Below are 144179 nucleotides of genomic sequence, written 5' to 3'. Positions count from 1 at the left end.
ATATTAACCTGTTTCTGTAGGTCAGTATGTCTCAATAACTCTTATTTTCAAAACACTCAATATGACAACAGCATCTCTAGGACAAGTACAATGCATCCTCCAAATGCCCATCACTTCCATCTACCCTAATACTTGAGTTGTGACTATACCATGACCTCTGATAAAAGTATTTCATATTCCAGCCTTTACACATTTTGAAGCAAGAGAAAAATCAGCAGGAAATAAGCCATTTCCATTTGGACACACATGGTGAAAAAGGTGAGACAACTAGTAGAACTTGGATATGAGAAAAATAATAACTGTAATCAAAGGATTGACTATAAAATCAGAACAAATATATGAAAATCACATTTAAAAATAAGATGGGCTCCCAAATGAAAACAAGAAATAGACTCAACTGAAGTTATTACCATAGCTGCTTCTCAAACTTTTATGTACATATACATCTCATGGAGGTCTCTGTTAAAATACAGATTTTGATTCAAGTAAGGATAGGGTAGGCCTGAAGTTCTACATTTTTAAGAAGTTCCTAGACAATACCTATGCTGCTGGTTCATGGAACAAACTGTGATTAGCAAGAAGGGCCAAAATAGCTTGAGGATTTCAGTTATGTTTAGGGTTAAGACTATATATTGTATTTAATTAAAATGATCAAGATATAAAAATGATAAAATAAGTAGCTCAGCTATGATTTTGTCTTTCTAAATGTTAATATTTCTGTACAAAATATGTTAATAATATTTCTCCTTGATCAAGTGGGGATTTTTTTCTAAACATAGAAATTTGACTTTGAAATTCTGTAATGTGTGTAAAACAGTTGGAAGTTAATTGAAATGAAATCAAGGAACAAAAGTCACAGACAGTAATTGTTTGTGATGAATCCTCCCAAAAGGTAATAATTGAGCTACAAAATTCTAAACATTCATGTCCACTGATTGGATTGTATGAATAGTCACCTAATTCATTTTTGGACCATTTGGGATTCCAAAGTCCTTTTGATAGAAGAAAAAAAAATGTAAACCTCCTTGGCTAGAACCAGCCAGTGTGGTAGCAAGAAAGAAATAATCAATAAGAAGAAGGTAGAATAAAAAAAATTGTTTATTAGTAGTTTTTTGCAATAAGGCATATGTTCAGAGCAGGTAATAAGGAAAAAAGAGAAAATGGTTTAGGTTGTTTCAAACATTTTTGACTCTCAGATGTCACTTCTCAGCAAATAAATGAGGCTGACCAAAAAGACAGAAAACAGCCCAGAGAGGCAAGGCGACCCCTTGCTAAAGTCTTAGATGATAGGACGTTAAGAATAAAATTGTTTAAATTTAAGGAATGTATTTTTACTGCTGCTATTGTAAACGAAGACAGTACATATAAAGGGTTCAGTCTACAGGGCATATATTCTTATAATTTAATAAAATTCTACATAATCATTACGTGAATCGTTCTAAGAGGTCATCAGTACTTCATTTCTTAGTGGCCAATTAATTAAATTTATACTTAGATTTGAGAATAGCTAAAACAAGAAAGCAGTTTACTTATGAGAAAACTGAGGAGTAAAGATACTAAATAAGAAGCAAATAACTCCCACTGAAGAAAAGCCCAAGACTTGATGCCTTCACTACTGAATTTTACCAGACATTTAAAGAAGAACTAATACCAATTCTGCTCAAACTCTTTGAAAAAACTAAAGAGAAGGGAGTACTCTTTTTTTTTTTTTTAATTTTTTATTGGATTATAGGTTTTGGGGTACATGAGCAGAGCATGCAAGACAGTTGCGTAGGTACACACATGGCAGTGTGCTTTGCTTTTCTTCTCCCCTTCACCCACATTTGGCATTTCTCCCCAGGCTATCCCTCCCCACCTCCCCCTCCCACTGGCCCTCCCCTTTTCCCCCCAATAGACCCCAGTGTTTAGTACTCCCCTTTCTGTGGCCATGTGTTCTCATTTTTCATCACCCACCTATGAGTGAGAATATGCGGTGTTTCATTTTCTGTTCTTGTGTCAGTTTGCTGAGGATGATGTTCTCCAGATTCATCCATGTCCCTACAAACGACACGAACTCATCATTTCTGATTGCTGCATAATATTCCATGGTGTATATGTGCCACATTTTTCCAATCCAGTCTATTATCAATGGGCATTTGGGTTGATTCCAGGTCTTTGCTATTGTAAACAGTGCTGCAATGAACATTCGTGTACATGTGTCCTTATAGTAGAACGATTTATAGTCTTTTGGATATATACCCAGTAATGGGATTGCTGGGTCAAATGGAATTTCTATTTCTAAGACCTTGAGGAATCGCCACACTGTCTTCCACAATGGTTGAACTAATTTACACTCCCACCAACAGTGTAAAAGTGTTCCTTTTTCTCCACATCCTCTCCAGCATCTGTTGTCTCCAGATTTTTTAATGATCGCCATTCTAACTGGCGTGAGATGGTATCTCAATGTGGTTTTGATTTGCATCTCTCTGATGACCAGTGATGATGAGCATTTTTTCATATGACTGTTGGCCTCATATATGTCTTCTTTCGTAAAGTATCTGTTCATATCCTTTGCCCACTTTTGAATGGGCTTGTTTGTTTTTTTCCTGTAAATCTGTTTGAGTTCTTTGTAAATTCTGGATATCAGCCCTTTGTCAGATGGGTAGACTGCGAAAATTTTTTCCCATTCTGTTGGTTGCCGATTGACTCTAGTGACTGTTTCTTTTGCCGTGCAGAAGCTGTGGAGTTTCATTAGGTCCCATTTGTCTATTTTGGCTTTTGTTGCCAATGCTTTTGGTGTTTTGTTCATGAAGTCCTTGCCTACTCCTATGTCCTGGATAGTTTTGCCTAGATTTCCTTCTAGGGTTTTTATGGTGCCAGGTCTTATGTTTAAGTCTTTAATCCATCTAGAGTTAATTTTAGTGTAAGGTGTCAGGAAGGGGTCCAGTTTCTGCTTTCTGCACATGGCTAGCCAGTTTTCCCAACACCATTTGTTAAACATGGAATCCTTGCCCCATTGCTTGTTTTTGTCAGGTTTATCAAAGATTGTATAGTTGTATGTATGTTGTGTTGCCTCCGGTGCCTCTGTTTTGTTCCATTGGTCTATATCTCTGTTTTGGTACCAGTACCATGCTGTTTTGATCACTGTAGCCTTGTAGTATAGTTTGAAATCCGGTAGTGTGATGCCCCCCGCTGTGTTCTTTTTGCTTAGAATTGACTTGGCTATGCGGGCTCTCTTTTGGTTCCATATGAAGTTCATGGTGGTTTTTTCCAGTTCTGTGAAGAAAGTCAATGGTAGCTTGATGGGGATAGCGTTGATTCTGTAAATTATTTTGGGCAGTATAGCCATTTTCACGATATTAATTCTTCCTGACCATGAACATGGAATGTTTCTCCATCTGTTTGTGTCCTCTCTGATTTCGTTGAGCAGTGGTTTGTAGTTCTCCTTGAAGAGGTCCCTTACGTTCCTTGTGAGTTGTATTCCAAGGTATTTTATTCTTTTTGTAGCAATTGCGAATGGCAGTTCGCTCTTGATTTGGCTTTCTTTAAGTCTGTTATTGGTGTAGACGAATGCTTGTGATTTTTGCACATTGATTTTATATCCTGAGCCTTTGCTGAAGTTGTTTATCAGTTTCAGTAGTTTTTGGGCTGAGGCAATGGGGTCTTCTAGGTATACTATCATGTCGTCTGCAAATAGAGACAATTTGGCTTCCACCTTTCCTATTTGAATACCCTTTATTTCTTTTTCTTGCCTGATTACTCTGGCTAGAACTTCCAGTACTATATTGAATAGGAGTGGTGAGAGAGGGCATCCTTGTCTAGTGCCAGATATCAAAGGGAATGCTTCCAGTTTTTGCCCATTCAGTATGATATTGGCTGTTGGTTTGTCATAAATAGCTTTTATTACTTTGAGATACGTTCCATCGATACCGAGTTCATTGAGGGTTTTTAGCATAAAGGGCTGCTGAATTTTGTCAAATGCCTTCTCTGCGTCAATTGAGATAATCATGTGGTTTTTGTTTTTGGTTCTGTTTATGTGGTGAATTACGTTGATAGACTTGCGTATGTTGAACCAGCCTTGCATCCCCGGGATGAATCCTACTTGATCATGATGAATAAGTTTTTTGATTTGCTGTTGCAATCGGCTTGCCAATATTTTATTGAAGATTTTTGCATCTATGTTCATCATGGATATTGGCCTGAAGTTTTCTTTTCTCGTTGGGTCTCTGCCGGGTTTTGGTATCAGAATGATGTTGGTCTCATAAAATGATTTGGGAAGGATTCCCTCTTTTTGGATTGTTTGAAATAGTTTTAGAAGGAATGGTACCAGCTCCTCCTTGTGTGTCTGGTAGAATTCGGCTGTGAACCCATCTGGACCTGGGCTTTTTTTGTGTGGTAGGCTCTTAATTGCTGCCTCAACTTCAGACCTTGTTATTGGTCTATTCATAGCTTCAGCTTCCTCCTGGTTTAGGCTTGGGAGGACACAGGAGTCCAGAAATTTATCCATTTCTTCCAGGTTTACTAGTTTATGCGCATATAGTTGTTTGTAATATTCTCTGATGATGGTTTGAATTTCTGTGGAATCTGTGGTGATTTCCCCTTTATCATTTTTTATTGCATCTATTTGGTTGTTCTCTCTTTTATTTTTAATCAATCTGGCTAGTGGTCTGTCTATTTTGTTGATCTTTTCAAAAAACCAGCTCTTGGATTTATTGATTTTTTGAAGGGTTTTTCGTGTCTCAATCTCCTTCAGCTCAGCTCTGATCTTAGTAATTTCTTGTCTTCTGCTGGGTTTTGAGTTTTTTTGATCTTGCTCCTCTAGCTCTTTCAATTTTGACGATAGGGTGTCAATTTTGGATCTCTCCATTCTCCTCATATGGGCACTTATTGCTATATACTTTCCTCTAGAGACTGCTTTAAATGTGTCCCAGAGGTTCTGGCACGTTGTGTCTTCGTTCTCATTGGTTTCGAAGAACTTCTTTATTTCTGCTTTCATTTCGTTGTTTACCCAGTCAACATTCAAGAGCCAGTTGTTCAGTTTCCATGAAGCTGTGCGATTCTGGGTCGGTTTCTGAATTCTGAGTTCTAACTTGATTGCACTATGGTCTGAGAGGCTGTTTGTTATGATTTCTGTTGTTTTGCATTTGTTGAGCAGTGCTTTACTTCCAATTATGTGGTCAATTTTAGAGTAGGTGTGATGTGGTGCTGAGAAGAATGTGTATTCTGTGGATTTGGGGTGGAGAGTTCTGTAAATGTCCACCAGGTTTGCTTGCTCCAGGTCTGAGTTCAAGCCCTGGGTATCCTTGTTGATTTTCTGTCTGGTTGATCTGTCTAGTATTGATAGTGGAGTGTTAAAGTCTCCCACTATTATTGTGTGGGAGTCTAAGTCCTTTTGTAAGTCATTAAGAACTTGCCTTATGTATCTGGGTGCTCCTGCATTGGGTCCATATATGTTTAGGATCGTTAGCTCTTCTTGTTGTATCGATCCTTTTACCATTATGTAATGGCCTTCTTTGTCTCTTTTGATCTTTGTTACTTTAAAGTCTATTTTATCAGAGATGAGAATTGCAACTCCTGCTTTTTTTTGCTTTCCATTAGCTTGGTAAATCTTCCTCCATCCCTTTATTTTGAGCCTTTGTGTATCCTTGCATGTGAGATGGGTTTCCTGTATACAGCACACTGATGGGTTTTGGATTTTTATTCAATTTGCCAGTCTGTGTCTTTTGATTGGTGCATTTAGTCCATTTACATTTAGGGTTAATATTGTTATGTGTGAATTTGATACTGCCATTTTGATGCTAAGTGGCTGTTTTGCCTGTTAGTTGTTGTAGATTCTTCATTATGTTGAAGCTCTTTAGCATTCAGTGTGATTTTGGAATGGCTGGTACTGGTTGATCCTTTCTATGTGTAGTGCCTCTTTTAGGAGCTCTTGTAAAGCAGGCCTGGTGGTGACAAAATCTCTGAGTACTTGCTTGTTCGCAAAGGATTTTATTCTTCCTTCACTTCTGAAGCTCAGTTTGGCTGGATATGAAATTCTGGGTTGAAAGTTCTTTTCTTTAAGAATGTTGAATATTGGCCCCCACTCTCTTCTGGCTTGTAGTGTTTCTGCCGAGAGATCTGCTGTGAGTCTGATGGGCTTCCCTTTGTGGGTGACCCGACCTTTCTCTCTGGCTGCCCTTAGTATTCTCTCCTTTATTTCAACCCTGTTGAATCTGACGATTATGTGCCTTGGGGTTGCTCTTCTTGCGGAATATCTTTGTGGTGTTCTCTGTATTTCCTGCAATTGAGTGTTGGCTTGTCTTGCTAGATGGGGGAAATTTTCCTGGATGATGTCCTGAAGAGTATTTTCCAGCTGGGATTCATTCTCTTCGTCCCCTTCTGGTACACCTATCAAACGTAGGTTAGGTCTTTTCACATAGTCCCACATTTCTTGGAGACTTTGTTCATTCCTTTTTGCGCTTTTTTCTCTGATCTTGGTTTCTTGTTTTATTTCATTGAGTTGGTCTTCGACTTCAGATATTCTTTCTTCTGCTTGGTCAATTCGGCTATTGAAACTTGCGTTTGCTTCGCGAAGTTCTCGTATTGTGTTTTTCAGCTCCTTTAATTCATTCATATTCCTCTCTAAGGTATCCATTCTTGTTATCATTTCCTCGAATCTTTTTTCAAATCTTTTTTCAAGGTTCTTAGTTTCTTTGCATGGATTTAATACATGATCTTTTAGCTCACAAAAGTTTCTCATTATCCATCTTCTGAAGTCTAATTCCATCATTTCGTCACAGTCATTCTCCGTCCAGCTTTGCTCCCTTGCTGGTGAGGAGTTTTGGTCCTTTCTAGGAGGCGAGGTGTTCTGGTTTCGGGTGTTTTCCTCCTTTTTGCGCTGGTTTCTTCCCATCTTTGTGGATTTGTCCGCTGGTCGTCTGCGTAGTTGCTGACTTTTCGTTTGGGTCTCTGAGTGGACACCCAGAATGTTGATGATGAAGTATTTCTGTTGCTTTGTTTTTCTTCTACCAGTCTAGCCCCTTCGCTGAACGACTGCTGAGGTCCGCTCCAGACCCTGCTTGACTGGGGTGCACCTCTAGTAGCTGTGGCACAGCGAGGGATGCTACCAGTTTCTTTTTCTGCTCTCTTTGTCCCAGGATGATGCCTGCCTAATGTCAGTCTTTTGGATATAGAGGGGTCAGGGAGCTGCTTGAGGAGACAGTTTGTACTTTATAGGGGTTTAATTGCTGAGCTGTGCACTCTGTTGTTCATTCAGGGCTGTTAGGCTGCTATGTTTGATTCTGCTGCAACACAGCTCATTAAAAACCCCCTTTTTTTTTTTTTTTTTCCTCAAATTCTCTGTGTTGAGGGGTTTGGGCTTTATTTTTGGATGTCCGATCAGGTGTCCTGCCCAGCTAGAAGGCAGACTAGCCACTGTTTGGCTGCCGAGGCTCCGCCCTGCTGTTGTGTGATTCGTGCTGTTCCTGCCGGCTCTGCTGTGGTCTCCGCCACGCCCTGCGGCGGAGTCTCTTCGTTGTAGCGTGTTGCCTCAGCAACGGCAGGCTGCGTCAGCAGTGGGCGTGTATCTCAGTAGGGACGGGTTGCCTCGGCAACGGCTGGCTGCGTCAGCAATGGGCGTGTATCTCAGTTGGGGCGGGTTGCCTCGGCAACGGCTGGCTGCGTCAGCAGTGGGCGTGTATCTCAGTTGGGGCAGGTTGCCTCGGTAGTGGTGGACGCCCCTCCCCCACAGAGCGTCTAGGACCGTCTGCTCGGGATAGTTTGAAATTGCGGTTTTGTTCGTCCCACTGGGTATCCCAATTCCTGCAATCCCCTGGGCTGGGCTACTGTCCAAGTCTCATTCAGTCTCAAGTCCAGCCCTCTCAAGTCTCAGGTTGCCGGTTCAACAGGGCACCCGGACAAGCGCGCCCTGTGGGGATTGCTGGGTAGGGCCGGCCGCCGCCGCCCCGGCTGCCGGCTTCACCAGGCAGACCTACTGCCTGGCGTCCCGTGTCTTTTTTATACTTGGGAGTTTCCCCGTTCTGTGGACAACAAAGATCAGTCTGGAAATGCCGCTCTGACTCACCGTTTGCAGATTCAACGAGAAGAGCTCCAATCCTGGGTTGTTCTCACAGCGCCATCTTGAGTCCTCGAAGGGAGTACTCTTAAACTCATTCTATAAGGTCAGCATTAGCCTGATACCAAAACCAAAAATCAAATAATTTGATTTAAAAATAGGCAAAAGACCTGGATGACATTTCTTAAAAGAAGACATACAAGCCGGGTGCAGTAGCTCATGCCTGTAATTCCAGCACTTTGGGAGGCCGAAGCAGGTAGATTTCGAAGTCAGGAGTTCGAGACCAGCCTGACCAACACAGTAAAACCCTATCTCTACTAAAAATACAAAAATTAGCCAGGCGTGGTGGTGCGTGCCTGTAATCCCAGCTACTCAGGAGGCTGAGGCAGGAGAATCTCTTGAACCTGAGAGGTGGAGGTTGCAGTGAACCGAGGTCATGCCATTGCACTCCAGCCTGGGTGACAGAGAGAAACTCCATGTTAAAAAAAAAAAAGAAAAAAAGAAGAAGAAGACATGCAAATGGCCAACAGGCATATGAAAAAATGCTCAATATCACTAATCATCAGATGCAAATCAAAACCACAATGAGATACCATCTCACCTCAGTTAAAATGGTCTTTTTCTGAAAGACAGGCAATAATAGATGCTGGTGAGGATGGGAGAAAGGGGAATACTTATAGACTGTTGGTGGGGATGTAAATTAGGATAGCTACTATAGAAAACAGTATGGATGTTCCTCAGAAAACTAAAAATAGAACTGTCATATGACCCAGCAATTCCACTACTGGTTATTATCTCCAAAGGAAATGAAATTAGTACGTCAAAGAGGTATCTGCTCCCATGTTTACTGCAGCACAATTCACAATAGCCAAAATACAGAATCAAACTATGTGCCCATCAGTGGATGAATGGATAAAGAAAATGTGGTTTATATACAAAATGGAATATTATTCAGCCATAACGGAATGAAATCTTAGCATTTGCAGCACCATGGAGAGAACTGGAGGTCATTATGTTAAGTAAGCATAGAAGGACAAATATCATATGTTCTTATTCATATGTGAAAGCTAAAAAGGTGGATTTCATGAAGATGGAGAGTGCATTCATTGGTGGTTATCAGGAGCCAGGAAGGGTAGAGAGGAATGGGGGATAAAGAGAGATGATTAATGGGTACAAATATACAGTGATTGATAGAAGAAATAAAGCCTAGTGTTCCATAGATCAGTAGGGTGACTATAGTTAACAATCTATTATACATTTCAAAATTACTAGAAGAAAATAATTCAAAGATTGCTAGCATAAAGAAAAGGTGAATATTTAAGGTGATGGATATCTCAATTACTCTAATTTAATCTTCATACATAATGTGAATGTATCAAAATATCATGTGTCAGCAGTTCGAGACCAGCCTGGCCAACATAGTGAAACCCCATCTCTACTAACAATACAAAATCAGCCAGGCGTGGTGGTGCGCGCCTGTAATCCCAGTTACTCTGGAGACTGAGGCAGAAGAACTGCTTGAACCCAGGAGGCAGAGGTTACAGTAAGCCAAGATCACGCCACTGCACTACAACCTGGGTGACAGGAGTGAAACTCTGTCTTAAAAAATATATAAATAAATAAATAAATCATAAATCACATATACCCTACAATATGTACATCTTTACATATCCATTGAAAAATAAGTTAATAGTGATTAGAGAGAGATGTTAACTTGTAAGCTGATCAAACTGCTTGGTAATTTTATGAACCACATTTTTAACAGTTCTGAGTTGCAATTTACATATAATAAATGATATACATTTTGAGTGTACAGTTTGATAAATTTTGATATATCCATCACCATCATCAAGATAATAAACATATCGATCACACCCAATATGTTCTTCATTGCCTTTTATAATCATTTCCTCCTACCTTCCCTGCCCCTTCGTTCCCAGGTAACAATTAATATGCTTTATGACACTATAGTTTGCATTTTCTAAATTTTTTTTTTTTGAGACAGAGTCTCACTCTGTCACCCAGGCTGGAGTACAATGGCATGGTCTTGGCTCACTGCAACTTCTGCCTCCCAGGTTCAAGTGATTCTCCCACCTCAGCCTCCTGAGTAGCTGGGACTACAGACCTGTGCCACCATGCCCAGCTAATTTTTTTTTTTTTTTAATAGAGAAGGGGTTTCACTATGTTGGCCAGGCTGGTCTTGAACTTCTGACCTCGTGATCCACCCACCTCGGCCTCCCAAAGTGCTGGGATTACAGCCATGAGCCACCGCACCAGGCTGCATTTTCTAAAATTTTATGTAACTAGAATTATATAGTATTTACTCTGTCTTGCTTCTTTCGCTCAGCAGATTTTGAGATTCATTCATGTTTTTGCATGTATCAGTAGTTCAATACGTTTAATTACTGAGTAGTATTTCATTTTATGAGTATACCACAGCTTGTTTATCCATTTGCCATTGATAATCATTTGGACTGCTTTTACCTTTTGACTATTTCAAATAAAGCTGCTATTAGAACATTCATGAACAAATCTTCATATATACAGATGTTTTTATATTTTTTGGATAATTACCTATATAAATAATTTTTATGAAATGACCAAATTATTTTCCAAAGTGGTTGTAAAATTCTACATTCCCACTAGCAGTATATGAGAGTTCCAATTATCCCATATCATTGTCACACTTAGTGTGGCCACTTGTTAATTTTAGTCACCCTAATGGGTGTGTAGTGCCATCTCACTGTGATTTGAATTTGAATTTTCCTAATGACTTAACGATGTTGATCATCTTTTCTTGTGTTTATCTGTTGTCTCTATATCTTACCTGGTGAAGTGTTTGATGAACTACTTTTTGAAGTAAAGCTGCGTGATATGTCCCTGCAGAGAATATAATATTGTCGAGTATAGTTTTTTATTTTGACACAATTAAGGCCTTAATAAATGAGTAATTACTATTACGGCAAATGATATTATATTGAATTGAGCATCTGCAGAATGACTCTATATCACCCAATCTTGTGTGGGTAGTAATGGAAACATTTCTATCATTGCTTCATGATCTATTTAAACCAGAATTTCTCAATTTTGGTTCTATTGACATTTTGAGCCAGATAATTCCTTATTGTGGGGGGCTGTACTGTACATTGTGGTATGTTTAACAGCATCCCTGGCTCCTCTACCTACTGGATGCTAGTTATGACAATCAAAAATATTTCTAGCTGTTACCAAATGTCCCTGAAGAAGGAGGGCAATATTTTCCGATTAGGAATCACTAATTTAAATGAACAACTCTGAATTTTCCAGAAACTACTATTCTTTTCATTAGAAATATTTTCTACTGCATCTCTAGTTATGCCTTTCTCATATTACAAAATTTAGGGACATCTATCTTCCTTTAGACTGTCTTTACTGATCCACCAGACAAGGAAAAAGACCCACTTTCTGTGATTGTACACCCCAGTCTCTTTATCTCTGTATAACACTGATCGAACTGTGTTGTCATTGTGTACCTTTTTCTCTCTCTATTCCCATGAGCTTTTGTTCTGTTTTTATCACTATTCCTGTAACACTAGGTACAGCAAATGTTGAAGGAAGGAGTTAAGATACTTTCCATTTGTGTTCTTTGATGACATGTGAACTACAGCTGGAAAAAATATATAATTTGAATTATTTTACATGATGGACTGAGGGTCTACTAAAGTTTCAAATGACTCATAATCTTAGACAGAAAATATAAAAGAGAAAATTAAAAGTCATAAAGAAAAACACATATCTCTACCTCTACTGCTAGAGTAAATACAATTATGTTGATTATAAATAGAATTGCAGTAGTGAGATTACTGTAATCTATGTGATTAGATTTGAAGTTTCCCTGGACTAGGGTACTTCTATTAATTGGAAATAGAATTATGCCATATCTTCAAAATATATAGCCCGTAATTATACTACAAATTAGCTATAGTCCAGAAAGAAGCTAAAATCAGTTGTCAGGAAAAAATCCTTGGGGTTTATGGATTTGGGACTGTTGATGGCTGCTGTGAGACCTTGGTTCTTGTCTTATTAGTTTAAAATAATTTAAACAAAAGACACACAGAAAAGGAGACACAAGATAGAGCAATTTATTGCAAAGGAAAAATAATATTTTGAAAGTTAAGTGCATAATAGAGAGTACACCCTGAGACAGAGAGAATTCAGGGTGGGCTGCTCATAAGGATGAGACAGTGCTGATTATCACTGGGAAAGTCCCTTTATGGGAGTCTTACATGGTTATTCATAAGGAGGTGGGAAGACGTTACTATTAAGGATGTTCTGGGTGATCCTCGAGTACACATGCACGGTAGCTGTACATGCTGGTTCATAGGTCACATGTCTCATTAGCACCTTAAATCTCCCCCCAGGGGTGTATTTTTTTACTATTATAATGAGCAAAGGGTCAGTCTGAGGACAGGCAAAATCAAAGTGTGCATGCTCTCTAGAGGAGAAAGTCCCTACTGGAGATAGCTTTGCTTGAATGAGCTTAACTACAATGAGAATGCTGGGGCTTATTGCGTTGGTCGCCATGGTTGCTGCATCCGAGGACATGGTCACTTCCTCAACCACCTATCCTGTCTCAATTCCCCACCTAAGATATTTTAAGGCATAATCATATGGGAGGTTGAGGGGCTAGGGCATTTCTTCTGGAACTGCTTCCTGCTGAGTGCAGCATTGTCCCTGCCTAGCCTGGGCCCTAAAGTCTATTCTTGCCTGATCTACTGGAATGTAAGCCATGTCATTCATGGGACCAGTGGACAAGACATGAGATAGTTCATTAGCAGCTAAAGGTTGGAAGTCTTGCACGACCATGATGTGGTCCTGCTCCTGGAATTGCTGTAAGCTAGAGAGCAAGAAATCAGTTAGAATTTTAATCCAAGTGGCCGGGCGCGCTGGCTCATGCCTATAATCCCAGCACTTTGGGAGGCCGAGGTGGGTGGATCATGAGGTCAAGAGATCAAGACCATCCTGGTCAACATGGTGAAACCCTGTCTCTGCTAAAAATACAAAAAAAAATTATCTGGGCATGGTGGCACGTGCCTGTAGTCCCAGCTACTCGGGACACTGAAGCAAGAGAATTGCTTGAACCCAGGAGGCGGAGGTTGTGGTGAGCTGAGATCGTGCCATTGCACGTGCCTGGGTAACAAGAGCAAAACTCCAACTCGAAAAAAAAAAAAAAAAAGAAGTTTAAACTAAGTTAGCCCAAAAGTTAAGGCTACAAGTATAGTAATAATTAGCACTTATATTAAAGGAAGCAAGGCAGATAATAGCCATTGCTTCTAAGTTCCCACAGAAGTTCCTAAAGATTTCATTTTTTCTGCCTGGATAATTATATTTTAAATATTTTCTTGGACCAGACTGGACTGATTGATATTCAAACAGCATTTTTCTCTTAGATACAAACATGTTCCTCCTTGTCTAGCTGTGAGGAGACAGCAGCCAGCGAGTCTAGCTGTTGCTGGAGTCTAGCTAGGCCACTGCAGTCTCCTGAGACAGTTTATGCTGGATTCCCAGGGCTCCACCTCCCATAGCTGAGCCAGCTAATTCCAACAGAGAGGATAGGACTAAACTTAAGAGAGTAAGAGGTTCCGCTTGATACATATATTCAAATCCAGGAGGTCATAGGTGTCCCTAAGAGCAAAGCTGGACCACAATGGCGTCCAGGGAGCCCCCGTGAATCCGATAAAACCGAAGCCCTAGGAGGTAATGAGCATTTGCCATGCATCATCCGAAGTCTCACCGACACTGGACATCTCCAGGCCCAACCGAGATGGCCCCTGCTGCTAGAGGGGGAGCTGGGATGTCTCCTCCAGCAAGCCTTTCCTTACCTCACCAGTTTGACAATTATAATACCTGGAATTCACGGGTGAAATCTTCGCAAGTGGGCGTCTACATGACTGTGCATCTTTTGTTCAGCAAAGAAAGACTATTGAAGAACAATCTGAAGGAGCTTGAAAATGCATAAAGCCTGGAGGGAAGGGGTACTGTTAATGTGCCCCTGAAAATGGAGAAAATTTTGTAAACAGAAAACTCGATCAGCAAGTACATCACAATGTCCACTAGGTAGCAGTCGAGTGTTGCTGGAGGGACAACAAATGCGTTGAGTGAAATGTGGCCCGAAAGATGTGAAACTAAGGAGCAAAATAACGCAAATATTGAATGTTGAGAGCAACTCATGTGGTTAGTATAATTATGACTAGTTCAGAAGCAGCATTCAAAAGAGCAGCACATATATTCATATAAGCAGTACAGACAACTTAAAAACTTTTTTCCCAGAACTTCACTGAAACCGTGCTGGCGAAAACAGTGTTAGTGATAGGGAAGTGGAGCAGGGAACTGCTGGGAAGAGAAGGGCAGGTCCCTGGTGTGGGCTCCAACCTCAGGCCTGTGCCCGCGGACCTAAATGAGGCCAGGCTTTTCCACTTTTCTCACCCAAAAAGTTGCTTTTTGGCCCACCACGACCCTCATCCTGTACCCATAAAATCCCAAGACCCTAATGGACACAGGCACAAAATGCTGGACGTCAAGAGGAGCAGAGGAACACACTAACACCAGCAGATGCCAGCACGCCACTGAGGAGGGACTACGTGGAATTCAGCTGGGGGCAGTTGGAGGAGTCAGGCCGCTGGGCGGCCTGACTCCAGGTAAAGACCACCTTCTCACTCCATCCCCCCTCTTCTGGCTCCCCATCCACCTTGCTCAGAGCTACTCCACCACTCAATAAAACCTTGCACTCATCCTCCAAGCACATGTGTGATTCAATTTTTCCAGGACACTAGATCAAGAACCCGGGATACGCAAAGCCATCTGTCCTTGTGATAAGGCAGAAGGTCTAATTGAGCTGATAAACACAAAGCACCTGCAGGTGGCAAAGCTGGAAGAGAATACTGTAACAAACGCCCATGGGTGCTTCTGGAGCTGTAAACACTCAACCCTAGACGCTGCTGAGGGGTCGGAGGCCAAAAACGCTCCCCACAACCTGCTCCTTTGTATGCTCCCCTTCAGGGTTTGAGCAGCAGGGCACTAAAGAAGCGAGCCACACCCCTGTTGCACGCCCTGCTAGGGGGATAAGGGAACGTCTCCCATTTCCATAATCAGGTAGTCTGGGACTGTCATAGTACTCGCCTCGAGTGAAGGGAAACTGGTTAATGAAGCGGACCAACCTCTCTCCAGGTCGTGGCACCAGAAATGTTGCCCTTGGTTCCTGTCTTTTTAGATTAAAATAATTTAAACAAGAGACACACAGAAAAGGAGACACAACATAATGTAATTTATTGCAAAGGAAAAATAATGTTTTGAAAGTTAGGTGCAGAACAGAGAGTACACCCTGAGACAGAATTCAGGGTGGGCTGTTCATAAAAATGAGAACAGTGCCGATTATTACTGGGGAAACTCCCTTTCTGGAAGTCTTACATGATTATAAGGAGATGAGAAAATGTATTACTAGTAAGTAGGCTCTGTCTGGGTGGTCCTTTGGGTGCACATGCGCAGTACCTGTACATGCTTGTTCATAAGTCACATGTCTTAATAGCATCTTAAATCTCCACTCAGGGGTGTATTTTTTACTATTACAATGAACAATATGTCAGTCTGAGGACAGGTAAAATAAAAATGCAAATGCTCTCTACAGGGGAAAGTTCATCCTGGAGATAGCTTTGCTTGAATGAGCTTAACTACAATGAGAATGCTGGGGCTTACTGTGTTGACTGTATGGTCGTCATGGTTACTGCATCCCAAGAACGTGATCACTTTCTTGACTGCCTAGCCTGCCTCAGAACTATGTAAATCTAGAGACCCTACTTCAGTCTTAACTAACTCAGAGCATGGTTGGAAAGAGAAGGTGCATGTTGAGTTTGGGGGTTTCTCTGTAGAAACTAACTTGGTGTGTTACATCAATCTTACATAGTAGCAAAATTAACCACAGTCTGGGCCTTGAATTAAGGCTGGGAAGCTGGATTTGGGGTGGGATCCACACCAAAACTGGATGAGTGTCTCAGGTGGCAGACTTGTTCTAACTATTGTAAGTTAATAACATGTAAACTATGTGCCACATGATAAATAATCAGTGAGAGCCAGATCCCCTAAGCAGGATCCTCTGGCAGACATCATTTTTTCCCTCTGACAAACTGCATTGAGTATACGTCAGTTATTAAGATATTGTCCCTCAATTCAAACCCACCCTTCTATATGCAACTTTGTAATGTTACTCAAGGGTATGGGTCTTAGCCCATTTACCTTGCTCTTTAATTAATTAGGGCAATTAGTTAATTACTTTCATTAGGGTAAATACATATAAAATTTACCATTTGAACCATTTTAAAATATACAACTCAGTGGTATTTAGTAGGCTAACATCACACAAACATCACCACAATCTAGTTCCAGAACATTTTCATCCCCAAAGGGTAATTCTGTACTTATTAAGGAGTCGCTCTCCATTTCTCCTAGTCTTTGTCAATCATTAATCTGCCTTCTTTCTCTATAAATTTGCCTATTATTTATATTTCATGTAAGTAGAATCATACATTACTGTGGCCTTTTGTGTCTGGCTTCTTTCACTTAGCATAATGGTTTTGAGATTCATTCACATTGTAGTACATATCTTTGTTTCATTCCTTTTATACATAATATTTCGTATATCACAGCTGGTCATTTGGATTTTCACATTTTCTCTTGTGAATAGGCATGCTATGAACATCTGTGTAAAAGTTTTTGCTTGAAAACCAGTTTTAAATGCTTTTGATTATACACCTGGAGTTAAAATTTTGGGGTCATGTGCCACCAAACTGTTTTCCTGGACCTCTCTTTAGAGCTCAGAAACACCAACACCAGTTAGCAGACCATCTTCCTCTGAGGTGTGAAAATCTGCTCAACAGGTCCACTCTTCTGAGCTCAGGCACACTAGAAATAATCTTCCAGTTTTCTGTTCTTAGAGGTCTGACTTTCAGCTCTGCAGTGCCTTTCTTCCAAGCTCAAATACGCTAACACTGTCTGAGAAGCACCTCTCCTCAGATAACCTGGTCTCAGATTCATGTGGATCCTTCTCCAAACAAAGAAACACCAGGTCCATCTAGCTTCCTCCTTTAAGACTCCAAGTTTTAATAATGCCAGCTGCTTTCTTCTGTTTCCTCTGCACTGAGGGTTCTACCTGCTTCATGCATTTGCTCCCTTCATGGTACCTTCCAGTTCTTTTTTTCCCTGTCAGTTACCTACTTAAGGACTTCACATCTGGTTAACTTTTAAACTCATGCTGTACTATAAAATAATGGGTGTAGCTTCTGTCTCCTGACTGGATACTGATGTAGCAAGATACCAGATGATAATCAATTTTCTTGGGGAGCAGAGTGTTGCAGCATAGGGATGTCTATATAACAAAGCAGGAATGGCTCTATAGGGAAAGAACATGGTGAAGAGACAGGATCCTAAGTTTGTTGCATCAGGATGGGGTGGGTACAAGCAGGAGAAAGAAGGGAGGAGAGAGATTGAAGTGTGATGAGCTTTTCTGTTTGTTAGGCCACGTAAGTTATTTCTTGTATAGTACACACAGGAGAAAAAGATTATTTGAGTGTATTTATTTACAGCTTTTAAACAAATTGTTATTACCTAAGCATGTTAAAGAATTCAGTAACATCCAAGCACATTGATTGGGTCATAGACTACCCACTGATTTTTACCTAATTGATAAAAAATCCCAGCAAATTATTTTTTATTTTTTCAAAATATTGTTTTCAAAATTTTCAAAATTATTGTTTATTTTTCAAAATACACTGTCACAATGCAATGCATAAAACAACCTAAATGTAGATCAGAAGAGGGCTGATTAAATAAACATAGTACATCAATGTAATGGAATATTATGAAGACATTAAAAATGATGAAGTGCATATATTATTTAACATGAAATACATCTACCTTCTTTTGTAAATGAAAAGAACAATTTAAAAAACAGCAGGTAGAACCTAATCCCATTTCTGTACAGAAATCTGTGTGTGTATACATAGACGGAAGTCTGGACATATGTATAATAAAATGTTGACTGTGGCATTTTAAATATTTTTATTATTTTCTATGTCATATGCTCTCTCTTTCTCCCTCATTTTCTCTTTTGCATTTATATTTTATGCTATCATCTGGATGTTTATGTCTCCCCAAAGATTTTACGTTGAAAACCTAAATCACTGTGATAGTATAAGGATGTGAAGCCTTTGGGGTGATGAGATCATGAGGGCAGAGCTCTCATTATGAAATTAGTGACCTTTTAAATGAGGCCTCAGAGAACTGCTTAGCCCCTTCTACCATGTGAAGAGGACACAGTGAGAACGTGCCATCTGTGAACCATAAATTGGACTCTCCGCAGACACTGAAGTTGGTAGCACCTTGATCTTGCACTTCTAGCTTCAAGAAATGTAAAAGTAAATTTACATTGCTTATACACTACTCAATTATAGTATTTTGTTATAGCAACCCAGACTGAGTCACCTTATCACTACATAAGTTATTTTTCAGTCAGAACATGAATTTTATTAAAAAGAGAACTATCAGGGTTCAACTCTTGGCATGGCAGTGTGAGGATTTCCATGGACCTGCTCCCCAGTGAAAATGGTAAAAAAATATTATAAACAAACAGCCATTTAAAGTCTCTAAAAGTGGTCCTGGGGGGCATGTAAGTAATGAAAAAGCATTTATTCAAGGAAATCTACTAGAGTTTGAGAAAAATGGTAAGTCTGTGGTGTTCAAGCTGAAATCTACTACTTCTTTTCCCTTTCCAAGATCAGCAACATGGGAACTATACTCCAGACTGCTGCACTGCTGCAGCCGAGAGCACAGGGCTTCCTCTCCCTCAAACTCCCAGTTAGAGGCCAATCTTTCCGGAAAGGGTAGATGTCAGTATTTCGTATCCTTTCTCCAGCTACCTTTTACTAAGACTAAGTTCCAGATGAGTGTAGCTGAGAAGTGGGATTTCCCTTCTTCAATCTGAACACCACTTGGGTGAAATCTCCATCTCGGACACAGTGCCACTGAGGATATTGAGGTCCAAATCACCCTTGGCAGTGATCCAATCACTCCTGTAAGGCAGTGGTTCCACACTAGGAGAGGCAAGTCAAGATGATTTGAGGTTAGTTTACGTACATACCCACAGAGCATTCAGCTGCTAAAGTGAAATATCACTCAGAGAGAAGCATGTCATTTTCTATACCCCACCTCCAGGGTCATGACTCAGAGATTTGGCCTGGAGAGATAAAAGAGCCTGTGAAAAATATGCTGGAAGAGCCCAGGAGGATTCAGGAAAAAAATCTCAATCATGGTCCACAGGAAATTCTTCAAAAGAGCCTGAGTTTTATTGGATTAGTCTGTACAGCAATTTAAGTCCTGAAGCACTACTAAAGACCATAAAACAACCAATCATTAATTTGTAGGGCTTACCAGCTGGATAGTAAAGTAAAAGAATAGTCAAAGAGAGCTCTAACAAAACCAGTGTCACTCCAGTGTGACTGTGGGTATACCCAAGGCTGTGCCTATTTGAGAAGTAGCATCAGAGATTTTTCTTTCTAGTCTCTTTCCATTTTAATTTATACCACATTCAGCAACCACAGCAAGCTATTAGTTTTTTTCCCTCCCCATCCTCCTATCCCTCCCCTAGCCCCCCACAACAGACCCCGGTGTATGATGCTCCCCTCTCTGTGTCCACGTGTTCTTATTGTTCAACACCCGCCTATGAGTGAGAACATGCGGTGTTTGATTTTCTGTTCTTGTGTCAGTTTACTGAGAATGATGGTTTCTAGGTTAATCCATGTCCCTTTAACACTACCCAGAGGGGAAATAATTTGCAATAATAAGACTCGGGAGTGGGGTGGGGTGAGCAATATCCAGAATTGCTACAATATATTATCTAAAATCTCTATTTTTCAACAAAACATTTATAAGCCATCTAAATAAATAGGCCAGCATGACACCTGGAAAAGGTCAGGAGAAAAACAACTGCCTGTGAGTCAGGAGAAAAAAAGACTTTCCTGCAAGTTTTCAAAACAAATGAAACTGGAAACACAACATACCAAAACCTGCAGGATACAGAAAAAAAAAGTGCTAAAAGGCAAGCTCATAGCATTAAATGCTTGCATCAGAAAAGTAGAAAGGTTACAAATTAAGGACCTAACAATCAAACTCATGGAACTACAAAGCAAGAAACATCCAAACCCACAGTTAGCAGAAGAAAATAACAAAATCAGAGCAACACTAAATAAAATAGACTCCCCCCAAAATACATAGTATTAATAAAACAAAAAATGTGTACTTTGGAAAGATAAAGTTGATAAACTGCTGGCAGGACTAAAAGAGAAGGCGAGAAGATGCAAATAAACAAGGTCAGAAACGAAAAGGAGACGTTACAAACAATACCCAAGCAATACAAAAGATCATTAGAGACTATGATGAACAGCTATACACTAGCAAATTAGAAAACATCGAGGAAATGGATAAATTCCTGGAGACACACAACCTCCCAAGATTGAGCCTGGATGAATTAGAAAACCCAAACAGGTCAATAAGAAGTAGTGAGATAGTGAGATTAAATCAGTAATTAAAAATCTCCCAACAAAGAAAAGCCCAGGACCAGATAAATTCACAAATTCTATCAAACATATGAAGAAAAACTAATACCAGTCTTCCAGAGACTGTTCCAAAATATCAAGGAGAAGGGAATTCTTCTTAACTTCTTCTAAGAGGCCAGTATCACCCTGATATCAAAATCAGACAAGAACACAAGAAAACTACAGATGATTGTCCCTATGAACGTAACACAAAAATCCCTAACAAAATACTAACAAATCAGATCCAACAACACATCAAAGATGTTACACTGTCATCTACTGGGTTTTTTTACACCAGTGATACTAGGATAGTTCGACATACGCAAACTAATAAATGTAATACATCATGCAAACAGAATTAAGGACAAAAAAATTTGATCATCTCAACAGATGCAGAAACATTCAGCCTTCCTTTGCTTGCACCCGGGAGGTGGAGGTTGCAGTGAGCCGAGATTGCACCCTTGCACTCCAGCCTGGGCAACAGAGCGAGACTCTGTCTCAAAAAAAAAAAAAAAAAAAATCAGCATTCCTTTATGATAAAAATCCTCAACAAACTATGAATAGAAATAACATACCTCAAAATAATAAGGGTCATATATGACAAGTCCACAGCCAACATCTTACTGAATGGGGAAAAGTTGAAAGCCTTTCCTCTAAGAAATGGAACAAGACATGAATGCCCACTTTCACCACTTTTATTCAATATAGTAATGGAAGTCTTTGTCAGAAAAATCAGGTAAGAGAAAGAAATAAAGGGCATCCAAATTGGAAAAGAACAGGTCAAATTATCCTTTTTTGCTAATATGATCTTATATATCTAGAAAAACCTGAAGACTCCACCAGAAAACTGTTAGAACTGATAAATGAATTTAGTAGGATACAAAATCAACATACAAAAAGCAGTAGCATTTCTATACACCAACAGAGTTCTAGCTGAGAACAAAATCAAGAAGGAACTCCATGTATAATAGCTACAAAAAATTAAAATACCTAGGAATAAATTTAACCAAGGAAGTAAAAGATCTCTACAAGGAAAACTACAAGACACTGATGAAAAAAATTGTAGATGACACAAATACATGGTAAAACATCCTATGCTCATGGATCAGAAGAATTAATATTGTTAAAAGACCATACTGCCCAAAGCAATCTACAGATTTAATGCAATCCCCATCAAAATACCAATGATATTCTTCACAGAAAAAGTAATCCTAAAATGTATATGGAATAACAAAAGTCCCAGCATAGACAAACCATCCTGAGCAAAAAGAACAAATCCAGAGGAATTAAACAAGCTCAAACAACTCAATAGGAAAAATCAAATAATCCAATTTAAAAATGGGCAAAGATCTGAATAGACATTTCTCAAAAGAAGACATATTATACAAATGGCCAACAGATATATTTAAAAATGCTCAGTATCACTAATAATCAGAGAAATGCAAATCTAAACTACAATGAGATATCATTTTATTCCAGTTAAAATGGCCTTTATCCAAAGGACAGGCAATAACAAACGCTGCTAAGGATATGGAGAAAGGAGACCCTCAAACACTATTGGTGGAAATGTAAATTAGTATATCCACTATGGAGAACAGTAGGCAAGTTCTCAAAAACTAAAAGTAGAAGTACCACATGATCTAGAAATTCCAGTGCTGGCTATGTATTTCTAAAAGAAAGGAAATCGATCTAGCAAAGTGGTATCTGTGCCCCCTTCTTTACTTTGGCATTACTTACAATAGCCAAGATATGGAATCAACTAAGTGTTCATCAATGAATAAATGGATAAAGAAAATGTATATGTACACACACACATACACACACAATGGAATATTATTCAGCCATAAAAAAGAATGAGATTCTGTCATTTGCAAGAAGATGGATGCATCTGGAGGACATTATGTTAAGTGAATTAAGACATGCATGGAAACACAAATACCACATGTTCTCACTTACCTGTGGGAGCTAAAAATTTTAAAAATTGAACTCATAGAGAGTAGATTGATGGTTACCAGAGCCTGGAAAGGGTAGGGGAGAGAGAGAGAGAGAGAGAGAGAGAGAGAGAGAGAGAGAGACAGAGAGAGAGGGGGACAGAGAGAGAATAAAGTGGGGATAGTGCAAAATAACAGATTAGAACAAATAAGATCTAGTATTTAGTAGCACAATAGGGTGACCAGAGTTAACAACAATTTATTGTACATTTTAAAATAATTTAAAAAGTGGAATTGGAATGTTCCTAACACAAACAAACGTTAGATGGTTGAGGTAATGGAGGCCTCAGTTATTCTGATTTAATCATTACATGTATCTAAACATCACATGTACTCCATTATTATATACAATGATTAGGCATCCATAATTAAGAATAAATTAAAAAAAGAAAGGAGAGAACATGCAGTCTGAACTTAACTAGATTGACTGACTGCTAAACAAAGAAACCAAAACCAATATTCTTCAGATTATTTTAATAGACTTAATGGCTTATGTAGTAAAATCTTATAATTTTCTGTTTCCTTGATGTCCATTTTATATGTGAGTTTAATTTTCTCATACCAGAAGCAGGATTGAGTCACCCTTGGCACAGTTTCCAGTTTTATACCTCCCCTAGTTTCTCAATGTATTTGATACAGATATCTGCCTTATACAATTTCCTTCTAGAAAACATTTTCCTAAGGGACAGCTAGATATAAGCTATTTGACTGGCCCCACTGACCCACATACCCTCATGGATCGTGCAGGTATGCCACAGCGACCAATTCTCATTCACAGTGTGACCTGTTGGAACTCTTGTGTGTTTGCTTTAAATTCACTAATTAAAAAACCCCTCAGGAAATCTGTTTGGATAACTGTCCTAACCTCAATAAGTGTACTGGCTGGTGTCTCTGTCTCTCTCTCTCCCTCTCTCTCTCTGTCCTTCTCCCTGTACTGCCTGAGCTCAGTGTGTATAGTTTCCACATGTGTCATGGACCCCCAAAACCTATAAGTAATAGAATCTTTATTTCCACCCTGTGTTTCCCAATCATTGCACAGGTACTCTCCATCTTCAAGATCCCATATTAAAACTCTCACAATGGAATATTAAAAAATTTGCAAATACAAACCAAAATTATACCATATATAAAGGAGCAGGAAAATATGACCAATTATCAAAGAAATAATCAATTAATGCCAATTATAAGACGACCAAAATGTTGGAATTATCAAAGGCTTTAAAATAGCTGGTATATCTATATGTTCCATGAGGTAAAAATAAACACATTTGAAATGAATGAAAAAGTAGTTATCTACAGAATAAAAACTATTTAAAAAAATATAAAGTTAAGAACAGAAAAACATATTAATGTGTATAAAACATTCACTGGATGGACCTAACAACACAAAGTAAATGACAAAAGAAAGAATCAGTGAACTTGAAGAAAGATCAATGGGAATTACCCAAATTAGTGTTCTGTGAGGCAATATTAAAAGTCTAGGATTTGTGTCTTTCAAGCTACTGAAAGAAAGAAGAGTTTGGTGCAGAAACAATAAAGAAGGGATTACTAAGGTGAGAGTTCTTGAATGACAGAGGAAGGAGCTCAGATTACCCTCTACCTAGCAAACCAACTATTTAACTGGTAAACATCACAAAAAAGCAAACACTGGAAGTCTATGGAAAATAACTTGAGGGCATGTGAGAAAGGGATAAACATTCATTCAAGAAAACTTAACTAAATCTTGGTAAGAAGACTAAGACTTTGTTTCATCACTCTCCACCTCCCACTCCATGTTATGGAAGCTCAGCTGCAGGCATGCGCAGCCAAAAAACAGGGGCTCCCTCTCCCTCCAGCTCCCAGCCTGGGGCTATGGTTTCACCCTAAGGAGGGCAAGCTGCCAGTATTATTCCTCTGTCTCAGCTACATGAGATGGAAGCTCTGTTCCAGGCAGTAGCTGATGAGAGGAATAAAGTTCCCTTCTTTCACCCAGCCTCAATTTATATGGTAAAAGCTCGAATCCCAGATAAAACAGAAGAATACTGGGGCACTGATTGTCTCTGACCCACATCCCTTCATTTCTCTATAGAGCAAAGGTTCCATGGCTGGCAGGGCAGCTAAGAAGATCGGGGCTGCCATCCTTGTCCAGTGCTCATTTGAAGAGTGGGGTTATTTCTTGCAAAATCAGGTTCTTGTTCCCAACTCCAGGGCACGGGTGAAGATACTAAAAACCACTGAATTGTACACTTTAAAAGGAAGACTATTATGAGAATTGTATGTCAGAAGAAGAAAAAACTCTCAATCCAAGAGAAATAAGAGAAAAAGGGAAAAGGAAACAACAGATTGGATAAATAGATAACAAAATCAAGATGGTAGATTTAAATCCACCATATCAGAAATCACTTTAAATTGTATATTATTTAATCACTCTAATTAATAGGTAGTGATCATCAGATAAGGGAAAAATATCCACGATATATCTGTATGTGGCCTACAAGAAACCCACTTTAAAAACTAAACCATAAATTGCATAAAGAGAGAAGTCTGGAAAAGATAACACTCATCAAAAGAATGCTAGAGTGGCTTCATTACTAACCCAACAAAGTACACATCAGAGCAAGAACAAAGAGAATCACTTGGTCGCTTCACAATAACAAAGTGGTCAATACATTAAGAAGACATAAAATCCTAAATATGTATGTACTTAGTAACAGAGCTACAAAATAAATTAAGAAAAGATGATAGAACTAAGAAGACAAATAGAAATTTTCATAAATATGTCTAAGATTTCAATACTACTTTCTCAATAATTTATAAAACAAGGAAATAGGCTGGGTGCAGTGGCTCACGCCTGTAATCCCAGCACTTTCGGAGGCCGAGGCAGGTGGATTACCTGCAGTCAGGAGTTTGAGACCAGCCTGGAAAACATGGCGAAACCACGTCTCTACTAAAAATACAAAAATTAGCCGGGCGTGGTGGTAGTTGCCTGCAATCCCAGCTACTTGGGAGGCTGAAGCAGGAGAATCACTTACCCGGGAGGTGGAGGTTGCAGTGAGCCAAGATTGTGCTATTGCACTCCAGCCTGGGTGACAGAGCAAGCCTCTGTCTCAAAAACAAACAAAAACAAAAACAAAATGAACAACAACAAAAAAGCAAGAAAATACAAAATCAGTGTGAATACAGAATACCTGAACAACACTATCAAGGCATTTATAAAACTTTGGACCCTACCACAGAAGAATATATCTTTTTAATTACACACAAACCATTTACCAAGGCAAACCATATTCAGCACCATAAAATAAGTCTCAATAAATTTAAATGCATGCCATAAAAAGTATGTCATCTGATTACAGTGGAATGAAAACAGGAATCAATACTAGAATGTTATGTGGGAAATCTCCAAATATTTGGAAACTAAATTAGACAGTTCTAAGCAATCACTGAATTGAACAAGAAATCCAAAGAAAAGTCAAAAGATATTTTGATCTAAATGAAAACACTGATCCAAGATGGCCGACCACTAACAGCTCAGGATTGTAGCTCCCAGTGAAAGCTCAGAGAACGAGACGACGCCACATCTTTAGACGAATTTTCGTCACTCACCGATTAGCCGATTCCCAGTGGAGGAGCCCCACGGGTCACCAGCGCGACTCTTGTGGCCGCCGCAGCGGTTTTGCCGGCGTCTCGGCGCAGCAGCTCTTCATGCAGAGCAAACGGGACTGCTTCCCCTACTGACCGGAGTTTGGAGCTCCGGGAAGTCAGAGCCGCTTGTTGCGGACTCAAGAGGGAAGCCAGACCAGAGATTCCCGGGCAGAAGAGCACCATCAGTCTTATCGCTGCTATTTAGGCCGCCACAGTGGCTTGCTCGGATCCCAGCACTGGGAATCAATAAGTCGGACGTCGACTCAGAAACCTAATTAGAAAGGCGGTTCATCTACAATGAAGGGAAAAAAACAGCCTAAGAAGGCCGAGTATACTCAAAATCAGAACCCATCAGCAATGGTGGAACAAGCCCTGATGGAAAAGGAATCATCAGCAACGGAACAAGCCCTGATGGAAAAGGACTCATCAGTAACGGAACAAGCCCTGATGGAAATTATCTGAAGTAGGCTTTAAAAGGTGGATGATAAGAAATTTCTGGGAGTTAAAGGAACTTGTTCTAACCCAATGTAAAGAAACTGAGAACTTGGAAAAAAGGTTAGATGAAATGTTGAAAAGAATAGACAATATAGAGACGAATACAAATGAACTTATGGAGTTGAAAAATACAACACGAGAACTTAGTGAAATATGTACAAGCTTAAACAGCCAAATGGATCAAGCAGAAGAAAGGGTATCAGAGGTCGAAGACCAACTTAATGAAACAAAACGACAAGACAAGAATAGAGAAAAAAGGATAAAAAGGAATGAGCAAAGTCTCCAAGCAATATGGGACTATGTGAAAAGACCTAATATACGCTTGATTGGTGTACCTGAATGTGACGGAGAGAATGAATTCAAGCTGGAAAATACTCTCCAGGACATTATTCAGGAAAATTTTCCTAATTTAGCAAAGCAGGACACTATTCAACCCCAGGCAATACAGAGAACACCACAAAGATATTCCTCAAGAAGACCAACCCCAAGGCACATAATCATTAGATTCACCAAGATAGAAACGAAGGAGAAAATATTAAGGGCAGCCAGAGGGAAAGATCAAGTTACCCATAAAGGTAAGCCTGTTAGGCTTACAGCAGATCTCTCAACGGAAACCCTACAAGCTAGAAGAGAGTGGGGGCCAATATTCAATATACTTACTCAACAGAACTTTCAGCCCAGAATTTCATATCCTGCCAATTTAAGCTTTACATTTGAAGGAAAAATAAAATCTTTTAGGAACAAGCAAGTACTCAGAGATTTTATTACCACCAGGCCTGCTTTACAAGAACTTCTAAAAGAAGCATTATACACAGAAAGGAACAACCAGTATGACTCTTTCTAAAAATACACCGAAGAGTAAAGAGCATTAACATAAAGAAGAATTTTTATCAACGAAAGGACAAAATAGCCAGTTAATATCAAATGGCAGCAACCCTAAATTTAAACCGACCAAATCTCCCAATCAAAAGATACAGACAAAATCTAACGGTATATCCAAAGATATACATAGACTCAAAATAAAGGGTTGGAAAAAAAAAAACGTACCAACCAAATGGAGAGCAAAAATAAATAAATAAAAAGCAGGAGTTGCAATTTTCACATTTGACAAAATAGATTTCAAAGCTACAAGGATACAAGGGTAAAAGGATTAATGTAATAATAAGAGATCTTAACACCCAGATACATAAGACCCATAATGAGATTTAGATTCAACGAGGCAGAAAATTGATAACGATATCCGGGACTGGAACTAAGATCCAGAACAAATAAACTCAATAGAGCTCTCCATTTTAAACACACAAAATATACATTATCCACAAAATCTAACGATATATCTAAAGATATACAAAGACTCAAAACAAGGGGATGGAAAAAAACTCACCAACCAAATGGAGAGCAAAAATAAATAAATAAAAAGCAGGAGTTGCAATTCTCACACTTAATAAAATAGATTTCAAAGCTACAAGGATGCAAGGGTAAAAGGATTAATGTAACAATAAGAGATCTTAACACCCAGCTACATAAGACATAATGAGATTTAGATTCAACGAGACAACAAATTGATAACGATATCCAGGACTTGAACTCAGAGCCAGAACAAATAAACACAATAGAGGTCTCCATTTTAAACACATAAAATATGCATTAACCACTTTAAACACTCAAAATATTGATCGGCCATTATTGAAACCCATTTTAGGAATAAAGTAATATTCCTTTTTCCCTCTTTTTCTTTTTTTCCCCTTCTTTTTCTCTTTTTCCCTCAAAAAAAAAAAATGAAAACACTTTCTTTCAAAATTTGTGGGATTTAGTAAAGCCTTACTTAGGGAAAATTTTACAGCAATAAAATCTAACATTAGAAAAGAACAGAAGTTGAAATTGATGGTCTCAGTTTCCACCTTAAAATACAAGAAAATAAGAGAGCAAATGAAATCCAGATCAAGCATTTTAAAGAGTAAAGATCAAATCAAAGATCAGTGAAGTAAGATGTAATAACATAGTAGAAGTAAAACAGTTTTTAAAAAGTTTTACTGTTTAAACGATTTTGCCCCTCCTATATTATTGCACCTTATCTCACTGATTTTTGTTTTGATCTTTATTCTTTATTTTTTTAAGCTGTTAAAAAAAGTAAAAAAAAAAGGGAAAAAATCAGTAAATAAAAAAACAGTAAAAAAGTCAATGAAACAGTAAAAAAAATTAATGAAATTTAAAAATAGTTATTTTAGGGCTGGGTACAGTGGCTCGCACCTGTAATTCCATCACTTTAGGAGGCCAAGGTGGACAGATGGCTTGAATCAAGAATTCAAGATCAGCCTGGGCAACATGATGAAACCTTGTCTCTACAAAAAAAAAAAAAGGCAGGTGTGGTCATGCATGCCTGTAGTCCCAGCTACTCAAGAGGCTGAAGTGAGCGAATCACCTGAGCCTGGGAGGTTGATGCTGCAGTGAGCCATGATCATGCCACTGCACTCCAGCCTTGGCAACAACAAAGTGAGACCCTGTCTCAAAAAATATTTATTTGAGAAGATCAATAAAGTTCATAAACCTCCCATCACAATGATCAGGACAAAGAAAGAAAATACAAATTAATATCTGGAAAGAAAGAAGAAACATCATCAGAGATTCTACAGATATTTAAATGATTATAGGGAAATAATAACAATGCTAATGAATTAGTCTGTAAGAAATGTGCAAATTCTTTGAAAGTCTTGCAGTATCAAAGCTTACTCAAGAAGAAATACAGAATCTGAACATCCCTGTATCTATTTAAGGAAACTGATGCTGTATCATTCTCAGCAAACTGACACAAGAACAGAAAACCAAACACTGCATGTTCTCACACATAGGCAGGTGTTGAACAATGAGAACACATGGGCACAGGGAGGAGAACATCACACTCTGGGGTCTGTTGGGGGCTAGGGGAAGGAGAGCGGGGGGCGGGTAGGTTGGGAGAGGGATAACACTGGGAGAAATGCCTGATGTAGGTGACGAGGGCGATGGAGACAGCAAACCACCATGGCATGTGTGTACCTATGCAACAATCCTGCAGGATCTGCACATGTACCCCAGAATTTAAAGTACAATAAAACAAAAAAGTGAAAAAAATGATGCTATAGTTAAAAACGTTCTCACAAAGAGAACTCCGGGACCAGATGATTTTAGTATTACATTTTACAAAACATTTATGGAAGAAATAACAAGTTTATACAAATTCCTCCAGAAAATTTAATAGGAAGTATTACTTCCCAACACATTACATAATGCCAACATTGCTCTTATAGAAAACCAAAGATATTAAAAGAAATGACTGTAGACACATATCCATCATGAACACAGATGCAAAAATTTAAAAATATTTAACAAACCAAGTAATATAATATTTAAAATAGGATTACACAACACAGAGTACTAACCACAATATGATCACAGTCATTCTTTTCAATAAGTGGTACTGGGAAAAATCTGATATTCACATGTAGAAGAATGAAAATGGACTCTTATCTCACTCCTTATAGAAGAATCAACTCAAAATTGATTAAAGACTTAAATGTAAGACATGACACTGTAAAACTACTAGAAGAAAACATAGGGACAAAGCTCCATAACATTAGTATAGGAAGAGATTTTTTTTTTTGTATGTGACCCCAGAAGCACAGGCAATGACAACAAAAATAGATAAACAAAATTGCATCAAACTAAAAACTTCTACACAATAAAGAAGACAACAACACAGTGAAGAGACCACTCACAGATAAGGACAAAATAACTTGCAAATCATTTATCAGATAAAGGGCTAATATCCAAAATATACAAGGAACTTAAACTACTCAATAACAAGAAAATAAATAGCCCTATTTAAAAATGGGCAAAGGACCTGAATTGATGTTTTGGAAAAAAAAAAGACATACCCACCATCTCTACAAAAAAAAGAAAAAGAAAAAGAAAAAAAAAAGGCCAGGTATGGTGACTCATGCCTGTAATTCCAGCACTTTGGGAGGCTGAGGTGAGATGATCACTTGAGATCAGAAGTTTAAGATCAGCTTGGGCAACACAGCAAGAACCCATCTCTCTATATATTTTTAAATAATTAGCCAGACGTAGTATCATGTGCCTGTAGTCCTAGATACTTGGGAGGCTGAAGTGGGAGGATTGGTTCATCTCAGGAATTTGAGGTTGCAGTGAGCTATAATTGTGTGTGCCACTACACTCCAGCCTGGGTGACAGAGCAAGAACCTGTCTCCAAAAAAAAAAGGTAAAAAAATATAAAAAGACATATAAATGACCAACAGATCTACAAAAAAGTGCTTAACATCTCTAATCATCAGAGAAATGTAAGTGAAGACCAAAATGAGATATAACCTCACACCTGTTAGACTGGATATTATAAAAGATGAAAGATAACAAATGTTAATGAAGATGTAGAAAAAAGGGAACCCTGTACACAGTTGGTGGTATTGTAAGTTAGTACAGTCATTTTTGAAAACAGTATGGAGGTCTCTCAAAAAATTAAAATTTTAAACGGGAGTCAAATGCTTAGCCCAAATATGAGAGGATCATTAGGATTTGTAGGTTAGGACATAGAGGGGATCTGGTGGGGAGCCAGCTGAAAATATCTGAAAATCAGAAATTTGGCCCAGTAAGCCATCCAGGAGGCTTTGTGAAGATGTTCCTTTCAGAGATTAGGATCTTAGATGTTTCTAATTCAACCTGATTGGAAGTATATACCAGGTGCAGCAGGAAGTGTTAGTAAAAGCACAAAAACCACCTTGTACAGCAAGGTAATAGTCATGCAGTTGTCTAGGGCCATACAAGCAAGGAAGTCTAAGGACCTCTGTTACACCCTGATAGTTCAGGTAGTGGTGTAGGCAATTCTGTTAACAGTGTAGTAAAGGTTTCTGATCATACATTCATCCCAAGCAGAGCCTAGTACAAATCAGAATTCCAGAAATCTTCCTCATCTAGCACCTTCACTAGGGTTATCCCATCTGGGTAAATGGCATTCTTGGGAATGTCTGCCATTATCATCATCATAATTTGAGGGGTTATCATTTGTGTTGAATTGTGCCCAAAGACTCTCAGGTCGCTTTCGGAGATCAGGGTAAGTAGCATTAGTGAGGTTAACTGAACAGATGGAAACTTAGGTAAAAGTCATTTCTGTGACAAAATCTCCTGGCAAGGACAGCTCAAGCTTATAACTTATTTCCTCCTTTTGGACAAGGAAATATATGCATGGTAAGTTTCTAAAAAGTCTCTTCCCATGAGGTGTATGTTCGACAATGAGATAAGCAAAAGGCATGACTGAGACTGAGGGGCTGAAGCTGCAAGGGGATAGGTAGAGATTTAGGAACCATCATAAGTTAGTTGGCTACCCCAACCATCTGGATGAATTCAGAACTCCAGAGAGGGGATGTGGAAAGTGTGTCAGGATTAAGGATAGACAGAGTAGTTCCTGCATCAACCAGAGATCTGACTAGTTCATCTCCAATTTTAATACCTAATTAATTAATACCTGGTTAGTTTTAAGTAGGGGAGATGTCCCTTTAATGTTCCCAGAGTATATCTAATTTTGCTTGGGGGAAGAGTGATGGGATACTTTATCAGGATTAGTTGTAGCCAAATATTAGACAAATTAGGATAATTCAGGATCTAATCCAGTCTGCAGGTAAATAAGAACTTAAAAACAATGCATAGGGCTACAATCTAATAACAGATGTACTTTAGTTTTTCTTCAGAAACATAACTTTTTATCTCCACATTGATCATATAGGAATCCCAGATTTAAAAACCTGTTGAGGCTAGAAAACCAATGTGCCGCAGGCTTTAAATGTTAATTAAAATCTTAAGGTTCTTGGGCCCTCCAGGAAGTGACAATATCTACTCATTCACTAAGGCAGGGAACTCTCAAAACCATGTATTTTATGCATATTCTTAAATATGACATTTCAGTCAAAACCTTGATAACATAACCAATGTTTCCAATTATATCCTGCTTATAAAGAGAAAGCAAATTTTTATTGAACATATATAAATAAAAATAAGAATATTTATGAATAGTTTCTGAATTTTTGAGACATTAGGGAGAAAAAGCAAATGCTAGCACCTTTTCACGAAAAGATACTTTACCAAATTATTGCAAACTATAGATAGCTTATGAAAGAAAGTTTTATTAAATCTGGAGAACAAAACATTTAAGGAAAAAACAATCTTTTAAATAAGTAATAAAAACATTATCCTTGTCAATTACTTAATTTCATGTAATCTATTTTGTTTTACTCAATCTGTTTTTCCCGTAGGGGAAAAATATCGCCATCAGCATCCAAACCAAAGCAGCCCTTACTCTCTAGTTCCCAGTTGCCTAAGTTCTAAATATTCTCAGCAGTACTCAGCCTCTGAACCAGACACCCAGTATGCTGAGTAAAGGGGTAATTATCTTTTCTAGGCTCACACATGTCAAGAATGCCTTTGTACTCAAGAAAATTTACACTAAACCGTATTTTAAATCCTTTCAACTTGTAAGAAAACTGGTCATCCACTTTTTTCTTTAACACCAGGCAAAAACACACTAAGTGGCATTAAAAATTGCTTAACAGGTAGCTTTATGTGCCAATTAGCAATACTTTGACCACTAAAGGGACGCCTGGGACAAATGCTGGGTAGCAGCTAAAAGTGCTATAGGCTTCCTCCAGCTCCCAAACAGGAGCTACATGGACACATGTAGGCCACGAGAACTCGACAGAGTTAAATCAGAACATGACAATCAGCACACAGTTTCTGTCCACTCATCAATAAATTTATCATCCGTTGTTTTCTTCAATCTTGATTAGCAATTTCATGAAAAGCAATTTTGGACTACAGCTGATTATAAATGCTTCCAGAGAGGAATTAAAACATTAACTGTGGATGACAAAAACCCAGAACAGTCATGGTCAAAAATCCGATGAGAGTTTACTGTTGAAAAAGAAATTAAGCCACCTCTACTATATGCAGCATTTTAAGATAACAACCATAATTATAATTGACATCTTCACATCAGGACCATCAGACTTTTACAAATTTCTTGTAATTTTTTGGAATACTCATATTAATATCCAGATTTATGACTAAATATTAGATTTTATGAACCTATAATTTTGAAATATATTTTAATAATATACCCATAAGTGTAACTGGGAAAGGATCCAGCATCACTTATCAATGAGCAATCTTTCTCATACAATTTACCACGTAAGTCTAATCATTCAATATTTCCCAAGATGAGAGATCCATTTCTTTTTCTTTTTCTTTTTTTTTAATTGCATTTTAGGTTTTGGAGAGATACATTTTTTTATGTTCTTCAAGGCCCAACTAGAAAATCCCAAAGTTAGGTTTAGATCAAATAAATTTAGCATTTCGATCCTGTGGATACCTGCCAAAGATGTCAAAAAGTTCAAAGTCCTTAATTAAACAGAATCACAGATGACTGTAAAATAATATTTATTTTCTTAACCGGAGTAATAACCAAAAGACTTCAAAAGCAATACAGAATGCTATAAGCATTCTGGATGTTCAGAATGTAAAAACCTGAACTCTTTTGAAAGTTAGTTTTCCAACATAATCAAAAACCTAATACAGACATGAAGCACAAGAAATTATCTTGGTAAAACACAGAATCTTTGTTTCCTAGGCCAGTTACCAAAAAGGCAAAGAAAAGAAAACCTCCTGCAGTATGTTGCTTCTCCTTATGGAAAACCCATTTAGATAACCTGGAAGTTAAACTTGATGAAAACGGTACCTGAATTTAATCAGACACAGGAAAACTGTGTCCAAGGTTATGGGTGTACACTATATTAAAGAGGGATGGAAACAAGAAAACTAGTACCTTGAGCAGAGGGGAATACACGGATTTTAGTAACAGCATGGGAAGTTTCCCAGTTACATGGAACAATTCAGAAACATCAGGAGAAGTCAAAAGTACACAGTCAAGTTGTACTGAAGGGAACACTGCCTTTCTAGACTTTCAAGATGAACATTTTAGCGTTAGGCCATTACATCAGTGTTAGAACTGGAGAAAAAATTACCAAAGGTGATGAAAAGGTTGAAGGAGAGGATTATCATCCCAGCCAGGCAAAACAATACACCTTTTCAAGGGTAAGAAGGACAGCTGCATTTCGAACCTGAAACTAGGAAAATTAGGTAGATCTGAGAATGAAATGTGGCATAAATAAAAACTGTTTATAGTTTACAGGATGGTTGTTAAGGGAAGAGATTTTGGAATTAAAAATAAAAACATTCTGCAACTTTACTAAGATAAAATCAATATTTTAAGAAAATTTTGTTCTGACACAGGGGACTAGATTTAAAAATTATGCATCAGTGCATTTCTAAACATCAAAGCTCAGTCCTTAGAAAGATGAATAAAAAATTTCCTTTCAATTGTAGCCAACCTGATCACACAGAAAGTTCCTTTTATAGACTTTCCTGTCATAAATCTATTATAATGTTCTTAGACAATTTATGACATGTATAGATTTTCTGCTTTCACCTATACTTTCTTTTCTTAAATAACCAGTCACTTCAGGACAAAAATTTACCACAAAAGATTATTTCTTATAGAAAAATTATTCTCTTTTCTCTTCAATCTTCCTTACCAAAAATACATCCTACCCTTCTCATACGCTTACATACAGACTGTGTTTCTCATCTGTTTAATCACAAACATTAATTAAAATGTTAACTCTTAGTAACCCCAATTTCAGTGAAAACCTGGGACTTAAGTAGCTTTTAATTGTCAATCATGTACCAACAATCCATGGATACACATTTTACAATTTCCAGAAACATAGGCTAACAGAGTATCTCTTTAATATTTACCAACAGACTCAAATGATTTTTGTTTCTCTCAAATAACAAGCCCATGAGCCTGAACTCATATTCAGCAACCAATGTCTCAGAATTACATCTTATCTGGAAATCATCTAATTCAATGAACATCCTCCCAAGTAAACATATTATGAAACACAACCATTTTCAAAAGTTCATTTATAAACTTTTATTCTATTTACATCCATTCAGTTCATTCACTCCTAACAATTACATCTGGAAGACTTTATGAGACACTAGGAAAATCTAGCCACTATCCCAAGCAAAATTTTCTATCAACCAATTTTACATTACCATATGTCAGGTAAGTATAAAAGTAAGAACCCTAAAGTTAAATATATATGTATTTTTTAATGACTCAGAAGATATAGCCATTGCCATCAAACCAACAATATTAGACCAGTCTCATCCACCAGAAGATTGCTGTCACATGAACTTGAAAAGCATTTGGGTTTATTTGCTTAATTTATGAGTACTCATTTATTTATAAGCCAATTTGGTCCTGTAGACAATATACACACATATGTGTTTATATATGTATATTTAAATATACATATCCATATATAAATACAGACATATATATGCATACACACACACACACACACACACACACACACACATATATATATATATATATATATATATACACATATACAGGCAGACACACAAAAAAGATGTTACAGCTTTAATTGTAAGCCTGTAGCTATGGGTCAGGTAAAACTCATAGTTTAAAGATCAGTTAGATTCAAATTAGTTCTCTGGAAATGGAATAAGCTGATATTTAACTGTCCCACATGACTGATGCCTTTACTGCATTTTCGAGAACGGGGTAACAAATATACATTTCAAAGCACAGAAAATTTAAGCTTTTTCAAGTAGTTTGGGTGTTTTAGAGGAAGATTGAAATGGATAACAAGGTAACATAAAATCATAGGAATTTATCACAGAATTTACAAGAAAACATACAGATGAGTCTAGAGAAAATGTAATCCCTTCAAAATAAAAGAGTAAAAGAGGAAGGAAGGAGCAAAGGTAAAGCAGAGGTCTGAAAAAAGGTGCAAATGAAGGGCCGAGTGGCAGGCAATGGGAGGCTAGTGGAAGAAAGTTCTTCCAGAGGAGGCTTCTTTTTTTCAGCTTTTGTTTCAATCTGACAAGCAATTCTATTTCATTAAGGCACTCACTCAATTGGGAATTATTTTCCCTAAAAGAGGCAATGGTAGCCCCTTGATTTCATTTTGAACTTTCAAAGTACTGGTTGAAAAAAAGGTTTCTTATTGTTTTTGGAACATTCCATGTTTTATTTCTTCTAATTGTGCCTGCACATAGGCAAGTTTTGGAATTTCAAAGAAGCCCCATTTGGCCAATAAAGTTTAAGATTGTCCTGCATAATTTTTGTTCAGAGACCTAGCCAATTACAACTTCCTGGACCATAATTTTTGCTCATAAATCAAGCTGGAGTACCAGAAGACACTGTCCAGGGAAAAACTTAAAATATGGGTTTCCCACTGCACTGACATGACCAATGCATCCCTGTCAGTCCGTTAGTATGAGCATCCCCATAAAACCTTACAGACCGGCCAAGTTGGACTGGGAAGGACCCCCTATAAACCTGGGGTGACTGGGAGGGTCACTTCTGGGATCCAGATGGAGGGAACTGGCTGAGACTTGGAAGGACCCCTCAAAGCCTGGGGCCAACAGGGAATGGCCCCTCCAGAGTCCAGATGGGGGAACAGGCTGGGAAGGCCAACCTCCCAAGCCCCCCACCCCCCATCCCAGTCAGGGGAAAAAAGGAAGGTCTCCTCTGGAGTCTGGATGGAGGGAACCTACAGGGAAGGAATAAAGTCTCTGAGACCTTAAACAAAGGGTAGGAGGTCTGAATTTGAGAGAACTTACCCCAGCCCATCCCCTAAGCCCTGGCACCAGCAAGAGGACAACTGACCTCAGGAGGTTCTTGCAGGCGCTTATGCCTTGTCTCCAACAGCACTGGGAGCAGTTGGAGATCGCTACAAATCCTGTTTCTGACACCGAGAATGTAAACAAAAGTTCTTTGAAAAGGAATTTGGAGGAAAGACTTAATTCCTATGAACAGTTTGCAAACAGACACAGTCTTCTGTGTAAAACCAAAGTGTATTATTCCAGAGAACAAAAAGACGGTTTAGCCTTCATAGAGTAAGTTCCTACCCAGATTCCCAGTAAGGACTTTTTGCACAAATGAAGGATTCAGACTTGCTTGGTTCTGATTGGTGAACGCAACTGAGCTCTGACTGGTCAATACAACTGAGCTGTCATTGGCTAAGGCAGGTGGGCTCTGACTGGTTGGTTCAGGTGAGCTCTGAAAGTCCCAAAGTTAAACATAGGCACGAGTTTTCTAGGAAACTGAGAGTACCTACCTGTGTGACCTTTAGTCAGCAAATGGCTACTTGGCTGTATTTTTTTTTTCCTGGATGTGACCATTTTAATTAATTAAGCTAAATTTTAACAATTGAGCTCCTTTAAAAAATATTCTAATCTTATTACCATATTTCAGCTAGGACAAAATGCTGCTAAACTAACAATGGTCACACAAATTACAAGATTTCTGAACACTCTAAGTGTAAGCAAAAATTAACACCAGCTAGTTGTTAAATGTTTTTGTTCTATTTTTTTTTTTTTTGCATTTTAGGTTTTGGGGTACATGTGAAGAACATGCAAGATTGTTGCATAGGTACACACGTGGCAGTGTGATTTGCTGCCTTCCTCCCCATCACCTATATCTGGCATTTTCTTCCCATGCTCTCTCCCCCACCTCCCCAACACGCACTGTCCCTCCCCTATTTCCCCCCAACAGACCCCAGTGTGTAGTGCTCCCCTCCCTGTGTCCATGTGTTCTCACTCTCTTTGTGAGTGAGAACATGCGGTGTTTGATTTTCTGCTCTTGTGTCAGTTTGCTGAGAATGATGGCTGTATTTTAAATTTAGGTCCTGTTAGCCACTCAAAATCCATCATGAAGGACTGGCTATTTCACATTCACATTCGTTGTTGTACACTTCACAAGTGAAAATATGTTATTGCTGGACACAGTGGCTCATGCCTATAATCCCAGCACTTTGGGAGGCCGAGGCGGGTGGATCACGAGGTCAAAAGGTCGAGACCATCCTGGTCAACATGGTGAAACCTCGTCTCTACTAAAAAACAAATTAGCTGGGCATGGTGGCACAGCCTGTAGTCCCAGCTACTCGGGAGGCTGAGGCAGGAGAATTGCTTGAACCCAGGAGGTGGAGACTGCGGTGAGCCGAGATCGTGCCATTGCACTCCAGCCTGGGTAACAAGAGCGAAACTCTGTCTCAAAAGAAAAGAAAAGAAAAGAAAAGAAAATATGTTATTGACAAATAAGCACATAAAAAAGATAAACCTTATTCTTTATTAAGGAAATGCAAACTAAAACCACAGTGTGGGACCATTGCACAGCTAGGATGTAAAAATTTGTGAACACAAACCATATTAAGGTTTGGCAAGGATGTAAGGGAACAGGAAACCTCATGTAGTGGTGGTGGGAGTGTAAAATGATACCACTTTGAAAAATATTTGGAGGTTTCTTAAAAAATTAAACATATGCCTATTATATTTATCTCCTAGGTCACTCATCACCTAACTTATTCACTCATGAAAAAGAAAAGCATATGTCCACACAAATATATGCAAAAATGTTCATAGTAGTTTGTAATAGTCAAAAATTAAATAGAACCCAAATGTCCTTCAACAGATAAAGGATTAAATAAATGTTGATATATGCATAAAATGCCACTCATTGATTAAAAAGGTATAATGTATTGATATACGCAACAACATGGATGTATGTGAAAATAAGTATGCTGAGTGAAAGAAGCCAGAGCATGAAAGTGTACATACTGTATGATTTTATTTATATAAAGTTTTAGAAAGTACAAATTAATCTGTAGTGACAGACTGCTGATAACTAATTGCCTAGGGACAGGGTAAGGGTATAGGAAAAGAGGAGGAGATTACAGTTAAGCAAGATAAAACTTTTGGAGTTTGAGGAATATATTGATTATCTTGATTGTGGTGATGGTTCCTGGGTATATATGTATGTCAAAACAGATCAAATTTGTGTACTTTAAATATATGTGGGGTATTATATCTCCAATTATACTTAATAAAGCTGGAGTTTTTTTTTTGGTAGAAATGGATAAGCTGTCTCTAAATTTCTTATAGAATTATAAAAGAGCTGAAATTGCCAGAACAACTTTGAAAAAGAAGAAACTGTCTTTTTGACTTATTTAAAAGTAGCAGTTATCAAGAAAGTGTGGTACTGGTTCTTTGAAATTCAACGTAATAGAATAGAGTCCAGAAATATCAGCACATATATGGTCAATTAATTTTCAACAAAAGTACAAAAGCATTTCAGTGGGAAAAGGTTAATCTCTTCAATGAATGGTCCTGGAACCAGTGGTTATCCACATCCAAAAGTAAAATATGAATGTTGATCTATACATTGAGTGATATCTAAAAATTAACTTAGATCTAAAAATGAGAGTTAAATATATAAAACTCTGAGAAAAATGTAGAACAAAAACTTTGCGACCTTGAGTTAGAAAAATATTTCTTAGGTATAACACCAAAAGCCTGATAAAAGAAATTGATAAATTGGACTTCATTAAAACTAAAAATTTCTGCTCTTCAAAAGGCACTATAAAAATAAGATAAGCAATAGAGTGAGAAAAGATATTTGCAAAAAAAAAAACATTTGCAAGTCACATATCTAATAGAAGACTTGTATCCAGAATATATAAATAATTCTCAGAACTCAAAGTAAGAAAATGAACACCCCAATAAGTAATTGACATTGTATTTACAAATTAGCACGTGAAAAGATATTCAACATCATTAGCTGTTGGGAAAATTCATATTAAAAACAAGAGAGGCCACGCGCAGTGGCTCACCCCTATAATCCCAGCACTTTGGGTGGCCGAGGCGGGCAGATCACTTGAGGTCAGGAGTTCCAGACCAGTCTAGCCAACATAGAGAAACACCGTCTCTATTAAAAATACAAAAATTAGCCGGACGTGGTGGCACGCGCCTGTAGTCGCAGCTACTCAGGAGGCTGAGGCAGAAGAATCGCTCGAACCTGGGAGGCGGAGGTTGCAGTAAGCCGAGATTGTGCCGCTGCACTCCAGCCTGGCTACAGAGCAAGACTCCGTCTCAAAAAAAAAAAAAAAAAAAAAAAATTAGCCAGGCATGGTGGTGGGCACTTGTAATCCCAGCTACTCGGGCGGCTGAGGTAGGAGAATCGCTTGAACCCGGGAGGCGGAGGTTGCAGTGAGCCAAGATCACGCCACTGAAGTCCAGCATAGTCAACAGAGAGTCTGTCTCAAACACACACACACACACACACACACACCCCACAAAACAACAACAAAACCACTGGTGAGCCGCGATCGTGCCGCTGCAGTCCAGCCTGGTCAACGGAGTGAGACTCCATGTCAAACACACACACATACACACACACACACACACACACCCAACACAGAAAACAACAAAAAACCACCATGAGATACTGCTACACACCTATTAGAATGTCTAAAATTTTTATGTCTGCCCCCATCAATTCTTGGCAAGGCTGTGGAGGGATTGGATTCATACACTTCCAGTGGGAATATAAAACTCTACATACAGTTTGAAAAACAATTTGACTGTTTCTTAAAAAGTTAAACAAATATTTACCATGACCCAGCTATTTCCCTATTAAGTATTTATTTACTCAAGGGGAAAGAAGGCTTGTCTATACAAGTACTGGTATGTGAATATTCATGGAAGCTTTATTTGTAATGGCCCAAACATGAAAACTAATCAAGTATCCATTCATGTGTTTGGATAAATAAAAATTGTGAAATACCCATACAATGGAAGGAAGGAAAGAAGGAGGAGAAGCGGGGAGAGAGGGAAGGAAAGTTGGAGGGGAAAGAGAAGAGGCAAAGATAATGGGAGATAAAGTAAAAAGGAAAGAAAGGGAAAGATAAAAAGAAGGAAAATTTTTAGGAAAATCCTAAAGGTTTCTTATGAATGCCTGTAGTTTGGGAAGCACTATCCTTATTAAAGGTGTGTATTGAAAACTGTACTACTGGCCGGGTGCAGTGGCTCACACCTGTAATCCCAGCACTTTGGGAGGCCGAGGTGGGTGGATCACAAGGTCAAGAGATCAAGACCATCCTGGTCAACATGGTGAAACCCCGTCTCTACTAAAAATACAAAAAATTAGCTGGGCATGGTGGCACGTGCCTGTAATCCCAGCTACTCAGGAGGCTGAGGCAGAAGAATTGCCTGAACTCAGGAGGCGGAGGTTGCGATGAACGGAGATCACGCCATTGCACTTCAGCCTGGGTAACTAGCGAAACTCCGTCTCAAAAAAAAAAAAAAGAAAAGTGTACTACTTACTATGCAAAGTGCTGTAGAAAGAGGAATTGGAATAATTCTCCTTCAATTCCTTACAGCTGAATATTAGAGTGTATCTGGTAACTGATAGAACAAAGCCTCACACATATTGCCTATACAGATAGTGTCTACAGAATAATGATGCCTACACAACGACCCCCAAATTGGAAGGCAGATATTTTCATATGTATCACAACAGATTAATTAATTAAACAACAATTCAGTTACTCCTACCATATTTTAGGTATTATTTTGGATTCTGTTTTTTGTAATGACCAGGATAGCATGTTCCTTGCCCTCAAGAATCTCACATTATGTATGGGAAGGCAGTCACACAATCTAAGAACCTCAATAAAAGTCTGTATGTGATGAGTTTGATGGCATTTGCAGTATAGTGTGTTGATGTGAAAATGGAACACAGGAGAGGAGAAAAAGTGAAACTGACTGGAGATGAGTGGTCATAGAAAAACAGAACACCAGGAGAGTGGGCTGTTTGTGTATGTGTGAACACGCTCACTTGAATTTCACAATTCCACAGACTTCTTAGCTCATGTCCTCGGTTTTGCTAATATAAGACCAAATGATATCTAAGCCTTTTACCTATAAAATAAAATAATGTAATTAGCTGGCTTCTGTTAATCTAACAAGGCATTTATTCAAGAAATATTTCTTGAGAGCCTATTTAGCATCAATAACACTGTGTTTGGGAAGCCTTCAGTGCCATGTCCAATGCAGGCCCACTGTGAGGCCAAATCCGAGGCTGAGGGAGTAACAGAAGGTGCCAGTTACACTATTAAGTTAAGATATTAGGAAAACACTGGTTCTTGATGGTTCAGAAAAAAGGATAAAAGGCCATGCCCTCTCTGAGTGAAGAAAATTTAGGTAGGGAAATATCTTGGGTTTACACACTTCTCGTATATTATTTCCAACACATATTTTGTAAATTCGTTGTTATTCTTTATAGAGCATGTATTCTTTATAGCTTGTGCTATTACTATTAGGCCAAGAAACAATTCTTTCTGCCTATCAAGGCCAGGGCCCCTGGGTTCTGGGGACACAGGGAAAATCAAGGCTCATTCAAGTCATCAAAGCTCTCATAGTCTAGTGGGAAGATGGTTATGCAGAAATATAATTTCCAAAATTATGTAATGAGGGCTTTGGCAAGGATAAGAACAAGAGGCTCCAGGAACACAGAGGAAGTATCCTAAACCACAGCCAGAAGGATGGGTAGAACAGGCTCCTCTCAGAGGTTGTGAAAATGAAGTAGATATTATTATCCCCAATTTACAGGTGTGGAAACTGAGGGTCAGAGAGGTTATGAAACTTACTCAAGGTCACACAGCAAGGCAGAGGTGGGGCGAAATTTCAAGTCTAGTCTTCTCTAACCCCAGTGTCTCATGCAGTTTGCATTACCCTAAGCTCACTCTTTTTTTTTTTTCGAGACGGAGTCTTGCTCCGTCACCAGGCGCCAGGCTGGAGTGCAGGGTTGCAATCTCGGCTCTCTGCAATCTCTGCCTCCTGGGTTCAAGAAATTCTCCTGCCTCAGCCTCCTGAGTAGCTGGGACTACAGGCGCGCGCTACCACGCCCAGCTAATTTTTGTATTTTTTAGTAGAGACGGGGTTTCACCATCTTGGCCAGGATGGTCTCGATCTCTTGACCTCATCATCCGCCCGCCTCGGCCTCCCAAAGTTCTGGGATTACAGGCGTGAGCCATCGCACCCAGCCATCCTAGGCTCACTCTTATGACAATGTCATCTGTTTTAATTACCAGCCACCAGCTACACGTCCTGGTGTTCTGCTTGCTAGAAATTTTTTTTAAAGTGCTAAAAACAGTTTTAGGATCAGCTATATAATTTGTGAAGTCCAGTGAAAAATAAAAATGTGGAACAACTGGTTCAAAAATCATTAAGCATTTAAGATGGCAACAACACATCATTAAAGCAAGCAGGGGCCTGTGCAACTGTACAGGTCACGTGCCAATAAAACCAGCCCTGTTCAGTATAGTAGCTGATTGTGGCAACTTCCAGGGAAAGGCAGCTGAAGGATTTTCGGGTATTTCCAGGTTCCCCGCAGAGGAACCCTGGAGTGAAAGCTGTGCTCAGCTGTGGGGAGTGCAGGGCTCTGAAATGGGCCTTTCACCCCTGCCCCTTTCCCAATTCACAGCTGTTTCTGGGGACTGGACACCACTTAGACAGGGGAACACAAAGGGAAACTACAGATAGGGCACACAAATTCCCAAGAAAGACCTGTAATGTTGCTGCTACTTTCCAAACTTGCTCCTGTTTCTTGGTAGATGAACCTTTCCTACACAATCAATTATAACCTCCTGCCTTGATTATTTTCAGAGTGACATGAGTTAATGTGATTGGGCTAGAATTTATCACCTTCCATATGAAGTTTAGGTTGATAGAGTAACTTTACACAATACAAAACCAACACCATTTCTCAAAATAAATAGCAGTAGATGAACATGTCCAAACCATTACCTTCACACTTGGCAAAACACTAGTACTCTCTGCAGGAGCGTATCATACAGTTTACTCACAAAAGAAGTTAATAACCTCTCAAAGGGTCATGAGAGTCCACAGTTCAATTTGTCTTTCCTCCATATTATATTTTATATGACCTCTCTTCCTCAATGTCTTTATCTATAAAATGGGCTCAATATGAACATCTACTTCCTAAGGTTGTTCTGTGAATTGAGTTAGTATATGTATACTTATATAACATATACAAGCATACTATGATTTTTACCTGTTATATCTGCATGCCAGGTATTGTATGAAGACAACTTGCAGTCAATAATGTTAATCCTTGGTGTATTCCATTCATTCGTTAAAATCAATATTTTAAACAAGATACAAACAATGCTGGGAGGAAAATTACTGTTCTCAGAAGCATTCACATAACTACTGCAAGTATAAATTCGTTAAATTCCTAGAGTTTGTGCCTCCGAGGCTCAATCCTTGTTTTTTTTACATTTTTGCGCAGTGGCCTCTGGTATTGGTAAAAACGTTGCTCAATAGCTTGTGGAAATGCCTTCATATTTTAAAGAGCTAAGTACACTAAAGACTGTCCCTCTCCATTTTTGAAACAGTTAGATTTTCAAGGTATTGTTGTTTTAGGAAAGACCAGTAAAAAAAATGTTCTGGTTTTTCCTAAAAAGCGGCAGTCAGAAATATCTGGACACATGATCATAATCCTAATCAGAATAAGAACCATCTCTACTGGGCACTCACGATGTACAAGACACTGCTGGAAGCACTTAATATGGACCATCCATTTAAATCCTTACAATAATGTTAGAGGATGCACTCTTACTGTGCCCAGTTGACAAATGCAGAAGCTTTGGATCCCAGGTTAACTAACTTGCCCAGGGTCACACAGTGAATCAATAGGAACAACAAAATTCAAACCCAGAAATTCTGACTCTGGAGCCAAGCTCTATTAGCTATGAGATTTGGAAAATCACAAAGTTGCTTTGAGCTTCAATATTCACATCTGTGAAATGGGAATAAATGTAGGCCCTCCAATACTGGGAGGTTGTGACTTGCTGCACCAAAACTGTCTACTTCTTGTCTTAGTCTTTGGATATCTGGAATTACTGAAGTAAAAGAAATAAAACAGACCAAGAGCTTTTAAAATGTGTTCTTTCCTTAGGAAGGACCTTGCAGGTTTTAGAAACAGTCTTGAAGAATGAGGGTACCTGAAACATTTTCTATAAAAGTGGCAGATGTTGGGACCTGGTGGGCACACAGGTCCCACTTGTCCCCGTGAACTCTTAGCTTTGTGGTGTGAATAAAGCATGAGCAGGACCTGAACAGGACCCTCCAAATTGTGACTAGAGCACTTTTTAGTCAGGTCTATGCCTGTACTGTTCACATACCAGAATAGCAAAGGAGAGGAGAAATATGAGAAGGGAGTGAAAGGGAGTTTCTTTTGCTGGTTTGCTTTTTATTTTTTCACTCTATTCTTTTAATGTGGTCTCTATTATGCTCCTACCACTTAAATTTTTGAAAAATAGCTTAGTTTAATTACAAGAGTAGTTATATGGTCAATGTGGAACTTGTAGAATATAGAAGACCATATCACCAGTTATTAAAGAATCAGATATACACCTTATTCAGAGCATGGTGTATGCCCATGTTTTCTCTCCAAATGTCTACACACACACACACACACACACACACACACACACACTCACATACCCTCCCTCACGGATCTGCTCAAACTCAGTTACCATTATTTTTCTTACACTAAGATTATAGATTAACACATACTTTCACTAAATGTCTGACCATTTTCCCAACAGTTATCAGCCCTGAATCACCTTCCCACATTTTCCCCACCTGGAAAGTCCTCAGAAGCCCGTTCCCCACACATATACTTTTTTTTTTCCTTTAGAAACAGAGACATTCCACTCTCAAGCTCCTGACTCCTGCTGTTCCCCATTTTCTGATCCTGGATCTTCCTCCCAGCTTTACTCCCATCTGGGTTATCTTCCCCTCCTTCTCACCCCACACTTCATCATGCCCTGCTTCTTTCCTGACCCTGGATGTCTCCATCACCCCTCCTTTTCACCAATCGCCTTGGGTTAAACCCTGCCCCCTTTTCTTGCCCAAGTTGCTAATCACCTCTGCTAACAGGGTATATAGAGACTAAGTAGGAACTTCCTGCACATATTCCCATTTCATTCAGTGGGAATAAATTATTGCTAGAACAGTATTTTATTTCTTCTCTCACCCAAAGGGTAAGCTAGTATGTTAACAATTTTCTTTAATCCTCTAAATAGGATATAGGATTAACGAGTTTTTTGAACCGCAATAAAAAAACACACCTCTACATTTTTAAAACAAAATCAACACTTTACTAATTAAAACACTTCATAACAGAAAGCAACCTGGAAAACAGAGTCTCAGCTCAAGGGCAAAAGCAAATTCTTGAGGAAGAAGGTGGGCCAGAATCAAAGGCCGACAGCAGGTTAAGTGCTAGGTGGTGGAGTCATGGGGAGGGGAGGCTTCAAAACTACGCAGAATGTTGGTTAACAGCTAGAACTTTGGGAGACCTCGCAGGTAACTACAGGGCAGGCAGCCCATTCACAAAGTAGATGCTGATTCCTTCTGTGAGTCTTAGAGGATGCTCACAGAAGGTCACAGCTCAGGTGGTGGTGGGGGATGAGCTGTGCTCTCTATTTCTGCCTGCTCTTCTGGAGGGACAGGGCTTGGAGCATAAAGCTCAGGCATCAAGGCACGCCTAAGGCTCTCAGGGCTAGGAGTGGAGATAGACCTCAGGCCCAAAAACTCAGGGGAAGAGGAAGAGGAACTCTGCCCAGAAATCTTAGTCGGGGAGGAGGACGGACTTGTGCCAGGAGACCTACTTGGGGAAGGGGATGAGGAAGAGGAGCTCTCATCCCACTGCTGAGGGATGGGAAGGAAGTAACTCCTAGGGGGTGAGGGTGAGGAGGCACGCATACGGACTGCATGCCAAACAGGTGGGGAAGGACTGCTTGGCACCTCAGGATCAGGAGAGCCTGAGCTGCTCTGAAAGGCAAGCCTTCGTAAGCCAGCCCCACAGGAAGGATTCTCATCAGCTGGCCCAGACAGAGAGCGGCTGAGAAGGGCTGATCTTCGCTGGGTGGAACAGCTCCGGAGGCCAGTGTCTGGCGTCATGCTGGTGCTGCGACGAGCAGGGGTTGATCTTGCTGTGCTGCGAAGGGCACGGCCTGGCGGATGGCCGCTGCGTTGGAGCGGAGGGCTTGACCCGGATGTGCGGCCTCGGAGGGCAGGGCCTGACCTGGAAGCAACTCCGCGGAAAGCTCGGCTGCGGCTGCGGTGATCAGAGCCTGGCGTAGATGCACGGCCTCGCGGAGCGGCGCCTGTCGCAGATGCACTGCCTCGCGGAGCGGGGCCTGGCGCGGGTGCACGGCCTCGCGGAGCCGGGCCTGGCGCGGGTGCACGGCCTCGGCGAGCCGGGCCTGGCGCGGGTGCACGGCCTCGACCAGCGGGGCCTGGCGCGGGTGCACGGCCTCGACCAGCGGGGCCTGGCGCGGATGCACGGCCTCGACCAGCGGGGCCTGGCGCGGATGCACGGCCTCGGCGAGTCGGGCCTGGCGCGGATGCACGGCCTCCGCGAGTCGGGTCTGGCGCGGATGCACGGCCTCCACGAGTCGGGTCTGGCGCGGATGGACGGCCTCCACGAGTCGGCTCTGGCGCGGATGCACGGCCTCCAGGAGTCGGGTCTGGCGCGGATGCACGGCCTCCACGAGTCGGGTCTGGCGCGGATGGACGGCCTCCACGAGTCGGCTCTGGCGCGGATGCACGGCCTCCACGAGTCGGCTCTGGCGCGGATGCATGGCCTCCACCAGTCGGGTCTGGCGCAGATTCAGGGCTTAGACGAGCAGGGTCTAGATGAACGGCAAATGGGGGAAAAGAAAGGCCTGGCGGGGCGGTGCAGTGTTGGAAGACAGGGCCTGGACCAGATGCATGTCCGTGGCGAGCAGAAGCTGGCAGGGCGATGAGACTTTGGCTAGCAGGCCTTGTCTCAGAGGCATGGCTTAGGAGTGCAGGGCCTGGCTGGGTTGCCTGACTCGATGTAGAAGCCTGGGAACAGCGACGGCTGCTGGGCTGGGACCCTGGAGAAGATGGCGGCAAAAGCCTAGTTAACAGACACCGCCCTGGAGGCTTCTGACCATAGGCACCCCGGTCGCGGCAGGGCTGCTTCCTACGGCGGTTGTTCCAGGGGCTCTTGGTCCCGGCTGGGTGCTCGGCATGGCCAGTGGCCTTCGGGGGTGGCCCCACAGCAGCCTGGCTGCCCCCCTCAGTCACCTCACATCCAAGGTCTTCGCGAAGACTGCAGCAGGCCTGGAGGTCAGAATACCTCTCCGACGGAACAGCAGCCATGATGGGCAGGCCCGGGTTCTCATGAGCAGTGAAAATGGCGGCAGCGGTAGAACCGGCTCTGCTGCTGCTCAGGGAGGCGCTGCCCGAGGGAGACACATCGCTGGAGACAGTGGGAACGGAGGAAGCAGGATCTTGATTCCCGGTCCTGCAGGCATCCCCGGAGGCAGGGGCGGCTTTGTTGTTTGGTCTTCCCAGCACCTTGTCCTGCTGGTGCTTCTGCTCCGTCTCCATGTTTGACTGGGTGACTGTAGTGGCAAGTTCTCCCGCACAGAGCAAGGAGCGCGGCTGCTACTGCTGCGGGAGGAGCGTGCGAGCTAGTATAGCAAGAAGGTGGGTGGAGCCCTGCCAGTGCTTGCCTCTGATTGGTGAGCTAAATGTCACATGACTCTTCTCTCTTCCCCGGAGCCATCTAACTCCGATCGGTGCAATCCGGAGCCCGGCACCTGTATTCAACCTGGTGTGTGTGCTCCAGCCTCTCGGGGTCGACCCTTCAACCCTGGCCGCTGGGTCAATAGGTGAATGTCCTCTCCTCACACGGGTCCCCTAAGACGTGTGTGTGTGTTTTCTACGTGAACGATTTGAGTCACCCCAAATCCTGGCTGAGGCTTAAATGGTCATTTGAAAGAAATGCCACATTGGCCGGCAGGTTTTATCTCCTAGCCAGGTGTCCCTCCTCACACCCGGTCAGGACAATGGGCCCATGGATGACGCCCGAGGGATCACTCCGGAACTCCTCCAGGCATCTAGATGACGTGGGGTCTGGTGGGTTTCAGGGTTGCACACAGGCCTGAAGGCCAGAAGAGGGAGGGGGCCCACACCGTCTTGGCTCTGGATGTTCAGCACTACTGCTTCCCTCAGGTCCCACACACCAGAGGGGGATTTAGAACTTAACAGTCAGATGCTTCTCCCTGCCTTGTCCCCTGAGGCACTGTTTGGGATTGCCTAAGGTTAAGGGTAATACGGTCCTTAAATATTTGTAGGGGCTGTGTAGTAATCCGATAACGAACACACATTAATTTATTTGGGGTGGTCTCTAGTTCCTATTAATATAAATATGCTGTGATGTACAGACTGAGTTTAATATATGGACACTAATTTTCAGTCATTATTTATTACAAAAGGGGTCGTGTTCGGTACTCAAAACAGAAAAGCAAATGTAGGAAAACTATTCCTAAGTCCTCACACACCCATGGACAAATGCTGGAAATTTTTACTTAGATGTTGGTAGAAAGGCCATTCATATATATTTCATAGTTTTTAAAAATTGTTTATTGTATGAAATGGAATAGTTTCTCCATAGGTACTGTGTTGTAACCTGCTTTGGGTTCCAGAAAGTACACTTTCTATGTCAGTAAACAAATTTCTACAAGACCACTTTAAATCACAAAATATTCCATTTATAGAGGTTTACATTTTCAAACATTCCCATATTGGCCACCATTTGTGTAGTTTCCAGCATCTTACATCATTGTGAGATACATCTATCTCATTAAAAATTGTTCATATCCTTAAATGTGTCGTTTTGGATAAAATCCCAGAAGAGAAAATTCTTGGTACAAGTCTATGCATATTTGTTCTTATTTATTTATTTATTTTTGAGATGGGGTCTGGCTCTGTCTCCCAGGCTGGAGAGCAGTGACGTGATCTTGGCTCACTGCAACCTCCGCCTCCCAGGTTCAAGTAATTCTCCTGCCTCAGCCTCTGGAGTAGCTGGGACTACAGGCGTGTGCCACCATGCCTGGCTAATGTTTTTGTATTTTTAGTAGAGGCAGGGTTTCATCATGTTGGCCAGGCTGGTCTCAAACTCCTGACCTCAGTTGATCCGCCTCCCAGTGCCGGGATTACAGGCATGAGCCATCGTGCCCAGCCACATTTGTTATTCTTTGATTAAAAATATTGGCAAACCAGTCTCCTGAATGTCACTGTTATAATATTTTTAGCAGAATAAAATCAGATATTTAATAGAATTGGTAAACAATTGGGCTGAAATGCAACTCAAAAACAGAATGGAATGGTATTTGGAGTGTTAAATACTATAGGATGGAAAATGGATTTGAAATGGTATGCAGGATGGGATGAAATGGAGACTGCAATGGAAACTGGAACAAAATAGGGAGTAGAACATGGCTTTGAACAGGATGTGGAGTGGAATATTGGAAATTTAATGGAATTTAATGGGAAAATGGAATGAACAGCAAATGGAAACAAATATCTAATGTCATATGGAATGAAAAAAAATATATGAGAAAAGGAATGAAGTACAATATGAAATAAAATATTTTTAAAAAAGAAATCAAAATTGGAAGGAATATAGAATGGAACAAAGTGTGCAATGGTCTAGAATAATTGAACTATGAAATATGCAGTACAGATTTTTAAATACCAGAAAAGAATAGAATGAGCTTTGGAATGAAATACAGAATACAGTTCATAAAGAATGGAATGGGAATTGAGTAAGAATGGAATATGGAAACTGAAATCTTGATAAAATACAGGATGGATGTAAGTGAAGAAGAAAAATGAACAGAACGTCTGCTCATCATTATTCCACAATTCAGTGTCGTGAAACAACATCCATTTTATCATTCCCAGGGATTTTGGTAGAGCTAGAATTCAGACAGTAGATAGTGGGGATGGATTATCTGTGTTCCTTGATGTCTGGGACTTCAGCTGAAACTCGAATGGCTGTCAGATCATGAGAGAAGGACAGCAGTAAATGATGAATCCTATATTTTTATGGATGGTGGTGCCACTTACCAAAACAGGGAAAACTTGCTCAGTTGGAAAGATCAGGAAGATGGTGAGAATCAGTGATTCTATTATGACCATGTTAACCACTATTCCATGTATAGTCCTAGTAATTTTGGGGTATGAACCCCACTTATAGCTGTTCCCTTTGTTCTGTAGTTCAACTTTCACCAGTTTTACAGATCCAGTTTTCCTCTTGGGAGTCATTTCAATTCACTGAGAGTTTTCCTCCTTTCTTGAATCTCTGTGGGCCTTAGTCATGGTCCCTGACTTAGTAATAATTAAAATGCTCCCCATCTACCCTTGCTCTCTTTAAAGGAATATATATATACATGTCTTCTACTTATTTTTTTGCTATCTTCTAAGATCTCAAACTGTAAAGAAGCCCCTCTTTTTAACTCTATTGTCTTCAATATTCTCTCCTTTCTCTTTGCCTCTGTTCCATTTAAAATTGTATATGTATCTATGTGCTCATTAAAAAAATCTGAAAGGGCGATTTTTCATTCTTTTCATACTTCATCTTCTGAATGATTTCAATGAGCATATATCACTCTTGTTCTAAGAATATACAGCTATTATATTCCTGAAAACAATTATATTTAATCAGGTTTTACACTATTGTAAGAAAACAAGCTCTCTAATATACTACCAGATAGAATTATAAATTCATAGCACCTTCCAAGATGAAAATTTGATAATATGATGACACATATAAAAGTTTACATGAAGTGCACAACTCCTCTCCAGGCATTAATTCTAAAAAAAACCACTCATGTATGTTCACAGTGTTATATGCTCAAAGGTGATTATTATAGCATCCGTTATTTTTAAAAATCTACAACAACCTCAATTTCCAGTAGGATGCTAGATGCCTATAGAATAAACTTATATAGATTTTACAGAACGTTTTTGAAAAGTTTTTAATGCCATAGGAAAATGGCTATGAGATTTTTTAAAACCCATATTTTTACATTTACCTAGTTATTAAAATTTTGTTCACCATAGTACAGTTGTTGTTCTCAGCTAGGGGCACTTTCCCCCCAGGGGAAATTTGAAAATGTCTGAAGAGTGCTGTAATTGGGAGGAGGAGTCCTACTGGCGTTTAGTATATAGGCATCAGGGATGCTGCTCAACCCCTTTAATGCACAGGTGAGCCTCCAACGACACAGAATTATGTGGTCCAAAATGCCAATTGTGTGAAGTTTGGCAAACCTTGCAGTACAGATTTAGATAACTCAGAAATGAACTCCTGAGCTCAAGTGATCTGTCTGCCTCGGCCTCCCAAAGTGCTGGGATTATAGGTATGAGCCACCAGGCCTGGCCTGATTGCTAAGAATTTACAAAATTTAAGGTCTGTAATTTCAGCTCATTTAGATGGAGAAATAGTCCACAATAATCTATCAGAGATGTTCAAACTTCTAATACAATCATTAATTTCTAAATATTTATGTATTTGTTTAAAATAAAGAAAAACTGATTTATAACACAGTATAGCTGATATATAAAGAGTAGTGTGGTTGACTAACCAGGTCATAGTAATCTCACTACCACTCTGGTGACTGGTTTGGTAATAGGCATTTCCCACTTGCAGTAAATAAGATATGGATGCTTGTGTTTTAGGGTTTGCGGGAAAAGATTTCTCAGCTCTTCAAAAAATAAAAGATACAACATGTTTTTTATATTAAAAAATTAAAGAATATATCTCAAATATTAGAATTAATAAATGATTTGGTATAATCACTGGACATAAGGTCAATATTACACAATGGAATTGTATTTCCACATATTAGCAGTAAAAATTATAAAGAGGAAATTTTAAAAATGCCATTTCCTATAGCATCAGAAAATATCAAATACCTAGGAACAAATCTAATAAAAAATTTATAAGACCTTTGTCCAGAAATCAACATGACATTTCTTAAATAAAGAAGCCCTACATTAATCAGAGATATGTCATATTTGTAGATTAGTCTAATATTATGAAAATTAAATCAGGGAAAATTCTCATCCAAATAATCTATGTATTCAATGCAATGCAAATCAAAATCTCAACAGATTGTTTGAAAATGGAAATCAACAAATTGATTCTAAAATATGTATGGATATCAAAGATCTAAGAACAGCCAAAGCCATCCAGAAGAAGAAATTTGAAGAACTTTCAGTCAGAAAAGCCATAATAATTAAGATAATATGAATTGTGTACAAGAATATTTTGTTATGCAGGAATAAATATATATATGTTTAGGTAAATATAGATAAATAGACCAATAGGACAAGAAAAGAGTCTACAAACAAGACACACAAGTATGGTCACCTCATTTACAACGAAGATACCAATACAGTGCTCAGGGAGAAAGTTAATCATTTAAGTAAGTGGAACTGGACAAATTGGATATACAGCCATGTAGCAAAAATAACTTTGGCTCCCAGCTTATGCCATACACAAAAATCAATTCCAGAAGATATAGTTTCTAGAAAATAATATATAAGCATATCTAGATGACCTTGGGGTAAATTATACGTGAAACAACAGAAAAACCACTAACGATAAAGGAAAATATTAACTACAGCTAAACACTCATGCACGCACATATTCCGAAAACGTTTTCTGTACAGAATAAAGAATAAAAGTAAATGCAGTTCAACACTGGCACAATATTTCAACAGGTACTTCACAAAATAGGATATTAAACTGACAACAAAAGACTGCCCAAAATAAGTCACCATGGATATGCAAGTTAAAATCACAAGATGTCATCAGCAAACATCTATCAGAATGGCCGGAATGGCTATCAATATGAGGAGCTGGAGAGGGTATAGAGTAACTGAAACTCTAACTGCCAGTAGGAGTGTAAATTAGTACCCTTGGAAAACTGCTTGGCAGTACCTACTAAAGTTGAATTTACGCATTTTCTATAACCCAGCAATTCCATCTGTGTTAGTTTTCTATACCTGCATAACCAATCATCACAAATTTAATGGATTTATTTTTTATTTAAACATTGTGCATTTATTTAAGCTTCCAGTTCTACAGGTTTACAGTGCCATGCATGGCATGGCTTGGTACTGTTCAGGTCTCACAGGGTGAAATCAGCCTGTGCTATCTGTCAGTCAGTCTGTGTTTCTTTCCGGGGACTGAGGAGGAATCCATTTCCAAACTCATTCAGGTAACTGGCAGATTTCAGTTCCATTTTTAGCTCCTAGAGTCCTCATGCAGTTCTTTGCCACATATAGCTCTACATATTCCTCCTCACACTTCTAATCTTCCAGGAAGGGTTCAGGCCGTCTTAAGGGCTCACTTACTTAGGTCTGGCCTACACAGGCCAACCTCCTTATTTTGAGGTTCACTGATTTGGGAGCATAATTCATCTGCAAGATCTCTTTCCCCATATAGTGTAACATAATCATGGGAGTGGTATCTCATCATATTCACAGGCCATTCTTATACTCAACGGAAGAAGTTCATGTAGATCAGAGATCATTAGAGGCCATCTTAGAATTCTGCCTGCCTCAGCCTGCCCTCTGGCTCTCAGTGATCCAGTCTTTCCCACATACAAAATACATTAAATCCATCCCACAGTCTCCAAATTTCTTTGTATTATAGCATCAGCTCAATTCCAAAGCTCATCTGAATCTCATCATCTGAATCATGAACAGATGAGATTCCTGGGTATGATCGTATCCAGTAAAACTCCTAGGGCAAAAATCCCTCTCCAGCTTCAGACCATTAGCACTAAAGTGACAAGTTATCTTCCCCCAACACCACCACATACAATGATGAGACGGGCGTAGGATAACATCTATAAACATTCTGTTTTATATGGGAGGGAATGGAAGGCAGAAAAGAGGAGTCTCAAAACAGTTTGGATATCCAGCTGACTTCTACTAACAGCTGTCCAAGGAGGCAATTTAGGCTTTCCCTACCATGCATCTCAAAATTCTTCCAGCCTTTGCTTGCTATCCCGTTCCAAAGCCACATCCACATTTTAAGGCATGTACAGTGACTACACCTCACATCCAGATATCAAAATCTATAGTGGTTTCTATTGGTGTGAAACACATTGCTACAGTATTAGCGGCTTGCACCAACACTCATTTATTAGCTCACAGTTGTGTAGGTCAGAGTTCTGTGCACTCTGTGACTGCTTTCCCTGCTCAAGATCTTACAGGGTGAGATGCTCTTGGACTTCCTGTGTTCCTTTCTGGAGTCTCTGGGGAAGAAGCCCTTGCAGACCCATCTATGTTGCCAGCTGAGTCCAGTGCCCTGTAGCTGTAGGACTGAGGCCCCTTCATTCGTTTGCTGGCTGTCGATAGAGGGCAGCAGCTCAGCACCTAGAGGACACCTGCAGTTCCTTGTCCTGTGGCCCCTCCAAATGCTCTCTCATGTTTCCAATCTCTCAGCAAAAACCTGGGCCCTTGTAAGTGTTCACCTAATTAAGTAGGTCTTGCTCACCCACTTTAAGGGCAACTGATTTGTGACCTTAATTACATCTGTAAGATCCTTTTTGCCATATCAAGTAATTTTTTTTTTTTGAGACGGAGTTTCGCTCTTGTTACTCAGGCTGGAGTGCAATGGTGCGATCTCGGCTCACCACAACCTCCGCCTCCTGGGTTCAGGCAATTCTCCTGCCTCAGCCTCCTGAGTAGCTGGAATTACAGTCACGTGCCACCATGCCCAGCTAATTTTTTGTATTTTTAGTAGAGACAGGGTATCACCATGTTGACCAGGATGGTCTCGATCTCTTGACCTTGTGATCCACCCGCCTCGGCCTCCCAAAATGCTGGGATTACACATGTGAGCCACCGTACCCGGCCATATGAAGTAATATAATCATAAAAGTGAGATCTCAAAATATTTACAGGTTCCACCCACACCCAATGGAAACAGATACCAAGACAGGAGCCATCAGAGATCATCTTATAATTCTGTTTACCGCACAAGTATATATCCAACAGAGATACATAAACCTGTATTCCAAAAGACATGATAAGGATGTTCACAGTGGCATTTTTGGAAATAGTCACAAACTAGAAACAATCTAAATATATATCAACAGTCGAATGAATAAATGGTGGTATATTCATACAATGGAATACTATTCAGGAATGAAACAAGCAAATTCCCCTACATGCAACAAAATGTACAGATCTCAGAAGCATTCATACTGAGCAAAAGAAACCAGGCATAAAATGTACATAATTTATAATTCTGTTTGTGTAAAGTAAAAAAAGTGGGCAAAACTATTATTCTATAGTGACATAGGTCAGAACAATGCTTAACTTTCAGGGATAATGACTAGGCATGGACATAACACAGGTTTCCGGGGTGCCAGTAATGTTCTATATTTAGGTCTTACTGGTTATTACATGCAAGGGTTCACTTTCTAAAACATCATCAATTTGTTGTCCTATATGATTTACACAATATTCTATTTAAATGTTGTATTTAAATAATAAAAAAGATAACAGAAAGCAAAAAATTGTATGAAAGGCAAGAAGAGTTGACAGAAATGATTGACTCACAATCCCTTAGGGGCAAGTCTAACATCCAAAGTGCTTTGAAAAACATACTTTTCCTGACTAATTTGTCCATAAAACCTGATTTGAACTGATGTGATGCTATTTGTAATTTTTAGAACTTGGAGTGAATATTGGTATGTTTCACTGCAAAAATATCATTGCATTAGATTCCATAATATTACTATAGGCCTTGATGTGGATATTATGTATGTATGGGAGACGAATTCTGAACCATTTGGTACCAACGGTTTCATAGAAGGGATTGTGGATCTGTAGTAGCTGAGGATTTTAGTAGGCAAGAACTTAGAATGACTGCAGAGTGCATCAGTTTGATTGAATTTATTGAATTCTTTGTTCAGTACCTCAGATGATAGGATTTTTTTCTCCTTTGACTTATAATGAGTTAATTAAAATATTTCCTAGTATTACACCATGTTCTCATGACTAGGAAACTACCAGGATATGATAGATTTGTATATACTGTTGAATTTTATGGACTTAAACTTTATTAATAAAAAATTAAATGTAAGTTAATAAGTGAGAGAGATCCACATCTTTCTTTGTGTGTGGTGGACTAGCTCTCCCAGGTTTTGGAATCAGAGTTTAGACTTCCTTCATTAAACAAATTTGGAAGATTTCTGTCTTTGCTTCTAGACTCTAAATCACTTTTTTGTTGGCTTAGGGATCTGTGATTCCTCAAAAGAATTGAAAGATTGCATTCAACTCTCCTTGTGCTTTTATCAGTAATTTTGATTCCCAATCCTAGTGGAACAGTAACACCATTTTTCTGATAAAGGCATAGCTATTCAAAAATGTGCAGAGGAAGAAGGTATACATAACATCAGATGGATTTGTGGGACTGCCAGTTCCATCACTTACTTAGTGTCTGAGTTTCAGCAATTTACCTAATCTTTTGAGCTTTAGTGTCTTCATCTGGTAACTGGGAATATAGTCCCTTCCCTTGCATTGTTTCCTCTAAATTTTGCGAAGTGCAATTTGAAAATTATTACTTAAGCCAATTAATGTTCAAACAGTAATATCTGGATCAAAAGTAAAATGTGCATGTTAATTTACAAACAGTCACAACTAACATTAACAGTAAGTGGTAATAACTTTTAGGAATTGTATGTATTTTTGAGCATTTATTTAATCTTGAAATTAAGCTTGGTATTTCTATGTATTTTTCTATGTAGAATTTCAACGGATTATTTCTACATAAAATGCATCACTTATTCTTTAATTTTCTCAAAATAGTATACATACATGACCTTAAAAGTTCTTAAAGAATACGTCATCCTCAGCAAACTGACACAAGAACAGAAAATGAAACACCGCATATTCTCACTCATAGGCAGGTGATGAAAAATGAGAACACATGGACACAGAAAGGGGAGTACTAAACACTGGGGTCTATTGGGGGGAAAAGGGGAGGGCCAGAGGGAGGGGGAGGTGGGGAGGGATGGCCTGGGGAGAAATGCCAAATGTGGGTGAAGGGGAGAAGGAAAGAAAAGCACACTGCCAGTGTGTTCCTATGCAACTGTCTTGCATGCTCTGCTCATGTACCCCAAAACCTAAAATCCAATAAAAAATTAAAAAAAAAAGTTCTTAAAGAATAATAATAGTGGCCTTTAATGAAACCAGAAATCATTTGATTCTAAATCCATATTCGCCCCAGTCCTGCTCCGGGTCCTGAGAAAACTTCTTTCAACTTTTTTTTTTTTCTGTTTCTCAGGCATTTACTACATTTCTAAATCACAGGGCTTATACTGATTGTAGTATGTTGCAAAATGATCACAAGTGAGACTTCTGGTTTCAGCTCTTTCATTGTTAAGAAGCTAGAAATTGTCACCCCACCTCCTTCTTCTAACAAAAGCTGAACAAACTTAATCAATGGCTTAAATAAAAAACTTATCAGAGAATTGAGATTGCAGGGTAAGCCATTACTCTGAAAGACCAATCTAAGGAGTCACTTAAATGGTAAATTTCCTGAATTGCTTCGGGCTGAATGTGGACTAGCACGAGAGTAAGGGGTCCTCTACATGTTCATGGGCTTTACCTTTAGGAAAATGTTCCCTTGTCCGGGCAGTGAGGGGTGACGCCGTACACCAGGCGTCAGAGACAGCTGTGTGGCAGGCAACTCTTCAACCCACACCTGCTGCGGAAACTTTAGCGCCGGTGTGTGTTGGGTTGGTGATGATGCTCTCATGCTTTCTGTGCCCTGGAGGAGCGTGAAGCCGGAGGTTGCTAAGTGGAATGTAGGTGCTGCTGCTTCTGGCACAAACTGCAGTTGTAATCCAGGATTCACGCGCCTGTAGGGGCTCAGACTTCAAATTGAACCGCGTCTCAGCGGCAGCCCCAGGTGCAATGAACGAGGCCCGGCTACCAGAAGGTGTCCCGCTGGACCTTGGCGGCGCCCTAGCAACTGAGCCTCAGACACTGCGCGCCCAGGTTCATCTCATTGGTGGACGCCGCGGGCCCGCGAGTTCGGAGCGGCGCGTCTAGCTGTGGGTCTTTGGAGCCGGCCTCGCTAGCTTGCCAGCTTCTTTTCGGTGGTGCTCTTTGCTACCGCTAGCTTCCTGACCCGGGCTTGGACAGCAGACTGCGGAGCGCCCCTGGCGCCAGGTGACCGAAGTGGCTGCGCAGAGGGTATGACAGGGGTCGGGGAGAGGAGCAAGCAGAGGAGGGATCCCTGGGTTGCTCTTTGCTGCATGGTTGGGTGGCGGTTCTCTTTCTTACTCTGCCCATGGCATCCTCAGCCCTGAACGTAAATCCGGCCCAGTCGTGGCCCTGCAGCGTGGGCGGCGCAGGTGGGTGTTGGGGGGGGAGGGGAGTTTCCGGTTCTAAGAACTTACTGGGCTGCTGCTTTGTTTGTATTACCAAAATTGTCCACTTGTTGAAAATGACTCTACGAGACCCTTCCCTTTATTTTAAAATGAGAGCTTCACTGGTATAACATGTTGGTAAAATAAATTTGCAGCTCCTTCTCCAAGAGATATTTTTACATTGTCCACCATACCTGGAGATTGCCTATGCTGTCGTCCTTATGTGCATTGACATTACATACCCAGAGTTTCCATGCTCATTCTGTTACATACCGGCCCTGTAACCATGGAAATGGATCCGAAGTTCTCTGGTTCCCAGTAATCTTATACTTTAAAAAAGGGAATAATATATCCTAAATGCAGCAGAGAGTAAATGCAAGAATTTATTTGAAATAATACAGCAGAAAGGAACTGGATATATTATATATGTGTGTGTATATATATATTATATATATATATACATATTTCTACATTTTTTTCAATAAGTTTTCAGTTTTCATTAGATTTATTTTTAGTTTTCCTGCCAAGATTCAGGAAGTGTTCTAGTTGCTGGATGGATAAAAGCCAACATAACTTCATCCTTTTCCTCAAGCGTCTCACAGTCTTGTATGGTAACCATACACACAGAAAAATTACATGAAAGGGCTTAAAGTGAAGAATTAGAAGCCTTTTAGGAGTATAATGAGAATGCATATTGAGACACAAAGAGAAAAGCTGCAGACTGAGATGGACTGGGGATGAATGGTCAAAGAAGAAACAGGAAACTTGAGAGAGCTGTCTCCTTGTGAGTGTAGGGCTCATCTCTTTTTGACAATTCCACTAATCTGGGTTCACATTCTTTGTTCTTTCAGTGTAACCCATAATGACATCTATGCCTTTCATCTTAAAATAACAAGAACAGTGGGCTCTGGGAACACAGACTATGACCCCTTAACCACAGCCAGAGGTAGGTGGGTAGGATCAGCATAGGCTCCTCTCAAGAGAATGTGATTATGAAGTAGATACTGTTATTATCCCAATTTACAGAAGAGTTGTCTGAGAGCCAGAGAGGTTATGTAACTTGCTCAAGGTCTCACAGCAAGGCAAAGGTGGAAACCATTTTCAACCCCAGGTCTGTCTGGTCCCAGTGTCTCATGCGGTTTGCATTACCTTGAGCTCACTCTTAGTGACAATGTCATTCGTTTTTAATCTCAGCCACCAGTTCTAGGCACTGCTTGCCTTGGAATTGTTAAAAAAAATTGCTGAATACAGTGAAGAAACTTATTGGATGACATCTTCCAAGGAAAGATCCCAAATACTGACATTTTATTGGAAACAATGACTTAAGTGATAGGACCAGGATTGGAATGCAGGTGTGTCTTATCTGTCTCCAAAGCCTATGTCATTTTCATTACATGTGTTAGTGCATAATGTTAAATCCCCTTTTGTTTTTCTTCTCTTTAGTGAAGCTGAAAATTCACCAGGATTGGGCGAGATTTTTTTTTTTTTGAGGCGGAGTCTTACTCTGTCACCCAGGCTGGAGTGCAGTGTTGTGATCTTGGCTCATTGCAACCTCCACCTTCTGGATTCAAGTGATGCTCGTGCATCAGGCTCCCAAGTAGCTGGGATTACAGGAACCCCCCCAGCATGCTGGGCTACTTTTTGTACTTTTAGCAGAGATGGGGTTTTGCCATGTTGGCCAGGTTGGTCTTGAACTCCTGACCTCAGGTAATCTGCACGCCTTGGCCTCCCAAAGGAGGGATTACAGGTGTGAGCCGCCATGTCCAGCCTGAGATTTTTGTTTTAAGTAGAGTTTTAGAATGATATTTTAGTTCTCAGAATTTATTTGTCCTACCTCAGTTACACTCTACTTAGTTTCTTTGTAAAAATACATAAATGTTCTTTATTTGATATATACAATTAATGGTAACAACTATCATTTACTCATCCACTATATATTCTTGTAGCACCTTTGAAATAAGTAGTATTATCCGTATTTTATGTAATAATAATTGCTAACTTTAATGACCATCTAACGTTTGTATGGTGCTATTCTATCAGGTTTCATCCCTATTTTTTTTCTTCTTCTTTCTCTCTTTTTTCCCCCCTCATCTTGATGCCTATGTAGTCGTGACCAGTTTCATCTCAATTTAATTCTTCCAGAAGCTCTAAGAGAGATGAATTATTATGGAGCTTATTTTTCAAATGAAAGAACTGAGGTACAGAGAGGGTCAGAAAATTTCTTATGGTCACACTAGAAGTTAGTAGTGAAGCTGATGCGAACCAGGCAATCTGGCCCTGGAGTCATGTGTTTCTCTCTCCCACTTACTGACTCATAAGTGCACCATGAGTCAATTCACTACGTGGAGGAGGACATACGAGCTTGGTCAAGCCCCTCTGCTGTGAAGTTGGCAGCAGAGATTCAAATCCAGATATGTGTGATTCTAGATCACACATACTCTACTCCCCTTGTTCCTTTCCCTCAAAATGGTTGCCCTTCTATTTCATTGACACTGTACAGTAAGCAGATATTTATTAAACAGCTACAGTAGAGTGAGGCTTAGAGAGGAAAATCAGAGAAATAGCTCTGCCCTGCAAGCTCTTAGAATCTAGTGGGAGAGACAAACACATAGAGAGATAATTTTATTAGAGTGTTTTAAATGTTATGGTAAAGAAAGACTTTCTGGAAGAGGTGGCACTTCATTTATGTGTAAATGGATAAGCAGATGGTTTAAGGGATGTGGGGGTAATTCAGACAAAAGAATTGTATGAGCAATGGCTCAGAGACTGGAAATAGAATGGTGTGTGGGTGAAGGGGAGCTACAAATGCGTGTGTTCAATGTGAATGGAAAAGGTGTAGGAAGATGATTTTAATGAGGTTAGCAAGTATAAGATTATGAGGACCCTTGAATGCCATGCTAAGGACTCAAAGACATATATCATGTCACCGCTACTGTAACCTTCCTTCCCAATTCCTATTCTTGGCATCTCAGAACTTCCTGAGGCTTGATAGAACAGAATGTAAGAGGATGATATTTTTGGTTCCTAGGGGGTAGGGTTGGGAGGGACATCCAGAAGGAATGAGCCAGCAGGCAGGAAAGAGTACAGGTAGGGACTACATAATGGAAGGGTTTATATCAGTGTGTCAGAGAAAGAAGATGCAAGAGATTGCTGATTTACTGAAATCCTCATTCTTATTTTTATTCTTTCTTATTCTGAAGTTTCCACGATGCCTGCAGAAGTTCTAAGCCTCACATCTGGTGAGTATGAAAGGAGTATGTGTGTGTGTGTACATATGTAGGATAGAATGAACCTGAAGCTAAGTCTGATTTCTAGATCTAGGTTGGTATAGAGTGAAAAATAATTGGCTATGGTGGCATAGGAGCCAGACGATGGGGTGGGGAAGAGCTAACTTACACTTAACATATCTACATCTACATTTCCCCTAGTAAGAGCATGAGGCTAAAGGTAAGTCCAGTATTCAGAAGGGAATTGCCAGTGTTTGCTTCCATACCTGAACAACTAACCAGGGATGCACCTTTTGACTTACACATTCTTTTTTTTTTTTGAAAGAAAGAGAAAGAGAAAGGGGGAGAGAGAACTGTAGTCTTGCTCTATTGCCCAGGCTGGAATGCAATCTAAAAATAGGTATTAAAAACCTCTTTTATGCTGATAACTGTGCTTAACAGTGGAGACAGGAAGGAATAAGGGAAGAAAATAACAACCAACCAACCAATATTTCATTTAAGTCTGTGAAATGCTATGCAAATGCTGAAGAGTGATTTATTTCCAATTATGTGGTCACTTTCAAAATGGGTGTAATGTGATACTGAGAAAAATGTATGTTCTGTGGACCTGGGGTGAAGAATTCTATAAATATTCACTGAGTTTACTTGTTCCAGGTCTGAGTTCTAATCATAGATGTCCCTGTTAATTTTCTATCTCATTGATTCGTTGAATATTAACAATGTGGTGTCAAAGCCTCCTGTGATTATTGTGCGTGAGTCCAAGTCTCTTTATAAGTCATTAAGAACTTGTCTTATGTATCTGGGTGTTCCTGTATTGGGTGCATATATATTTATGATCATTGACTCCTGTTGTTGCATTGATCCTTTTACCATTATGTAATGCCCTTCTTTGTTTCTTTTAGTCTTTGTTACTATTAAAGTCTATTTTGTCAGAGACGAAAGTTACAACTCCTGTTTTTTTTCTTTTTGCTCTTCATTTGATTGGTGAGTCTTCCTCCAATCCTTTGTTTTGAGTCTTTGTGTGTTCTTGCTTATGAGATGGATCTGGATACAGCATACTGATGGGTTTTGACTTTTTATTCAATTTGCCTGTCTGTGTCTTTGATTGGGGCATTTAATCTATTTAAATTTAGGATTAATATTGATATTTGTGAGTTTAATATTGTCGTTTAATGCTATCTGGCTATTTTGCCCATTATTTGATATAGATTCTTCATTATGGAGATACTTTTTACCTTTTGATAAGTTTTTGGGATGACTGATACTGGTTGTTCCTTTCTGTGTGTAATGCTTTTTTCAGAAGCTCTTGTAAAGCAGGCCTGGTGGTGATGAAATCTCTGAGTGCTTGCTTGTTCATGAAAAATTTTATTTTTCCTTCATTTATGAAGCTTAATTTGGCTGGATATGAGATTCTGGGTTGAAAATTATTTTTTTGAGGATATTGAATATTGACCCCCCACTCTCTTCTAGTTTGTAGGGTTTCTGCTGAGAGATCTGCTGTGACTCTGTTAGGCTTCCCTTTATCGGTAACCTGACCTTTCTCTCTAGCTGCCCTTAGAATTTTCTCCTTTATTTTAACCCTGGTGAAGCTAACGATTATGTGTCTTGGGGTTGCTCTACTTGAGGAATATCTTTGTGGTCTCTGTATTACCTGGAGTTGAGTATTGTCCCACCTTACTAGGTTAGGAAAGTTTTCCTAAATAATATCCTGAAGAATATTTTCCAGCTTGGATTCATTCTCTTCATGACATTCAGGTACACCTATCAAACGTAAATTAGGTCTTTTCACATAGTCCCATATTTCTTGGAGACTTTGCTCATTCCTTTTTACTCTTTCTTTTCTAATCTTGTCTTGTTTCATTTCACTAAGTTGGTCTTCGACCTCTGATATCCTTTCTTCTGCTTGATCAATTTGACTGTAAAAACTTGTGCATACTTTGTGGCATTCTGATATTGTATTCTTCAGTTCCATTAATTCACTTATATTCCTCTCTAAATTGTCTATTCTCGTTAGGATTTCGTCAAACCTTTTCTCAAGGTTCTTAGTTTCTTTACATTGGGCTAGAACATGTTCTTTTAACTCACAGAAGTTTCTTATTATCCACCTTCTGAAGCCTAAGTCTGTTAATGGAACGCACTCATTCTCCATCAGGCCTTGTTCCCCTGTTGATGAGGAACTATGATCCCCTGTAGAGGGAGAGGCATTCTGATTTTGGGTATTCTCAGTCTTTTTACACTGATTTCTTCCCATCATTGTAAATTTATCCATCTGTCGTCTTTGTAATTACCGACTTTCAAATTAGGTCTCTGAGTGGATGTCAAACTTGTTGATTCCCAGCGCCTGAATCTGAGCAACCCACTGTGCTGGCTAAAACAGCGACATTAAGATTCATCGTGCTTTTCTGCCCTGGAGTCTCTGGTCTGGCTTCCCTATTGAGTCTCGTTTTCAATCAGCTGAATGGGCAACTCTGCCTTCCCAGAGCTCCAAACGTCGACCAAAAGGGGACCCAGTCCTGTTTACTCTGCACCAAGAACCGCCACGCCAAGGCACTGGCAAAACCACTGTGCCGGCCACAAGAGTCACGCTGGCGACCCGTGGGGCTCCTCCACTGGGAATCTCCTGGTCCTTGAGCAACAAAAATTCATCTGAAAGTGTGGCATCCTCTTGTTCTCTGTGCTTTCACTGGGAGCTACAATCCTGAGCTGCTAGTAATCGGCCATCTTGGATCTCTCTCCTGACTTACACATTCTTTTAGTAGCTATAGTAAGTCTTGGTTGTGCTTTGATCTGGAAGCCAGTAAAGATACATAAATTTATGCAAATCATAAGTTCAAAAGCTAATGGTTTTTCTTTTTTGTTTTTCTTTTAATTTCAATTTTTTTGGGTACGTATTAGGTGTGTGTATTTATGGGGTACATATTTCGATACAGGAATACAATGCATTGTAATCAGGGAAAATAAGGTATTCATCACCTCAGTCATTTACCTTTTCTTTGTGTTCCAATGCAATTATACACTTTTATTTATTTTAAAATGTATAATAAATTGTGGCCTACCGTTATCCTGTAGTGCTATTAAATCTGGATCTTATTGATTCTGTCCCTGTTTACCATAGGCACTTACTCATTCCCACCCACTACCAGAGGTTGGCCTCTGGTAACCATTACTCTACTCTCTATCAATGAGTTCAGTTGTTTAAGTTTTTAGCTCCCACAAATAAGTGAGAACATTCAAAGTTTGCCTTTCTGTGCCTGGCTTATTTTACTTCACATAATGACCTCCAGTTCCATCCATGGTGCAAATGACAGGATCTCATTCTTTTTCGATGGCTGAATAGTACCCTATTGTGTACATGTACCACATTTTCTTTATCCATTAATCTGTTCATCTGGATACTTAGGTTGATTCAGGGACTTGGTTACTGTGAATAGTGTAGCAATAAATATGGGAGTACAGATACCTCTTTGATATACTAATTTCCTTCCTTTGGGATATATATCTAGCAATTGGATTGTTGGATCATATAATAGTTCTATTTTTAGTTTATTGAGGAACTTCCAAACTGTTTATCACAGTGGTTGTACTAATTTACATTCCAACTAATAGTGTATGATGATTCTTTTTTCTCCACATCGTTGTTAGCATTTGTCGTTATTTATCTTTTGGGGGAAAAGTGTGATTTTAATGAGGTGAGATGATATCTCATTGTAGCTTTGATTTGCATTTCTCTGATAATCATTGATGTTGAGTACCTTTTCCCATGTCTGTTTGCCATTCGTATGTCTTATTTTGAGATATGTCTATTAAGATCTTTTGCTTATTTTAATTGGATTATTAGACTTTTTGCTCTTCAGATATTGAGCTCCTTATATATTCTGGTTATTAAGCTCTTCTTGGATGGTTTGCAAAGGTTTTCTCCCATTTCGTGGGTTGTCTCTTCATATTTTGATTGTTTCCTTTGCTTTGCAGAAGCTTTTAAACTTGATGTGATCCCATGTGTTCATCTTTGCTTTGGTTGCTTGTGCTTGTGGGGTATTATTCCAGAAATCGTTGCCCAGTCCAGTGTCCTGGAGAGTTTTCCCAATGTTTTCTTTCAGTAGTTTCATAGTCCAAGGTCTTAGTTTTAAGTCTGTAATTCATGTTGATTTGATTCTTGTATATGTTGAAAGATAGGGGTCTTGTTTTATTCTTCTGCATATGGATATTCAGTTTTCCTGGCATTATTTATTGAAGAGACTGTCCTTTCCTTAATGTATATTAAGGCACTTTTGTTGAAAATGAGTTCAGTGTAGATGGATGGAGTTATATCTGGGTTCTCCCTTCTATCCATTTGTCTATGTGTCTGTTTTTATGTCAGTACCTTGCTGTTTTGGCTACTATATCTCTGTAGTAAGTATAATTTGAAGTCAGGTAATATAATTCCTCCCATTTTGTTCTTTTTGCTCAGGATAGCTTTCACTAATTGGGGTCTTTAGTGATTCCACATAAATTTTAGGATTTTTTGTTGTTTCTGTGAAGAATATCATTGGTATTTTGATAGGGATTGCATTGAATCTGTAGATTGCTTTGGGTACTGTGAATATTTTAAACTCATTAATTCTTCCAATCCATGGATGTGGAAGATATTTCCAGTTTTTTGTGTTCTCTTCTATTTCTTTCATCGGCATTTTATTTTTATTGTAGAGATCTTTCACTTCTTTGGTCAAGTTAATTCCTATATATTTAATTTTATTTGCAGTTATTGTAAATGGGATTACTTTTTAATTTCTTTTTCAGATTGTTTCCTGTTGGCTTATAGGAGTGCTACAGATTTTTGTATGTTGATATCGTATCTTGGAACTTTACTGAATTTATCAGTTTTAATAGGTCTTGGGTGGAGTCTTTAGATATTTCCAAATAAACGATCATATCATCTGTAAACAAGGATAATTTCATTTCTTCCTTTCTAATTTGGATGCCCTTTATTTCTTTCTGTAGTCTGATTGTGCTAGATAGGACTTCTGGCACAGTGTTGAAAGTGGGCATTCTTTATCATGTTCCAGTTCTTAGAGGAAAGGCTTTTGATTTCTCCTTATTCAGTGTGATACTAACTGTTGGTCTGTCGTATATGGCTTTTATTGTGTAGAGTATATTCCTTCTATCCTCAGTTTTTTTTTGAGAGTTTTATCATGAAGGAATGTAGAATTGTATCAAATGTGTTTTCAGCATCAATTGAAATAATCGTATAGATTTTCCCCTTCATTCTGTTGATAGGATGTATCACATTGATTGATTTGTGTGTGTTGAATCATAAATCCTATTTAGTCATAATAAATGATATTTTTAATGTGTTGTTGAATTCGGTTTGCTAGCATTTTGTTGAGGACTTTTGTATCAATATTCACCAGAGATATTGGCCTGTAGTTTTCTTTCTTTTGATGAGTCATTGTTTTTGGTATCAGGGTAATACTGGCCACATAGAATGAGTTTGGAAATATTCCCTGCTCCTCTATTTTCAGGATAGCATGAGTAGAATTGGTATTAGTTCTTTAAAAGATTGGTAAAAGCCCACAGTGATGCCATTGGGTCTCAGAGTTTTCTTTGTTGGCAAACATTTTACTTACAGCTTCTCATTACTTGTATTGGTATGTTCTGATTTTAGATTTCTTCATGGTTCAATCTTGATAGGTTGCACGTGTCTAGGAATTTATCAATTTCTGCTAGATTTACTAATTTTTTGGCATAGAGTTTATCATAGTAGGCTATAATGATCCTCTGAATTTCTGAGGTATTGGTTTGTAATGTCTCCTTTTTCATCTCTAATTTTATTTATTTGGGTCTTCTCTTTTTCTTGGTCTGGCTAAAGGTTTTCTGATTTTGTTTATCCTTTCAAGAAACCAACTTTTTTATTGATCTTTTGTATCTTTTATTTCAATTTTATTTATTTCTGCTTTGATTTTTATTATTCTACTAATTTTGGGTTTGGCTTGCTCTTTTCTAGTTCTTTAAGAGGGATCATCAGGTTGGTGATTTGAAATATTTTTAGTTTTTTGATATAGGCACTTATAAGTATAAACTTTCTTCTTAATACTTCTTTCACTGTATCTCACAGGTTTTGCTATGAGATATGATCTCATCCCAATTAAAATGGCTATTGTCTTTTCTTTTTAACTTTTATTTTAGGTTCATGGGTACATGTGCAGGTTTGTTATATAGGTAAACTCACGTCACAGGGATTTTGTGTACCTATTAGTTCATTACCCAGGTACTAAGCACAGTACCCAATAATTATTTTTTTCTAATCCTCTCTTTCCTCCTAACTTCCTCAAGTAGGGCCCAGTGTCTCTTGTTCCCCTTTTAATGTCAATTTGTTCTCATTATTTAGCTTCCACTTATAAGTGAGAACATGTGGTATTTGGTTTTCTGTTCTTGTGTTAGTTTGCTAAGGATAATGGCCTCTAGCTCCATCAATTGTTCCTGCAAAGGGCATGATATCATTCTTTTGATGGCTGCCTAGTATTCATGGTGCATATGTACCACACTTTCTTTATCCAGTCTACTGTTGATGGACATTTAGGCTGATTTGATGTCTGAATGCAGCTATTGTGAATAGTGCTGCAGTAAACATACATATACATGTGTCTTCATGGTAGAAAAATGTATATTCTCTTGGGTATATACTCAGTAATTGGATTGTTGAGTCAAATGATAGTTCTGTTTTATTTGTTTGAGGAATTGACACATTGTCTTTCATAGTGGTTGCAGTATAAATTTGAGAGACCACAAATGCTATTTGGAGATTTTGTTGAGAGAACAGCTTTCTCCCCTCCATGGATGGAGGTTTATATAGAGTCCGAGAGCAATTAACAATAAAATCATACCTCACCATCCACGGTGCCAAAGCCCCATACATTGTTGACTGCTATCCTTACCTAATGTGAATCTTTACTGTGATTAAGTTATATAGTGCATTATTTAGTATTCCTGTGGATAAGGACATTCAATGTCTCTTTGCTTTTGCTTGGGAAGACAAACAATACATATAGATACTCATACCTTAGGGATTCACTGAAAGTCCAACTAACTTTTAAAAAATATTAGAAGCAGATCTCTCAGATATTGACTTCTTAAGAAATCTATTTTATTTTATTTTTTTTTGAGACGGAGTTTCACTCTTGTTACCCAGGCTGGAGTGCAATGGCGCGACCTCGGCTCACCGCAACCTCCGCCTCCTGGGTTCAGGCAATTCTCCTGCCTCAGCCTCCTGAGTAGCTGAGATTACAGGCATGCGCCACCATGCCCAGCTAATTTTTTGTATTGTTAGTAGAGACGGGGTTTCACCATGTCGACCAGGATGGTCTCGATCTGTTGACCTCGTGATCCACCAGCCTTGGCCTCCCAAAGTGCTGGGATTACAGGCTTGAGCCACGGTGCCCGGCCCAAATCTATTTTAATACAATACATAGATGATTTGCTTCTCCATTCAGAGGATAAGGAAGCCTCTATAGAAGATGGGATTCACTTATTACAACAATTAGCCTTAAAGGAATGCAAGGTGTCAAAGGAAAAAAAGGTATCAGTTTTGTCAAAAACGGGTAAGATATTTGGGTCATCTAATATCAAGGGAAGGTCTTTTTATCCACCAGGATAGAATAAAAGAAATATTGGCCTTCCTATTCCCCAAACTAAGAAACAATTAAGAGGATTTGGGAGACTGGCAGCATACTGTAGAAATTGGATTCCAAGCTAAAAAACACCAAAAAAAAAAAAAAAAAAACCCCTCAAACTCTATATACTCTTTTAAAGAAATTCAAACCAGATCTTCTGGAATGGACTGAGGAAAATTCATTAACATTGGAAGAGATTATAAAGAGCCTTTTAAGTTCCCTAGCATCTATATCCCATTTCATTGTTTGTTCATAAAAATAAGGGAAATGCTTTAGGTGTTATGTCAAAAAAAAAAAAAACACTGAGACCAAAGTAGACCTATAGGATACTATAGTCAGCAAGTGGACCCCATGGCTAAAAGATTGCCACCTTGCCTGAAGACAGTAACTGCCACTGCTCTTTTAGAAAAAAACAAAACAAAACAAAACAAAACAAAACAAAAAACTGGAAAAATAGCGATGGAATTTCCTCTCACTGTTTTCATTCCACATTCTGTGGAAGCACTTCTGAATTCAAATCACACTCAACATTATTCTGTCAGCAGACTAGCTTTTTATGTAGTTCTTCTTTGTGTACCTCGCTTCACAGTCTTTAGGTGCAATAATATAACCCTGCCACCCTTCGGTCTCTGCCTTCAGATGAGATGCTGCATGATTACATACTCTTAACTGACAAGTGTCTCTCTCCTAGAACAGACCTGCCGGAGACTACCCTTACTAACACTGATGTTGTTTGGTTTACAGATGAATCTTAGTTAAAAGATCAATCTGGGACTTACTGTGCAGGCTATACAGTAGTATATTTAACTGAAGAAATGCAAAGTGCTTCCTTTCCAGAAGTCACCTCAGCTCAATAAGTAGCATTGATAGCATTAATCAGTGCCTGTCAATTGGTGAAAATAATAAATGCTAATATTCATACAGACAGCAGATATTCTTTTAGATTAGCTTATAATTTTGGAATGCTACGGAAGCAAAGAGGATTTTTAACTTCTGGGCAGCCCATAAAAAATAGATATACTATTTCTTAATTATTAGAAGCAATATTATTACCCAAATCACTGGCCATTATTTAAATTCCAGGTCATTCCAAATCAGATACTCCAGAAAGCAAAGAAAATCAGCTAGCTGATAAGGTAACAAAAAGAGCTGCTCTAAATGTATCTAAACAAGAACAGCAATTTATGTTAACTTTAAAAGAAGCACTCTAAAAAAGAGAATAATTTTTTTAAAGGCACCTGAATTTGACATAAAATGAACTAAATCTAGAACTCCAAAATCCAAACAGGAAACTTGGAAAACAAAAGAAGGAACATATTCTCCCAAAGATTAGATATAGTAAGGGTAAAAAAAAACTTGCCTATACTTCCTGCTGAATTATATTCATCATTTTTACCTATGTATGTGATTTCACTCATTGGGGGCCTGATAAAATGGTTGCTTGTGGAAAACAGTATTTTTGGAAACTTTCTCTGACTATAGCTCATGAGGCATACAATTGATGCCATATCTGCCCAAAATAGAATCCAGGAAAACTTTAACAGTTCCCGAGGACATTTTTCTTTACTTGAAGGCCGCTTTGAAATATGGCAATTAGATTTTATTTAGCTGCCACTATCAAAAGGATACAATTCTGTTCTACTGATGATTTGCATGTTTTCTTGTTGAATAGAAGCATTTCCATTCAGAGAAGAAATGGCCTTAGGAGCAAGTAAAATTCTCTTAGAAAAAAGTATTCCAACATGGGGAGTTCCTATGGAATTTCAGAGCAACAGAGGCACTCATTTCACTGGACAGATAGATCAATCAGTATGTAAAATTTGGCCCATCCTCAAACAATTTTATTGTGCATATCATCTTCAATCATTTGGACTGGTGGAATGTACAAATGGAATAATTAAAACTCTGTTGCCAAAAATAGCAGAAGTTCTTAATATTCCATGGCTGAATGCTCTTCCCTTCATTTTGCTTAACCTCAGATCAGCCCCTTTTGGAAAACAACTGTTGTCCCCATTTTAAATAACAACTAGAAGACCTATGAGTCTACCCCAGGACATTATAACTCCATAATTGCAAGGGGAGACAGTTTTACTTATTGTTCTAACCTTATTAATTAACTAAAAATCATAACCTAGTAAAATATTATTTTTATAGTGGGGTTCCAGGAAATAAAGAATTCAAGACCCACAATTTTCAACCAGGAGATTTTGTCTACTGGAAATGGCATCTTAAAAAAAATTTTTTTGTGGGTACATAGTAGGTATACATACTTATGGGGTACATGAGATGTTTTGCTACAGGCATGCAATGTACAATAAGCACGTCATGGAGAATAGGGTATTTATCCACTTAAGCATTTATCCTAGTATACTCTTTAAGTTTTATCTAAGTATATTCTTTAAGTTTTTAAAAATGTACAATTTATATTGACTATACTCACCCGATTGTGTTGTCAAATAGTAGGTCTTCTACATTCTGACTACTTTTTGTACCCATAAACTATCCCCACCCCCAAGCCTTCACTATCCTTCCCAGCCTCTGGTAACCATCCTTCTACTCTCTATCTCCATAAGTTCAATTGTTTTGATTTTTAGATGCCACAAATAAGTGAGACCATGTGATGTTGGTCTTTCTGTGTCTGGCTTATTCAATCACAATTATCTCCAGTTCCATGCATGTTGTTGCAAATCACTGGATCTCATTCATTTTTATGGCTGAATAGTCCTCCATTAGGTATATGTACCACATTTTCTTTCTCCATTCATCTGTTGATGAACACTTGAGTTGCTTCCAAATGTTAGCTGTTGTAAATTGCTGCAACGAATATAGGAGTGCATACACCTCTTCCATACACTGATTTTCTTTCTTTTGAGTATATACCAGCAGTGGGATTGCGGGATCATATGGTAGCTCAATTTTATTTTTTGAGGTACCTCCAAACCATTGTCCATAGTGGTTTTAATAATTTACCATCAGTGTACAAAGGTTCCCTTTTCTCCCCATCCTGGCCAGCATTTGTTATTGCCTGTCTTTTGTATATAAGTCATTCTAACTATTGTGAGATATCTCATTGTAGTTTTGATTTGCAGTTCTCTGATGATCAATTATGTTGGATACCTTTTCGTATGCCTGTTTGCCATTCATATGTCTTCTTTTGAGAAGTGTCTATTCAAATCTTTTGCCCATTTTATGATAGGATTATTAGTTTCTTTCCAGTAGAGTTGTCTGAGCTCATTATATGTTCTGATTAGTAATCCCTTGTTAGATGGGTAGTTTGCAAACATTTTCTCCCACTCTGCAGGTTGTCTTTTAACATTGTTGATTGTATCATTTGCTGTGCAGAAGCTTTTTAACTCGATGTGATCCTATTTGTCCATTTTTGCTTTGGTTACCTGCGCTTGTGGGGTATCGTTCAAGAAATCTTTGCCCAGACTAATATCTTGGAGATTTTTCCCAATGTTTTCTTGTAGTAGTTTCACCATTTCAGGTCTTAGATTTCAGTCTTCAATTTATTTTAACTTGATTTTTGTATACGGGGGGGCAGAGAGAGAGGGGGGGGTCTAGTTTCATTCTTGTGTATATGGATATCCTATTTTCCCAGCACCATTTATTGAAGACATTGTCTTTTCCCCAGTGTATATTCTTGACACCTTTATCAAAACTGAGTTCATTGTAGGTGTATGGATTGTTTCTGGGTTCTTTATTCTGTTCCATTGATCTATGTCTGTGTTTATGCTAGTACCAGGCTGATTTGGTTACTGTATCTCTAGTATAATTTGAAGTAAGGTAATGTAATTCCTCCAGTTTTGTTTTTTTGCTTAGGATAGCTTTGACTATTCTGGGTCTTTTTTTTTTGAGACAGAGTTTCACTCCCGTCACCCAGGCTGAAGTGCAATGGCGCGATCTTGGCTCACTGCAACCTCTGCCTTCCGGGTTCAAGTTGTTCTCCTGCCTCAGCCTCCCGAGTAGCTGAGGCACCTGCCACAATGCCCAGCTAATTTTTTTCATATTTTTAGTAGAGATGGGGTTTCACCATGTTTGCCAGGCTGGTCTTGAACTCCTGACCTCAGGTGTTTCACCTGCCTCAGCCTCCCAAAGTGCTGGGATTACAGGCGTGAGCCACTGCACCTAGCTGACTATTCTGGGTCCTTTATGGTTCCATATAAATTTTAGAAATGCTTTTTCTATTTCTGTGAAGAATGTGATGGGTAGTTTGATAGGGATTGCATTGAATCTGTAGATTGCTTTAGTGGCATGGACAATATTCTTTCAATAACAATACTGATTTTTCCAATCTATTAACATGAAATATATTTCCATTTTCTGGTGACTTCTTCAATTTCTTTCATCAGTGTTTTATGTTTTTATTTAAAGAGATCTTTCTCTTCTTTGTTTAATTCCTAGCTTTTAAATTTTATGTGTGGCTATTGTAAATGGGATTTGTTTTTTCATTTGTTTTTCACATTGTTCACTATGGGCATATGGAAATGCTACTGATTTTGCATGTTGACATTGTATCCTACAACTTTACTGAGTTTATTTATTGGTTCTAATAGTTTTCCTGTGGAGTATTTAGTTTTTTCCAAATATAAGCTCATATAATTTGTAAACAAAGATAATTTGTGTGTTTTTTTTTTTTTTTTTGGTAACTGTGTGCCTTCTATATTTCTCTTGTCTGAATGGTATAGCTAGGACTTCCAGTACTGTGTTGAATAACAGCATTGACACTGATCATCCTTGTCGTGTTCCAGATCTTAGAGGAAAGGCTTTCAGTTTTTCCCCATTCAGTATGATACTAGCTATGTGTGTTTCATATATGGCTTTTATTATGTTTATATATATTCCTTCTATAACCAGTTTTTTGAGGGTTTTTATCATGCAGAGATGTTGGATTTTATTGAATGTTTTTCAGAATCAATTGAAATGATCATATGGTTTTTCTCCTTCATTCTGTTGATATAATGTATCACGGTGATTGATTTGCACATGTTGAACCATCCTTGGATCCCAGGGGTAAATCTTGCTTGATCATGATGAATGATCTTTTTCATGTTTGTTGAATTCAGTTTGCTAGTATTTTGTTGAGAATTTTGCATCGATATTCTTCAGAGATGTTGTTCTGTAGTTTTCTTTTTTTCGATGTGTCTGTCTGGTATTGGTATCGGGGTAATACTGGCCTCGTAAAATGAGTTTGGAAGTGTTTCTTCATCTTCTATTTTTCAGAAAAGCTTAAGTAGGATTGATATTAATTCTTTAAATGTTAGTAAAGTTCAGCAATCAAACCAGCAGGTCCTGGGTATTTCTTCTGGGAAAATTTTTGTTACAGCTTTGATCTCATTACTTCTTATTGGTCTGTTCAGGTTTTGGATTTCTTCCTGGTTCAATCTTGGTAGGTTTTATGTGTCTAGGAATTTGTCTATTTCTTGTAGATTTTTCAATTTATTGGTATATAGTCATTTATAGTAGCCACTAATAATCATTTGAATTTCTGTAGTATCAATTATTATGTCTCTGTTTCCATTTTCATATTTCATTTACTTCTATCTTATTTTTCTTTCTGTGTCTGACTAAAGGTTTGCCAATTTTGTTGAACTTTCCAAAAAGCCAACCTTTGTTTCATGGATCTTTTGTATTGTTTTCTTAGATTCAATTTCATTTGTTGCTGCTCAGATCTATTGATTTCTTTTCGTCTACTAATTTTGGGTTTGGTTTACTCTTGCTTTTCTAGATTTTCTAAGATGCATTGCTAAAATGTTCATTTGAAGATTTTCTTCTTTTTTGATGTAGCCCTTATAGCTATGAACTTCTCTCTTAATATTGCTTTTGCTGTATCTCATAGGTTTTGGTACATTGTATTTCTGTTACCATTTTTTTCAAGATAATTTTCAATTTCCTTCTTAATTTCTTTATTGACTTACTGGTCGTTGAGGAGCATATTGCTTAATTTCCATGTATTTGTATAGTTTCCAAAATTGCTCTGTTATTAATTTCTAGTTTTATTCAATTGTGGTAAGAGAAGATGCTTGATATTATTTCAATTAGTTGAATGTTTTAAGACTTGTTTTGTGACATATGGTTTATTCTTGAGAATATTCCGGTTCTGTGGAAAAGAATGTATATTCTCCAGCTCTTGGATGAAATGTTCTATAAATATATATTAGATCTGCAACTCTTGGATAAAATGTTCTGAAAATATATATTATATCTATTTGGTCTGTAGTGCAGATTAAGTCTCATGTTTCTTTGTTGATTTTCTGTCTGGAAGATCTGTTTAATGCTTAAAGTGGGGTGCTGAAGTCTCTGGCTATGATTGCATTGGGGGTGAACTCTCCCTTTAGCTCTAATAGATTTTCCTTTATATACCTGGGTGCTCCAGTGTTGGGGGGCATATATATTTAAGATTGTCATATTCTCTTGCTGATTTGACCCCTTTATCATTAAACACTGGCCTTTTTTGTCTTTTCAAATAGTTTTTGTCTTGAAATCTATTTTGCGGCCGGGCGCGGTGGCTCAAGCCTGTAATCCCAGCACTTTGGGAGGCCGAGGTGGGTGGATCACGAGGTCAAGATATCGAGACCATCCTGGTCAACATGGTGAAACCCCGTCTCTACTAAAGATACAAAAAATTAGCTGGGCATGGTGGCGCGTGCCTGTAATCCCAGCTACTCAGGAGGCTGAGGCAGGATAATTGCCTGAACCCAGGAGGCGGAGGTTGCGGTGAGCCGAGGTCGCGCCATTGCACTCCAGCCTGGGTAACAAGAGCGAAACTCCGTCTCAAAAAAAAAAAAAAAAAAAAAAAGAAATCTATTTTGCCTGATATAAATATAGCTATTCCTGCTCTTACAAAAGAATGTGGAGAATACACATTCTTTTCCACAGAACACGGAATATTCTCAAGAGTAAACCATATGACAGGTCACAAAACACAAAATATAGTTTTCCATTTACATGGAATATCATTTTCTCTCCCTTTATTTTCAGTCTATGTGTGTCATTATAGGTGAAGTATGTTTTTTGAGGACAACAGATCAATTGCTCTTGTTTTTCATGCATTCAGCCAGTCTGTGTCTTTTGATGTGACAATTTAGTCTATTTATATTCAATGCCATTATTAATAAGTAAGGACTTCTGCCATTTTGGTATTTGTTTTCTGGCCTTTTCTTTCATCTTTCTTTCCTTCCTGTCTTCCTCTAGTGAAGGTGATTTTCTCTGGTAATATGATTTAAGTTTCTTGCTTTTTATATTTGGTGTATCCATTGTATATTTTTTTGGTTTGTGGTTACCATGAGGCTTGTAAATACTATCTTATAACCCATTATTTTAACCTGATAAAAACTTAACACTATTTACATAAACAAACAAAAACAAATAAAACTTTACACCTTAACTTTGTTCTTCTGCTGTTTAACTTTTTGCCATTTATGTCTTATTGTACTGCCTATGCCTTGAAAAACTTTGTTGTAGTTATTATTTTAATTGGTTTATTGTTTAGTCTTTCTACTTAGGATAAGAGTAGTTTACACACCATAGTTACAATGTTATAAAATTCTGTATTTTTCTGTGTATTTGTTATTACCAGTGAGTTTTGTACCTTCAGGTGATTATTGCCCATTAATATTCTTTTCTTTCTGATTAAAGTCCTCAGTTTAACATTTCTTGTAGGACAATAACATTTCTTTCTGGTGTTCATGAAATCCCTCAGCTTTTGTTTGCCCAGGAAAGTCTATTTCTCCTTCATGTTTGAAAGGCATTTTTGCCGCATATTCTATTCTAGGGTAAAATATTTTTTTCTTCAGTGCTTTAAATATGTCATGCCACTCTCTCCTGGCCTGTAAGGTTTCCACTGAAAAGTCTGCTGCCAGAGGTATTGGAGCTCCATTGTATGTTACTTGTTTCCTTTCTCTTGCTTCTTTTATGATCCTTTCTTTGTCCTTGACCTTTGGGATTTTGATTATTAAATATCTTAAGGTAGTTTTCTTTGGGTTATATCTGCTTGGTGTTCTATAACCTTCTTGTACTTGGATATTGATATGTTTCTCTAGGTTTGGGAAGTTTTATCTCTTTGAATTAAATTTCTACCCTATTTCTTTCTCTACCTCTTCTTTAGGGTCAGTATGTCTTAGACTTTTCCTTTTGATGCTATTTTCTAGATTTTGTAGGCATGCTTCATTGTTTATTCTTTTTTTCTTGTCTCTTTTATGTATTTCCAAATAGCCTATCTTTAAGCCCATTAATTCTTTCTTCTGCTTGATCCATTCTGCTATTAAAGGATTCTGATGCATTTTTCAGCATGCCAATGGCATTTTTTTCAGTTCCAGAATTTCTGCTCCTTTTTAATTATTTCTATATCTTTGTTAAATGTATCTGATAGAATTCTGAATTAATTATTTATGTTCTCTGAATTTCTTAAGTTTCCTCCAAACAGCCATTTTGAATTACCTTCTCGAAAGATCCCATGTCTCTTTTTCTCTAGGACTGGTCCTTAGTGCCTTATTTAGTTCATTTGGTGAGATCATGTTTTCCTGGGTGGTATTGGTGCTAGTAAAGGTTCTCTAGTGTCTGGGCTTTGAAGAGTGTAGGTATTTATTGTAATCTTCACTGTCTGGGCTTATTTGTAGCTGTCCTTTTTGAGAAGGCTTTCTAGATGTTGGCAAGGACTTGGGTGTTGTGATCTAAGCTGTGTCTGCTTTAGCGGGGCATGCCAAGCCCAATAACACTGTGGTTCTTGCAGAGTCATAAAGGTATCACCTTGATGGTTTTACACAAGATCCAGGCAAATTCTCTGGATTACTAGGCATGGGCTCCTGTCCTCTTCCATTAATTTCTTGCAAACATACAGAGTCTCTCTCTTTCTGTTCTGTGCCACCTAAAGCTGGGGATGGAGTGACCCAGGCACCCTGTGGCAACCACTACTAAGACTATACTGGGTGAGATCTGAAGCCAGCAAAGTTCTGGGTCTTGCACAAGGCCTGCTGTAACCACTCCCTGACTACTGCCTGTGTTCACCAAACAATCAGGTGGCACTACAATCAGCAGGTGGCAAAGTCAGCCAGGATTGTGCTATGTCCTTCCCTTCAGAGCATCAAAGTCCTCAGGCTTTGGGTGGGTCCAGAAGTGATGTCAGCGAGTCAAGGACTAGAATCAAAAACCTTAGACGTCTACATAGTATACTACTGTATTGCAGCTGAGCTGGCACTTCAACCACAATACGCAATCCTTCCCTTTCTTCCCTCAAAGGAACCTTACCTTGTAGCCACCACCACCCCTGGCCATGAGGAGTACTGCCAGACTACCACTAATGTTCCCCCAAGGCCTGAGGTCTCTTAAGTCAGCATGTTGTGAAGGTTGCCTGGCCTGGGACTCACCCTTCGGGGAAGCGAGCTACATTCTGTCTCAGAGAAGGTCCAGAAATGCCATTTAAACATCAAGTCCTGAAATCAGAGACCCCCAAGAGCCCACTTGGTGCCTACCTCACTGTGGCTGTGCTAGTACCTGGAACCAGCACATGTCGGAGGCTCACCCAAGGCCTTTGATGTGGTACCTGGCCCAAGATCTCTTCAGTTAGTAGATGATGAATGCTGCCAGGACTGGGTCCTTTTCTTCAAGGCAGTGGGTTTACTGGCTCGGAGTGTGTCTGTAAATGTTATTCAGGAGCTAGGGCCTGGAATCGGGACCTCACAACTCTGACCTGTGCCCTGTACTGCTGTGGCTGAGCTGGTATCCCAGATGCAAGACAAAGTCCTTCCCACACTTCCCTCTCCTCTTCTCAAATGAAGGAAGGAGTCTGTTTTGGAGCCATGAGCTGTGCAGCTTAGGGGAGGGGCTATGTCAGCACTCCTTGGCTGCCCTAACTCCTCATGTCTCAGTAGGTCAAGTCCCCCTGCCCCTACCACTTAGTCCACTGTCTCTGGGCTTAGTTCAGCCCTATGACTCATCTCCCACCTAAGAGTTTCACTTCTTATGTTCTGGAATGCCTTTCAGGTTTACTCGGAGACACAAAGTGGTATAGCTCTTGGTAGTGAGGTTTGTAGGCACTCCAGTTCAGACTTCTGGGATGGGTGATTCACCTCTGGCTGGGGCTGGTATAAATGCTCCCTTCGTGGAAAGGCCTCAGCTCTATTTGGTGTGATTTTCCTTTTTGCTCTAAGAGGACAGCACTGAGTTCAGTGCCTCAAAATTGTTGTGTTGTTTCTTTGCCAGCACCCAGAGAATCTCTGCACCGATTCCACCACTGCTGGGGTAGGGGAGGGGTAGTGTTGGCAATTCAGGACTGCTTTTTGTATCTCTTCAGTGCCTCTTTCAGTGATATGAAGTTAAAACAAGGTACTATGAGTACTCCACTGATTTTCAATTCTTATGAAGGTGTTTTTTTTTTTGTGTGTGTAGACAGTTGTTAACTTGGTGTTCTTGCTGTTGGTGGTGGGCAAGGTGGGGGAGCAATCAGACAGCTTTCTATTCAGTCATCTTGCTTTTGCCTCTCCCCAGCATTTAAAAAAATTTTTCTCAAAACAAAATGGGATACATGTGCAGAACATGCAGGTTTGTCACATAGGTATATGTGTGCCATGGTGGTTTGTTGCACCTATTGACCCATTCTCTAAATTCCCTCCCCTCGCCCCCTATCCCCCAACAGGCCCTGGTGTGTGTTGTCTTCCTGTCTACATCCATGTGTTCTCAATGTTCAGTTCCCACTTATGAGTAAGAACAGGTGCCGTTTAATTTTCTGTTTCTGTGTTAGTTTGCTGAGGATGATGCCTTCCAGCTTCATCCATGTCTGCAAAGGATATGATCTCATTCCTTTTTATGGCTGCATAGTATTCCATGGTGTATGTGTACCACATTTTCTTTATCTAATCTATCATTGATGGGCACTTGAGTTGGTTTCATGTCTTTGCTGTTGTAAATAGTGCTGCAATAAACACATATGTGTGCATGTGACTTTATAGTAGAATGATTTTTATTCCTTTGGATATATACCCAGTAACAGGATTGTTGGGTCAAATGGTACTTCTGGTTCTAGACCCTTGAAGAATTGCCATACTGTCTTCTACAATGGTTGAACTAATTTACATTCCCACTCACAGTGTAAAAGCATTCGAATTTCTCTACAGCTTTGCAGCATCTATTGTTTCTTGACTTTTTAATAATTGCCATTCTGACTGGCATGAGATGGTATGTCATTGTGGTTTTGATTTGCATTTCTCTGATGATCAATGATGTTGAGCTTTTTTTCATATGTTTCTTGGCCACATAAATGTCTTCTTTTGAGAAGTGTCCTTTGTATAATTTGCCCACTTTTTGATGGGGTTGTTTGTTTTTTCTTGCAAATATATTTAAGTTTCTTGTAAATTCTGGATATTAGAGCTTTGTCAGATTGGTAGACTGCCAAAATTTTCTCCCATTCTGTAGGTTGCCTGTTCACTCTGATGATAGTTTCCTTTGCTGTGCAGAAGCTCTTTAGTTTAATTAGATCCCATTTGTCAATTTTGGCTTTTGTTGTCATTGCTTTTGGTGTTTTTGTCATGAAGTCTTTGCCCATGCCTACGTCCTGAATGGTATTACCTAGGTATTCTTCTAGGGATTTTATGCTTTTAGGTCTTACGGTTAAATCTTTAATCCATCTTGAGTTAATTTTTGTATAAAGTGATTTATAATTTTATATAAAGGGATCCAGGTTCAGTTTTCTGCACATGGCTAGCCAGTTTTCCCAGCACTGTTTACTGAATAGGAGATCCTTTCCCCAATGCTTGTTTTTGTCAGGTTTGCTGAAGATCAGATGGTTGTAGATGTGTGGTGTTATTTCTGAGGTCTCCATTTTGCTCCATTGGTCTAGAGATCTGCTTTTTGTACAAGTACCGTGCTGTTTTGGTTGCTGTAGCCTTGTACTATAGTTTGAAGTCAGGTAGCGTGATGCCTCCAGCATTGTTCTTTTTGCTTAGGATTGTCTTGGCTATCCAGGGTCTTCTTTGATTCCATATGAAATTCGAAATAGCTGTTTTCTAATCCTGTGATGACTTCAATGGTAGTTTGATGGGAATAGCATTGAATCTATAGATTACTTTGGGCAGTATGGCCATTTTCATGATATTGATTATTTCTGTCTATGAAGATGGAATCTTTTTTTATTTGTTTGTCTTCTCTCTTACTTCCTTGAGCAGTGGTTTGTAGCTCTCCTTGAAGAGGTCCTTCACATCCCTTGTTAGCTGTATTCCTAGGTATTTTATTCTCTTTGTAGCAGTTGTGAATTGGAGTTAATTCATGATTTGGCTCTCTGCTTGCCTATTGTTGGTGTAAGGGAATGCTTGTGATTTTTGCACATTGATTTTATATCCTGAGACTTTGCTGAAGTTGCTTATCAGTTTGAGAAATTTTTGGGCCAAGATCATTGGGTTGTCTAAATATAAAATCATGTCATCTGGAAAAGAAACAACTTGACTTCCTCTCTTCCTATTTGAATGCCCTTTGTTTCTTTCTCTTGCCTGATTGCCCTGGCCAGTACTTGCAATACAAGTTGAATAGGGGTCATAAGGGATGGCATCCTTGTCTTGTACCGGTTTTCAAAGGGAATGCTTCCAGCTTGTGTCGATTCAACATGAAATTGGCTGTGGTTTGTCATAAATACCTCTTATTATTTTGAGATATGGTCCGTGAATACCTAGTTTATTGAGAGTTTTTAACATGAAGGGATGTTGTTGAATTTTATCAAAGGCCTTTTCTGCATCTATTGAGATAATCATGTGCTTTTTCTCTTTGGTTCTGTTTATGTGATGGATTACATTTATTGATTTGCATAGGTTAAGCCAGACTTGCATTGCAGGGGTGAAGCCGACTTGATCATGATGGGTAGGTTTTTTGATACTCTGCTGGATTCAGTTTGCCAGCATTAAATTGAGGATTTTTGCATCAATGTTCATCAAGGATATTGGTCTGAAGTTTTTTTTTTTGTTGTATCTCTCCCTAGTTTTGATAACAGGATGATGCTGGCTTCATGAAATGAGTTATGGAGGAGTCCCTTGTTTTCAATTCTTTGGAATGATTTCAGAGGGAATGTACCAGCACCTCTTTGTATTTCCAGTAGAATTCAGCTGTGAATCCATCTAGTCCTGTGCTTTTCTTTTCTTTTTTTCTGCCTCAATTTCAGACCATGTTATTGGTCTATACAGGGATTCAACTTCTTCCTGGTTTAATCTTTGTAGGGTGTATGCATCCAGGAACTTATCCATTTCTTCCAGATTTTCTTTTCTTAATTTTGCTTTAAGTTCTGGGGTACATGTGCAGAATGGGCAGGTTTGTTACACAGGTATACACATGCCATGAAGTGTCTGTTCATATCCTTTGCCCACTTTTTAATGAGGTTGTTTGTTTTTATCTTGTAAATTTGTTTAGGTCCTTTGTAGATTCTAGATATTAGCCCTTTGTCAGATGGGTAGACTGCACAAATTTTCTCCCATTCTGTAGGTTGCCTGTTCACTCTGATGATAGTTTCCTTTGCTGTGCAGAAGCTCTTTTGTTTAATTAGATCCCATTTGTCTATTTTGGCTTTTGTTGCCATTGCTTTTGCTGTTTTAGTCATGAAGTCTTTGCCCATGCCTATGTCCTGAATGGTATTGCCTAGGTTTTCTTCTAGGGTTTTTATGGTTTTAGGTCTTACAGTTAAATCTTTAATCCATCCTGAGTTAATTTTTGTATAAAGTGGAAAGAAGGGATCCAGTTTCAGCTTTCTGCATATGGCTAGCTAGTTTTCCCAAAACCATTAATTAAATAGAAAACCCTTTCCGCATGCTTTTTGATGTCAAGTTTGTCAAAGATCAGATGGTTGTAGGTGTGTGGCATTATTTCTGAGGCCTCTGTTCTGTTCCTTTGGTCTGTATATCTGTGTTGGTACCAGTACCATGCTGTTTTGGTTACTGTAGCCTTGTAGTATAGTTTGAAGTCAGGTAGTATTATGCCTCCAGATTTTTTTTTTTTTTTTTTTTTTTTTTTTTGCTTAGAATTGTCTTGGCTATGAGGGCTCCTTTTTGGTTCCATATGAAATTTAAGGTGTGTTTTTTTTTGTTTTTTCCAATTCTGTGAAGAAAGTCACTGGTAGCTTGATGGGGATAGCATTGAATCTATAGATTACTTTGGGTAGTATGGCCATTTTCATGATATTGATTCTTACTAACCATGAGCATAGAATGTTTTCTATTTGTTTGTGTTCTCTCTTATTTCCTTGAGCAGTGGTTTGTAGTTCTTGAACAGATCCTTCACATCCCTTATAAGTTATATGCCTAGGTATTTTATTCTTGTTGCACCAATTGTGAATGAGAGTTCACTCATGATATGGCTCTCTGTCTGTTATTGGTGTGTGGTATAGGAATGCTTGTGATGTTTGCACATTGATTTTGTATCCTGAGACTTTGCTGAAGTTGCTTATCAGCTTAAGGAGATTTGGGGCTGAGACGATGGGGTCTTCTAAATATACAATCATGTCATCTGCAAATAGAGACAATTTGACTTCATCTTTTCCTATTTGAATACCCTTTATTTCTATCTCTTGCCTGATTGCCCTGGGCAGAACTTCCAATACTATGTTGAAGAGGAGTGGTGAGAGAGGGCATCCTTGTCTTGTGCCAGTTTTCAAAAGGAATGCTTCCAGTTTTTGCACATTGAGTATAATGTTGGCTGTGGGCTTGTCATAAATATGCTGTTATTATTTTGAGATACGTTCCATCAATACCTAGTTTATTGAGTGTTTTTTGCATGAAGGGTTGTTGATCAAAGGCCTTCTCTGCATCTGTTGAGATACTCATGTGGTTTTTGTCTTTGGTTCTGTTTATGTGATAGATTATGTTTATTGATTTGCATACGTTGAACCAGCCTTGCATCCCAGGGATGAAGCCAACTTGATCATGATGGATAAGCTTCTTGATATGCTGTTGGATTTGGCTTGCCAGTATTTTATTGAGGATTTTCACATCAATGTTCATCAGGGACATTGGCCTGAAATTTTCTTTTTTAGTTAGATCTTTGCCAGGTTTTGGTATCAGGATGATGTTGGCCTCATAAAATAAGTTAGGAAGGATTCCCTTTTTTTCTAGTGTTTGGAATAGTTTCAGCAGGATTGGCACCAGCTTCTCTTTGTATTTCTGATAGAATTTGGCTGTGAAACTGTCTAGTCCTGGACTTTTTTGGTTGGTAGGCTATTAATTGCTGCCTCAATTTCAGACCTTATTGGTCTATTCAGGGATTCAACTTCTACCTGGTATAGTCTTGGGAGGGTCTAAGCATCCGGTAATTTATCTATTTCTTCTAGATTTTCCGTTTTATTGGCAGAGGTGTTTATAGTATTCTCTGATAGTAGTTTGCATTTCTATGGGATTGGTGCTGATATTGCCTTTTTCATTTTTTTGCATCTATTTTATTCTTCTCTCATTTCTTCTTTATTAGTTTGGCTAGTGGTCTATTTTTTGATCTTTTCAAAAAATGAGCTCTTGGATTCATTGATTTTTTTGAAGGTTTTTTTGTGTCTCTATCTCCTTCAGTTCTGCTCTGATCTTAGTTATTTTTTGTCTTCTGCTGGCATTTGAATTTGTTTATTCTTGCTTCTCTAGTTCTTTTTACTGTGATGTTAGGGTGTCAATTTTAGATCTTTCCTGCTTTCTCTGTTGGGCATTTAGTGCTATATATTTCCCTCTACACACTGCTTTAAATGTGTTCCAGAGATTCTGGTATGTTGTATCTTTGTTCTCATTGGTTTCAAAGAACATCTTTATTTCTGCTTTCATTTCTTTATCCAGTAGTCATTCAGGAGCAGGTTGCTCAGCTTCTATGTAGTTGTGAGTTGTTGAGTGAGTTTCTTAATCCTGAGTTCTAATTTGATTGCACTGTGGTCTGAGATACTGTTTGTTATAATTTCTGTTCTTTTGCATTTTCTGAGGAGTGTTTTACTTCCAGTTATGTGGTTGATTTGTGGTGGAGGGTTCTGTAGATGTTTATTAGGTCTGCTTGGTCAAGAGCTGAGTTCAAGTCCTGGACATTCTTGTTAATTTTCTGTTTCATTGATCTGTCTAATATTGACAGTGGGGTGTTAAGGTCTCCTATTATTACTGTCTGGGAGTCAAAGTCTCTTGGTAGGTCTCTGAGAGCTTGCTTTATGAATCTGCATGCTCCTGCATTGGGTGCATATCCATTTAGTTTCATTAGCTCTTCTTGTTGGATTGATCCCTTTACCGTTATGTAATGCCCTTCTTTGTCTCTCTTAATCTTTGATGGTTTAAAGTCTGTTTTATCAGAGACTAGGATTGCAATCCCTTCTTCTTCTTCTTTTTTTTTCTTTCCATTGGCTTGGTAAATCTTCCTCCATCCCTTTATTTTGAGCCTAAGTGTGTCTTTGCCTGTGATATGGGTCTCCTGAATACAGCACACCGATGGGTCTTGACTCTTTATCCAATTTGCCAGTCTGTGTATTTTAATTGGGGCATTTAGCCCATTTACATTTAAGGTTAATGTTGTTATGTGTGAATTTAATCCTGCCATTATGATGCTAGCTGGTTATTTTGTCCATTAGTTGATGCAATTTCTTCCTTGCATCAGTGGTCTTTACAATTTGGTATGTTTTTGCAGTGGCTGGTACCAGTTGTTCCTTTCCATGTTTAGTGCATCCTTCAGGAGCTCTTGTAGGGCAGGCCTGGTGGGAGGGAGAAATAAAATCCTTTACAGACAAGCAAATGCTGAGAGATTTGCTTGTCTGTAAAGGATTTTATATCTCCCTCACTTATGAAGCTTAGTGTCGCTGGATATGAAATTCTGGTTTGAAAATTGTTTTCTTTAAGAATGTTGAATATTGGCCCCCACTCTCTTCTGGCTTGAGGTTTTCTGCTGAGAGATCCACTGTTAGTCTGATGGGCTTCCCTTTGTGGATAACCTGACCTTTCTCTCTGGCTGCCCTTAGTATTTTTTCCTTCATTTCACCCTTGGTAAATCTGATGATTATATGTCTTGGGGTTGCTCATCTCGAGGAGTATCTTTGTGGTGTTCTCTGTATTTCCTGGATTTGAATGTTGGCTTGCCTTGCTAGGTTGGGGAATTTCTCCTGGATAATATCCTTAAGAGTGTTTTCCAGCTTGGTTTCATTCTCTCCTTTCAGATACACTGATCAAACGTAGATTTAGTCTTTTCACGTAATTCCATATTTTTTAGAAGCTTTGTTCATTTGTTTTCACTCTTTTTTCTCTAATATTATCTTCTTGCTTTATTTCATTGAGTTGATCTTCAGTCTCTGATGTCCAGTCTTCCATTTGATTGATTCGGCTGTTGAAGCTTGTGTATGCTTCACCAAGTTCTCATGCTGTGTTTTTCAGCTCCATCAGGTCGTTTATGTTATTCTCTAAACTGGTTATTCTAGTTAGCATTCAGTCTAACCTTTTTTTCAAGGTTCTTAGCTTCCTTGCATTGGGTTAGAATATGCTCCTTTAGCTTGGAGAAGTTTGTTATTACCCACCTTCTGAAGCCTGCTTCTGTCAGTTCATCAAACTAATTCTCCATCCAGTTATGTTCCCTTGCTGGCAAGGAGGTGTGATCCCTTAAAGGAGAAGAGGTATTCTGGTTTTTGGAGTTTCAGCCTTTTTGCACTGGTTTCTTCCCATCTTCATGGATTTATCTTCCTTTCGTCTTTGAGGTCAGTGACCGTTGGATGGGGTCTCTGAGTGGATGTCCTTTTTGTTGATGTTGAAACTATTATTTTTCTGTTTGTTAGTTTTTCTTCTAACAGTCAGGCCCCTCTGCTGCAGGTCTGCTGGAGTTTGCTGGAGGTCCACTCCAGACCCTGCTTTCCTGGGAATCACCAGCAGTGACTGCAGAACAGCAAAGATTGCTGCCTGTTCCTTCCTCTGGTAGCTTCATTCCAGAGCATTACCTGCCAGATGCCAGCCAGAGCTCTCCTGTATGAGTTGTCTGTTGGCCCCTACTGGGAGGTGTCTCCCAGTCAGGATATACAGGGGTCAGGGAGCCACTTGAGGCGGCAGTCTGTCTCTTATTAGAGCTTGAACGCTGTGTTGGGAAATCCACTGCTCTCTTCAGAGCTGCCAGGCAGGGACGTTTAGGTCTGCTGAAGCTATACCCACGCCCACCCCTTTTCCCAGGTGTTCTGTCCCAGGAAGATGGGGGCTTTATTTATATGTCCCTTATGGGCTGTTGCCTTTTTTCAGAGATGCTCTGCCCAGTAAGGACATCTAGTGAGACAGTGCCTGCAGCTGCTGAGCTGTGTTGGACTCCACCCAGTTCGGATTTCCTGGCAGCTTTGCTTACACTGTGGGGTTGAAACCACCTACTCGAGCCTCAGCAATGGTGGATGCCCCTCCCCTCAATGAGGTCGAATGACCGAGGTTGAGCTCAGACTGCTGTGCTGGCTGCAAGAATTTCAGGCCAGTTGATCTTAGCTTGCTGGTCTCCAGGGGGTGGGACCCGCTGAGCCAGACCACTTGGCTCCCTGGCTTCAGCCCCCTTTCCAGGGAAGTGAACAGTTCTATATCACTGGCATTCCAGATGCCATTGGGGTATGAAAAAAACTGCTGCAGCTAGCTCAGTTTCTGCCCAAATGGCCATGCAGTTTTGTGCTGGAATTCCAGGGCTCTGGTGGTTATATAGGTACCAGAGGGAATCTCCTAGTCTGTGGGTTGTGAATACTGTGGGAAAAGTGCATTATCTGGGCCAGGCTGCAAGAAACTGTCCCCAATGGCTTCCCTTGGCTAGGAGAAGGAGTTCCCTGGCCCCTTGTGCTTCCCAGGCAAGGCAATGCCCCACCTTGCTTCTACTTGCCCTCATTTGGCTGCACCCACTGTCCAACTGGTTCCAATGAGATGAACCAGATACCTCAGTTGGAAATGTGGAAACCACCTGCCTTCTGTGTCAGTCTCACTTGGAGCTGCACACTGGAGCTGTTCCTATTTGGCCATCTTGCCCAGGGACCTTCTAGATTTTCTAGTTTATTTTTGTAGAAGTGCTTATAGTATTCTCTGATGGTAGTTTGTATTTCTGTGGGTTCAGTGGTGATATCCCCTTAATCATTTTTTAATGTGTCTATTTGATTCTTTTCTCTCTTCTTTATTACTCTAGATAGTGGTCTATTTTGTTAAAAATTTTTCAAAAAATCAGTTCCTGAATTCATAGATTTTTTTTTGGAGGGTTTTTCATGTCTGTATCTCAATTCTTCTCTGCTTTTAGTTATTTCTTGTCTTCTGCTAGCTTTTGGATAAGTTTGGTCTTGCCTCTAGCTTTTTTTTTTTTTTTTTTTTAATTTTTTATTGGATTATAGGTTTTGGGGTACATGAGCAGAGCATGCAAGTCAGTTGCGTAGGTACACACATGGCAGTGTGCTTTGCTTTTCTTCTCCCCTTCACCCACATTTGGCATTTCTCCCCAGGCTATCCCTCCCCACCTCCCCCTCCCACTGGCCCTCCCCTTTTCCCCCCAATAGACCCCAGTGTTTAGTACTCCCCTTTCTGTGTCCATGTGTTCTCATTTTTCATCACCCACCTATGAGTGAGAATATGCGGTGTTTCATTTTCTGTTCTTGTGTCAGTTTGCTGAGGATGATGTTCTCCAGATTCATCCATGTCCCTACAAACGACACGAACTCATCATTTCTGATTGCTGCATAATATTCCATGGTGTATATGTGCCACATTTTTCCAATCCAGTCTATTATCAATGGGCATTTGGGTTGATTCCAGGTCTTTGCTATTGTAAACAGTGCTGCAATGAACATTCGTGTACATGTGTCCTTATAGTAGAACGATTTATAGTCTTTTGGATATATACCCAGTAATGGGATTGCTGGGTCAAATGGAATTTCTATTTCTAAGGCCTTGAGGAATCGCCACACTGTCTTCCACAATGGTTGAACTAATTTACACTCCCACCAACAGTGTAAAAGTGTTCCTTTTTCTCCACATCCTCTCCAGCATCTGTTGTCTCCGGATTTTTTAATGATCGCCATTCTAACTGGCGTGAGATGGTATCTCAATGTGGTTTTGATTTGCATCTCTCTGATGACCAGTGACGATGAGCATTTTTTCATATGATTGTTGGCCTCATATATGTCTTCTTTCGTAAAGTATCTGTTCATATCCTTTGCCCACTTTTGAATGGGCTTGTTTGTTTTTTTCCTGTAAATCTGCTTGAGTTGTTTGTAAATTCTGGATATCAGCCCTTTGTCAGATGGGTAGACTGCGAAAATTCTTTCCCATTCTGTTGGTTGCCGATTCACTCTAGTGACTGTTTCTTTTGCCGTGCAGAAGCTGTGGAGTTTCATTAGGTCCCATTTGTCTATTTTGGCTTTTGTTGCCAATGCTCTTGGTGTTTTGTTCATGAAGTCCTTGCCTACTCCTATGTCCTGGATAGTTTTGCCTAGATTTCCTTCTAGGGTTTTTATGGTGCCAGGTCTTATGTTTAAGTCTTTAATCCATCTGGAGTTAATTTTAGTGTAAGGTGTCAGGAAGGGGTCCAGTTTCTGCTTTCTGCACATGGCTAGCCAGTTTTCCCAACACCATTTGTTAAACATGGAATCCTTGCCCCATTGCTTGTTTTTGTCAGGTTTATCAAAGATTGTATAGTTGTATGTATGTTGTGTTGCCTCTGGTGCCTCTGTTTTGTTCCATTGGTCTATATCTCTGTTTTGGTACCAGTACCATGCTGTTTTGATTACTGTAGCCTTGTAGTATAGTTTGAAATCCGGTAGTGTGATGCCCCCCGCTGTGTTCTTTTTGCTTAGAATTGACTTGGCTATGCGGGCTCTCTTTTGGTTCCATATGAAGTTCATGGTGGTTTTTTCCAGTTCTGTGAAGAAAGTCAATGGTAGCTTGATGGGGATAGCGTTGATTCTGTAAATTACTTTGGGCAGTATAGCCATTTTCACGATATTAATTCTTCCTAACCATGAACATGGAATGTTTCTCCATCTGTTTCTGTCCTCTCTGATTTCGTTGAGCAGTGGTTTGTAGTTCTCCTTGAAGAGGTCCCTTACGTTCCTTGTGAGTTGTATTCCAAGGTATTTTATTCTTTTTGTAGCAATTGCGAATGGCAGTTCGCTCTTGATTTGGCTTTCTTTAAGTCTGTTATTGGTGTAGACGAATGCTTGTGATTTTTGCACATTGATTTTATATCCTGAGACTTTGCTGAAGTTGTTTATCAGTTTCAGGAGTTTTTGGGCTGAGGCGATGGGGTCTTCTAGGTATACTATCATGTCGTCTGCAAATAGAGACAATTTGGCTTCCACCTTTCCTATTTGAATACCCTTTATTTCTTTTTCTTGCCTGATTGCTGTGGCTAGAACTTCCAGTACTATATTGAATAGGAGTGGTGAGAGAGGGCATCCTTGTCTAGTACCAGATTTCAAAGGGAATGCTTCCAGTTTTTGCCCATTCAGTATGATATTGGCTGTTGGTTTGTCATAAAGAGCTTTTATTACTTTAAGATACGTTCCATCGATACCGAGTTTATTGAGGGTTTTTAGCATAAAGGGCTGTTGAATTTTGTCAAATGCCTTCTCTGCGTCAATTGAGATAATCATGTGGTTTTTGTTTTTGGTTCTGTTTATGTGGTGAATTACGTTGATAGACTTGCGTATGTTGAACCAGCCTTGCATCCCCGGGATGAATCCTACTTGATCATGATGAATAAGTTTTTTGATGTGCTGTTGCAATCGGCTTGCCAATATTTTATTGAAGATTTTTGCATCTATGTTCATCATGGATATTGGCCTGAAGTTTTCTTTTCTCGTTGGGTCTCTGCCGGGTTTTGGTATCAGGATGATGTTGGTCTCATAAAATGATTTGGGAAGGATTCCCTCTTTTTGGATTGTTTGAAATAGTTTTAGAAGGAATGGTACCAGCTCCTCCTTGTGTGTCTGGTAGAATTCGGCTGTGAACCCATCTGGACCTGGGCTTTTTTTGTGAGGTAGGCTCTTAATTGCTGCCTCAACTTCAGACCTTGTTATTGGTCTATTCATAGTTTCAGCTTCCTCCTGGTTTAGGCTTGGGAGGACACAGGAGTCCAGGAATTTATCCATTTCTTCCAGGTTTACTAGTTTATGTGCATAGAGTTGTTTGTAATATTCTCTGATGATGGTTTGAATTTCTGTGGAATCTGTGGTGATTTCCCCTTTATCATTTTTTATTGCATCTATTTGGTTGTTCTCTCTTTTATTTTTAATCAATCTGGCTAGTGGTCTGTCTATTTTGTTGATCTTTTCAAAAAACCAGCTCTTGGATTTATTGATTTTTTGAAGGGTTTTTCGTGTCTCAATCTCCTTCAGCTCAGCTCTGATCTTAGTAATTTCTTGTCTTCTGCTGGGTTTTGAGTTTTTTTGATCTTGCTCCTCTAGCTCTTTCAATTTTGACGATAGGGTGTCAATTTTGGATCTCTCCATTCTCCTCATATGGGCACTTATTGCTATATACTTTCCTCTAGAGACTGCTTTAAATGTGTCCCAGAGGTTCTGGCACGTTGTGTCTTCGTTCTCATTGGTTTCGAAGAACTTCTTTATTTCTGCCTTCATTTCGTTGTTTACCCAGTCAACATTCAAGAGCCAGTTGTTCAGTTTCCATGAAGCTGTGCGGTTCTGGGTCGGTTTCTGAATTCTGAGTTCTAACTTGATTGCACTATGGTCTGAGAGGCTGTTTGTTATGATTTCAGTTGTTTTGCATTTGTTGAGCAGTGCTTTACTTCCAATTATGTGGTCAATTTTAGAGTAGGTGTGATGTGGTGCTGAGAAGAATGTGTATTCTGTGGATTTGGGGTGGAGAGTTCTGTAAATGTCCACCAGGTTTGCTTGCTCCAGGTCTGAGTTCAAGCCCTGGGTATCCTTGTTGATTTTCTGTCTGGTTGATCTGTCTAGTATTGACAGTGGAGTGTTAAAGTCTCCCACTATTATTGTGTGGGAGTCTTAAGTCCTTCTGTAAGTCATTAAGAACTTGCCTTATGTATCTGGATGCTCCTGTGTTGGGTCCATATATGTTTAGGATCGTTAGCTCTTCTTGTTGTATCGATCCTTTTACCATTATGTAATGGCCTTCTTTGTCTCTTTTGATCTTTGTTGCTTTAAAGTCTATTTTATCAGAGATGAGAATTGCAACTCCTGCTTTTTTTTGCTTTCCATTAGCTTGGTAAATCTTCCTCCATCCCTTTATTTTGAGCCTTTGTGTATCCTTGCATGTGAGATGGGTTTCCTGGATACAGCACAAAACCTGATGGGTTTTGGATTTTTATCCAATTTGCCAGTCTGTGTCTTTTGATGGGTGCATTTAGTCCATTTACATTTAGGGTTAATATTGTTATGTGTGAAGTTGATACTGCCATTTTGATGCTAAGTGGCTGTTTTGCCTGTTAGTTGTTGTAGATTCTTCATTATGTTGAAGCTCTTTAGCATTCAGTGTGATTTTGGAATGGCTGGTACTGATTGATCCTTTCTATGTGTAGTGCCTCTTTTAGGAGCTCTTGTAAAGCAGGCCTGGTGGTGACAAAATCTCTGAGTACTTGCTTGTTCGCAAAGGATTTTATTCTTCCTTCACTTCTGAAGCTCAGTTTGGCTGGATATGAAATTCTGGGTTGAAAGTTCTTTTCTTTAAGAATGTTGAATATTGGCCCCCACTCTCTTCTGGCTTGTAGTGTTTCTGCCGAGAGATCTGCTGTGAGTCTGATGGGCTTCCCTTTGTGGGTGACCCGACCTTTCTCTCTGGCTGCCCTTAGTATTCTCTCCTTTATTTCAACCCTGTTGAATCTGACGATTATGTTCCTTGGGGTTGCTCTTCTTGCGGAATATCTTTGTGGTGTTCTCTGTATTTCCTGCAATTGAGTGTTGGCTTGTCTTGCTAGGTGGGGGAAATTTTCCTGGATGATGTCCTGAAGAGTATTTTCCAGCTGGGATTCATTCTCTTCGTCCCCTTCTGGTACACCTATCAAACGTAGGTTAGGTCTTTTCACATAGTCCCACATTTCTTGGAGACTTTGTTCATTCCTTTTTGCGCTTTTTTCTCTGATCTTGGTTTCTCGTTTTATTTCATTGAGTTGGTCTTCGACTTCCGATATTCTTTCTTCTGCTTGGTCAATTCGGCTATTGAAACTTGCGTTTGCTTCGCGAAGTTCTCGTATTGTGTTTTTCAGCTCCTTTAATTCATTCATATTCCTCTCTAAGGTATCCATTCTTGTTATCATTTCCTCGAATCTTTTTTCAAATCTTTTTTCAAGGTTCTTAGTTTCTTTGCATTGATTTAATACATGATCTTTTAGCTCACAAAAGTTTCTCATTATCCATCTTCTGAAGTCTAATTCCGTCATTTCGTCACAGTCATTCTCCGTCCAGCTTTGTTCCCTTGCTGGTGAGGAGTCTTGGTCCTTTCTAGGAGGCGATGTGTTCTGGTTTCGGGTGCTTTCCTCCTTTTTGCGCTGGTTTCTTCCCATCTTTGTGGATTTGTCCACTGGTCGTCTGCGTAGTTGCTGACTTTTCATTTGGGTCTCTGAGTGGACACCCAGAATGTTGATGATGAAGTATTTCTGTTGCTTGGTTTTACTTCTACCAGTCTAGCCCCTTCGCTGTACGACTGTTGAGGTCCGCTCCAGACCCTGCTTGTCTGGGGTGCACCTCTAGTAGCCGTGGCACAGCGAGGGATGCTACCAGTTTCTTTTTCTGCTCTCTTTGTCCCAGGATGATGCCTGCCTAATGACAGTCTTTTGGATATAGAGGGGTCAGGGAGCTGCTTGAGGAGACAGTTTGTACTTTATAGGGGTTTAATTGCTGCGCTGTGCACTCTGTTGTTCATTCAGGGCTGTTAGGCTGCTATGTTTGATTCTGCTGCAACACAGCTCATTAAACAACCCTTTTTTTTTTTTCTCAAATGCTCTGTGTTGAGGGGTTTGGGCTTTATTTTTGGATGTCCGATCAGGTGTCCTGCCCAGCTCAAAGGCAGACTAGCCACTGTTTGGCTGCCGAGGCTCCGCCCTGCTGTTGTGTGATTCGCGCTGCTCCTGCGGGCTCTGCTGTGGTCTCCGCCACGCCCTGCGGTGGAGTCTCTTCGTTGTAGCGTGTTGCCTCAGCAACGGCAGGCTGCATCAGCAGTGGGCGTGTATCTCAGTAGGGACGGGTTGCCTCGGCAACGGCTGGCTGCGTCAGCAGTGGGCGTGTATCTCAGTTGGGGCGGGTTGTCTCGGCAACGGGTGGCTGCCTCAGCAGTGGGCGTGTATATCAGTTGGGGCAGGTTGCCTCCTTAGTGGTGGACGCCCCTCCCCCACAGAGCGTCTCGGACCGTCTGCCCGGGATAGTTTGAAATCGCGGTTTTGTTCGTCCCACTGGGTATCCCAAACGATCTGTCCCTGCAATCCCCTGGGCTGGGCTACTATGCAAGTCTCGTTCAGTCTCAAGTCCAGACCTCTCAAGTCTCAGGTTGCCGGTTCAACAAGGCACCCGGACAAGCGCGCCCTGTGGGGATTGCTGGGTAGGGCCGGCCGCCGCCGCCCCGGCTGCCGGCTTCGCCAGGCAGACCTACTGCCTGGCGTCCCGTGTCTTTTTATACTTGGGAGTTTCCCCGTTCTGTGGGCAACAAAGATCAGTCTGGAAATGCAGCACTGACTCACCGTTTGTGAATTCAACGCGGGCTCCAATCCTGGGTTGTTCTCACAGCGCCATCTTGATTCCCCTCGCCTGTAGCTTTTTTAATTGTGATATTAGGGTGTTGATTTGAGATCTTTCTAGCTTTCTGATATGGGCATTTAGTGCTATCAATTTCCCTCTTAACACTGCTTTAGTTGTGTCCCAGAGATTCTGATATGTTGTTTCTTTGTTCTCACTGGTTTCAAAAAACTTCTTGATTTCTGCCTTAATTTCATTATTTACCCAGGAGTCATTCAGGAGCAGGTTGTTCAATTTCCATAAAATCGTGTGGTTTTGAGTGAGTTTCTTAATCCTGAGTTCTAATTTGATTGCACTGTGGTCTGAGAGACTGTTCATTATGATTTCACTTCTTTTGCATTTGCTGAGGAGTGTTTTACTTTCAATTATGTAGTTGATTTTAGAATAAGTGTCAAGTGGCACTAAGAATAATGTATATTCTGTTGATTTGGGGTGGAGAGTTCTGTAGACATGTACTAGGTTCGCTTGATCCAGAGCCGAGTTCAACTCCTGAATATCCTTGATAATTTTCTGTCTCATTGATCTAATACTGACAGTGGGGTGTTAAAGTCTCCCACTGTTATTGTGCAGGATTCCTAGTCTCTTTGTAGATCGCTAAGAACTTGTTTTATGATCTGGGTGCTCCTGTATTGGGTATATTCTGTATATTCAGAATAATTAGCTCTTCTCATTGAATTGTTCTCTTTACCATTATGTAATGCTGTTCTTCCTCTTTTTTCATCTTTGCTTGTTTAAAGTCTGTTTTGTCAGAGACTACTATTGCAACCCCTGCTTTTTTTTTTTTTGCTTTCCAGTCACTTGGTAAATTTTCCTCCATCCCTTTATTTTGAGCCTCTGTGTGTCTTTGCAAGTAAGATGGGTCTTCTAATACAGCACACCGATGGGTCTTGACTCTGTATCCAATTTTTCAGTCTGTGTATTTTAATTGTGGCATTTAGCCCATTTACATTTAAGGTTAATATTCTTATGCGTGAATTTTATCCTGTCATCATGATGTTATTTGGTTATTTTGCATACTAGTTGATGCAGTTTCTTTGTAGTGTCCTTGGTCTTCATATTTTTGTGTGTTTTTGCAGTGGCTAGTACTGGTGTTCCTTTTCCATATTTAGTGTTTCTTTCAAGAACTCTTGCAGGGCAGGCCTAGTGGTAACAAAATCTTTCAGCCTTTGCTTTTCTGGAAAGGATTTTATTTCTCCTTCACTTATGAATCTTAGTTTGGCTGGATATGAGATTCTGGGATGGAAATTTTATAAGAATGTTGAATATTGGGCCCCAATCTCTTCTGGCTTGTAGAGTTTATGCTGAGAGATCTGCTGCTAGTCTGATGGGCTTTTCTTTGTAGGTGACCTGGCCTTTCTCTCTGGCTGACCTTAACATTTTTTCCTTCATTTGACCTTGGAGAATCTGATGATTATGTGTCTCAGGGTTGATCTTCTCCTGGAGTATCTTAATGGCGTTCTCTGTATTTTCTAAATTTGTATGTTGTACTGTTTTGCTAGGTTGGGGAAGTTCTTCTTGATAATATCTTGAAGTATATTTTCCAGCTTGTTTCCATTCTCCTTTTCTCCTTCCGGTACTCCAATCAATTGTACGTTTGGTCTTTTTATGATGTCCCATATTTCCTAGAGGCTTTGTTCATTCCTCTTCATTTTTTTTTCTCAAGTCTTGTCTGTATGTCTTCTTTCACTAAGGTGGTCTTCAAACTCTGGTATCCTTTCTTCCACTTGGTTGATTTGGCTGCTGATACTTGTGTATGCTTCACTATATTCTCATGCTGTGTTTTTCAGCTCCACCAGGTTGTTTATGTTCCTCTGTAAATTGGTTATTCTAGTTAGCAATTCCTCTAACCTTTTACCAAGGTTCTTAGCTTCTTTGCATTGGGTTAGAACATGTTCCTTTAGCTCATCTTTGTTTTTTATTACCTATCTTCTAAAGCCTACTTCTGTCACTTCATCTGATCATATGTCTAGTTCTGTGTCCTTGATGGAGAGACGTTGTGATCATTTGGAAGAGAAGAGGCACTCTGGCCTTTTAAAGGGTTTTCAGCTTTTTTTTTTTTTGCTTATGCTTTCTCTTGTTGGTGAGTTTGTCTAGCTTTGCTTTTGAGGCCGTTGACCCTTGGATGGGGTTTTTATGGGGGCTTTTTGCTGTTGTTGTTGACAATGCTGTTGTTGCTTTCTGCTTGTTTGTTTTTCTTTCAATGGTCAGGTCCCTCTTCTGTAGAGCTGCTGCTGTTTGCTGGGGGTTCACTTCAGGCCCTATTCATCTGATTCCCTCCCACGCCTGGAGATGTCAATCAAGGAGGCCGGAGAACAGTACTGATAGGATGGGTGCCTGTTTCTTTTCCTAAGGCCTCTTACCTCAAGGGGCACCAACCTGATGCCAGTAGGATCACTCCTGTATTGGGTGTCTCACAACCCCCTTTAGAGGGTCTCACCCAGTTGGCTGGCATGGGGAACAGGACCTGTGTAACAAAGTACTTTGTCCCTTGGTGGAGGTGTGGAGTGTGCCTCGCTGAGGGGGAACCCACTCATCTGGGCTGCCCAGATTCCTCAGAACCACCAGGAGAAAAGACTAAGTCTGTTGGTCCACAGAGACTGGGGCTACCTCTCCCGCTAGGGACTCAGGCCCAGGGATATCTGGGTTCTGTCCCTGAGCCTCTGGCTGAAGTTATTGGAGTTCCTGCAGGGAAGTCCCACCAATGAGGAAGAATGGGTCAGATTCAGGCCTAAAGAGGCCCTCTGGCCTCAGACTACTACAGCCTGTGTGTTGGCTGTGGGGACAAGTCTTGGGACCAACCCATCCAGACTCCCTTGCTCCAGCAGGGGAAAAGTACAGCCTGGGGCTATGGAGGTGGGTGCTGCCCTTCCCCTGATCAGGGAGCTTAGCATGTTAGGCAGTTGTGAGTCCCAGTGATGGCTGGTGCCTCACCCCTAAAGAGCTCAAAGATCTTAGCAGGCACCTGAAGCCAGTGCTTGTCACCCCTGTCCACAGGAGTTTGGTAGGGTTAATCAGATACCAGCTGAGAGGCAGTAGGAATCTGCGTGTTCTGGGCTTGGGATGGTGACATGAGTTTTCGAGTGGGATATTCCAATTCGTGGGTTGCACAGTTACATGGGAAAGCACAGTTGCCCTGGCTGGGTAGCACACTCACCTACCACCTGTCTTGGGTCAGGGGAGGGGGTTCCCCTTCCCTGTGTGGCTCTCAGGTGGGCTGCTGCACCACACTGCTCTTCCTTCCCTCCATGGGTCATGCCAGCCTTCTAGTCAATTTTGATAAGAGAACCTGGATACCTTGGTTGCTGGTAAAGGATTCACAAGCTTATTATGTTTTTTTCCCAATGGGAGCCTCTGTATGCCACTGCTTCTAGACTGCAATCTTGGCCGTGCCCCCTCCTCAGCATCTTTTAAAAGACTCTTTCCAACCAAAGTGGAGGGGCCCTTACCACCTAGATCCACATTTCTCTTCTAAAGAATGTTCCATCTCCTGAGTAGACTGTTTCCCCAGAAAGTGTCCTTCAACTTAAAATAGGTTGATGCCAGTTCAAGAAGAAGATAACATCTGATATAGACAGTGAAAACACAAGACTGTGGATTAGGCCTCTATCTAAATGAATACTTAATATAACAATTATTAGTAGATGGGGAAGATTTTTCTTTACAAGCTTCCACTGCTTTCATTTTGTGCTTATTTCTCCCATGTTGGCACTACTATCACCAGCTGTTGCTTATGAAGCAAACCTCTTTCTGAAATGAGCCCAGGACTATATAATAGGTAACAAAAAGGTGCTTGATGGATATGTAGTCTTATGCCCCTTTCTAGTATTTCTAGCCTTCTGTGGTAAGTATCTCCTCTCTTAGCACAAGAGTGGATAAAACATCAGAAATATATCCATCTTTTTCAAAACCAGTCATTGGTGCTTGACACTAGTATAATTAAGGACAATGTTGATAATTGGCCTGTTAGTACTTTACAGAAAAGGGGCATGGGAAAAGCTGCTCAGTACAAGAAATTAGTTCATTAGCTTTAATGCTGCCACTACCCCAACTGATGTATGAAACAACACTGCCCCAATTAAAATGTAAGACAACACTATTTCTTACATTATACAGGATGGTATAACAAATTTGGGATCGTTTTATCTGGCTTAACCCCTCCTTTGTTCAGCTCAGCCAGCTTAGCCCTTTATGTTGGGAACAGAGAAATCATAGTAAAGATACCTGGCCAAGTAGCACTAGAGATATGGGATGGATACCCAAAGAATATTGTATCAACACCATTATGTTAAAAAGTACTGATTGACATAACACTGAATAGGCACAATGACCATGTATTTATAGGTTAGCTCCAAATAGAATGTCTTGGGTATGTGGCATTAACCTATGGTCATGGTTACCCCCAGGAAGGTTAGGACAGTGTTCCCTTGGTTATGGTTGGGGACAAGATTAAGTAGTTCATACTTGTCAAAACCTTCAAATTTTCCTCATTTACAATCTTGTTGGATTTGTTGTGTCCCATTGGTATGACCATTTAGCTTCCATCTTCATACCACAACTAGGTATTAAGCATGTCATTTTGCCATGTAAAGACCCTAACCAATTATACAAAAGGCACTAAATGATAGCTGCATGGGTATTTTGTTATTAAATAATGAAATTACTCCTGTGAGAAATGGTATATTACAGAACTGTATGGCTTTAAGCATATTCAGTGTTGTCCAAGTGGAACCTGCACTATCTTAAAAACTGAACATTGTATCTATATCCCGGATGAATCAAATAACATCACTAAATTAAATGATGGCATGAAAACCCAACTAACCAACCTTTCAGATCCAAAACCCTCTCCAAGCAATTGACTAAGCAGCTTGTTTGCATTTTGGGGAATTTGGTGGCAAAAGCTGTTATTTATCCTGGGAATTATAATCATATGTTGTGTTTTGTCCTGTTTTCGTCTACACTGCTGTTATAGGATTTGTTTACAATGGAGTCAATGCATGACTAAAAAGATTAGAATAATGATTGCCCAAAGAATTGTATTAATTGAAGATGTATCTGTTTAGCCTAACACAGGTCACAAAATCACTTTTTTCATGTTTCTTTAAATTTGGCCTATCAACTTTATGGCTTGTTCAGTTTCCCTTTGCCATGGCAAATGACATTCTAGGAAAGAACCTTTCTATTGACATGAGACTAAACTTCTGAACATAAAAGGAGGCAAAGCTATAGTGCTCATCTATGATACTTTCTTTGAAAGATCTCTTTTTTCCATGTAATCTTGCTCCTTCTAATCTTTGAAAGATTTGATGAAAAAGGAGGAAATGTGAAAATGAATAACATTTAAAAGCCATTGGAATTAAAAAAGCCATTGGAACTCCCAAAATTAAGCCTCGAGCGAGATTTGACTGTAATCCTAGTCACATAGCATAATTATAACTCTACTTCACAGACAGCTTATAGCTTAACTTTTGTTCTCATCATTATTGTTCTAAAAATGACTAGGAAAGACCAGAGACTAAACCTCCCTCCCTCCAATCACTGATCTTTGTTGCAGATTAACTGCCTCCTTTATTGTCCAGCACCTAACTCAAACAAGATGGCACCTGAATAGGAACTCCATGACAGTTTCATCTTCACTGTGGAATGTTAATTATACCTTTCATGAAATAACAGGACCACCTCAACTAATAAGATCTTTGTTACTGTGCCTGAAGCTTTACATAGAAAGATACTGAAATGCTGTGAAACTTCCCTGAACTTTGTCTATATAAACAGTCCCAAACTTCTACACTTTGGAATACTGACTTCCATTCTTTGGAGCTTGTGCTTCCCTGGGGAGCCTGTCCTCAACTTTTGCTCATGAATAACCTGTCTTTAAACTAGATTCTGACCTTTTTTATTATTTTAGATTGATAAGCTCTATTTCCATATTTATAAAAGACAAAGAAAAGGTCTCTATAATTTGATTCATGTTCTACCCCTAAGCTTTCTTCTTTCTCATGGTCTCCAGTCCTCCTCCTATTAATGTTAGGTTTTTAGAGAACATTTTATCTTAGAACTTAGAAAAGAATCCTGGATCTATATTTCTTTTGACATATATCCTCTTGGTGTTACCACTTTATTATTGAGGCCTTGTTGGGGAGTTTCTCTGAGGAACATGTGGGAGAGGGGAAGTTTGGAATTTGGCAGGTTTTCTTCAGAGTTGTGGGTTTTGATATGCAGGGGCCTCTTTTCTAGCAGTGGCTGTGAGACTGTGATCTCTCCTAGAACCTCAGAGACATGAAGCTAGAATATCTTCCCCCTCAAGGAGAGTAAGCCAAGGTGATCTCATATTTTTTCTATCTGGTCTGCCATCTGCTCTGTCTCACTGGCTCAAAAAAAATTCTGAGATCATGTTATGGGAAGTACAAAGTTCCTTAGGGTTCAGATAATAAGTACTGTCCTTTTCTCTAGCTTCAGGAACAGTTCTTTCCCATTTCTATGGTTGCCCTAACTCAGAGTCATTGCATCCCCTAAGGAGGTTCTATGACTGGAAATACCAACCCCTGGAACTAGTGAGTGAACCCTTGAGGCATCCATAGGAATGGAGAGTATATTCTGTGAGGGGATTCTGAGGATGAGAGTATCTGTGGATATATTAACATTTAAAATTATTTTTATTTAATAATATTGCTCAGTATCCAGAGGATTCATTTTTGGAGTTAACTTGATTTAATTTAAAAAATATTACATACAGGCCATGTGTAGATGAGACAAAAACCATAGAGATGGCATGAGTTGCTAAAGTGGTAGAAATGCTGCTTAACAGACTTTGTATTGAGAACTGAGCTAGTCATTATGAGGACAGACACAGCAAATTGAGTCCAATTTCTAGTCTTCAAATACCTCACTTGCCTAACAGAATTTATGTAGCACTTGAGGCACTAAAATCACAAACAAGACACATATAATACATACAGAGAAATCATCTACCATACGAATTCCAGATTGGATGGGATCTTTTTTCAATAGTGTCATTGCTAAAATTAATTTTAATTCAACAAATAGTCTACTGTATTTTATTCAGTGTGATGTCTACTGGATATGTAAAACCCCATGAAATGGAATCTTTCCCTACAAACATTTCAGAAGCTAGTGAGGGAGGAAACACAGAAAAGTACACTAAAGGAGTTTATGTTGTGAATTCGAAGTTTGTATTGAATAAAATGTTGAGCAGGGAGGGGAAAAATAAAAGAGACAGCAAAGTAGATTGAGAATGAATGGCTAAATGAGGAGGAGGAAAATGAGATATGCCTCATTATAAATGTGAAAGTGTGGGTGCTGGCATGTCTGTTGGGGGGCTCTTGGCCAGCAAGAGGGTCCCAACCTGGAAAGGGGGGTGCGCGGAAGAGAAGAAGAAAGAACAGACGGGTCTGGAGGGTTGAGAAGTCAGGTGCTTCACCAACAACTTTATTGAACTCAGGGTCTGGTTATATGCATTACAAGTAGAAGTGTTTACATCATGGGATCAGTGTTTCGTGAGATAAAGGGGAACAGAAAGTTTTACAATACAATCACAAGTCACCATATTTTGGAAAAATACGCTGGGAACAGGGAGATACATAATCAGGTTAAAGTGGGCGGTGGGGGGGTGCAATTATCAGTCACAAGAGTCCAGGTGCAATATCTAAGTTTAGAAGTTTAAAAGAAACTATTTATCTAAGGCAGGAGTTTCACAAGAAAATCACAGGCTACACTATAAATCATTAAGTCACAAGCAGTATTGTAAATACCACATCAAGGGTCCAGGTGCAGGAAAGACATAAACAAAGCAATTTTTACTATCAGCTTGCTTTGAAGATTTAAATCATAACTTTAAGAAGAAACTACAATGAATAGAGAAACAAAAGTGGACACCGTGCCTCCCATCACCTCAGCACAATAGAGTAATAACTCATGTTATTTTTTGTATATCACATAAGCCTTCTTGCAGTCCTTCTTCCCCATAGCTCGACTGCCTCCAACAGGGGGCCCGACTACCTCCAACAGGGGGCCCGTGTCCCTGTTGGCCCGTGTCCTGGATCAAGCTCAACCATATGGTGTGACCCACTACTTGGGGGTCTCACATGGGAGTGTTCCCACATGAAAGGCCTAAACAGACTTAGTAATTCTGTGGCTCGTTGGGTTCACATCTATGGTTTTTACCCCTAGGGGAATGGTTCTGTCATGGTGCCCTTGTGCCCTGTATGTATCCACATTGGCAAAGGCTTGAACCACAGCTAATATGGGTCCTAGAAGAATACCTTATGATCCTCATGGAACACAAGAGCATGGGACGCCTATAGGAAGCTGCTATAAGGTGATCTCTTACCTTCCTAGTTCCCCAGGAGGCTGTCATGAGACAGTTTCCCATCTACTTCCTGGTTCTGGCGAGGTAAGAAGCTTTCTGTCCCATCCTCTTCAAAACAAGGCTGCAAAATATAAAATCACTTAACTGCTGTCTAGATTTAGCTCCTCAGTGACATAGTACAGTACAAGTTGTGTTTCAGTCTCCCAGTCCCTTTTGTTTTGGTGTCATCCCTTTCGGTGTGTGAGACAAGGATCACAGGGATCTGGTACATTTAACTAATCTTTCTTTCACTGTCTATGTAGGTACTAAACTGCTTTAATCTAAAAGCAGCTTCTTGAATCTTTACTAGTCAAATCAGTCAGGCCTTGGCTTTGCCTTATTATTATTTGTGAGCCTGACAAATTTTGTGTCAATGTGAAGCCAGTACATTTACAGTATCCTTTTAGAAAACATGGAACTGACAGTCCTGGTTAAGTGAAAAGATAGATTCCTTGGTATCTGGTAGCACATGCTTTTGCCTATGTGGTGGGCAAAAGATGGAGGAGGGTCCTCCTATTAAGGGATTACATAGGCCACGTTAGGAAGGATAAGACTACCAGGGATCTGGGAATGTAGCCCTTACTTAAGAGGTAGGGGAGGGAGGAGAAGTAAGGGTCCTCTCACAGGGGCTGTATGAGCCTTGTTAAGGGACAGGACTCCCAGGGATCCCATAGTGTTACTGTGTTACCTGCTGATAAACATTTGGAGGTCAAGTGGCTAGAAGTAAGATTGAAACCAGCTGCTCAACTGATACTTTGATGTTATTAAGGGTACATTTGTTGAAGTCCAGTGAATGGCCACTTACAACCACAAAAAAGTAAGTGCAAAGATGCACTTACTGGTGCAAGTAGCTCCCCCCATGCCACCCTATTCCCCCATTCTCTGAGCTTCCAGCTACCCTGTATCTCTGGAGATGCCTCTTGTTCTGTGTTTCTGTAAAATAAAGGTGCCTAGTAGAGTTTGGGCAAAACTTGCTATGGAGACAGAAAAAAAGTAACTTGAGTGAGGCTTGAGTTGATCCATTGTGTATATAGTTGTAAAAATGTGTAATTGGTTTAAAATAGGTTACATAATTGAATTTTGAATGTTTATAAAGTGTTAGGAAAGTCCTCTGATGTCCAAAGTTTTCACTTATAAATGTTGGTTGACAAATTAAAGGTTTCATTATCAGCAGCCTTGGGTACCCAGCTACAGGAAAAACTGATAAGCTCCCCCAAAATTTAAGGCCTGCTTATCAAATAAAGTTTCTTAAAACAATGTAGGTAGCTTCACAACACTGAATCCCTCAGGCATAAAAGAAAAACTACTGTGTTTTGCAAACTAAATATCAGTATGTTCCTGATAGAAAAACTGTAACTCCTACAAAATGTGACCATTTGTATATAGAAAAAGAGGCCACACTACACGGGACTCTGGCCTTACCTGTTCCTGACAGATTGACTCCTTTCCAATTTTTAGCCCCCTCTTTCTAGAGGCCTATAAAGTCACAATGCCTTTTGGAGAAAAGACAGCTGTGACCCCACAAGCTGTGTAGCCAGGTATGGAACATTGGTGAGCAGTAGCAGACCTGGTTACTGAAGCATTTGGCAATAAAAGGGGACAAGTGGTTCTTGACCATCATCCCTGAGACCCCTGATGAACTGCATTGATAGAGATAAGAGATAGGGACTCCATGAAGCTAAAAAGAAGTATTCCATGGTTATTATCCATTCTTCTGTGCCATTGGGAAAGCAAAACTGTTTTCCTCTAATCAGTGGCCATAACCGCAGAGAAAATGTTGCCTGATAATCAGTGGCAGTCAGTTACTCATACATGTGCCAAGATCTGCTCTTATAATAAGCTAGAAGTTAGGTAAATTGGAGAAAGCTTTGAACAAATATCAATAACACTACAGCGGCTTGGCTTCTCCAACTAGCAGATGAGGTAGTCATGCCAGTTTTTATAAATCAGAAGGATTGGAAATCACTCAGTCATCTAAAGACTAGCCCGCTGCTCTAAGTCAGCCTGGCCACATACACATTGGCTGATAACATTGACATAGAAGAGTATGGCGAGACCAGTGAAGAATTGTTGTAGTAGGTCTTTACATTAATAATGAAACTGACCAACCTGAGATGAGTTTCTGTCATTTCATAAATACCTACTGGTGAGAGCAGGGACAGCTAATAACTTCCCTTAGAGCTAAAATAACCTGAGCCTGGATTTATAATGGAGAACAAGAGTTCTTAGGGGATAGATAGTCATACAGGATCAGATTCACTGGTTTGTTCAATTGGCACCATGAAGCTATCAGTGGCAATAAAAATCTTCTCTTGTGCCCCAGACATAGCCTCCAGAAAACTCTTAAGTTCCTGGGAAGCAATATGCTACAGAACACAGGACTAGGAAAATATCCTTCAGGCTAAGGAGGAGAAAAAGAAACCAACTGAAGATCCAGACGATAGTACCTTGTAGACCTGGCTATTATGCCAGGATCCCCCAAGAGATTGATAATATTCCCATGAGGGAAATTCTTTCTCATTATCAGGCCACAAGAGGACCACAAAATTTAGAGATCCTGGCTGTAGGAGGGAAGAATCATTAGCTAGCTTTGGCATTTACTGTGGACAAACAGGAGGACCTAAAGGACCTAGAATCCTTGATGAAATTTGTGCTGTTCAAGCTAGTGTTTATCCAACACCTTCAACACTACCTCTTAACCCAGATCCTCCCCCACTTCAAGAAAAAAAAAAAAAAACAACTAGGGCAGAGGCCAAGGTCCCTACTTCTCTAAGTAGGACTGGAGGCCTTATATACTGGTCAAGGTGTGTTGCTGACTTGACAGCAACCAAGTTTGCCAAACCTGTTTAGCTCTTTTGAATGCTGGGATACAAGCCACTGTGATGCTGGGTAGCATCCATGGACATGCCTAGTGTGGCAAGTAGAATGATGTTGTCCCTCAAAATGTTCACATCCTAATCCCCAGGAACTATGAATATGTTACATGGCAAAAGGAATTTAGTAGATGTGATTATGTTACAAATTTTGAGATGGGAAAATAATGCTGGATTATCCATGCATGCCCAATGTAATCACAAGAGGCAATATAATTCTTATAAGAGGGAGTCAGGAAATCAGAGAGGAGAGAAAATGTTGTGCTGCTGGCTTTGAAGATGGAGTTAGGGACCATAAGCCAAGGAATGCAGGTGGCTCTAGAAGATTGAAAAAGCAAGGAAATAGATTATCCCCAGAAGCCTCCAGAAAAAAAATGCAGCCCTACAAACACCTTAATTTTAGGCTTCTGATCTCCAGAATTGTAATGGAACAAATGTATATATTTTTTGAGCCACTGGGTTTGTACTAATTTGTTGTAGCAGCAATAGGAAATTAATATAGCCTCAAAATTAACTAGATTTGGAAATAAATCTCAGATTGGACAACGGACTTATAAAATCTTATATATGGGTCCTTTGAGACCAATATATACTCAAGTGGTTGTAACATTTCATGGTTGCAAGAGATATTTCCTCTGGGGAAATGACACAATTAGAACAGTGCTAGTAGTGTGAGTTTACAACTGGAAGCCTGTCAGACTTCCAGACTTTCCCAGTCTAGTCATGTAGTAACTGCAAAGCAAGAAAGATATTGGGATGGGAAATGGATGTCACTATACTAATCAAGGACTAATGGAGGCAGAGGTGATTAAAGAAACTACATAATCTTGTATCTGTCCTGTGAATCTGTATAGATTTACCACTCAGGCCAGTTCTAAAAACCTCTTTGAGCCACAAGTGTCAGTAATTGACAGTTACACAATTACACCAGTAATTGACTGGTGCTTATGCCAAAACAATTTGGTCACTGGTGATATGATTTGGCTGTGTCCCCACCCAAATCTCATCTTGAATTCCCACATGTTGTGTGAGGGACTTGGTGGGAAGTAACTGAATTATGGGGGCAAGTCTTTCCCATGCTTTCTATGATAGTGAATAAGTCTCGTGAGGTATGACAATTTTATAAAGAGGAGTCCCCCTGCACACCTTCTCTTTTTGCCTGCTGCCATCCATGCAAGATGTGACTTGCTTCTCCTTGACTTCTGCCTTGATTGTGGCCTCCCCATTTATGTGGAACTGTGAGTGCATTAAAACCTCTTTCTTTCCTGAACTGCCCAATCTTGGGTATGTCTTTAACAGCAGTGTGAGAACAGACTGATACATTAGGCAATGGTGCGTTCTGGGGTTTTGGACATAACACTTGGCTGGCACGATCACCTAGTATAGTCCATTCGACAGCCTCTTATTGGTTGTTATTGGTTGCTGGTAGACTCTGAGAGACTAACAAAGCAGCAGCTATTGTGACACCCTGACATTTCTACTGTGAGGTGGGTAAGAAAGGAGAACATCAACAAAGTAGATGTTGCCCAATGTCTTCCTTTGTGCTTTTATAATGAAATACCATAGACTGGGCAATTTACAAATAGATATTTATTCTCTCACAGTTCTGGAGGCGGAAAAGTCCAACATTAAGGTGGTGGCAGGTTTGGTTGTCTGGTAATTGCTGCATCCTCTGAAGGGGAGGAACACTGTGTCTTCACGTGGCAAAAAGTGGAAGTGCAAAAAAGGGATGAGCTCCCTCCATCTAGCCCTTTTATAATGGCACCGAATCCCATAACAGCTCTACCCTCATGGCTCAATCACCCACCAAAGGCCACATCTCCCAATACTGTTGCATTGCAGAATTAACTGTTAATATGAAATTGGAAGGAGACAAAAAACATTCAAACTATAACACCAAACAAGCATCCATCATTAAGTGGAAGTTTTATATCCAGGAAAAAGAAAGCTGGGCATTACAGACTCTCACAGTTACATGAAATGTTGGCTGGTCATGTTCTAGATGAGGCTGTCTTAGATGTAAGGTCTGTGCCAGCACCTTAAGCTTCTTGAGGGCTGCAGTACACTGAGGTTCCTGAAGACACCTAGGCCTGATTTACAGATGGATCAGCTAAGTTCAAAACCAGTGAGATGTGCTGGGCCACTGCCGTATTGCATCTCCAAAGAAAACTATGTACTGTAACTGTTCATGAAGAAGGGATGTCGATTTAGTGATATATTTTCATGGTGCTTTCCTTGGAAAACATCCCCCAAAATGCACTGTGTTATATTTTTCATTGACTTATGAGCAGGAGTCAAGAGCCTGGCGGTATAGTAACTGGTAGTAGGATGACTGGATGATCAAGTCTCAGTCCCAGCAGAGACAACATAGCAGCAAATTGCACAGGCCCAAAACCTGTTAATGACTCACATGGATGCCCATGCAAAGGATGCTTTGACGATGAACATCAATTGGCAACAGCAAGATGATAAAATCTGTACTACCTATAAAAGGACACCTGTGTAGGGCATCCACCTGAATATAGCATTACATAGGGTACGGTAATCTATTTACAATTCAGGACTGGGCAAAAAACACAAGACCTAGTGATTATAGAATATGAGACTTAGAAGCCTGGCAGATGTGTTCAGACTGAAAGCTTTTATAACCAAGTGGCAAAGGGAGCTTTGGGGCACATAGCCAGAGGTACCAAACCTGGCCAATCCTAGAAAATATGCACATCCTACCCTCCTCTTGAGGCTACTACTAGCCATTCACTTTCATAGACAACTGTTCAGGTATGGCATTGCCATTCTTATCAACCTAGCAAGTGGGGGCCATATTATTCAATGACACTAAGATGGACTATGTTACATATTTGGATTCTCTGAACACATCTGGTCAGACACTGGGTACTGCCTTTATAGTAAAAAGGAACAAATGGTGGGCAGCCATGTAGATATTCTCTGGATATTTTATGCCCCATATAATTTCCAGGCAGCAGGCACTGCTGAAAGATAAAGTGAACTCTTTAAGGAGAAAATGAAAAAGACAACTGGTTAACCAAGGCTCAGATCCCAGTGGAGCACACACTTAAGACAGGCACTTTGGGCTCTAAATGTGGTAATTCCTCAGAAGGGTAACTCCTATTTAAATGAAATGTTTAATTATGAGGCTGAATAGTGGGAAAGGAAGTCCAGGCTGGCTGTAAGAAAATATCATAATTTTCTTCTCTCACTCTACCTGTTTCACTCCTACACCTACTCTTGGGAAATCAAGCTACTAGAACTTGTAAGCTGTGGGGGTGGGAGACTAACCTAGTGCTTCTTTTGCTATCTGGCTATATTTGGGCCATTATGGACATTGATGATACTGATCATAAATATGAAATGACCATTCCTAAGGTGATCATGGCATGACCCACATGTCAAGGAGTGTGAGATAATCTAGATGGTACAAGAAATATGAAGAAGAAACTTCTGAACCACATGGGGATGAGGTCAGAGATATGGAGTGGGCAAGACTTTGGGAGGACTGGAAAAACAGTGAAGTGATTGCTGCAGAAACAAGTCACATCGGTCTTGTGGCCGTGGAAAGAGCACAACCATGAATGGTGGGGAGAAAACACCATTGACCCTGGGTGGTCAAGAGTTGGAAGGGAGACCATTAATCTCTCTGTCAGCTCTTGTTCACAGGGTATCTGGCCAATTTCATGTCACCACCATTTACAACTTCTCACCAAGAAAAATATCCCAAGAATTCTCAGAAACCTCCTAATGTCTACTGACTCCAGAAACAGCTTCCACTTAAAACTATTAACATTTTGGACATTGATATATTTCCCTTTAGCCTCATCTTGTTATTGTTGGCTCTTTTCTATGCTTTTATATATTTAACTGCCTTGACTACAAGTGGCTGAAGTCTGTCCTGCAGGTGGGTTCAATCATCCTACTGTGAGTTACAGTCATGGTCACTGTAATCCAATGTTGCATAATACAAATAAAACAGATTTGGTATAAGTGCCTATCAGTACAAGTAATTGGGATATCTGATAGGGTCATGTAAAAAAGAGTCTGACTCCAGAATTATGAAAAATAAATGTCTGTTGTTAAAACAACCCAGTCTATGGTATTTTATCAGAGCAGTTTGAGTGGACAAAAGCAGAAGTCTACTAAAGTTATGCTTGATCTATATAAGCAGAAAACTTTAGAACAAATTAACAAATGTGTAACCTGAATCATAAAAATAGTGTCACAGCTCCTCAGTCAATTCTCAGATTTGAGCCAGTTCATAGACACAAAAACTCTTGAATTGAAAAGGAGGCCAGATTCCCTTGAGGAAGGACGCTAACACACTGCGAAAAATAGGTATTATTAATCTATCTCCCAACCTTTCCCAAAGGAATCTACAGCCTTTTGCCAGGGTAACTGTGCATTGGAGAAAAGAAAATAATCAGACCTTTCAAGGACAACTATATATTGGCTCTGACACTAATTCCAGGAGGCCTAAAACATCACTGTCAGAGTAAGGTTTTATGGAGGTCAGGTGATCAATGGAGTTTTAGCACAGATCCATCTCACAGTAGACCCAGTGGGTCCCTGAGGCCATCCTATGATTATTTTCACATTTTAAGAATGAATAATTAGAGTAGATATACTCAGCAATTGGCAGAATCCCAAAGAATGACCTATGCAGTGAGGGCTATTATAGTGGAAAAAGACAGATGGAAGCTGCTAGAACTGCCTCTACCTAGGTGATATGGTTTGGGTACGCCCCCACCGAAATCTCATCTTGAATTGTAGTTCCCATGATCCCCACATGCTATTGGAAGGACCTGGTGGGAAGTAATTGGATCATGGGGGCAGTTTCCCCCATGCTATTCTCGTGATAGTGAGTTCTCACAAGATCTGATGATTGTATAAGCATCTGGCATATCCTCTGCTGGCACTTCTGTCTCCACCACCATGTGAAGGACGTGTTTGCTTCCCCTTCTGCCATGATTGTAAGTTTCCTGAGGCCTCCTCAGCCTTGTGGAACTGTGAGTCAATTAAACTTCTTTCCTTTATAAATTACCCCATCTTGGGTAGTTCACGCTTGGGCAGCATGGTAATGGAGTAATACACTAGGAAAATAGTAAACCAAAAGCAATACCATGTTCCTGGAAAGATTGCAGAGATTAGTGCCACCATCAAGGACTTGAAAAATGCAGGGGTGGTGATTCTCACCATATCCCCATTCAACTCAAATATCTTGCCTCTGCAGAAGACAGATGGGAATTAGAGAATGGCAGTGGACTACCATAAGGTTAATCAGGGGGTGACTCCAATGCAGCTGCTGTTTGAGTGTGGTTTCATTGTTTGAGCAAATTAACACATCTCATCTGGTATGCAAAGTGTCCTACCCTATGTCATAATGTAATTTGTGGAGATCTTGATCATCTTTCCCTTCCACAAGAAATCATACTGGTGCATTACATTGACTACATTATGCTGATTGGACCTAGTGCATGAGAAGTAGCAACCACTCTAGACTTATTGGTAACACAATATGCCAGGAGGTGTGAAATAAATCTGACAAAAATTCATGGGCCTTCTACTTTAGTGAAATTTCTAGGGGTCCAGTGATGTGAAACATGTCAAGATATCCCTTCTAAGGTGAAGGATAAGTTGTTGCATCCAGCCCCTCCTGCAACAAAAAAAGAGGAACATAGAGAAGATGTAGGTCAAGGAATAGAAAATTATGGTATGTAGGATGAATGTCTACCCATCTAGTGTACAACATGAGGACTATAGTTAATAATGTATACTGGTAATTTGTGAAGAAAGTTGACTTTACGTACTTTTGTTACAACAAAATTGAGATGATGGGAATGTTAATTTGCTTGACTATGGAACTCAGAGAGGTTCTACAACAAGTCCAGGCTGCTCTACAGGCTTCTCTGCCACTTGGGCCATATGATCCAGTAGATCCAATGGTACTTGAAGTGACAGTGTCAGATAGGCATGTTGTTTGGAGCCTGATGTGGTTTGATTGTGTCCCCACCCAAATCTCATCTTGTGTTCCCATATGTTGTGGGAGGGACCCAGTAGGATGTAACTGAATCATGGGGACAGGTCTTTCCCATGCTGTTCTCATGATAGTGAATAAATCTCATGAGATCTGATGTTTTAAAAATGGAAGTCTCCCTGCACAAGCTCTCTTCTCTTGTCTGTCGCCATGTGAGATGTACCTTTCACCTTCTGCCATGATTTTGAAGCCTCCCCAGCCATGTGGAATTTTAAGTCCAATAAACCTCTTTCTTTTTGTAAATTGCTCAGTCTCGGGTATGTCTTTCTCAGTAGTGTGAAAATGGACAACTACAGTGCCCTTGCAGGCCCCTATAGGTGAACTGTGCAGGCCCTTAGGATTTTGGAGAAAAGCTCTGCTGTGCTCTGTATATAACTACTCTGCTTTTCAGAAATAGCTCTTGGCCTGCTAATGGGCCTTAGTAGAGACTGAGCATTTAACTGTGGGCCCCCAAGTTACCATGGGACCTGAACTGCCATTCATAAAATGATGTTATTTGATCCACTAGGTCATCAAGTTGGGTGTGCACAGCAGCACTCTATGAAGTTGAAGTGTGTGTGTGTATGTGTGTGTGTGTGTGTATGTGTGTGTAATCCTATATCTGGCCATTTCTCCTTCCAATAAAAGTGAGCAAACAGTTGTATTCCTTGTAGTTCTGCCCACTAGGATAATTTTCCTTCACTAATGTCCTTCAGGAATGTTCCAGGAAGGGGATGACATATATATTCATTTATTCCCAAGCAGGTCCTGGAGACATAAATACCCTATGATCAGTTGATAGAGGAAGAGAAGACTCGGACCTAATTTACAGATGATTCTGCATGATCTGCAGGCATCACCTCAAAATGGACAGCTGTAGCAGTGCATCCCCTTCCTGGAACATTCCTGAAGGACATTAGTGAAGGAAAATTATCCTAGTGGGCGGAACTACAAGGAATACAACTGTTTGCTCACTTTTATTAGAAGGAGAAATGGCCAGACATAAGATTACATCCTGATTCACAGGCTGTAGCCAATGCTTTGGCCAGATGGTCAGGGACTTGGAGGGAACATGATTGGACAACTGGTGAGCAGTGGGAAAGAGTGATGTGGATAGACTTCTCTGGGTGAAAATTGTGAAGATATTTCATCTTACATGAATGCTTACCAAAGGGTGACCTTAGTATGGAAGAATCTTCATAATGAAGTGGATAGGATGACCTCTTCTGTGGATACCAATCAGCCTTTTTTTCCCAGTCACTCCATCATTATGCAATGGGCCTGTGAACAAAATGGCCATGGTGGCAGGGATAGAGGTTATTCATGGACTCAGTAGCATGGATTTCCACTTACCAAGGCTGACCTGGCTACAACTGCTGCTGAGTGCTCAATCTACCAGCATCAGAGACCAACACCAAGTTGCTAGTATGGCACTATTTCCCAGGGTGATCAGCTGCCTACATGATGGCAGGTTGATAACATTCAACCACTTCTGTGTTAGACTATTTTTTTGTTTATTTACACAGAATACCTAAAGCTTGGTAATATATAAAGAAAAGAAATTGATTTCTTTCAGTTATGGAGGCTGAGAAGTTCAAGGTCAAGGGGTTGCATCTGGTGCAAGCCTTCTTGCTGGTGAGGACTCTTGTAGAGGTTGTTTTTGTATGCCCAAGGTAGTGCAGGGCATCACATGTTGAGGGAGCTGAGAAGTGGGCTCACATGGAGCTCAGGTCTCTCTTCCTCTTCTTGTAAAGCTGCCAGTTTCACTCTCATGATAACCTATTAATCCATTAATCCATGAATGAATTACTCCATTCATGAGGGCTCTGTCTTTTAAAGGCCCCATCTCTCAATACTGCCACATTGGGGATTAAGTTTCAACATTAATTTTGGAGAGACATTCAAACCATAGCAACTTCCATTATGAAAAGGCAGAATTTTATTCTTACTGGAATAAACATTTACTCTGGATACTGGTTTGTCTTCACTACATACAATGCTTCTGTAAAATTGCAATCCATGAACTTACAGGATGCCTTATTCACAGTCATTTCATTGCATACAGTATTGCTTCTAATCAAGGAACTAAGTTCACAACAAATGCAGTGCTGAAATGAGCTCACGCTCATGAAATTCACTGCTCTTACCAAGTTCCCCATCATCTTGAAGTACCTAGCTTGACAGAACAGTGGAGTGACCTTTTGAGGATTGCAAGCTAAGTGACAATACCTTGCAGGGATAGAGCAAAGTTCCCCAAGAGACTATATATGCACTCAATCAGTGTCCAATATATGGTGCTGTTTCTTTAATAGTGAGGATTCACAGGTCCAGGAATCAAGGAAGGGAAATGGGAGTGATAACACTGGGTAATAAGCCTTGTGACACACTAGCAAATTTTTTGCTTCCTTTTCCGACAGCCTTGTACTCTGATGGCCTAGAGGTCTTATTCAATAATCAAAGGGAGGAATGCTTCCACCAGAAGATAGAATTATTCCATTGATCTAGAAGTTAAGATTGCCACCTGGCCACTTTGGAATTCTCATGCCTTGAATCAACAGGCAAAGAAAAGACTTAGTGTGATAGCTGGAGTAACTGACTACTGAGGAAACCAGATTACTACTCCTCAATGGAGGTAAGGAAGAGTATCTCTTAGTATTCCCATATCTTATAATTAAAACCAATGGTAAACTACAACAACCTCATTCAAGTAAGACGACTAATGTCTTTAGGAATGAAGGTTTGGGTCACTGTACCAGATAAAGAACTATGACCAGCTGAGGTGTTTGCTGAAGGCAAAGGGAATGCATAATCAGTAGTGGATTAAGGTAATTATAAATACCAGCTGCTACTATGTGACCAGTTACAGAAATGAAGACTGCAATCACTATGAGTATTTTCACCCTATTTTGTTATGTTTGTGTTTGCGTGCTTTTATGTGTGTACATTGTGTGTAGCAAATATCTTTCTTTTCTTCTCTATCTTATCTCCTTTTCTTTTTTAAAAATTTATTTATTATACTTTAAGTTCTGGGGTACATGTGTAGATCGTGCAGGTTTGTTGCATAGGTATACACATGCCATGGTGGTGGTTTGCTGCATCTATCGCCCCGTCATCTACATTAGGTATTTCTCATAATACTATCCCTCCCCAACCTCCCCACCCCTGCTATTCCTCCCCTAGCCCCCCACCCCCCAGCACTGTGCGTGTGATGTTCCCCTCCCTGTGTCTGTGTGTTCTCATTGTTCAACTCCCCCTTATGAGGGAGAACATGCAGTGTTTGGTTTTCTGTTCTTGTGTTAGTTTGCTGAGAATGATGGTTTCCAATTTCATCCATGTCCCTGTAAAGGATATGAACTCATCTTTTTTATGGCTGCATAGTATTCCATGGTATATGTGTGCCACATTTTCTTTATCCAGTCTATCATTGACGGGCATTTGGGTTGGTTCCAAGTCTTTGCTATTGTGAACAGTGCCGCAATAAACATATGTGTATATGCGTTTTTATAATAGAATGCTTTATAATCCTTTGGATATATATCCAGTAATGGGATTTCTGTGTCAAATGGTATTTCTATTTCTGGATCCTTGAGGAATCGCCACACTGTCTTCCACAATGGTTGAACCAATTTATACTCCCACCAACAGCATAAAAGCGTTCCTATTTCTCCGCATCCTCTCCAGCATCTGTTGTCTCCTGACTTTTTAATGATTGCCATTCTAACTAGTGTGAGGTAGTATCTCAGTGTGGTTTTGATTTGCATTTCTCTAATGACCAGTAATGATGAGCTTTTTTCATATGTTTTTTTGCTGCATAAATAATCTTCTTTTGAAAAGTGTCTGTTAATATCCTTTGCCCACTTTTTGATGGGGTTGTTTTTTTTTATTGTAAATTTGTTTAAGCTCTCTGTAGATTTTGGATATTAGCCCTTTGTCTGATGGGTAGATTGCAAAAATTTTTTCTCATTCTATTGGTTGCCGACTAACTCTATTGATAGTTTCTTTTGCTGTGCAGAAGCTCTAAAGTTTAATTATATCCTACTTTTCTATTTTGGCCTTTGTTGCCATTGCTTTTGGTGTTTTAGTCATGAAGTGATTATATATTTAGAAAACCTCATCACAGGGTGGACCTGTGATGGTCAATGTTATATGTCAACTTGGAGGGTGTTTCAGGATGAGATTAATATTTAAATCAGTGAACTTCAAGTAAGCAGATGGTACTCCACAATATGAGTGGGCCTCAGCCAATCAACTGAAGGCCTGAATAGAAGAAAATTGCTGGCTTCGCTGAGCAAAGGGGAATACTCTAACGGACTGCATTTGGACTTCATCTGTACCATGAACTCTCCTGGGTCTCAAGGCTGCCAGTCCACATAGCAGATTTGGGACTCACCCTAGACTCCATAATCTCATTAAGTCCTTATAATAAATATGCTTCTATATATGTATACCCATCCTATTGATTCTGTTTCCTTGGAGAACCCTAATCCACATGGTAACTCCTATAATCTTAGGGTAGTTACTGAACATAAAATAGAGGGCAAACATGTAGGTCTCCCCTTAACCTCATAATTGTTGTCTTGACTAAATTCCCCATGGTTACAGCATCCATTGCCCTAAAATATCCACTAGTGGGCATGGTCTCTCAGACTCATTAAATAATGAATCAAAATTTTATTAACCTTTTGGCATTTCTAAACTGACTCAAGGAAATGGGCCTCCTTGAAAAACTCACCCACAATGTACAGAGCTGAGAGAGCTCAGTGTCAGTTAGACATTGACAAAACAATGGCTCTTAGCTCAAGATAGAGCCTTCAAACGATTGAAACCCATTTTACAAGGTCTATTTAGAGAAGAGGGTGATTTTTCTACTGCTTCTGCATTTAAAAGCTTAATTTGGCCCGTTCCTCAACTTGGAAAGAATGAATGAGACATCTTGATGAATTACCACAGCCTTTATGCTGTGGTCCCAGCAAGTAAGACCCCCTAATCATCATTACAATGGAAATTATTTACTCCATCCAATCAGCAACGGATAAATGTTCTGCTATTGTATATTTGGTTAATACATTCTGTTTAGTGCATATTTCAATAGCCTCTCTGCCTGTTTTCCTTCCCCTCCAAAGTGAAATGATACACCTTTACCCTGGCTGCTTAGAAGGTACCTCAACAGCTCTGCTGTCTCCAGTCTTTGCAGGCAAGACCTTAACTGCATCTAATTTTCTCCAGGAGCACTGATATGACACTACATTGATGACATCCTTTTCAAAGAGATTTCTTTAGAACACTCTTTCAGGTCATACAAATATTCTAAGAAGGAGCTCACAAAAAGGGGATGGACTGTTTACCACACATTGGACAAAGCCTTGCCACCATGTTTAAATTCCTGAAAATTATTGGTAAACTGAGGGCTGTTCCATCCCTGTCAACATTAAAGCAAGCCCAACATATTTAGGCCTTCTGGGTTCTGGAGGCAACATTTTCCTCATTTACAATTTTTACTTTGGCCCATTTATGCCATTACTTGCAAAATAGGCCCACCTTGAGTGGGGCCCCCTCCCAGTGAAAGACTCTAGAACTTTTTCAACCATATTAGTGCCACTCCCACCCTGAGATTTCTTCACTGTAGAGGCTTTAGCAACCTCTTCCAATGCCTCTTGGAGTCTTTGTACCATCCATGATGGCCATAAGTTGCTCAGGATCTACTGATGTAAGGAACTGCTTTCATAGGTCTTATGAGATATATATGGTTAGAGTGGCAACTGCTGGCTACATACTGGAGTCTTATGGAAATAGAGGCTCTCATAACCTTCCATTTCCAGCTAATTATGCTTTGGGTCTTGGAAGCAGCACCCTACAAACTCATTGTAGCTACCAAAGTCTCTTTGTTACAGGATAGAACCAAACCTGGGCCCCCTGGCATATCACACTTACAGGTGGGGATGGCCTCCCCTGTCCTCAGTCCTTTGTCAGATGCCATGGTGCTGGATGAAGCCACCCCTTTACCAGACTCTGTCTACTTAGGAACCCCTGTAGAATCAACTGAATGAAGAATAATGGGAGTTAGTCCACTTTATGGATACACTGTTATGATCACACATAATGGAGCTCAGTGGATTGTTGCCTTTTTTAAAAAATCCCTTAGCTAGGATGTCTCTCATAAAGAACTGGACCCAAGCATCAGTACAGTTGGCCAAACTTCAGGTTGTTGTCTTAACAGTGGATGCCTTGGTCACTAATTGACCCCCTCTGTAAATATTTAGACCCTTAGGTTATTGCCAATTATATGGTTGTCTGGTTTGACCAATGGCAGCAACATAAATTCCTTATCCTATGTCCCTTTTGGGGTATGGAACTCTGGGAATCTCTTGCCTCAGATACCCAAATATAAGTCAATACCACACATGCTTTTACATATAATAAAACTATAATACAAGGCCTCATTAAGACACTCTTTATTGCCGTCAGAGTTCCAGACGTTATTTATTTCTTGTTGCTGTCAGAGTTCCAGATGTTATTTATTGCAACCAAGGCATTCATTTCACTTCTCAGAATATACAGTGCTGTGCTCTAGAATGAGTCAGTTGATGGAACTTCCATCTTATAGGTATCGGGCTACAGACCTCACAGAGCACCATAAAGGCTTATTTAAATCTGTTTAAATTCAATTACAAAAACATAGTACATTTTGTTTCTCAAACATCAGGAGTAAATTGCAATAAGGAAGCTGTCTCTCTCTCTTTTTTTTTTTTGGACTGCTGACAGCATTTAAGTCTCACCCCAGTTCTCCTTAAGCCCTGCATTTGAAATTCCTGGGGGCTCTCTCCTTTGTTGAAAGGAGTTTCAAACCAAGCCCCAGCTGCACATTGGAACCCTCACCCCAGCACCCCTAAACACCATAAAAGCTGTAGCTCTATCAAGACATTTTCAGATCAGCTTTGGAAGCCTGCCTTGCTCTCCCCCCCAAAAATCTCATTATGCACATAATAAACCTTTGAATACCCTGTTGATGTGTGTATGGCATTATCACTCTTGATATCTGAACCAAATTTTGCATAGGGTCCATTCTTTATCTTGAGAGTGGCCACAACAGGTGGCTTATGTTTGTAAAAAGAATCCTTAGGTGGATATATGAAAGGGAGTGGAGTTGTAGGGGAATGGCTCCTCTATAACAGCCTGGCATCCTTGGGTGTATCCATATAGGCTTGAACTGCAGCTAATCTGAGTTTTGGTTAGATGCCTTGTGATACTCCCAGAACATGAAAAGATGGGAAGCTGTAAGGAGCTGCTATAAGGCCTTCTCCCAGTCACTTCCCTCTCTCCTGAGAGGCTGTCTTACATGAATTTCTCATCACCTACCAGATTCCGATGAGGTATGGAGCTTTCTGTCCTGTGCCCTTTAGAATAGAGCTGCAGAATATAAAACCACTCAGCTGCAGTGTAGATTTGATCCTCAGCCAGGGAGTATCCCACAACTTGCATTATAGTCATCCAGCCCCTTTTGTTTCTTTTTTGTCTTTTAGGGTATGTGAGACATGGACCCAGGGAGTTGGCACCTTTGGTTCATTCTTCTTTGTACTGTTTATGTAAGTAATAAACTGTCTCAATCTAAAAGTAGTTCCTTGTACCAGTCAATCTTTACCAGTCAAATCAGTCAGGCCTTGGCCTTGTCTATATGAGCTTGTTACCATATAATCCTAATTGCTATTTATGTCTTTTACCTGTAAATTAAAATAGGATACTTATATTTATTTAAAGGTTCTTACATTAAATAAATACTGAAGGATTACCATGTTCTTAAATCATTTGTATTAGGAAAGCCTTAAACCTTCAGTGAATTATCAAATGCAGCTGTGGGGCCAATTTATCACCTAAGGGAGTATCACACAGTACTTTATGAAGCTAAGTAATTAGGAATATATTGGTATTAGAAAATCTTGAAAAATAAAGGCATGGTTTATGGATTAAATATTCTTCACAATAAAGGGAAACTTAAAAGAGAAACTTGATCAGAGACCACAGTCTTATGGTATCTAATTTTTCATATTTTCTGGTAAACAAATACCTGACAAAGTAACAGCAATGTGTTTTTCACAAGTAGGAGGTATGACAACCATTTATCTAATAAACATGTTAGGAACATCTGTGGGATGCCATATTCCAAGCTCTGTGCCAGACTCTGAGCAGACACAGAGACAACCCAGTCTGGGTCTCAGAGCCAGTGGACCTCAGAATTTACAAAGGCAGAGACATCCAGGCTAATAAGTATACTTTTGATAAGAACTATGACAAAACATGCTGGGCATGGTAGCTCACACCTGTAATCCCAGCACTTTGGGAGGCCAAGGCAAGCAGATTTCTAGAGCCCCAGAGTTTGAGACCAGCCTGGGCGACATAGTGATACTCCCTCTCTACAAAAACTAAAAAAAAAAAAAAAAGCCAGGTGTGGTGGCACACACCTGTAGTCCCAGTTACTCGTGAGGCTGAGGGAGGAGGATTGCTTGAGCCCAGGGATTTGAGGCTGCAGTGAGCTATGATCATGCCACCGCACCCCTGTCAGGGTGATAGAGCAAGATCCCATCTCTGTGAAGAAAGAACTTTTTCAAAAACTATCAAGAAGGGCTTCTTAGAAGCAGTGACTTACAAAAGTAGGGACTATAATTACCACAGATTTACAAATGAGAAAATCGAAAATTAGAGAGGTAAACTAATCTGACAGAGGCCATACAGACTCTGGTCAAGAGAGTTTTGAGCCATAGCCTTTTGGATTCCAAATCACTAATTGTTTTAATTTACATCCACCAGCTACAGCTTCCCTGGCTCTGCTTGCCTCCAAACTTAAAAAAAATCTGCTACAATCAGAGTAGACTCAAATTAGAAAAGAACTTCCAGGAAAAACATGATGAAAGTTTTTCTGGTATATCAGGGTGCCTTCTCACAGGGGAATCTTGGAACTGAAAGGTCTGCCCAGCTATGACTGGTAAAGGGCTCTAAGGTAAACTTCACCTCCCCGTTTCCCGGTAACAGTTGGTTCTAGGGAGCTACTTGGTCTTGGAATTGGAACACACTTAAAGAACAGAAGTAGAAGGGGCAGCTTCAGCTTCAGTACTTCACACTTAAGAAGGAATTCATCTTCCCTAGGAGGGATCTTTAATGCTGTTCACTTTCTGCCTGTTCTTTCTTGACTCACAAAAACATGAGGACAGACTCCATGTTTGTTGATGTAATAAGCACATCTTCACAAACTTTGATCTAGAAGGTTTTGGCCTTTACAGAATTTTAAGCACAGTCTAGAACTGAAGGAGTATCTGCAGTCTGTAAAATGCAAAATGGTTCACTGAAGTCAGGCATGTTAACTGCTTAATTTCCTGTTTTACCTACCTTCAAATACAACTTTAAACTTATGTGCAACTAACAAATCTACAGCTATTGTTCCCCTAAAAACTATTTTAAAAACTGGCTTATATAAGTTTTTATACAATTCCATAAACATGCTCCTTAGAGACCCCACCTCTTTGATTTTTCACATTTGTATGAACTGGTATGTAGGCATTGGCAAAACCCCTGCTCAACAGCATATAAGATTCCATTATTATTTTCCAGTATTAATACATAAGAATTTAGCTTTTCCTATTTCAATGGGCCAAATTAAAAGAAAAAACTGCTAACATTGGTCTACAGCAAGGGAACTGCTAGCCACTCCAGGGTATTTCTCCCTTTTTTTTTGTGGGCATTTGACCTCTTGGGCCAGAAGCATATGCCACAGCCAATGTTTTTTAAACAATCTAAAATCTTTCCTTTTTTCTTTACTTCATATATTAGCCTTAATAAGAACTCCAGTAATTATTTTTATAAACTTTATTATGGAAAATGTCAAACATACAAAAATAGAGATGAACATATATAATGAACCATCATGTTAGCTATCACCCAGCTTCAACAATTATCAAGGCCAATTTCATTTCATCAGTATTACCAATGCACTTAACAGACAGACTTAGTATTTTGAAGCAAATTCCAGGAATCATATCATTTCAACCACAAATGTTTGAGAATGTAGATGAGGACCTTTCTTTCTAACATAATGATAAAATCATTATCCTAATACTAAATATCTCACCAATGTTCAGATAACTCTGACCATCTCATAAATGTATTCATTTTACAGTTCGGTCAAATCACAATTCAAATAAGATCCATACAGTTGGTTAATACGTCTCTTAAATTTCTTTTAATATATAGGTTCATCCTTCATCTCTTTCTTTCACCCTTGTAAATTATTTAAAGAAGAAACTGGGTCATGTGTCCTGTAGTTTCTTATAGTCTGGTTTCTGCTGATCACATCTCCATGGTATAAACTAATGTTTCTCTGCCCTCTGTATTTTCTAAAGACTAGGAATTATTTCTAGGGGCATGGTCAAATTTAGGTTCAATGCTTGGGCAAATATTTTAGGAGATGGGGTCTCATTATATTGCCCAGGCTAGACTAAAACTCCTGGGCTCAAGCAATCCTGCCTCAGCCTCCTGAGTGGCTGGGACTACAGATGCACAACACTGTGCCTGGCTTTGCTAATATATTTTATAGATGGTGTCGTATACTGCCATCTGGAGGCACATGTCTGGGATGACACAGACAAATTTTTGCTTTCTACTATCTCACAGCTGCCTTGATGCAGTTGTGTGACACTTGATAAGCAACAGTCACCTATATGCTAGGCAGATTAAAAAGAGATTGTTTAACCATTCAGTATAATTACAAAATATGAATTACTTAAACAAATCTTCAGTGATGTCTACCATATTCTAAGCAATGTCTTATGTGCTAGATATATAAAAAAGACAAAGGAAACAAGTTCCTTGCATTCAAGGGCATATAATCTGGTGGCAAATACAGACACATAATCATAAAAGCACAAAAAAGGCCACAGGTGCCAAGTTAGAATTCTGTACAGATACAGTGGTAGTGCAACAACCTGGAGAATAGTTACTGTAATAAACAGGGAAGAAGTGTCCAAAAGCATAGGATGAGCTGTGTCCTTGGAGTGCGAAATAGCTCATCTGTACTTCACAATTCCATTCATCATTGGGTTCACATACTTGATTCTTTCAAAGTAAATCTGAACAACATCTATGCCATTCACCTAAAAAAAAACAATCTTATTAATAGGGTTTTATTGGTTCATCAATTCCTCTAGTCAACAAATATTTATTGAACACCTACTATGGCTCATCAACCACTTTGAATTGGAAAAGCCTTCAGTGAATAAACCAGTGTAGTTCCACTGTGAGGCCAGACAAGAGCCTGAGGGAATAACAGATTGTCCCAGGTACATTATGAAGCTGAGAAATGAGGAATACACTTGGAGTAGACATTTCTAATCTGTGGATCAATGACAAGTGTCTCCAAATTCCAGCTACTGTTCTAGGCTCTAAGGATATGGGGAGGATTCTGTCTGGGTCCTAGTCCTCAAAAAGTTATTCTAGTAGTCATTCAGAAAGATGATTGCAATACGAGAATAATGCTGAGAATATCAGTTTTGCCTGGTACTTCCACAAAAGGAACTCTGAAAAAGAAAACTCTGGCCAGCTGATAGTATGGTAAGCTCTAACCTCCCTTTTCCCAGTCAACAACTATTGAGGGAAGAAATGTTTTTTCTTATAATTGAACTTCACTTAAAGGCAAGTGACACAAGGAGCAGCTCCAGCATCAGAGCCCTTTAAACCATTTATCCTACAAGGGCCTTCTAATGTTGCTGTTACTTTACAAGTTCTTCCACATACACACTTTAATTTTTATTGATTTTTTCTAAATACAAAAATGTTGAAATCTTTACAATAATTCTCTCAAATGAAACTATATAAAGGGCTTAAAAATATTTATAGCCATCCTTTACCCCTTTCAGGGTTACTTCTTTAAAAGGTGACCTGATCAACAGAACATAGGTTTCCTAGAAATATGTTAACCATCCACAGTAAATTCTATATCAAGCATATAGAAATTAACTTTACTCCAACATGTCTTCTTCAAATTTTTTTTAGGATAAGAAAAAGTAGGCATTTGTCCAGTGGGGGATAGGAGTGGGGAATCAGTCTTCTAAAAACATGCTGAAAACAAATTTCTACATAATATCTGAGTCTTAATTACTTTTGTTCAGTGTACTGTTTTTATTTGAGAGGGTATTAAGCTGAAATTTCAGCTGTACATTTTTACTTCATTCTTCACATAAATAATATATAAGTACTATGTAATGAGTCTGTAAGGAGAAAATCCCACTGCGCATCAAACATTTAGAGGATACAGATTATAGACAGCATTGGATTACCTCTGTGTCAACTATTTTACTCTGAAATTTTTGGATTGCTTTTTTAAAATGAAAGGCTATTTGCCCCCCCCCCTTTTTTCTAGGCTGAACTAACAAAAACTACCTGTGTGACTTGAAAGTTTATTTTAAAGTATGGTAACTGTAAAATGTTTTGTTGTTAATTTAGAAATGAAAGCCTTGGGAGTTTTACAAATCACATAAACTGAAGATACCTGGACCTTGAAGGAATTCCTATTAAGTAGTAGTACTTAATCCAAATGACAGAATAATACACAACAAATATTTACAGGCTAACAACTCATAGAGTTGGTTATTATCAACACTGTACTTTTCATATTTTTCAAATACTTTTGGTTCAAAGTCAAAACTTAAAACTTCTTGGATTACAGGTGCATGTCACCACGCCTGGCTAATTTTTTGTATTTTTAGTAGAGATGGGGTTTCACCATGTTAGCCAGGATGGTCTCCATCTCCTGACCTCGTGGTCCGCCTGCATTGGCCTCAAAGTGCTGGGATTACAGATGTGAGCCACCCTGCTTGTCCCCCCACCCCATACTCTCTTCAAAAACTAGTCTTTTCCTCAAATGTCATGGGAGATGAGATCCAGAAGATGAACCTAGAATTTACATAGCAAAACCCCAAATTTCTTAATAGGAAGTACCTAACACTGAACAAAAAAGTTAAGGGACCCCAAATACCTATCAGTAATGTTTAAGAGATATGATATAGTCTAGGTTGTTCTAGAAATTAGGAATGATCTTTTCATTTGAATACCGTCTTCACAAAGTAGGCTTTCCTTATACCTAATTTCAGGCATGGCTAGGGAAACAGAGGAACCTCCAGAAGAGAGATTTAGTTATTTTAGATGGGATTCTTGACTTCAAGCAATTATTGAGGCAAACGTGAGAGCTTTAAATTTGGCACCCAGAGAAGGTGGTACTGTGAGACAAAACAGTTACTCTCTATCATTGAGAAGTTGTTCAAGTATCCTAATAGTTTGACAACTCTGTACCAGCTGAACATCACTAGAGATAACTTAGTTGGGATGTAATCACCATAAAAGATTCCATTCCTGTGGTTTCTGGGAGTCAGGGAAGTTTAAGCTGAATGTCACTGCATTCAAATATGGGAGGGATTCTTTCAAAAACGAACTTAAATTGAGAGAACCATGGTTCTTCTATGCTATCCAGTAAGGGGCAATAGGAGTTGGAAGTTGAGCATGGGAAATCAAATTCTGTGAGTACAGTTTTGGTGGTAAGATGTGTTTAGCTATAGCAGATCCCCAGCAGCATCAATTCAATAAGGTTAATCTACATGGAAACAGCCATTTGAAGTCAGCAGTGAAAAATTACCACTTGTGAAAATTTTTTGAAAACCAAATGGTCTACCTAGAAATAGAAAAAAATTTCTGAAAGGGGCAAATGAGATCCCATTTCTGAAGCTAACTTGACTGTCGAGTGCAGAAAGAGCACAAGAGGTAGAATTCCCTAGTTTTTTTAACAAATTCCAAACTGATCTTTTAAACCAACTCCCACCACAGAAGGGCTCCCTGACAACAAGGGCGAACGCTGCAAAGGAGAAAACAACTCAAGGGGAAAAAATACTAAAAGATGCCCACACAACCAAGCTGGTAAGACTTTAAAGGCCTCCACTACCAAACAAACCACAAGACTGGTATGAAAATGCGCACGCAGACTCACCCCGTGAGTCTGTGTGAAATGTAAAAGAACCAAAAACATCACAGGACGCAAAGGCAGACACACTCCCCCACACCCCTTGTCTCCCCCCCACGCCCCCCAAAAGCAGGGTGAGCAGTTAAGGCACCTAAAACCCCAAGCGGCCACACACACACCCCAGAAGCAGGGTGAGCAGTTAAGGCACCTAAAACCCCAAGCGGCTTAGGCTTCCCGAAACATTTTACGGTGTAACCAAGAAGCGATTTTGAAAGCATCTGAAAAACGTGCGAACTGTCTGAAAACAGGGCCTGGCAACCCAGACAGTTTGCAAGCATGATTCAGAGGGTCTGCCAAGGAAACAAAAGAAGCCTCCCTCCTCCCGGTGAGACCGCACATGGCACGAGAGGTGCTCCAGGCGGGATGCATTTTAAGCGAGGCGGACAAACAGAAGTCTGCGCGGGCCGAGTGGTACATACTAGGGATCACTGTCTGGCGAGGACGGGGCCATGGAGTTTCCATTGGTTGGGGAGCCGCCCAGCTTCAGTTTCTCCAGATATTCGGCGTGCACGGGCTTGTGGCACTGGAGAACCTTGATGGCATCTTCGACTTTGAACCACTCTCGCTTCCTGCCAATGTTAACCGAATCTTCCCAATCCTCCAGCAGCTCCGTGACAGTCAGTACATACACGTACGTTCTGTGCTTGCGATCCTGGTTCTGTTCGAAGACGCCCAGGAGCCGGCCTAACTTCCCCTTGACTCCCGCCTCTTCGTACACCTCTCGGACCGCCGCACCGCCCGGCTCCTCCTCGGGCTCCATGCCCCCGCCCGGCACGATCCAGCGGTCCGGGTACCGACTGCTACTCACTAACAGCACCTCGTCCTCGCGTTCGCTCCGGAAGCACAGGCACGCCGCCCGCTTCTTGAACCCCTCCGGGTCGTAGGTACGCGTCTGGTTGGGCTTGCACTTCATCCTCGAGGCTGCCTCTTCCAGCCGCTCGCTGCTGTGGGCTGCAGCCGGCGCCGCCGGGGAGCAGCCGGGGTGCTGGGAAGAGAAAGGGCCGAGGCGAGGGGCAGGGAGTGAGAGGCGCCTCAGTCTGCTGCGAGCCGGGAGCGCGCTGAGGGAAGAGATGAGGCTGGGCGGGGCGCGGGCGGAGGTGGGGGCGGCGAGGCGCGTCAGTCAGCCGGTTAGCCAGTACGACGGGCGGTCAGCGGGACCCGGGCCCGCAGGAGTGGAGGAGGCGCCGCTGCCGTGAGCCCGTGAGTCTCCACTGAGCCCACCCACGTCTCGGGGGAGCGTCTCCCTCCCTCTGCTGCCGGGCAAGAGCTGAGCGAGGTGAGACGCAATGGGGACTCATCCACGCCCCTATTCACGTGCGCGTTCGCGCAGTGGAGGGCGATGTGTAGGGGGCGGGGGTCTCCCGATTCCCGCAGCGCGTGATGCCTAAGGCCCACTGCGCAGGCGCCGCGCACCCCTGGGGCCGGGAACCTCCTTAGCTCACAGCGAAATTCACCGCGAAATTCACCTCACGGCATTGTGCCTTTGGCCTACTGCTTCCACGTGTACCTTTGACCCATGCATGACTGTGGCATGGCCGGACATTTCTCCTCTACCTCCCCATAGCGCTACAGGAAACCCACATTCAGTCGTTTTACACACGACAGGGACGAGGGCGTCGTCATCATCATCCCCTCCCACGATGAACCATTCTGGCTTACTCATGGGACCTGGGCCCTGGTGTTGTCAGTACTACCCACGGGATTCTAGGAAGAGTAGCCGTGCATCTTTGCTGAGTCACATGATGCAGTTTTATTTCTTCAACAGGTTCCCACCTTGCCGAGCATCTTGGCGCAGCCAGTAATTTAACGCTTTTCATAAACCCTTGTTCACAACCTTCCTAACCTCTCTGTGCCTCAGTTTCCTCGTGGGTACACTGCTTGCCTCCATGTTGCAGCCATTTGCACTTAGATGCACATACACCTTAAAGAGCAGAGCACCACCAATCTGGTAGAACTGTGTTAAAGCCCGAAGACATTGTCCTGTTCTCCACACACTCCACCCTTGTCTTTCTCTTTGAATAAGCTCCACTTGGAGTTTGGGAAACCATGCACGTGGAGATCCCCTGCTATTTTACACTTTGATTTTTTTTTTTTTTGAGGTGGAGTCTCTCTGTTGCCCAGGCTGAAGCGCAGTGGCTTGGTCTGGGCTCACTGCAACCTCTGCCTCCAGGGTTCAAGCGATTTGTCTGCCTCAGACTCATGAGTAGCTGGGATTACAGGCATGCGCCACCACACCCAGCTAATTTTTGTATTTTCACCATATTGATCAGGCTGGTCTCGAACTCCTGACCTCATGAGCCACCTGCCTCGGCCTCCCAAAGTGCACTATCAACCACCACAAAATAAATAAAATACCATGGGGTCCTAAAGAATATGGCTAGGACTTAGTAATACAAAATGGTTGAACTACTCAGCTTTGAAACATGATTTGAATAAATCACAAGACACTCTAGCCAACCTAGCAGACTGGTGTGGTGTCTGGGGGCAGGAGGTGCCAATCCAGGCTCCAGCCACAGGGCAGGGCTACTTCAAAATTGCCAGGTACTAACTCCTTTGACAAGAAAGGGGTGCCATTTTCTAGTCTGTTCCATCAGCATCAATTCTACATGACACTATGCCTGTGCAATAAGTCTCTTCCAAGGGGAATATTTGTGGCAGGGAAGAAGACTAGGACATTATAACATGGAAAGAGGCACAGACTGAAACCCTACTGGAAAAGTCTGGATATGGAGATCCACAACTTAAAACAGGCTTAATACAAGGGAATTTTTAAATTACTTTTTCCACAAACTTTCACAGCTGACATAGTTTGGATGTTTGTCCTCCCCCAAATCTCACGTTAAATTGTAATCCCCAGTGGTGGAAGTGGGGCCTGGTGGGAGATGTTTGGATCATGAGGGCAGATCCCTCATGGCTTGGTGCTGTCTGTCTGATAGTGAGTGCTCACAAGATATGGTCACTTAAAAGTGCGCGGCACCTTCCCCTGTCTTGCTCCTGCTTTCTCCATGTGATGCACCTGCCCACCCGCCTGCCTTCTGCCACCATTGTAAGCTTCCTGAGGCCACCCTAGAAGCTGAGCAGCTATTAGCACCAAGCTTCCTGTGGAACCTGCAGAACTGCGAGCCAATTAAACCTCTTTTCTTTATAAATTACCCAGTTTCAGCATTTCTTTATAGCAATGCAAGAACGACCTAATAACTTTATTATTCATTTATAATAATATAGTAATAGGGCAAGAGAAGCTATGACTTTTGTAACAAGAGTAAAAATCACTTTTAAGAGAACAGCAGTCCACTCTGTGGTTTTGCATATTTAAGTATTTCTCTAGTGATGAACAGTGTAATTCAGGAATCACTATAGTAATAGACCGTCAGAGTGAAACTGCAGTTTGTTCATGGAAGCCTGTATCTCCTTCCACATTGTCGTCGTCTCTGGGCTTGGCCATGCAATTTGTTTTGTCCAGTGGGACAATAGCAAACATGAACAGAAGCCAGCAGAGAATTGAAAAGTGCTTGCACACTGGGGTGTCACCTCTCTTTTTACTCATGAAACCTTGTGACAGCAATGTGAGGAAGGCTGGCTAGCTGGAAGATGAGCTACCTATGGTGGATTCTTCCCCTTCACTCCAGCTGACAGTGAACCCATTGCCCAACATATGGTCAAGGCTATCCTAGACCATTCGGCCACAAGCAGAACTATTTAGGTCATAACAGTGCACTAGCTGCAGATGTATAACTAAGCCTAGGCTAGCCATGAACAACAAATAAGCCAGGCAGATGAGACCAGCTGAAATTGTTAACCTGCAGAATTGTCAATAAAATTGTTTACTATTGTCTAAAGCATAAAATTTCGGGCACTTTGTTATGCATTGACTACTAGCTGCTCCAACCGTTGACACCATCCATCAAAATCAACCAAAAACAGTCAGAGAAAGAGAAGATTGTTCATTGTAGAAATATCATGTCTACTTAAAGATGCTGGCATTTCACTTTCCCTGTAGTCAGAAAGAAAGGGATGAGGTTAAGACATCTAACATTGTTGCATACAGACCCTGTGAGAGGCTGTGTGTTATGCCCTGCATCCTACTTAACTGCTATCCCATTAACTGTTAGGGAGGGAGGCAGTTCGTAAGTCCATTTTATAAAAGAGAAAATGAGGATTTAGAGTGGAGTTTGTATTTGAGTTTAAGCCTTCATGCCTTCATAGCCTGCACACTCACAAAATCAACGTCTTATGAGAATGGTTGTTTTTATCCACAGGAATGGTTGTTATGGCCTTTGTTGATGACATTCAGTGTTGAATTCTTGGATAAGTTATTAAGTAGGTAAGATTCACTGACTCCAATGAAAGGTATTTTCCATCATAATGTTCTTCTTCTCAACAACATTATGAAAAGAGCATGTGAGTACCTCTCTCATTCCCAGCAAATAGTAGTTGTGTCACCTCCACATGTTAGTTCACAATTTGAGGCTTTGATTTCTCCTGCGAGACAAAATGCAATGAAGTGATACAGAAACAGAGATATTCTATGCTGTCATCACACCAGGTCATGATGTTGATTTATGGATGGTCTGCTTCCTTATATGAGCTTAATATTTTTGTACCAACAAACCTGAAAAGTATCACAATCCCTTTGAACAGATTAACAGGCTGAGATGGGTTAATGTGAGCAAGCCAGAAAGTAGTGGAGCTGGGATCCACACCCTGGTCTGTCTGAGTCCAAAGGTAATCATCTTGCATTCACCATGGCACGTTTCCCTTATGTTAAGAGTTGCTGACATAGACAGTGCATGTTATTCCTTTTGGTATGGTCTTCCTCCTTTCTAGTTTTATTCTGCCTAGAAGATCCAGGCATCCAAGAGAATAGAGCTTCCATGTAAATTTCAAGAATCCCTAGGATGAAAGCTGAGAGGCTCTACCCTGAAACCAACAAGTCTAGGATACATATATCTGCCCTTTCTTTTTTCTTCAGAATTAGGAAGGGGCAGGTAGATGGGCAATTGACAGGAACAGTAGACGTATCCTCAGGGAAATTGAGTCGGTAACTTAGTGAGAAAGCCATGCCAGCTGGCATTTCTAACTGAGTTTTAGGTGGAGTACAGTCCTAAGAGAGGAGCTCTCCAGAAACTGCTCTTACCTGGTATCTGGAATGTTAAAGACCTTCTCAGAATTTCATGGTACTCACAGCTTGACCCAGCTATCAGGAGAGGAACTGCGACATACCTGAGAAACTTTCAGAATACTTTAGAGAAGCAGAGCCAGAGGAAGTGATTTTGGTAGTAGTCCATGAGAAAAAAAATGGTGTTTTAAAATGCAAATGAACTAAAATTTAAATCCCGCTCTCTCAGTAGCTATGTAGCCTTAGGCGAATTAAGGCAAGTTAATACCTTTGACCTTAATATTTCTCAAGTGTAAAGGGGGAAATAGGACTACCTACTTATAACCTCACCTCTCCCAAGAAAGCTTTCCTGACCTTGTCCTGCCTCATCATTTACATTGGGATTAAGGTAACTCCCTCTGTTTTTCCAGGCTTCCTTGACTTAATTCTGTCATAGCTTTAATTAAGGAGCTCTGTAATGATGTATCAGCAAGCCTGTGAGAAATTTGAGGATTGGGAACCAGCCTGAAACATGTCTGTTCTCTGAGTCAACACAGTGCCTGGGATCTAGTGTCCAGTAGGGATTTAAAATATATTGATTGAATGATAAATGATGACAGAGTGTATGTGGATCACAAAGGATAGTTGTTATTATGCCTGTTAACTGTTAATTAGTGAAATTAAATGAAATACGAATGAACCTAAGGAGAGCAGGGCAAGTTGTGTCTTTCACATCGACCTTCGTATGTTCCCCAATTTTTCTTCCTTCATGTACCTAGGACACTCTTGTTCAAACACAAAGGTGGTTTCATTTTGGGTCTATACTAGCTAATTCCCTAGAAAGGATTTAAATAAAAATGAATGGAATACAAAGTAACCTCCCTCATTGTTTTGTTTGTTTCCTGGACAAATGATAGGCTGCATAAAGAACTGCTACATTTGTGATTTTGTGAGCAATGGCGTAGATGTGCACAGGTCATGGATGTGGCCCCAGTGATCCATGGAATTGTCATGTCCTGGTGAACACTGCCAGTCTCATAAAGATGCAGTGTGCCTTGATTTCTCCCACTTCTATGCTCATTACCTGATCCTACCTCACTGCTGTCACCCTCCTTTTCCCTTTTCTCTACACTGCACACACTTCTGATTCTGAACCCAAACCCTCTCTAGTGCCTCTGGGTTTATGCATCAGAGTTAAATGCTTACAAAACCTATGAGACCCTACAACATCTGGCCCATTTCGTCTTTGACTTTGCCCCTGCTGCTCCCCATGGGCCACACATCTCTAGTGGACCTGGACTTGGCAGCTTCTGGGTTGTGTCAGGCAGGCTCCCTCCCTCCTTAGGGCCTTTGCTCTAGCCATTCCCTCTGTTTGGAATACTCTCCCATATCTACAAGGATGACTTCCTCACTCACCTCAAGACCATGATCACCTCTCCGCTTCTGGATGAGGCCTACCCAGGCTACCTTATGATGGATTGCTAAACCGCTCTTCCTTGCCATCCTGTCACTGATCCTCCTGATCCCCTTTTTGTTGGCCCAAATTTCCTTTCTGTTATAGCGTTTTGCATCTAACAGGCTACGTATTTACTTATTGATGTTTATTGCTGTTATCTCTCCAGCTGATAATGGCTCCTGCTAGAGTATTGGCTCCTGATGGTAGGGATCTTTCTCTCTTGCTCACTGGTATATCCCAAGCAGCCCAGATCTCTGCTGAACATACATTGGAGTCACTAAGAAAATACCTGTGGATGTAATGAATGTGTTTGTCTCCTGTGCTAGATGGGAGACTTGTGAGAGAAAAGGCTCTGTGTTGTTGGTCATTATAAACCCTCCATCCACATTCTCTGATACAACCAGAAGGGCACTACTGAATAGTTGTTGAATTAATTATTCTTTTGAAAATTAGACTGATAGGGAAAACATTCTCTTTGCATTCTGCAGCTTTTCCAGTAGTTGCCATTTGTTTCAGCACCATATAGGTACCAGCTGCCATAGACAGAATCCAGTACCTTATAGGTACAAGATGCCATTGAAAGGCAGCCATACGATACCTGAGGGACAGAAATCTGATTCATTTTCCCAGTTATCTTCACGGGGTAGCACAGTTCCTACCACACACCATGACTTGAGGTGATGTTTCCAGATCTCAGTCGTTCATCACCTAAATGGTTTTGGTTTTATCTGGCCAGGACATGTACTATGATTTACATATTATACTTTATTTTCATAAGACAGTGGCATTCAGAAAGAAACATGATAATACAATTAAATGCAATGAAAGCAAAATGATGTTATAGAAGAGTTGAAAACAAAGTTGAAGCTATTGTTGTGCAATAGGGCACAGAACGATGGATGGGCTACACTAGGCACTTCATGTACCTTTTTCATTTAACCCCAATGAAAACCCTTCAAAGGCAGTGTTGTCATTCCCATTTTCAAAAGAGAAGATTGAGATCTAAGGGATTATGTAACTTGCCCAGTATCTGACAGCTAGGAAGTATCTGAATGAGGTGGAAACTTCCAAGCTCATTGATGAGAACACCCCACAAAGACGGCAGTATAGGCAGACCCCCACTACTTAACTTGCCCCTGCTGTTCTCTCTGCTCCCCACCCCTTCTGTCACACACACATCTCTGCGAAATTCATCTCCCATCTCCTAACACTTTCAGAAGCTCCTCATCCTAGAGGTTATTTTCCTGCTCCTTCAGCCAAATGCTGGAAAATTCAACACTAATTTCTGCAGATGCAGAGGAATGGAGTTCGTTTCAAGTTCTTGTGAAGGGATAAAAGGATTGGTACTTGCAACTGTTTCAAGATCTTGATAAGGCTGGATCTGGGGGAGGATGTTTTATGCACAGCTATTCCCTGACTGAGAGAATTCCGGTCTTGGAAGGATGCCTTCCCCTCCACAAAGATATCAGGCCAGCCAACGAGGGAAGATAGTTTACTTATCAATAACACTGTGTACCCACAGGTTCGGGCCACTTTCATCAGAAGCAGAACAGTCTTTCCAAGGTCACCAAGCTGTTCTAAAACTTCACTGATTCATTAGATGAAGACAACAAGGCACATACATGTGATGTTTGGTATCAAAACTGCGATCAGGAAGATGGCTGCATTCCCTGTTCCACGGTAAAACATCTCATACCACCAACAAACTCAGCCAGTTCTGGAGAGATTACCACCATGATAGAGTGTTTCTGACCATGGGCTCTGGGCCAGCCATTCTCTGGGAGTGCAAGACAAGAAAAATATTTCCTTCTTTCAATCTTTTCCAGGTTATTTACTTTGAGGCAAGTTTGAACATCAGTAGTTCTGTTAGCACTTTTCCTACACGACAGTAGCATATCCTATGAGGGAACAGCCGTCACATTCTTAGATTCTTTCACTTTAGCTTTGATCAAACACCTTTGACTACCAGTTTACATCTCAGAAGGAACCATCCTTGATTTTTGTGTCAGATGAACTTTTCATTGTGTGAAATTCGCAAATTTCTAATTAAGAAATTATAGGTCGAGGCAGGCAGATAACCTGAGGTCAGGAGTTCAACACCAGCCTGACCAACATGGAGAAATATCTTCTCTACTAAAAATACAAAATTAGCTGGTCATGGTGGCACATGCCTGTAATCCCAGCTACTTGGGAGGCTGAGGCAGGAGAATCGCTTGAACCCGGGAGGTGGAGGTTGCAGTGACCCGAGATTGCACCACTGCACTCTAGCCTGGGCAACAGAGTGAAACTCCATCTCAAAAAAAGAAAGAAAGAAAAGAGAAATTATATTGGGGGAAGGTGGTTTCTCTTTACTACAATATCAGAATATATAATAATTGCTGTTTCAGGATCCACCATGTATTAGGTGCTTTACATATCTTACTAAAGTTTTCATAAAATCCCTGTGACTTAAGTTTCTTTCTTCCAGTTTCACAGATGAGGAAATTTAGGCTCAGAAGGATAGATTACTTGCCTCTCTGTTCATACAGCTAGGAAGCACAGAGTTGGGATGTAAAAGGCATACGTCACAATTCATTGCCTATATTGGTCTGCATTATCCCCACACTTTACACCATCTTAGAAAGAAATCCCTGTGTCTCTGAAAGCGACTAATATGGATTTTAAAATTCCATACTGCTGTTACATCATCCCTCTGTTTTAGAGTTTGACTCTTGACAGATGGCATTTTTCCTTTCCTGTGAAGCATTTAGTTTACAATATTATATTTGAGGGCGAAGATTTGAAAATGTCTATATGTGACTAAGTTCAATAAATACCCCTTTTTGTGTGCTGAAAATGATGCTATGCACTTTGTAGAGGCCCATGGACAAATGAATCTGCTTTCTAGTCCTGCGACACGTACCAGCTTCTAGAAGACTTTACATGGCTCCTGATACACAAAAGCAAGTTTCCTATATGGAAAGCCAACGTTGTACTGCCTCCAATTTGGAAACGGGTGTTTTTCCTATCAGCGTTTCGGTATGAAATGTCTTCCTTCAGCAAACCCTCTACAATGCCTATATGTTTCATGTAGTGTAAATGACTGATAGAGCAGATGTAAAGTCCAAGTGAAAACTGATTCTTATTCATAACAACTCCTAGGAAAACAAACCAAAAAAAAGTGTCAATTCTCAACTGTAGTCTGCAGAGGGCCTATTTCCAATGAAAGAGGGGAAAAGAGGGAGAGGAGACACAAAATTTGATGGAGGAAGAATAGAGGAAATAGGAGCAGGACTCACATCTGGAGGACTGAATCCTTGTGACTTTGAACATGCGTGTCTGTGCTTGAAATTACTGTTATTTGTGGGTTCAGAGGCGTAATTTCATGTTCCCGCATGTTAATGCTTTTCACCTAAACACTTAAATAATTGGATTAGCAGTGTTATAGTCATTCATTAATATCTCCAGTTAATTTATTTTTATGCAATCACTCTTTACTTATAAAGCCTAGGGGAATTTCCAAATTAATCCTGCTGTGAGGACATTTCAGAAACTGAGAGATTATTAGAAAGGCCAACATCAGTTATGAAGCCATACACTAAGCCAACATCAGTTATGAAGCATCAGAATTCAGCAATACACTGGTACTAGAAGCTATTAACAAATGGGAGCTTGGTTAAAAGTCAGAAAGTCCCCATGTTTCATGCACTGTGGTAGGCTCCGGGTTTGACATGAACATTCAGGAACTTTGCAGCTGTCTCATACAGAAAATCATGCAACCGTATCTCAACCCTAGAGCCAGTGGTCTGTAAAGATTTGTCACAGTTATTTATAAAGGAGGTGTTTTACACTCACACACACACACACATGCGCGCACACTCACACACATATACCTCTTATAAATTGGAATCCTGGAACTCTGATTGAATCACAGAGCTAGCTGGTGTTAGAGACTCTAAAGCCTCAAGGAATATCTATCACAGGCATTTTCCAAAATAAATTATTTTAGTTTAATTCAGAACCACTGCCTGCCATTCCCCTGGCTTTGCTTCTCTGTTGTGGCCCCACAGGAGAACCCTGGAACTGAAATCTCTGCCTCATTTAAAGGGCAGGGACAGAAGGGGCCTCACTACCATCTGACCCCTTAACACTGATAATGACACCGTCTTACCTGAAAGTGTCCTCTCTTGTTGCTGTCAGACCTCAAGCTGCCTGTTCTCATGGCTGTACTGCAATCAGTCCTCACTACACAACATTTAGCATTCTCAACACTGTGCATTTAGCTGTACCTACTTTAATTTGTACCTTAGAGCTACGTAGGTTATGGCCGAGCCAGAAATTATTCTTCATCTTCTGCAGTGGTTTAGATAAAGCAGTGCATCACCTTAACCCCAACAGATTCCATATAGTAATAACTTAAATACTTGTATATTAGTTTTCTATTGCTGCATAAAAAATTACGATACACTTAGTGGCTTAAAACAGCACACATTTATCATTTCAGTTTCCATAAGTCTACCATGAATCAACTGTGTTCTCCACTTAGGGCCTTACAAGGCTGAAATCAACATGTTACTCTCACAGAGACACACAGGATCATGTTTGCTGAAATGTCTGGGCACCCTGTAGCCCAGTCATATTGCCACATAAAGTTAACCATATACCAAGCGCCTGGACACAGTTTGTAAGTTAACCATTATATTTTAATTTCCTTTGTATCTTAGTTAAATGATCCACTTCCCTGTCATCATACCTATAAAGTGGAGCTGTGAATAGTTTACTTTGTTAGTTGCATGTTTATGAATTAATTTTCAGGTTATATGTGTGACTTGGCAAAACAGTTAATCAGGCAGTTTATGTTTTTAACTCCAAAAGGGAATTTTTATCATATGGCATGGGGACTTTTAATATTTATGAAATTTTACCACATAGCAAGTTCTTTCATAAGCTCTTTAAATGCTTTACCTCATTTGATTCAGCAACACACCATAAGTACCTTTATTATCCCTATGTTCCTAGGAAGACATTTCATATGAGACACAGAAGCTAAGTAATTTATCCTAGATGACATCTTCTAAGTGTCAGGCCCAGGATTGGAATCTATGATTGTAGAACCAGTATTCCTGTCCAATCATTGTGACCATATAGTTTATCATTCAAAACATGAAAGAGCAATATTTAAATTACGCCTCCACAATTGGCATAAGACAGAAAAGTCAGACATATCAAGCCAATTGCTCACTCACGTTGTGGCAGTTTTTTTTGCTTACACACAACAGAAAAATCTTACTTAGACTGGCTAAATCAAAAAGCAAGTTGATAATCTCACAGCATTTGTAACATCCTCATGATGTGACTTTGTCTCCCTCTCTACGTTATTCCTGTCAGCATACACACTGGTGTTATTTTTCCCATCTTAAAAAAATGCAAACACCAAAAACCTGTTTACTTCACTCCTTTTACTTGCTTAGTGCCATTTATCTGTTCCCCCAGTTGCAAGCTTCCCACAGAGTGTCGTCTATGGTCACTGTGTCCAATTGCTCTCCTCCTATTCTGTCCTAATCATACTTCAGCCAGGCCTATGCACCTTCCATTAAACAGAAACTGTTCTTGTCAAGGTGACCATGACGCCGATATTTGTAAATCGAATGGCTATTTCACAGTCCTCTCCTTCATTAACATATTTATGATTTTGGATAGAGTTAGGCCGGGCCCACGCATCTGTAATCTCCTTGGCTCGCATCTGTAATCTCAGCACTTTGGGAAGCCAAGGCAGGTGGAACACCTGAGTTCAGGAGTTTGAGACCAGCCTGACCGACAAGACAAAACCCTGCCTCTACTGAAAATACAAAAATTAGCCAGGTGTGATGGTACAGGCCTGTAATCCCAGCTACTCAGGAGGCTGAAGCAGGAGAATGGCTTGAACTCAGGAGGCAGAGGTTGCAGTGAGCCGAGACGTGACATTGTACTCCAGCCTGGGCAACAAGAGGGAAACATCCATCTAAAAAAAAAAATTTCTTTTGTATAGAGTTGATTACTCTCTCTACCCAGATGTACATTCTTTCCTGAGTTCCAGTACAATACTTTCTTGGCTTTTCTGTGACCTCATTAGCTGTAACTCCTGAGTCTCCTTGGCTGATTCTCCTCCTTTCCTTGTGACCTCTTGATGCTGAAGTGCCTCAGAAGTCAATCCTTAGTCCCCTTATCTTTGCTGCCTGCCCTCATTACCTTGGTGATCTTCTCCAGTGTTGTGGTTTCATGTGTGATCTACACTCTCATCTCTGTCCAGTTTAGATAGCTGACCTAAACTCTATGGTCTATTTCCATTTGCCCACTTGGCAAGTCCACATGCATGTTAAATAAATATTTTGATTTTTTTTTCTGAGACAGAGTCTCTCTCTATAACCCAGGCTTGAGTGCAGTGGTACAATCTTGGCTCGCTGCAACCTCTGCCTCCCAGGTTTAAGCGATTCTCCTGCCTCAGCCTCCCAGGTAGCTGGGAGCACAGGCACATGCCACCACGCCCGGCCAATTTTTCGTATTTTTAGTAGAGATGGGGTTTCACCGTGTTTGCCAGGAGGGTCAATCTCCTGACCTGGTGATCTGCCTGCCTCAGCCTCCCAAAGTGCTGGGATTATAGGCGTGAGAACATTTTGATTTTAACTGTGTAAAATTCGGATTTCTTATTTCATTCCCCTGATTTTATCTACTTTCATTCTTCCTCATCTCAGTTAACATTATGTTTTTAGATGCTGACTTAGAAAAAGTGGTATCAATCTGGGCATTAAATTCATCTAGAAATACTGTTGGGCCTGCACTTTAAATATATTGAGAATGTGAGCGATTTTGCCCCCCTCCACCATATCACTTCATTGTAAGCCACTACAATTTCTTGCCTGGATTACAGCAATAACGTTTTTACAGGTTTATCTCCCTGTACCTTTGTTCCTAATGATTAGTCTCATCCTAGCAGCCAGAGGTATCCTTTTGAAAACTGTGTCAGATGATGCCACTCGTGTCATTGTTCTCTGTCTCATGGAGAGAAAAAAAAATCAAAGCATTTGCATGGGCTGCAAGTTCCTAGGAGATCTGATATTCTGTTACTTCTCTAAAATCCAACAACTCCCCCACTAGATCCGACTCCATCAACCGTAGCCGTAATAGTAGAGGCTTTTTACTGGCTGTTCTCTCTGCCTGAAATATTCTTCCTCCACATATGTAATAGCTCGTTCCACCAACTTTATTAGATGTTGCTCAAATATCACATTGTGAGAGAGCCCTATCCTCTCCAACTTCTCAGCCCTATCCAGCTGCTCAGCCTTCCAGATCTTTCTTAACTTCCTCTAATTTTTTTCTATACCATTGTCATCTTCTGACATACAGTGGGATGTAATGATGTGTTTTCTTTACTGTTTGTATAATTACATGGAAATTTGAGTTCCACGAGGGCAGACACGGTTGTCTGCTTTGTTTGCTGCAGTATCCTTAGGGCCCACAGTAGTGCCCGGCAGTTAGTTATTCTTCATTAAACACTTGCTCTATTTCCAAAATAGACTGGAAGTCAAAAGTAGGCAGATCCCATACATGGGAACTCTGCTCAAGGATGCCTTAAAGGGTTCAGATCTTTTTCCTCTCTTCTCTGTCCCTCTGGGTATCCTTAACATACTGGTAAAATGGCTAAAGCACTTTTAGGCCTCTGATTTGGCATGGTAATGTTTACACATAGAAAAGAATATATCGTCCAATGTACCTTTTTAAAGAGACAAAACCCATGACATAGTAGTTCCCAGAACATATCCCCACGATCAACTCCAACATATGGGACTGAATTAGGTCACATGACTGTTCCAAAACCAGTGGATGTCAAGAATATTGAGTTGCCATGACAGGCTTAGATAAACAGGAGACAGAATGGATGTTGGGGAGTCAATCGCAATGTCCACTGAAACACATCAGTGCCTTGGTGTGACTGGATGTGTGTGTGTGTGTGTGTGTGTGTGTGTGTGTCTGTGTGTGAACCTGAAAAAGAGCTGATTTCTGGTACACAAATGTTACAAAATGAAGAGAAGCTGATTAAGGTAATTAATTTAATTAAGGTAATTAAGATGGGGAAAGAGCTGACATCTTTCATAGATATATTTTGTCTGTTAATGGTGTGAGGCTAACATCATCCAATATTTCCATCTCATACTGGGTAATTCTTTGGCAGTGGGACCAAAAATCATGTAGAGACTTGTTTTTCCCACATGATGCCTATATGAGCATTAGCAGAGTTTCCTTTCATGGATGACTGACAAACCCCCTCCTGACTGATACATTCTTCATGTAGCCATATTAATACCTTTATTCAAATCTTACTCTTTATTCCACCTGCGACCAATCTTACTCTTTTTCTTGGTTTCAGCTTAAAGTATGTAAAACAGATACACAAAGATAAATAATGAATAAGTATAAAGTGAAAGCCTGTGTAACCACAACCCAAAACAGTGAAATCAAATATTGATAAAACCCTAGAAATCATTATGTCCCCTCCCTAAACACAACTGTCTATCTCCTCAACAGAGGTTCCCACCATCCTGCTCATTGTTTAGAATCTCTACTTTGCTGCTCGTTATAGCTTTGCCACCTACGTAAACAACTCTAACCTGTAAACAACTCTAACCCACCCTGTTTAGTTTGTAGCAATTTTTACAGAATCACATCTCTGCTCAGATCTTTTAGAGTACACTTAAAGAGCGACTTTGTTACAGAGGCTTTTAAAAATGTTTAAAAGCAACTTCTCTTTCCACATTAAAGAGACAACAGATATTCCTTGCATACCTACTGTGTGCTTAGGAGTGAAGAAGGTACCAGGGTATACATGAGAGCTAAATAGTGTTCTCTGCCTTTACTGAGATTAGAGTCAGGTTGAGAAGATAGTGCCTAATAATAATATACAGTGTTAGAGCAGAATACAGCTCAGTTATGCAGCAAGGCCATGGGTATTGCGGTGAGGCATTCCATGTACCACCCCTTATTGGCTCTGTGACTTTGGGAAAGTCTCTCCACCTCTCTGAGTCTGTGTATTCACTTAGAAAAGAGAGATAGGTTTAAAACCTGCTCCCCAGGGTTGTTGTGCATGGCATATTGTAGCCTCTAAATCAGTGGCAGACATTTTACTATGGTACATTGGGCTAGTAGAAGGAAGCCTGAAAATAATTAAATTCCCATTCAACAGACAGGCACGTATAGAAGCCTAGGGACCTTAGTACACACTAGACGTTAATGTGAGGATGTTTGGCTCCAGGAACACACATAGGCAGCTAAGTGGATGGTAAGAGGACAGATACTAAGATTGGAAATGTTTGGGCCAATAATTTTAATAAGGATGAAAGGTCCTTTATTGAGTTATTATATGACTCTCAGAAGCCTTAGAATCTTACCTCTGGTAGGCACCTCAGAGACACAGATAGACCTGAATCCTTGGACCCAGAGCTGTCTAATCAGATGTTGTCCTCTTAAAAACAGAGAATAAAAAACATCAATGAGAGTCACCTTTTGTGTACTCGCTCTCTCCAATATATTGCAGAAAACATACTATGTGCATCACATCATTTGCTCCTTACCATGGCCCTAGGAGGTAGGTAAGCACAATGATTATCCTTTCTTCAAGGTCAAAAACTTTAAATTCAGAAATTATTCATAACTTTTCTGCTATCACACAGCTGATGAATGAAGTAGCCACAAATTTATCCTAGTTGGTATCCAG

The 144179-nt window shown here is 40.1% G+C and overlaps 2 protein-coding genes, 1 long non-coding RNA gene and 1 other non-coding gene across 4 annotated transcripts; 1 reads left to right on the top strand and 3 right to left on the bottom strand.

Moving 5' to 3' along the window:
• Nucleotides 1-33505: 33505 nt before the first annotated feature.
• On the bottom strand, nucleotides 33506-33568 carry LOC118150806 (small nucleolar RNA SNORD43). Its single transcript, XR_004738940.1, has one exon. It is a non-coding gene; the product is annotated as a small nucleolar RNA SNORD43 (small nucleolar RNA).
• A 13311-nt stretch (nucleotides 33569-46879) lies between these two features.
• EZHIP (EZH inhibitory protein) lies at nucleotides 46880-49246 on the bottom strand. The gene has a single exon (XM_054250941.2). It carries the CDS (start codon nucleotides 49182-49184, stop codon nucleotides 47205-47207), a length of 1980 nt encoding a protein of 659 aa, XP_054106916.2. The 5' UTR covers nucleotides 49185-49246; the 3' UTR covers nucleotides 46880-47204.
• A 10455-nt stretch (nucleotides 49247-59701) lies between these two features.
• LOC144581140 (uncharacterized) lies at nucleotides 59702-121459 on the top strand. Its single transcript, XR_013531669.1, has 3 exons — nucleotides 59702-59867; nucleotides 63244-63282; nucleotides 121366-121459. It is a non-coding gene; the product is annotated as an uncharacterized LOC144581140 (long non-coding RNA).
• A 2229-nt stretch (nucleotides 121460-123688) lies between these two features.
• LOC100392915 (diphosphoinositol polyphosphate phosphohydrolase 3-beta) lies at nucleotides 123689-128937 on the bottom strand. Its single transcript, XM_035288590.3, has 2 exons — nucleotides 128318-128937; nucleotides 123689-124983 (listed from the first exon to the last, which is right to left on the bottom strand). Coding segments are annotated over exons 1-2 (495 nt in total). The 5' UTR covers nucleotides 128812-128937; the 3' UTR covers nucleotides 123689-124982.
• Between the last annotated feature and the right edge of the window lie 15242 nt (nucleotides 128938-144179).

Source organism: Callithrix jacchus, chromosome X, assembly GCF_049354715.1.
Source record: "Callithrix jacchus isolate 240 chromosome X, calJac240_pri, whole genome shotgun sequence".
In the NCBI taxonomy this organism is placed as follows: Eukaryota; Metazoa; Chordata; class Mammalia; order Primates; family Cebidae; genus Callithrix; species Callithrix jacchus.
Note: the sequence above shows the minus strand (reverse complement) of the source record. Positions and strands in the feature narration are given on the sequence as shown.

Excerpts from the sequence above, each read along its gene's own strand:
- EZHIP (XM_054250941.2), bottom strand. The coding sequence starts at position 49,184 with ATGGAGACGGAGCAGAAGCACCAGCAGGACAAGGTGCTGGGAAGACCA.
- LOC100392915 (XM_035288590.3), bottom strand. The coding sequence starts at position 128,811 with ATGAAGTGCAAGCCCAACCAGACGCGTACCTACGACCCGGAGGGGTTC.